Source organism: Solanum lycopersicum, chromosome 4, assembly GCF_036512215.1.
Source record: "Solanum lycopersicum chromosome 4, SLM_r2.1".
Classification (NCBI taxonomy): Eukaryota; Viridiplantae; Streptophyta; class Magnoliopsida; order Solanales; family Solanaceae; genus Solanum; species Solanum lycopersicum.
Genome location: NC_090803.1, coordinates 40,838,898 through 40,983,076, shown reverse-complemented (window position 1 = coordinate 40,983,076; position 144,179 = coordinate 40,838,898). Strand labels below are relative to the sequence as shown.

General features: G+C 35.6%; 3 protein-coding genes, 1 long non-coding RNA gene and 1 other non-coding gene across 13 annotated transcripts; 2 read left to right on the top strand and 3 right to left on the bottom strand.

Moving 5' to 3' along the window:
* The first annotated feature begins 44,901 nt into the window (after positions 1 to 44,901).
* Positions 44,902 to 45,008, top strand: LOC112941407 (small nucleolar RNA R71). The gene has a single exon (XR_003246691.1). It is a non-coding gene; the product is annotated as a small nucleolar RNA R71 (small nucleolar RNA).
* Positions 45,009 to 52,447: 7,439 nt separating this feature from the next.
* LOC101262612 (uncharacterized) lies at positions 52,448 to 54,515 on the bottom strand. The gene is made up of 3 exons (XM_004237631.1): positions 54,459 to 54,515; positions 53,763 to 53,902; positions 52,448 to 52,703 (listed from the first exon to the last, which is right to left on the bottom strand). Exons 1-3 carry the CDS (start codon positions 54,513 to 54,515, stop codon positions 52,448 to 52,450), a joined length of 453 nt encoding a protein of 150 aa, XP_004237679.1.
* A 3,003-nt stretch (positions 54,516 to 57,518) lies between these two features.
* LOC101260223 (calcium-dependent protein kinase SK5) lies at positions 57,519 to 69,487 on the bottom strand. Of its 2 annotated transcripts, none has more exons than XM_004237500.5 (7): positions 68,702 to 69,487; positions 67,519 to 67,662; positions 67,265 to 67,417; positions 66,999 to 67,114; positions 60,889 to 61,056; positions 60,515 to 60,739; positions 57,519 to 58,301 (listed from the first exon to the last, which is right to left on the bottom strand). In XM_004237500.5, the coding sequence occupies exons 1-7, from the start codon at positions 69,279 to 69,281 to the stop codon at positions 58,161 to 58,163; spliced, it is 1,527 nt and encodes a 508-aa protein (XP_004237548.1). In that variant the 5' UTR covers positions 69,282 to 69,487; the 3' UTR covers positions 57,519 to 58,160. The 2 variants fall into 2 exon arrangements, with proteins under 2 accessions (XP_004237548.1, XP_025886486.1); XM_026030701.2 differs by having other exon boundaries at positions 57,519 to 58,316; positions 68,702 to 69,482.
* Positions 58,301 to 65,116, top strand: LOC109120131 (uncharacterized). 2 transcript variants are annotated; one of them, XR_011220656.1, is made up of 3 exons: positions 58,301 to 58,501; positions 61,730 to 61,865; positions 64,716 to 65,116. It is a non-coding gene; the product is annotated as an uncharacterized lncRNA (long non-coding RNA). The 2 variants fall into 2 exon arrangements; XR_002027611.2 differs by lacking the exon at positions 58,301 to 58,501 and having other exon boundaries at positions 61,617 to 61,865.
* A 3,720-nt stretch (positions 69,488 to 73,207) lies between the features above and the next one.
* LOC112941357 (uncharacterized) lies at positions 73,208 to 99,537 on the bottom strand. Of its 7 annotated transcripts, XM_069297126.1 has the most exons (5): positions 98,708 to 99,537; positions 89,438 to 89,502; positions 87,424 to 88,891; positions 82,454 to 82,518; positions 73,208 to 73,516 (listed from the first exon to the last, which is right to left on the bottom strand). In XM_069297126.1, the coding sequence occupies exon 3, from the start codon at positions 88,889 to 88,891 to the stop codon at positions 87,974 to 87,976; it is 918 nt and encodes a 305-aa protein (XP_069153227.1). In that variant the 5' UTR covers positions 89,438 to 89,502; positions 98,708 to 99,537; the 3' UTR covers positions 73,208 to 73,516; positions 82,454 to 82,518; positions 87,424 to 87,973. The 7 variants fall into 7 exon arrangements, 4 of the variants coding, with proteins under 4 accessions (XP_069153227.1, XP_069153230.1, XP_069153229.1 ...); XM_069297129.1 differs by lacking the exon at positions 87,424 to 88,891 and having other exon boundaries at positions 99,185 to 99,537; XM_069297128.1 differs by lacking the exon at positions 73,208 to 73,516 and having other exon boundaries at positions 82,242 to 82,518; positions 99,185 to 99,537.
* Between the last annotated feature and the right edge of the window lie 44,642 nt (positions 99,538 to 144,179).

Genomic DNA, 144,179 nt, shown 5'->3' with positions numbered 1-144,179 from the left:
CTTGGTTCTCTCAAGATGGACTTGATCCTTGGCTAGACAAATTGCGCTCAAACTGTCACAATACACCGTAGCCTGATTATGATGCAGACCAAGATCACTAACCAGCCTTTTCAGCCAAATCCCTTCTTTTGCAGCCTCTGTCAAGGCCATGTACTCCGCTTCCGTAGTAGACAAAGTCATTGTAGGTTGCAAAGTTGCCTTCCAACTGACGACAGATCCTCCAAGGGTAAACACATATCCAGTCATCGATCTTCTTGTGTCAACATCTCCAGCATAGTCAGAATCAGAATAGCCAGTAACCAAGCACTGAGTATCACCTCCATAAATGAGACCAACGTTAGATGTACCTCTAAGGTACCGAAAAATTCTCTTCACAGCCTGCCAATGTTCTTTCCCTGGTTGTCCCATGAATCTGCTCACTACACTGACTGCATGTGCTAAATTTTGCCTTGTACAGACCATAGCATATATCAAACTTCCTACGGCACTGGCATAAGGGACTCGTGACATATACTCCTTCTCTTCTTCTGACTGTGGAGCGATTATGGCAATGGGATGGATATTGGCAGCACTGGGGATATCAATAGGCTTAGATGAAGACATGCCAAACCTCGCCAAGACCTTCTGAATGTAGCTTCTCTGTGACAAGAAAAGTTTCCTTCTCTCTCTGTCTCTAATGATCTCCATCCCTAGAATCTTCTGAGCGGCTCCCAGATCCTTCATCTCAAACTCAGCACTAAGTAAACCCTTCAGCTTCTGAATGTCATACTTCTTCTTTGCAGCTATCAGCATATCATCTACATAAAGCACCAGATAGATGAATGAATCATCCTTGAGCCTATTGTAGTAGACACAACAATCATATGAGCTCTGAGTATAGCCCAACTTCACCATATAGCTGTCAAACCTTTTGTACCACTGTCTTGGAGACTGCTTAAGTCCATATAAGGACTTCTTCAACTTGCAGACGTGATTTTCCTTCCCTGGAACTTGGAAACCATCCGGCGGAGTCATGTATATCTCTTCCTCCAACTCTCCATGTAGAAACACTGTCTTTACATCAAGTTGTTCAAGCTCCAAATTCTGATGTGTAACTATCGCTAGTAACACTCTGATGGAAGTATGTCTGACCACTGGTGAGAAGATCTCATTGTAGTCCACTCCCTCTCTTTGGTTGAAACCTTTGGCAACAACCCTGGCTTTATACTTGACTCCTTCTGCTGGTGATATCCCTTCCTTCTTCTTGAAAACCCATTTGCAAGTAATAATCTTTCTCCCCGAAGGTTGTATGACCAAATCCCATGTCTGATTCTTGTGTAGGGACTCCATCTCATCTCCCATAGCAGCAAACCATTTTTCAGAATCAGGACTTAAAATGGCTTCTTTGTAAGTAGACGACTCAGATGTATCTACCTCTTCAGCAACCTGCAGTGCATAACCCACCATGTCCTCAAAACCATACCTCGTAGGTGGCCGAACTCCAACCCTCCTTAGCCGATCTTGAGCTATACTCTGATGGATATTTGATGGCATAGATTCTGGAATATCAGTTTTTGTCTGTGGCTCTTGATCCTCCTATTCAGGTTCTTTTAAATCGCTCTCGTTCTGAATGACTTGAAACTCCACCTGTTTATCAAGACTCCCAGTTTCTGACGTAGTTGTAGGCTTCACAATGGTTCTAAGCAGAGAACTTTCATCAAAGACAACGTTGCTGCTCATAATAACCCTCTTTTTTGCTGGAGACCAGATTCTGAAACCTTTCACTCCATCTCCGTAGCCCACAAATACTCCCTTTTTAGCTCTTGGTTCTAACTTACCTTCACTGACGTGATAGTAAGCCGTACAACCAAAAGCTTTCAGATTTGAATAATCAGCAGCTTTTCCTGACCATATCTCCATAGATGTCTTGCACTGTATGCCTGTATGTTGTCCGCGGTTAACCAAGTAGCAAGCTGTACTAACCGCTTCTGCCCAGAATCTTCTATCTAGCCCAGCATTAGAGAGCATGCACCTTGCTCTCTCCAGAAGTGTTTGATTCATCCGCTCAGCTACACCGTTCTGCTGTGGTGTATTTCTGACTGTACGATGTCGAGCAATCCCTTCACCCTTATAGAATTGATCAAATTCAGACCAGCAGAATTCCAGCCCATTATCAGTTCGCAACCTCTTGATCTTCTTCCCTGTTTGATTTTCCATCAAAATTTTCCACTCCTTGAAATTCTGGAAAGCTTCACTTTTATCCTTCATCATGTACACCCAAGTCATCCTTGAGTAGTCATCAATAATGGACACAAAAAATCTGCAGCTTCCCAAAGACTCAACACGCCATGGACCCCAGCAATCAAAATGGATATAATCAAGTGTGCCTTTTGTTCTGTGAATGGCCTTTGGAAACTTGTTGCGATATAGTTTTCCAAAGACACAATGTTCACAAAACTCTAGGTTCTTAACCTTATGACCAGCAAGAAGATCCTCATTTGACAGAATTTGCATCCCTCTTTCACCCATATGACCAAGTCTCATGTGCCATAACTTAGTCATATCCTCCTGGTGAACTTCTGATGATGCAACATTGGCTGAACCTGTAACCGTGGAACCTTGTAGAAAATACAAAGTACCACGTATGACACCTTTCAGAATCAGATTTGAACCCTTCCTGACCCGCAAGACTCCATCTTTTCCCGACCAGCTAAATCTCTTGTTGTCCAAAAGACTGAGAGATATCAGATTTTTTGTCATCAACGGAACGTGCCTGACCTCGTTCAATGTGCAGAAGCTACGGTCATGTGTCCTTATCTTGATCGAGCCTGTTCCAACCACCTTGCAGACAGAATTGTTGGCCATCGAGATGCTGCCTCCGTCTACATGCTCATAAGTCGTGAACCAATCTCTTCTAGGATAGATGTGATAGGATGCCCCAGAATCGAGAACCCACACATCTGAATGATGAGTGTGCTCATCTGCGACTAGAGCAATGTCTTCTTCAGAATTGGTGTCTTCTTCAGCAACAGCAGCAGAAACTGATTGTTTTTCCGATTGATTCTTCTTCTTTGGACAATCAAATTTCCAGTGTCCCTTCTCCTTGCAGTAATTACAAACATCATCCGGCTTTGCACCCTTCGACATTGGCTTCTTTTTCTTTCCGCCGTTTTTCCTTCCCTTTTCGCTACTCGTGAACAGACCGGAAGGCTGTATGTCTGTACTTGTGTTGTTAGCCTTATGCTGTAATTCCCTGCTATGAAGGGCCGATCTGACTTCTTCCAGCGACACAGTATCTTTCCCAACAATGAACGATTGAACAAAATTCTCAAACGACATTGGGAGAGATACTAACAGAATCAGGGCAGCATCTTCATCCTCGATCTTCACATCGATATTACACAATTCTAGTAACAAAGTATTCAATTGCTCTAAATGTTCCCTGAGTTGTGTACCTTCAGCCATTCGTAAACCGAATAGACGCTGTTTCAGAAGCAGCTTGTTGGTTAGAGATTTTGTCATTTACAAACTATCCAGCTTCAAGCATAGACCAGCAACAGTCTCTTCATCCGAGACCTCCGTGATGACGTCATCTGCGAGACACAACATGATCGTCGAGTGCGCCTTTTCCTCCAGAATCGCCATCTCAGGAGTAACGATGGCGTTCTTGTCTTTCGACAATGGCGCCCAGAAGCCTTGCTGTTTCAACAAAGCCCGCATCTTGATCTGCCATAAACTGAAACTGTTCCTCCCTGTGAATTTGTCGATTTTCACGTTCAAAGCAGACATCTCGAATTCTCCAAGAACATCGATTAACCGAGAGGCTCTGATACCAATTTGTTATGCGGAATTCGAGATAATATGAGAAAATATAAATGCGAAAAACAAGACAACAGATTTACGTGGTTCACCAATAAATTGGCTACGTCCACGGGAAGAGCGGGAGCAGTTTTATTATGGAGAGGCAAGAACAGAATTACGGAATAGGGTTTGACATAGCGTCTATATATAGTGCTAAACTACGCCCTAACAGGCTTGGGCCCAACATACAGAATTGACAGATAATTAAGGGCCCAATACAACAACATTGTATACGAGTTTGATTCAAGGCATTCAACATATATATATATATATATATATATATATATATATTTGTATCGAGTATACATAGACCCTTCATATAGGAAGGTTACATAGTCTTCTACTTTTATTGCACATACATATTTATAAGATAGAAAGATAGTATCAAAGATTGTCTCATCTCATACCATCTAAACGATCATTACAATATGGGCATAGCCCTACATTAAATGTAAAGAAGACACATATAGGCTTATATAAGTCGTACACAATGAAAGTGGAATGAACATAAAAGTCATAGAAAAACAAAGGGAACTTCATATGCAAGATATTATCACCGCCCTCGGAAAGTGAGGACTTACCCACTTGGATGATAGAGAATATCCAAGCCATCTTCAAGTTGTCTCGAATGAGCCTTAAACGACCAGAACCTAAAATGTTTAGGAAAAGGAAAGAAAATGGGGCTAGTACTCCACATGTACCAAGTGTGAGACCATATGCACATATAAGAGCAAAACATGCTAAAAAGGGACATTTAGTCAAAACATGTCATTTTACCCCTTTTAAAAGTCCAATGCAAAATCAAGCAAATCATACCAACCAACCAAACATGCTTAACAACACAAAAAAGTAATATGTATCCCAACATACTTGAACCCATGATCTACTACAACCGTATCATCAAGAATAACATCAAAAGTATGAATAAGAGTCATTTATATCATAATAAGCAAGACAACTACTCATGAATCCTTATCAAGTCAACAAGTGCAATGACCAAGAAAAGCCACATAACCTTCCTCAATCAAGTATCCCCAATAAGAAAACCATAACCAATGTCCAACTCCACATAATATAATATTTTGATATACATTTCATATTATTTTAACAATACAACCCAACACATACTCATAAGTGAACTAACTAACATGTAGTATCTAAAATGTGTGAAGTTCATCATGTACATATCATATATCATCATAACATAAACATATATAAGAACATCCTCCTAAGACTCTCCTCAAGTCTAACTAGTGGAATCTTAGGTAGAGTCCCATACCCCTACCTAGACTAAGCTAGACCCCTTAGATTATCCCCGTTAGAGTTCAAATCCCTTAATTCATTTTACCTTTGAACATTTTGTCCTAACTCACATAGACCACATGAGCTAGTATGAAATCCGGTGTCATGAAACCCTACATCAAAAGAAGGCAGACTACTTGCCAAGGTAGTACCAAAACATGAAACATAGCAACTACATGGATCCACTAACTAGTATTCCTATAGGGGCAACATAATTCAAAAACTAGGAGATATAGTTGGGACCCCCTTTATGCGCCATGAATTGTAGTCTTCAATATCAAAAGTAATGTAGTGCTCCTACCTTCCCTACGTGGGAAGGTACACTCCTCAATCTAGTTCACTCGGTACTAAGCTAGAGTCCCTTTTTGAAATGTCTTTAAGCCTTTAATTATCAATCATAGCTTAGTTTAGGTCATAGGGTCTACCCCTTGTATAATCATCATCATCAATAGCTCAATAAGAAATGTATGAGTATAAATCTTTTCACCACAATTCATATAGGTCAGGTTAACACATTACACATCAATTCATAATACGACACATTGATAAACATCACTATCCTTATATCATTTCCATCTTAATCAACCTCACAACCATAATCAAGACATTTCAATTCAATATCATACCACCTTATCATCCTAATATAAGGCATACTGCATTATAACATCATGTCTTAATCACAATTAGAAGTAAAGATAGACATTCTAAGACTTACCAAGTCTTTCTCATAGTTCATCATTTAGGCTTTACAATAAAACATCAATTCAATCCAATTTGGATGTTTAACATAATAATTCAATAATCAACATGATAACAATACTAGAAGAGTCAGTAAACCATAATTCAATACCAAATCAATGCTTCAAACAAGGTTACATAGACCATTATCCATAACCTAGATCACTTCTCAAAATTTAGATAAAAAGACAAAAATTCATTCTAATTTGTTAATGATTGGTGCAACAACATCATGTAATAGTGATTTAACCCATAATAAATAAAATTGAATCAATCACAACCCAATTTACATCAAGATCAACCTAGGACTAAGGGTTAAGGATCATAATCTCCAATTGAACCAAACCATCACAATTGATCATAATAAAGTTAAAATAAATGTTAATCTATCTAGTATATCCTAAAGAACCATAAACAACTCAGTTCACAACATAGATTTCGTAATTAAATGACACCAACATGAAAACTCAACTTTTGAAATCCATTTTGAAGGAACCCTTTGAAGAAAGAGTCTCATAGGTGAATTAGATCCCATACCTAAAAGTTTGACAAAGATTTGATGGTGAATTCGTACCTTCAATAGTGGTTTCCAATAGAGAGAGAAAGAAGAGAGAAGGAAGAGAGTTTATTTTGTGAATTGTATTAGAGTAATTGGGAAGTCTTTATATGGGAGTTAAATTAGTTAATTAGTCTTACCTTAATCCCCAAATAACCACTAAACCCCTTAATAAATTGTTTTGAACTTAGTTAAAACGTGCAACAAAAACATGTCACTCATAGACGGAACCGCGTCAACTCCTCGTGGCTCAATCGACGGACCAGGCCCCCTTCTGTGTTTCATGTCCGTTGATGAGTTCAGAGAGTGTGCATCTAGGGCCTCCAAAATTTTGTCTAAGTAAGGGATAACGGTAGGTATCGACGCCCCGTCGATCCATGCACGAGTCGGTGATGGTTCTCGTGGCTTGCACACTGCCTTTTACGTGCTAGGGTCATCCTCAAGGACCCTTGGTTAGTCCTTGGGGAGTCCTACCTGGAATTTTCAACTACAAATCATTTTAAACGCTTTTTATACATCCTTCCACCTAAATTCATGGATTTCTGACTCCTAAAAGCTAGTAAAATAGGTTAAGGAACGCTAGTACCCCTTAGCACTAATTTTCAAACATCATGGACTTTCTTGGACGTTTTAGTTCTTATACTTCCTAAATGACCTATATTCATTAAAATAGGTCTTAAAATAGTGCTTAGAACATATGGAACATATGTTAGGCTCTAAGACTCGTCTTGTATTTTTTTAAAGTGTTACGTTATCCCCCCTCCAGGAACATTCGTCCTCGAATGACACTAAAATTCCTTTGAATGAAGGAATAGACTCAAGGCTAGCAGCCCAACCAATCAACAATATCAAATCAACATAAACCATATCATTTCAACAAGGCAAATTTCAAAACTCCAATTATCACACATAAAGCTCAAAACACTTCATCATGAGGTATTTCCTTCTCACAACACAAATGAGCTCAACATACATTACATGAGTCAATTAGCATAAAGTTCAACTTATCAATAGTTCACATAACTTTTCACAAAGATTCACCATGTCAAAACACACAACATAACACAAACAAACCAAAAAGGCAAAATTTCAAGTTTTAATTGTTAATTTCACTGTTATGCAATTCAAAATGCACATTTTTGCAAGACTTCACCAAAAAGATGAAACTTCAATTTTTAGTCATATTTATATTATTTAAAAGAATGACTAACCTTAATTATCAAAAAGACGAGGATAACGGGACTTCATGTCGGCCTCGGCCTCCCGTGTTGCACCCTCAACTAGGTGATTCTTCATAACACCTTTACGGAAACCTTCTCTTTATTCCTTAACTTCTTGACTTGCCTATTAAGAATTTGAACTGGAAATTCCTTATAAAAGAGGTTATCCTTGACACCAAGACCCTCAATAGGAAGAATGGAATCGGGATCACCGATACACTTCTTCAACATAGAAACATGGAAAACCAGATGAACCGAAGCCAATTCACTAGGAAGTTTCAATTCATACCCAACCTTACAAACCCATATAGAATCATATGACTTTTGAATCTAAGGTAAATCCACTACAAAGTCCATATTGATGTCTTCCCACTTCCAAGTAGGAATTTGGATCTCTTGTAGTAAGACGCCCAACTTTTGATGCTCGGCTTTTACTTGTTGACAATTTGGACACTTAGCGACAAACTCTGTTATGTCCTTTTTCATTCCTTCCCACCAGTATCTCTCTCTTAGGTCATGGTACATTTTTGTTGAACCCGGATGAATTAAGTAGCGGGACCCATGGGCTTCTTCTAGGATCCGGTCCCTCAACCCATCTACATCGAGAACACACAATCTCCCTTGGTACTTTAACACACCATCCCATCCCCAAGGAGAATCACTCGTTTAACTTGCCGAGAACCGATTCTTTCAACTACATTAATGGTTCATCAAGGTGTTGTTTGGACTTCACTTCCACAACTAATGATGACTCGGAGTTATGATGGACAATGACTTTACCATTTGAAGAATCTTCTAATCTCACCCCAACCTAGACAACCTATGTACATACCTCACTAGGTCTTTCTTGGCTTCATCAATGTGGGATACACTACACATAGTCATATGACTTAGGGCATCCGCAACCATATTAGCCTTGCCGGGGTGATAGAGTTCAATCATGTCATAATCTTTCAACAATTCTAACCACCTTCTTTGTTGAAGATTCAACTCCTTTTGGGTAAGCACATATTGGAGGCTCTTATGGTCGGTCAAGACATCAACATGTACATTGTACAAGTAATGCCTCTAAATTTTCAAAGCAAACACAACGGCTACGAACACAAGGTCATGAGTGGGATAGTTTTTCTCATGTACCTTAAGTTGACTAGAGGCATAGTCTATCACTTTCCCGTGTTGCATAAGCAAACACCCTAAACCTACTCGGGATGCGTCACAACACACAACAAAACCTTTGTACCCTCTGGTAAAGTCAACACCGAAGCAGAAGTGAGCCTATTTTTCAACAATTGGGAAATTTTCTCACACGCCTCCGACCACTCAAATTTCTTACTCTATTGGGTCAAAGGAGATGCAATGGACGCAAGACCATCCACAAATCTCCGATAATAACCCGCTAGACCCAAGAAACTCTTAATGTCGGTTGGAGTCAATGATCTAGGCCAATTTTTTACCGCCTCCATTTTCTTTGGATCAACTTCAACTCCTTCACTAGAGATGATATGACGAAGAAATGTCACCGACCTCAACAAAAATTCACATTTTCTATATTTGGCAAACAATGATGTTCTTTAAGGTTTGCAATACAACCCTCAAATGACCCATATGATCACCCTCATTCTTCGAATATACCAAGATGTCGTCAATGAATACAATGACAAATTAATCCAGGTAATTTTGAAACACTCTATTCATTAGGTCCATAAACGCCGCTGGATAATTAGTGAGACCGAAAGATATTACCAAGAACTCATAGTGCCCATACCTAGTCCGAAAGGCCGTCTTTGGTACATCCTCATTTATCACCCTATGTTAGTGATACCCCGACCTTAAGTCAATCCTAGAAAAGTAGCTTGCCCTTTGGAGTTTATCAAACAAGTCGTCAATCCGAGGGAGAGGATACTTGTTCTTGATTGTGACCATATTGATTTGGCCATAATCAATACACATTCTCAAGAACCCATCCTTCTTCTTAACAAACAAAATTGGAGCACCCCATGTAGAAATACTAGGTATTATGAAGCCCTTGTCCAGTAAATCTTTGAGTTGAGTCTTCAACTCTTTCAATTAGGCCAGAGCCATCCAATATGGAGAAATTAAAATGGAATTCATTTCCGGTAGAAAATCAATGCCAAAATAAATTTCCTATTCAGGAGGAATACCGGGAATGTAAAGATAGAGATTCTAAGATTTACCAAGTCTTCCTCATAGTTCATTATTTAGGCCTTACCATAAAACCTCAATTTAATATAATTTAGATGTTCAAAATCATAATTCAATAATCAACATGATAACAATACTAGAAGAGTCACTACACCATAATTCTACCTAATCAATGCTTAAAACAAGGTTACTTATACCAATTTCCATAACCTAGATCACTTCTCAAGATTTAACATGGAAGACAATAATTAATTCTAATTTGTTAATGATTGGTGAAACAACTTCATGTAATAGTGATTTAACCCATAATCAAGACAATTGAATCAATCACAACCCAATTCACATCAAGATCAACTTAGGGCTAAGGGTTAAGGATCACAATCTTCCAATTGAACCAAACCATCACGATTGATCATAATCAAGTTAAAACACATGTTAATATATCCATTATATACTAAATAAACCATAAACAACTAAATTCACAACGTAAATTTTGTAACTGAATGAAACATGAAAAACTCAACATTTGAAATCCATTTTGAAGGAACCCTTTGAAGAAAGAGTCTCGACGGTGAATTAGATCCCATACCTTAATGTTTGATGAAGATTTGATGGTGAATTTGTACCTTTAAATCCCCCAAAATCTCCCCCTAGATTGTCTTCAATGGTGGTTTCCAATAGAGAGAGAAAGAAGAGAGAATGAAGATAGTTTATTTTGTGAGTTGTAATTAGAGTAATTGGGGTTGGAGTCTTTATATGGGAGTTAAATAGGTTAATTATTCTTCCCTTAATCCCTAACTAACCACTAAAACCATTAATTAATTGGTTTGAACTTAGTTAAAACGTACATAAAAAACATGTCACTCACAGACGGAACCCCGTCGACGCCTCGTGGCTCAAACGACAGACCATCCCCCTTCCATGTTGCACGTACCTCGATGAGTTTAGAGAGTGTGTATATGAAGTCCTCCACCATTTTTTCTAAGTGTGGGACGACGGTGGGCATTGACGCCCCTTCAATCCATTCTCGAGCCGTTGATAGTTCTCGTGGTTGTACACTGCCTCATACGTGCTAGGGTCCTCCTCAAGGACCCTTGGTTGGTCCTTGGGGATTCGTACCCAGACATTTCGACCACGAATCATATTTAAGCCATGTTATGCATCCTTGCACATAAATTCATGGATTTTTGACTCCTAAAAGTTAATCAAATAGGCTAAGGCATACTAGTACTCTTAGCACTAGTTCCCAAACGTCATAGACGTTCTTGAACGTTTTGGTTCTTAAGCTTCCTAAATGATCTATATGAATTAAAATAGGTCTTAAAAATAGTGCTTAGACCCCTTGTCACCTATGTTACGATCTAAGACTCGTCTTGGATATATTAAAATGTTACATAAAGTGTTTTTGCAACTTACTTCTCAATTGTAGCTCGAGGTCTAAAATCTCCTTTTCTAATTAATCTCACATAGACCACTAGAAGTTGAAGGGATCATTCTTAAAATTCTATGACAAAGTTCAGTTGAAAATAGATGACTTAGTAATTCATTTCTTACTTGCTCTCTCTCAAGACTTCCTTCGTGTATGATTGTACGTTGATCTTTTTTGATTTCAAATGAACAAGTCCAAAATCAAATTACTTCTAAGAGTGCAACATATGAAGCTAAAGAGCTTAGTTGTCCCAACGTTTGACTACTATCACGTTTATTTTGATCAGCCATCTATAATAAAATTAAAAAAAATACATCAACCAATTAAACTATTCATACAAAAATAAATTTACACAAAAATTACACAAGATATATAAATTATAAATCAGTCATTAAATGGTCAAACTTGAAAAGCGGAGTGCTTACTGATTGTTCTTATTTAAAATATCAAGGCTTTGGTTCAATGGCTAGTATTCTTAGAGGTCATCTCCTGTTGCTAAAGACAGAAGTTGATTACTTTTTTTTTGTTTGTGAAGATGAATAGATGGTGACATAAAAAATAGACTATGCATCTGTCATGCTCTTAAAGACTGATTGTTCTTACTTTCTTTTTAAGTTATGGCGCATGCTTTGTGCTTTACAATGAAGCTTTCTCCGGGAATTTTTTATTGAGAGTGGTGCTGGTAATTGGAAATAGGAAGTATTGAATATCTTTTTTGTGCATGGATAAGGAATGTGGAAGTTAAATTTAAAAGGATACAAACTTAAAATCATGAGTTTGATTGTGTATTTAGAGGGTTTTACGGTGCAATTTTTATATTTTTCTATGAAGCTCTAAATGGTGACATAACTTTGATTTTGATCCTCTTCATCCATTTTATAATGTTTTCTCTATTGAATTTGGTCTAGTAGGTTATAAAATACTATGTTTAAAGAGACAAAAGTATAGAAAAAAGGGAAGAACGTATGATTAAGAAAAAGAAGAAGAATAAAGAGTAAGAACGACGCAAACCTAGTAGGAACAAAACAACGTAGTAGTTGTTTGATAGGAATTTGATTGAAACTAAATAATATATGGTAAAGGGTAAAATAATACTATAAAATATTAAGTAAGGATACAATTTGGAAAATAAATCAAGTAACAATAAGAACACACCAAATGGGTTGTTTCATAAAATAGGGGTTTTCTTTGTTACTTAACAACGAAATTTAACAATACAATACAATACATTTTAAGTAACAATCAAAACAAACATCATATGTATAGTAACAATATAATACAATACAATTGGTAACAACGATCCAAACATAGTGTTACTTATTTATTTGGTCACCTCATTATTAAGTCAGTAGTAATTTGATGTAATTGGTCGTGGTTAATGACATTTTTCAATAGGTCTGTATAAAATCACCAAATAATTAGAACTAGTGTCATTATTATGATAAATTTAAAAACTAATATATATATATATACACACACACCACATATGTTCTTAACTATAATATAAAAAAATAATTTATATTTTTTCAATTTAGTATATTTTAATTAAACTAATCATAAAAACTAAAAATATAAAATTACTATGAACATTATGAAATGCATATTTGAAAAAAAAGATTAATATTATATATCACGTCATAAAATTATAAAACATTTTGACAAAAAGATAATATATCAAGTATAACTAAAAAATAAATGTGGCAATGTAAAATATCGAGTCATACTCCTAAATCAAATGAAGTTGAAAATACAACACAAGTTCTAAATTAAAAACAAAAAAATTACCATGATATTCGTACATCAAATTCAACATATATAACATACATAAATGTGATTTGAAAGAAAAGGAAAATGTGAGTCCGTAACTTTATTCAATAATGAATTCTATTTTTATTTAAAAATTAGAATACTAGTAATACTAAGAGAAAAGAAATAAAGTGACACCTGAAGTTGTCTCGAATTTTAAAGACACCTAGACTATGCAAGCGTCCTATTACCTCCTAAAGATTCCTGATCTGATATTATTACATCAATTTTTTCCACCTGACATGGGGAGTGTATGCACTCTCTTAAAGAACGTGAACAAACTAAAATATGAATATAATTTTATTTTTTCAAAAGTATTTTGCTATAAAATATACTTTTTTGTTTTTCTTATTATTTAAAATTTTTCTCCTTATTATTTTTTTCTTTTTCTTTATTTCTTCTTCAAAAATTCATTGTCATCTTCATTGTAGCTTCTCACTTTCAATGCCTCTTTTTACCACAACTCTATTTCCCTTTTTTACTACTATTAGTTTAACTATTTTCAATTTTAAAATTATAGCTAAATATTTTATTACATATCGATCAATTTGATAAACCAACTAGATTTCAAGATGATTAGTAGGCATTATTTATTTTTTAATCTAAATTTCGATCAAGCTTTTTCAATTTTCGGAGAATTCGGATTCTTTTGGAATTATCATTTTTAATTTTGAAGTTACATGAAAAATGAGATAAATTAATTGATGATATCTTCAAAATTTTAATTTTTCTTAGAAAAATAATAAGTTTGTTATCAATAATTTAACAAAGTATAGAAAATAGTATAATTTTAAAAAGAAAGGAATTTGACCGAAGAATAAAAAAAATGGAGGGGCTCAACTTGAGGTGGGGTGGGGTGATGTACGGGTGGGAGACAAAGAAAAAAGAAAGAAAGGAAGAAAGAAAATGGAGGGAGGGGTAGCTTGAATGTAACGGTGAAAGATGAAATAGAAATTAAAATGAAATTAAAATTAAAATAAATCAAAAAGTAAGAAAGAAATTAAAAAAAACCTAAAAAAAAAATTATATTTCAAATTAAATAACATCAAATGTGTTACACAATGATTCGTGTGTTATAACACTTGCCATTTAAAATCTAGAATAAATCAAAAAATGGTATAATAATATATGTTCAAAATTGTTTAGGGGGGTAATAGGACTCTCGCATAGTTAAGATGTCTTTTTGAAAATTCGGGACTACTTCAGGTGTCACTTAATGTCTTTTCTCTTATACTAAAAATATTTTTAGATAGTACGAAAAGTTGCATGGAATCACATAAAGTAAATGTTGAAAATGAGAAGGAAATGAAATATAAATATTATTAAATAAATAATTTTTTTTAAAAAAAACATGACAATAATAAAAATTAAAAAGAATTTAAATTAATAAAAATGAAAAATACATTAAAACGAAAAAAATAAAAATAAGAATAATATAAAGCAATTAAAAAATAATCAACTTGTTGTTACACCATGTAATTATCAACAATTCACAGTCACCCTCTATGAATTGGAGAGTGTAATTACCCCTTGTCAATTACATTCAATTACCTACTGACGACATAATTACATGAACAACCAAATGAGACAGACAATATAATTACACCAATTACACCAAAACAATCACCAATGTGTTTGCTCTTAAGGTGAATTCGGGTTCTTCAAGATTCAGATCTCCTCTTTCAATTCCAAGGATAAGGTTCATCAAAGTATGTGGGAATTAATAAATGGATCTATTTTCATTCATTGAGTACCAAAGGAATCTCAATTTATCTTATATGACTCTTACCCGAATTCTAGGGTTTCATAATTCTGTTATGGGTTCTAATAATTGAAGTATTTTCATCACATTTGATCTCATTATGCGTGATTTGATCATAATTACATGTTTTCAATAATATTCATATGAACTCATGTTATATGAATATCTTATGATTATGAACAAAGATTTGAGATTATGCATGTATTATGAATTGAGAAATTTATAAGTCAGATGCTTTTAAATAAAGTATCAACATGATTTATGAAAAAAGTTGTTTCCAATTGAAGTACTCTCAACATGAAAGATATCATGATTTAACAGCTTTAGATAAATGTTTTTATGAGTATGATATGAAATCATGATTTTGAAAGAAGCTATTTTATGATTAGTTTTGTATTACTAGATTCTCATCATTTAAAGTATTATTATAATATGATTATGTAATTTTTTGTAGGGAGTTAACTTAGAACCGAGTGGACTTTGGGATGAAGGTTCACTTGTTAGTAGATAAGGAATTTTTTAATATCAATCCTTGGTTCCATAACTATGTGTCATCATAGGACTTGTCTTGATAGGACATTATCTAGTGGATCTACCTGAACGTAAGAACATTGTCTTTATCTTGGTATGTAGCACACTTTATTTTAGGTGTAAGAGTATTACACTAAACTCCATGTATAGTTCACATAGTTTATGTCAGCTAACGGTATCTCCCACAAAGTAGTATGACTTCCAAAATAGTTTATCACCCCCTTAAAGATTATGATTTAAGATTGTATTCTGATTTTTCAAGTATTGCATTTTGTTTTATGCCTTATGATATAAACTTATCATATTTGAGATGTTTTACTTGGTCATGCATTATTATGTTTTTAACTTTATCACTTTATCATATATCATATGTATGCATCTTTGTCATACTCTGTGTAGGGTTTTATTTGCCTTGATTTACTTACCATAAATAATTTTGCTTTTTTCCAAAAGGAAAACATAAAATATTCATATTTGGCTAATCATTTTCTTGTAGGAAAAGTTGTAGGATTCTATAAATATAGACTTGTTCCTTCTAACTTAATCAACATTCATAATGTAGTTCTAGTTTTTTGAGAGTTTTGATTATGGGGGAGATTTGTGATTCTTCTTGTATTCCGAGTGAATTAGTTAAGGTTATTTTTCTATATATTTTTTACCCTAATATTTATAATGAATTTAGCATCTCTTTTGTACTTAGATCGATCAACCGAATCACATTATATCTTTGTGTCTTTAGGTATATTTTTCGTTTGTCTTCTTATTAAAGCTCTTTCGAGGTTTGCTAGATTCCGCATTACTCTTGCTTACTTTGGTCCTAACACACTGTACTTTCTGAGTATTGACACATCTCTAGTGGCAATATTGTCTCATAATATAGGTTTTGACATTCCTTATATTGTTACAATCCAAAGTATATCGTAGGCATACCATGACGTATAGATCCCCGAGAAGCCTTAGACAAGCCACTTAACATACATCATAAAAGATAATAGAAATAAAGGATTCAAATAAACAATCATATATCATAAAAGAGTTTCATAAAAGTGGAAGTCTAACATAATTATCAATAAGTCATCTATTACATCATATGATAAGTGATTGAGATGTAACTCATACATCACATACGAAGTCTAAACATTGAAATGACATAAAGCTATAAAAGTGTCTCATTCCTCGAAACATGATGAATAACCAATATTTAAGTGTCAAAAGATCAACTCGCCATGAGTGTGAGAGGTAGGAGCGTCAGACCCTACATTAGTGAAATAATATAAGCGCAAGTATGCATTGGTATATTAAATATATAAAGTATGATAATAATGCATAACAGTGATGAAATACTGCTAAAAAAGAATTAACATAACATGCAAAGACCAAGATAAATCATAAGATAAAATATTTGAAATTATAAATCATAATTATTGTCAATACAAGCTAAACATCTTTAAAACACTTGTGATAAACTTCCATAAAGTAACCTTAATTTATTATTATGGGAAGTTTATCATGTAACCAACATAGACCATGTGAGCTATACATAAAATTCACAAAGAAAAGTGATGTCCCTACTTGCCAAGGTAAGAACCATGAGATTGAGCTAAAGTGGATCCACTAGCTAATGTCTATTTGAGACAATCATTATATGATGACACATAGTTTATGGAACATGGGTGATCATTGCTAGTTCACTCGGTGCTAAGTAAAAGATCTCTCAGATTCTTTTCATCATCCATATAAAGACACAATTAAGCAGCCAATCCAAGATAAATACATATAATCATCATTCATGGAAAGGTACAATTAAGGAACCAATCCAAGATAAAGTTCATTTTTAAAGATCCTTAATCATGGTTCAATTTAGGTGAGAAAAAGTTTCAACTTTATGATTTGTTTATGCGAGAAATCCTTTCATAATCATGTTTTTGGTTATACGTCAAAAAACTTTTCACAATAACATTGATATTTTACTCTTAAAGTATCCTCAAAACATTTACATCAATTTCATAATAATGCAAGTCTTCATAAATTCATTGTTCATAATTCATAGGCTTCATCATATGTTCATAGTCGGATTTCATGGATTATGCATAAGTTCATATAAATTCAACTTAGAATCATGTAAATACTTCAATTCATGCATAAAAAGATACTAAATGTATCCCTAATTACTTGACCACTTTTAAATTGACATACTTGTTAAGAAAACAATAATTGATATAGTGACTTTACCATTTTACCCCGATCAATTATGAATGGATAAGTTAAAACTTATGATTTTCAAGAAGTTCTACTTTTTTCCAAAGTAATAATTGAGGGTATAATAAATAAATTTGTTTTATCCTTTTTATATTTTTCAAATGGAAGTAATTGGGGACAACTAAAAAATGAAGAAAAAAAAACAAGTAATTAGGGATGGAGAAAGTAGAAAACAATCAACCAAATCATGATTGACAAGAACCCATGAAGATTAAATAAAACTCTAACTTTGAATTGAGAATCTAACTTGTAAAACTTGAAGATTTAAGGAACCCTATGGAGGAAAGGGATCCATATATGAATATTGGCATATCTTAGTTATCAATGCCCACAATCTATGGTGAATTGCAGTTTTTGAAGTCAAAACCCTAACCTTTTACTTTCTTAGCTCTTGAGAGGATTTTGGGGGGGGGGGGGGGGGAGAGATCTTGGAGGGAATTTATGAATTTAGGAGATTAGAATTAAGACAAAAATGACTTATAAGTTTAGTATCAATCACCCAGGGAAAAGACCAAAACCCCCTTAAAATGAGTGTCAACCCATTTCTACAGTTTGGACCAGTGGTCCGTAGGACTTTCTACAGATTGTCCTTGTTAGGAGTGGAAACTGAAAGGGTCAAATCGAATATGAGTTGATAAAAAATGAGTAGAATAAAAATAGGTAAAATACTCCACTCGACTCATATTCTAAATGGATAAAACGATTTACGTAGTGGATATTCTAGGTATCCATATTTACACATAGTATTATAGGGACCATTTTAAAATCATCAAAAACAACATATCTTAACTCACTCTTCACTAACCCCCTCTCCCCATACACACAAAAAAACTACTAAATCTTTTTAAATTAGTACTTTAACCCACCCCGACCCCAACTCCAATGCCCCTCCCACCCAATCCCTTCCCAAAAAATTATTTTTTTTCCTTATCCCACCAATCCCAACGCATCCACTAATACCTTAAAATAATATTAATATCACTTTTATTTCTTTTATAAATGAGTATTTTTTACCCATTTTACCCATTTAACTATCCACTTTTAAATAAATAATTTGAGTTTGACTCGTTTCTTTACCCATTTTGTCATCTTTAGTCCTAGTATCATAAAAAAATTCAGAAACACTTTAACTTGGACAAACTTTTGACAGAGCCTATATACTGATCGTATGTCTTCTTAATGTTCGTAGACACAAAATAAAGAAACCAACTTGAACTTTAAAATTACACTACTAAGTCCTTGACCTACCTAAAGACCAATCTACGAGTTTATGAAGATTGATGGACCATCCTTTTCAACCATTGAATGATATACTCAATTTTGATTTTTTCACCCAAAACTCTACTCTGGGTCTAGGGTTTCCTTCCTACAAACCCTAGGAATTCCTAATTCGTAACACCCCGTGATTTAGTAGGATAACTAGGGATAAGAGTAAGATTTACAAGAGCCAAGGCAAAGGGGCAAGTCCCAAGAGCTAAGGCTGTCCCAAATTACCAAGACATTTCCCCACCTCATGACCACCACCACGACTCGTGGTGACCACCACAACTCATGGTGTTGTCCGTGGTGGGATAGGTAGTGTTATTACCAAGCTTCCCAAAGTGATACCCTCCCCCACGAGCCACTTGATGGCTCGTGAAGGCCAGCAAGGGTCGTGGATGTCACATCCAGGAAACACCCCCTAGACGTAACCGGCGTCATCGTCCTCTTTTAGGACTAAGACTAGCCTCTTAGTTTACATCACACATTCATAGGTCAAAAATATGGAAAATATAAAACTTTTCGTTACTTCTACATTGAGTTTTACATAGACCTCCACATATACATAATATATATATCGAGTGTACACAGATCCTTCATATAGGAAGATTACATAGCCTTACTTTTATTGCACATAGATATATGAAATATAACATAGTCTCAAATAGATGTCTCATCTCATAACCATCTAACAAGAGTATATCGAATTGGACCTAGCCCATACATTAATAAAATAGATCCACATATAGGCTTCATAATGTATAATATCCAAATAAAAAGGAAAGAACATAAGAGTCTTAAAATTAAAAAACCTTCATAAGCTTGATAGTGACATTTCCCTCGAAAAGTGAGGACCTACCCAACTTGGATGAATAAGAATTCCAAGCCTTCCTTCAATGTCATCTCAAAGCCCTTGAACGACTGGAACATAAAATGTTGAGGAAAAGGAGAAAATGGGGTTAGTACATTACTTGTACTAAGTATGAGACCACATGCACATATATTATCAAATCATGCTAAAAAGGGACCTTTCATGAAAACATGCTATTTTACCTTAAGAAAGAATTATATATCCTAAAGAATATCATATCAATTAATAAGACATATTCATTAAGTGTAAAGCATGTTCATCACAAGACCAACAATACTAAGTCTAATCAAGTCAACATGCATATCACATAATTGGACACATAGGCAAAGTAATTCTATCATCAAGTTATAATAGCAACAAGCATAGATAAGAGTTCATTAAAACATAACCAAACCAAGACAATTACCCATGAACCCTTATTAAGTCGCCAACTGCAATAACCCAGCAAAGCCCCATAACCTTACTCAATCAAGTAAACTCAACAAGAACCATGACTAACATCCAACTTCACATAGCATATCATAAAAGAGTACATATCATCATACTTTAGAAATATAGACCAACATATATATTCATAAGTGAAACTGATCATCATATAGTATCAACAATGTGCAAGATAATTATATACATGTCATGTACCATTATAAACATACACATATATAAGAACAACATTCTAAATCTTCTTTCAAAGCAAACTAGTGCAAGGCATATGTAGAGTCACATACCACTACCTAAGCTAAGTAAAACCTCTTAAGTCACCTTAGTTGGTTTGTACTTTATTACTTCATTTAGTTTAGGGAACACTTGCCTTAATAGACATAGACCATAAGAGCTAATTTTGGAATCCGGTGTTGTAAAACCTTAAACCGATGGAATGTGGTCTACCGTCCAAAGTAAAACCAAACATAAATGTAGCTTTCTAGGTGGATTCACTAGCCAATCTTCCTATTGGGGCAACATAGTTCAAGAAATAGGAGATAGTATGAACCCTCTACATGCCACTTGTAAATTGGAGCCTCATCTCATGGGAAACCATAGTATGAGAATACCTCATTGGGGAGTCAACACACCTCATGTGAAACAATAGGGTGAATCTTCCTCTATGGAAAGTCAACACCTCCCATTGTCAAGTTCACTCGGTTCTAAGCTAAGTCCCTTTTTGAAATGTCTTTAATGTAGTTGTTAATCATCACAGCTTAGTGTAGTTCATAGGGTCTATCCCTTGTATAATCATCATCATCATAGATCAATAAGAAATGTATGAGTGAGGTTAGCACATTTACATATAACTTCATAATAAGGCACATCGGTAAATCATCACCATCCTTATAACATTTACATCACAGCCAACACCTCACAAACCATACTCAAGACATTTTATTCAACATCATACCAACCCTATCAATCTTAATACAATATATATATACTTCAATGCAATATCATCACATAATCACAATTTGCCACAATTAAAGTAAGGAATAGGGATTTCAAGACTTACCAAACCTCCTTCATAATCCATCATCAAGTTCTTACCATCAACCCTTAACTCAAACCATTTAGGGTATAATATCATCACACATCAATAACCAACATGATAACAAAGCCAATTGAATTACTATATCACAATTCCTCACTAGTTCACAGCTTAAGATAATATACGTAGATCAAAGTCATAGTATACATCAATTACTCAAGAAATAAAATGATAGGACTATAATTCATCCTAATATATTCAAAATTTATACAATAACGTCATCTAGTAGTAAATCAATCAATAACCAATTCAATTGAACAAATATTACACAATTCATATCAAGATCACAACCTAGGGTAAAGGGGTAAAGGTCATTTTCTACAAACTAGACCAATCCATCAAGAATTAAAATACTTGAGTTATAATACATGATAATCTATTCATAATATCCAAAAGAAATTATTAACAAAGTAATTCACAAGATCAATTTCAAGATTGGAAAAACACACATCAAAACTCAACTTTTCAAATCAATTTGATGGAACCCTTTGATGAAAGAGGTATCAAAGGTGAAACGAATCCCATACCTTAATATTTGATGAAGAATTATGGACAAAACTTTGTGATTGAAGCTCTAGAACCCACCTTGACCTTGGCTTCTATGGAGTTCTTCAAGTTGAGAGAGAAAGAAGAGAGACATTTTGGGTTTAGGAAATTATGAGAGCTTAGGTTAGTATAATTAGCTTAGGGGCTTTATATAGGTTGTTAATTAACTTAATCAAACCTCCCCTAACCCCTAATTAACCTCCTAACTAATCCAACTAATTAAATGAATTACATCAAAACGTGCAACAAACACAGACCTCACAAATGAAACCACGACCCACGCCCCATTTGTCAATTGACGGACCAAGGACCAATCGTCCAGTTGGTCCGTCGTTAAGTTTAGAGACTAGTCAAAACAGGCCTTGGCTAATTTTTCGAAGTTTCCATCGACGGATGCGATCGACGCCCCATCGATTGGACCACAAGTTGTCTTTGTCATCCATTGATGACATTGTCTATTGATAGATTTTAGTCACTTTCGCAAGGGTCCTCCTCAAGGGCTCTTAGTTGGTCCTTGGGGAGTTGCACCCGGATGTTCAACTATGAACTAACTCCAATACTTGTTAGACACCCTTCCACTAATTTTCATCATTTCTTTACTTTTAAAATCTAGTCAAATAGGCTTAAGGCACACTAGCACGTCATTGAATTAGTTTCTGGACGTCATGGACGTTCTTGGATGTTTTGGTTTATAGACCTCCTAAATGACTTAGATACATTAAAATAGACCTTAAAACAGTGTCTAAACATCTTGACACTTATGTTAGTCTCTAGAATATGTCTTAAATTTTTGAAGTGTTACACTCGAAGTGGTCATAATCTTCACGTAGTCTAAAGGGGGCCAAGTCATGAAGACTTAGTCACTGCCTCAAGAACCAAGGAGGGTACCACGTCTATACCATGACCGTGGTCACTGGGCAGGTCACTCAAATAAAGGATTATTTTGGGAAGTTTCTTTTTAAATGGGTATTAAGTTAGGTCATTTTGCCTTAGTTTTATAGACCTATATAAGACATTTTTAGTAAAAATAGACCCATTAATTCCTCCAATTATTTCACCCATTAGTTTTAGACCAAATCAAATCCCAAAAGTTTATATCCTCTCGAAAAATTCTCTTTCTAGAAAGAAGAAGAAGAGGGAGGAGGAGGGTCAAATCTAGGTCAAATTCCTCATATCTTCCCAAATTTTGAGGGTTTTGTATATCCATAAATCCCCCTAGAATCCCCCCCCCCCAATTGTGCTGATGAACCTTAATACTAAATAGATTTCTTCATATATTGTGGGTATTGATCTATGTTGATCCAATTGAGCGGATATTCATTTTTATGTTAAAATTAGTAGTAAATCATGTTATTACAATGAAATTACATTATTCATGATTAACCCTAGTCTAATTGATAAAATTTAAGTAAGTGGATTTATGCCTTAAATGGGAAAAATGAAGATCTATATATAATATTCTAAGATTGATGATATGTATTGTAGATTGCTTGAGAGTATGGCACATAGATATGAATTGAATGAGTTTAAGTATCCATGTTGAATTATGATGAGTAAGTTTTGGGTTTAAACCTATATGATGGTATATGATTGAAGTTGGTTAAGAATGAATCAGGTAGGTAGAATGCCTTGTATCTTAGGTCTATGAGATGCTTATGAGAAGTATTGCTTGAGAGTAAGAGTTATGAATGTTGATTTATAAGGCTTTGAGATTAAAGCTAATATGATAACTCTAAATTTTAAGGCTTTGAGAGTGAGGCTTATATGATGAATGTAGATGGTATATATGATTGTTGTGGAAGATATTTACCCACATGACCTATATTATGAATGTATGAAACTATGCATGTAATACAGATCTATGTAGATTCTTTAAGAACACTTCTAGATTTATGTTATGTTACTTGAAAGGACAATCTCGTAAACATATGAACATTAATGTGAAATGTTTTCACACATAAAATTATTCTAGGTTGATATGTTTGCTAATCTAAAATGAATCAAGGCATGTTTATTTATGTTAGTTGTGTCCCTTCATAAATTGCTTGACTTGCTAAGACAACACCATTTCATAGTAGCATTAGTAGAAGAGAAAATCTTACTCTTCCTAAGGGTAGCTTGCAATAGCATCATAGAATGCTTGCATGGTAGCATGTCTTGGTTAGGCCCAACCATTCCATTTATGAATCGGATGGAGAAACAATAACCTTTCTTTGAATATCTTGGACATGCATGATAGTATGTTTTCCATGGTAGATTGGTGTAGTCTAATATGGATCTATTCCTTGGTAGTCTAGAAATGATAAATGTAATCATTTATGTATAATTATGTATGATAGACTAAAGTGGTACTTAGTATAGGTAGGATTATGGGGTCTTATATATGCATTGCAAAAGTATGACATGAAGCTACTTATGAAGTGTTATATTATATGTTGTAGGCTTAGCTTGGATTGTTGTTATAGTTTCCTTCCTTTATATGTTTGACTAAAGGTGAAGGTTCCCTTGTATATGAGAATTAACGTAAGGATGAGATCCAAAGATGGTAAGCATTATTATGATGACATAAAAGTGGTACTTAGTGTGGGTGAGATTATGGGGTCTCATCCATGCATTGCATAAGTATGGTTTGAGGTTACTTGAGAAGTCGTTCTCTTATTTTATAAATATCTAATGATTTACTATGCTTATGAACATGATTTATCTCTTATGCTTATGAATTATGCCTTACATTGAATAATGCTTATATTGTGTCTATTTTGAAGATCATTGTATTATGATAGCTATCATATTTAGTACTTTTGTACTAATACATACTCTTCCCTACATTCTCATCAAACATGGGGTTTGGCGATTTTGAGTTTTATAGTATAGCAAGGATAAGTTCATAGTATAGCAAGGATTGAAGATTTGGTGTGTTCTCATAACATTGAGGATTTGGTCACCTTTAATTTTATGTCTTTCTTTTATGTGGGGTACTATTGTATGGAATGTGTCCAAAAGATATTGATGTTCTAGATGGTTTGAGACAATTTTAACAAGACTTTCGCTTTGCTTTTATAAAGACTTTTATTGTATGAAAAATGTTTCAAAATTTCTGCACTATTATATTATATTATGCTATGATGTTATAAGTGGCTTACATGGAGTCTTTTGGGAATCTGTGTGTCATGTTACATCTAGGGTTTAACCTTGGGTGACACATACTTTATGTAGGTTGGACTCGTAAAAAGTATTCTTAGACAAATTTTCTGCATTATTCTTTCCTTTTTGACTTTCCAACTTCTGAGGTGTTACATAAATGTTCGTAGGTAATTAAATTGATTATTTCAAGTGGATGAAATCGGTCGAGTGGTCTCAGTTGGGGATGGGATTGCACGTGTTAGCCGTATTTAGGATTTTGGTGAGTTCTCATGGTTCATAGACCTTGGCACCATATGCCTTTCATTGTTTTATTTCATTCTAGTTTTAAGACTTACTTCGTGAGCTAGGTTTTGTCCTAACCACACATATGATTAGTAGAGGCTTGTTATCAAACTTAGGAGATATTCCACATTTGAAATTTTTATACCTAGATTATCTTTATGTCGAGATTCTTTTTGAGATTGTACTTCCACTTTATATATTATCTCAATTTTCTTGTTATCATAGTGTCATGCTTATGTCAAATGACTTGTTTAGAGTCTTTTGAAATTCTATTTGTCATGCGATGTCTAGGTGATAGTTTGGTCCATGACAAAGAGGAAGAGCAAGAGGCAGTGAATTGAGTCAATCATCTAGATTTTGTTTTTAGGTATATGTAATCTTTTGTAAAAGAAATAGTTTCAAGCATATTCACTAATGTGTGAAATTCAGGTCACTACAAACTATGACAGTAGACAGTTTGGTACATGACAAAGAGGAAGAGCAAGAGACAGTGAATCAAATCAATCATCTGGAGTTTCTTTTTAGGTATATGTAATCTTTTGTACAAGAAATAGTTTCAAGTATATTTACTAAATGTGAAATTCAAGTCACTACAAACTATGATAGTGGTAGATGAAGCTGTAGAGAAAGAGGCAATATTTAAAGTCCCACGTATTATAAGTGTTTCAACTCAATACACACACGCATGCACGCAAGCACACCCACACATGCACGCACGCACTTTGATATTTGAGTTTTCAATAAACATGCTATGGTAAGTTATAGAGGAACTGGAATAGGTACGGGAGGAGGGACGCCTCAGGAAGAAAATGTGAATGAAGTCATAGGTAGAGGAAGAGAAATGCTTCAACATAGTCAAACTAGTTCTGAAGCAACATGTAATGACCCGAAAAGTCATATTTAGAAAATTTCATAAAAGTTATAGTTTTAAATAATTGTCCTGAGTCATTTATAATTAGTTGGTAAAGTTGATTAAAAAAACTACAGTTATCTAATTAATGAATATATATTAAATAATTTATTGTATTGGTGGTTAATGGGCCAAGTCAAAATATTAAGTTAATACCCTATACCATTTAAAATCTTTTTTTTAATGATAATAATAAAACAAACAGGAAACCTCTCGAGTAGGATTTCATAACCTCTGCATAATCAAATTGGCGATTAAGCTACATCGGTAAGAACTAAATTCTTAAATGATGATTTTGTATACATGCATAATTGTGAAAGTCTTTTATAATTTAAATAATTAGTGGTGAAATAGGAAAAAAAAGAGAAAATTGACTTTGAAGGGTTATTCTGCACGTGGATTATGGCAATAATTAATATTTAGGTAATTTTCATTAGAAATTATATATATATATATAGCACATAAAAAAATAGTGAACTAGCCACTTTCTCAAATCAAAATGCAGAAAAAAATCCTAGAATTTTGATAATTCTTTTTGGCGTAATGTATGTTAGTTTAAGATATTAATTCTGAAGGTCATTGGTGGCTTACTCGATTGTTGGTAGGATTTTTTATTATGGTTAGCATACTAAGATCCAAATATGATATATTAAGATGCGTAATTATATATAAATATATATACCATAAAACCATGTGGAGCAATACTAAGATCCAAATATGATATATTAAGATGTGTAATTATATATAAATATATATACCATAAAACCATGTGGAGCAATAGTTTTGTCGTTATATAAGTTCGATCTGCTCCTTTCCAAAATGTGTTGGCTTCATTGTACTTCTAAGAGGTACATTCTTGAGCTATGAATAGAATGATTTTCAGTACATATCCATTATCTAGATATTGTGGAAAAAAGTTGCATAAAGATAGGAATCAGTGGAATAGAACTGGTGAGTGGTGACTACTTAATGAAACTTAAATAAATTATAGCTTTATATGGTATATGGAAAGTAGAAAGGCATCTCATTCCAGTTACTTTTAAGTGAAAGCTTTAGGGTTGAAGGCTTGTTGAATCATGGGTTGGAGGAAAAGAGTTGAAAAGAAAGAAGATGAATCATAATTCTGCTACGTAAATATGAATTCTTTCGAGCGTAATTTTTAGATTCTTAATTATTATATTATTGTTCAAATTTTGATATATTGGTATGTATATTATTTAAATATTGGGTGAATGATATTTTGTGAGTACCATTTAAATTATGATATTGAAAAAGAAAATTAGGATGAAATCTTAGACTTGAAACTTGGAAAATATAATAGTTGAAATGTTAGTTGGCATCAAGAATTACGAACTTGAATATAAATGTGGGGTGAATTTTTAGGTTAAGATGAAACACATAAAAGTGTGAGTGTTGTTAATTCCGAAACCTTATTGTAAATATATACTTGAATAGATTCCATTGGTTCGGAAGCTCAACGGAAAAAGAGTAATTATTCGATTGACTAAGGCAAGTGGATTTCTAAACCCTTGTTAAGCGTATGAAATTCGTGTATTTCCTTGTGTAGTGTTGAGAATGACTTGGAGACTTGTTGCTTATTCGTTGGTGTTGTATTCTTTGTAGTAAATTGCGCTTTGTTATCAAAATGGTTATCTCCTCATTCTCATTTGAGCATGTCATTTGCATTGTATCTGAGACATGGTTGTGGTATGAGGATGTACCATTGTGAGGGTCGTATCGGGCGCCACAATGGTTATTATATTTTGACGGACGTATTGCGCGCCGCGAAGGTTACTGTTATTGACGATCGTGTCGTGCGCCGCTACAGATGCATGGACAGATATGTCCCCCATAGGTCCAGAACTAAGAGACACGGGTGTGTATCGTTAAGAAAGACATGCATCACTATATTTGACATTGCATCTCATGGCATTGCACATTTTATTATTGATGAACTTGAACACGTGTTTTGCTAATCTTGTGATTGTTTCTCTTCGAAGCTTGTGACGGTTGAATATTGAGTTATTATTGAGAAGTGTAAACTGATAGAGTGTGGTTATTGAGTTGTGTGTTTGGTAAACTGTAAATTGTTAGGCTGTAGAGTGGAGGTTTAGATAGGGTGTAAGGAGTACCCGGATTTTGTTCACTTAACTTGTGTTTAGAGGTTTGCTTGTTGGGTACCGCGTGGTTTGGTACTCACCCCTTGCTTCTACAAATTTTTGCAGGTTACGAGCCCGGATCTTCGTGATACCTGTCATTATTTTTGCTTCCGAGGCATCTTGTAGAGGGTTGTGAGGTAGTTGCTTGTCATCTCAGCGAACTTTTCTACTACAGTTTATGACTTTGTTTTTACTTGAAATACAACTTCATTTTAGACTTCTATTTTATTTCAATTCTAATATTTACATTAGAGACTTGTGCACGTGACAACTTGGTTTTGGGATTGAATTAATATGACTTGATTTCATAATAGAAATTGTTGTTGGATTGTCATTTACTTCCGCACTTTGTTAGATATTGAGTTTTAGGCTGACTTGTCTTGGTGGGATAAGACGAGTTCCATCACACCCATTTTTGGGTCGTGACAAAATGGTATCTGAACCCAGGTTCATAGGTCTCACGTGTATACAATCCGAGTCTATGTAGAGTCTCAAGGATCAATATGGAGACGTCTGTACTTATCCCTGAGAGGCTATAAGGATTACTAGGAAACTTCCTTTTATTCATTCTTTCTCGCCGTGCATAGTCACCTTCTTTAGTACTGAGTTTTTGTATACTCTTTGACATATGACGAGGACTAGAACTAATGTTACTGGTGGTAGAGGGGAGGCACTTCCCGAGGCAGTTGTTGAGGCCCCATCTAGAGGTAGGGGTAGATCTCGAGCTAGAGGTCGTGCTATTAGTACGACGGTAGCCAGAGGTCGTGGACATGGAGCAGCACCAGTGAGAGGTCGTACTAGAGAGGTCTCTACAGAACCTCAGATTGATGGCAGAGAGGACCAGGTTCCTCCAGATCTTGTAGTCACACCCTTGCTTCAGGATACACTATTGAGGGTTTTTAGTGTGCGAGAGGGATTTTCTCAGGGTGGTGGTGTGACTACCACACCACATGACTCTCGTACTAGAGAAGGGGCTCAGACCCAAGAGCAGCAACAAGCTCCAGTTGTTCAGGATGTGGTGGGGCAACTACCAGTAGATCCCGCGGTTCAGAATGATGTTGCACCAGCAGTTGGGGGTCTGGTTGCATTGATGGTTGTTCTGACAGAGGATGAGCAGCGTAGGTATGAGAGATTTTGAAAGATGGACCCACCTCAGTTTTAGGGTGGTAAGAGCGAGGACGCTCATGAGTTTCTAACTACCTGCCGAGAGTTACTAGAGGCTGTTGGATTAGCTGAGTCACATGGGGTGTGTATGCTACACTCCAGCTTCGTGGACAAGCGAAATACTGGTGGAGGACTTATTCAGGGGTTTTTCCAGTTTGATCTTCTCCAGTGACTTAGGAGTAGTTTGCTAGTGCATTCCAAGATCGTTTTATCCCATGTAGCGTGAGAGAGAAGAGTCGCTTGAGGTTTGAGAGTCTGAGATAGGATGGTTTATCGGTTACAGAGTATGAGGAACATTTTTGCCAGTTGTCTAGGCATGCGTTGTCCATTATTCCAAATGAGACAGAGAGGATCCGCAAATTTGTGAGGGGATTGACTTTCTCTATCAAGTCAGCTGTGTTTCGGGCATCTACAGAGGGGGCTTCTCTCCAGTCCATTGTGAGCGCCGCCAAAGAGGCGGAATTGATGGAGCGAGAGGAGTTTGAGGACCCTAAAAGGGCCTGTATATCAGGCTAGTTTCATGGTGCCTCATCTAAAGGTAGGGGATCACAGAGAGTGGGTGGTTCTTTTCAGCAGCAGGGACTTATTCATGCATCTATGCCGACATTTGTGGGTGGCCAGACATCTAGGGGTTCTTATAGCCCGAGTTAGGGCTTGTATGGTTCACAATAGCAACCTACAGGGCGAGGAAATTATAGTGGATTTTCAGGGTCCACACAGAAGTTTCCAGGTCAGAGATTTTTTTTTATTCGTTGAGATCCCAATCACCTAATGTGGCAGTGTACTTCTCAAAGGGGTCGTGATGGGCCTCGACCTAATTCTTCACTCCAGACTAGACCACCAGCACCACAGGGTAGAGGTCGTGGCAGAGTTCAGTCAGGTAGAGGTGATAGAGTTTCTAGTAATGGTGTTGCAGCTCACCAGAGTGGGGGTAGAGGTACCACCCATGATGGAGGTGGACGAGGAGGCCACTGCTATGCTTTCCCCGAGAGACCTGAGGCGGAGACCTCTGATGTTGTTATTACAGGTATCATCCCAGTATGACATCGACCTGCGTCTGTGTTGTTTGATCCAGGTTCTACATTCTCTTATGTGTCTACGTATTTTGCTGCTAAATTTGATATGATATGTGATAGCATGACTGTACCTATTCGTGTTTCTACACCCATGGGTAAGCCCTTAGTGGTGTATCGAGTGTATCGATCCTGTCTTGTTTCTTTGGCTGGATATGACACTTGGGTAGACTTAATCATTCTGGGGATGGTAGACTTTGATGTTATCTTGGGTATGGATTGGCTTTCTACTTATCATGGTGTCCTTGATTGTAATGCTAAGACTGTGACTTTAGCCATGCCTGGTGTTTCGAAGGTTGAGTGGAAGAGTGTTAGTGGTTCTTATCCTAGCAAGGTCATCTCTTTTATCCGTGCTCAGAGATTGGTGGAGAGGGGGCGTTTATCTTATTTAGATTTTATTCGGGATACTAGAGTTGAACCACTTCCTATGGACACTGTTCCCGTGGTTCAGGAGTTTCCCGATGTATTTCCTTATGATCTTCCAGATGTTCCTCCCGATAGGGATATCAATTTTGCTATTGATTTAGAGCCGGGCACTAAGCCTATTTGTATTCCTCCATATCGTATGGCCCCAACAGAGTTGAAAGAATTGAAGGATCAGTTGCAGGATTTATTGAGTAAGGGTTTTATTCGCCCTAGTGTATAACCTTGGGGTGCCCCTGTATTATTTGTGAAGAAAAAGGATGGGACTATGAGGATGTGTATTGATTACAGAGAGTTGAACAAAGTAACAGTGAAGAATAAGTATCCTCTTCCGCATATTGATGACTTATTTGATCAATTACAGGGATCATCATTGTTCTCTGAGATTGATTTGAGGTCTGGGTATCATCAGTTAGAGATTAGGGCATCATATATCCCTAAGACAGCTTTTCGGACTCTGTATGGGCATTATGAGTTTCTAGTGATGTCCTTCGGATTGACTAATGCCCCTGCAGCATTCATGGAGTTGATGAATTGGGTGTTTCGACCATACCTTGATTCTTTTGTGATTGTTTTCATCGATGACATCTTGGTTTACTCCAAGACTGAGGACGACCATGTCCAACACCTGAGGATTGTACTTCAGTGGTTGCGAGAAGAGAAGTTGTATGCCAAGTTGTCAAAGTGTGAGTTCTGGCTTACTTTTGTGACATTCTTGGGACACATGGTGTCCAAGGAGGGTATTAGAGTAGATCCGTCCAAAATTGAGACAGTTAGAGGCTGGATGCGACCTACTTCACCTACTGAGATTCGTAGTTTTATGGGATCGTCAGGCTATTATCGATGATTTGTTCAGAGTTTCTCTACTATTGCAGATCCATTAACGAGATTGACTCGACATGATGTACGTTTTCAGTGGTCTGATGAGTGTGAGAAGAGCTTTCAAAAACTCAAGACTTTGTTGACATCAGCTCCTATGTTGACTCTACCTGAGGAGGGTGTAGACTTTACAATATATTGTGCTGCTTCAGGAGTTGGTTTGGGTGGTGTGTTAATGCAGAAGTGGAAAGTGATTGCCTATGCTTCTAGGCAGTTGAAATCCCATGAGAAAAACTACCCTATTCATGATTTGGAGTTGGCGGCTGTGGTAGTTGTACTTAAGTTTATGGCGTCATTATTTTTTATGGGGTGCATTGTTAGATCTTCACTGATCATCGGAGTCTTCAGTATATCTTTAGTCATAGGGATTTGAACTTGAGGCAACGGAGGTGGCTTGAGTTGCTGAAGGACTATGATGTGACCATTTTGTATCATCCAGGAAAGGCCAATGTTGTGGCCGATGCTCAGAGTAGAAAGACTCATAGCATGAAGAGTCTTGCATCTCTTAGTGTTGAGGAGAGACCATTGGCTAGATATGTTCAATTGTTAGCTAACAGTCTTGTCCGATTGCAAATCTAAGAGGAGAGTGATGGGATGATTGTTTTTATTGAGGCTCGATCTTCTTTAGTCGAGCAGATTCGTGCACACCAGTTTGATGATGAAACATTATTTCTCATTCGACACAAAGTATTGAGTGGGAAAGCTAAGGAGGCTGTCCTTGATTCTGATGGTGTCTTACGGATCGGAGGAAGGATTTGTGTGCCTAAGACAGGTGATTTGATTAGATTGATTCTTGAGGAGGCCCATTGTTCTTGGTATTCCATCCATCCAGGAGCGGCGAAGATGTATCATGATCTGAGTCAACATTACTGTTGGTGTGGGATGAAGAGGGATATTTCAGACTTTGTTTTGAGGTGTTTGACTTGCCAGCATGTCAAGTGTGAGCACCAGCGGCCCGGGGGTGTATCTCAGAGGATGCCTATTCCTACTTGGAAGTGGGAGCGGATTACCATGGACTTTGTTGTGGGGTTTGCCTACCACAGTGGTTGGTTATGACTCCATTTGGGTTGTTGTTGATAGGCTGACCAAGTCTGCCCCCTTTATTCTGGTTCAGGTGAAGTGTATGGCAGAGAAGTTAGCCGAGCTATATATCAGTCAGATTGTGCGACTACATAGAGTTCCAATTTCTATCATATCGGATCGGGGTTCACTATTTACTTCTCATTTCTGGAAGGCATTACAACATGGTCTGGGTACTCAGTAAGATATGAGTACGACATTTCACCCTCAGACAAATGGTCAATCTGAGCGGACCATTCAGGTATTGAAAGATATGCTTCGAGCGTGTGTGATCGATTTTGGTGCTAGATGGGATCAACATTTATCATTAGCGGAGTTTGCCTATAATAACAGTTATCACTCTAGTATCCATATGGCCCCATTTTAGGCGTTGTATGGAAGACGGTGTAGGTCTCTTATTGGTTGGTTTGATTCGGCGGAGATGGACTCTTTGGATACAGACTTGCTTAGAGATGCTATCGAGCAAGTCCGTATGATTCAGTATAGATTATTGATAGCTCCGAGTCGACAGAAGAGTTATGCAAACCAGAGAGTTAGAGCCTTGGTGTTTATGGAGGGTGATCATGTTTTGCTCCGAGTATCACCCATGAAGGGTGTGATGAGGTTTGGAAAGAAGGGCAAGCTTAGCCCTAGGTTCATTGGACCTTTTGAGATTTTGAGTCGAGTGGAAGAGGTGGCCTATAAGTTGGCCTTGCCACCTAGTTTGTCGGCAGTTCATCCTGTTTTCCATGTCTCTATGCTTCGGAAGTACATTCCGGATGAATCTCATGTGCTTTCACTTGATTCTGTGGAGTTGGGTCCAAACTTGACATTTGAGGAGGAGCCTATAGCTATTTTGGATAGAAAGATTCGAAAGCGTAGGACCAAGGAGATTGCTTCAATAAAAGTACAGTGGAAGCACCGATCGGTGGGAGAGGCAACATAGAGTCTGACATGTGTGCCAGATACCCTCAGATTTTTTAAAATTCAGGTACTTTCTTTCACTTTGTGTTCGAGGACGAACATGATTTTTAGTGGTGGATAATGTAATGACCCAAAAAGTCATATTTAGAAAATTTCATAAAAGTTATAGTTTCAACCCTCCCGATAGTTGTCCCGAGTCATTTATAATTAGTCGGTAAATTTGATTAAAAAAACTATAGTTATCTAATTAGTGAATATATATTAAATAATTTATTATATTGGTGGTTAATAAGCCAATTCAAAATATTAAGTTAATACCCTATATCATTTTAACTCTTTTTTTAATAATAATAATAAAACAAACAGGAAACCTCCTGATTAGGATTTTATAACCTCTGCATAATCAAATCGGCGGCCAAGCTACATCGGTAAGAACTAAATTCTTAAATGATGATTTTGTATACATGCATAATTGTGAAATTCTTTTTATAATTTAAATAATTAGTGGTGAAATAGGAAAAAAAGAGAAAATTGACTTTGAAGGGTTATTGTGCACGTGGATTATGGCAATTTGTGTGGATATTTTCTAAAGATGATGATACATTGTGGCAATAATAGTATTTAAGTAATTTTCATTGGAAATTATATATATATATATATATATATATATATATATATAGGATAAGGTTATGTTTATTTTTGTCTGCATTTTGATTTGACAAAGTGGCTAGTTCACTATTTTTTTATGTGCTGTAATTTGAAAAGTGAGAAACTATGTAGTAAATTAAGTAGTCATAGACTTGAAAGCTATGAATTATAATCTAGACGAGTTAACCATTGAAAATCCTAGAATTTTGATAATTCTTTTTGGTGTAATGTATGTCAGTTTAAGATATTAATTCTGAAGGTCATTGGTGTCTTAATTGATTGTTGGGTAGGATTTTGTATTATGGTTACCATACTAAGATCCAAATGTGATATATTAAGATGTGTAATTATATATAAATATATATACCATAAAACCATGTGGAGCAATAGTTTTGTCGTTATATAAGTTCAGTCTGCTCCTTTCCAAAATATGTTGGCTTCATTGTACTTCTAAGAGGCACATTTTTGAGCTGTGAATAGAATGATTTTCAGTACATATCCATTATCTAGATATTATGGAAAAAAGTTGCATAAAGATAGGAATCAGTAGATTAGAACTGGTGAGTGGTGACTACTTAATGAAACTTAAATAAATTATAGCTTCATATGGTATATGGAAAGTAGAAAGGCATCTCATTCCAGTTACTTTTAAGTGAAAGATTTAGGGTTGAAGGCTTGTTGAATCATGGGTTGGAGGAAAAGAGTTGAAAAGAAAGAAAATGGATCATAATTCTGCTACGTAAATATGAATTCTTTCTAGCATAATTTTTAGATTCTTATTATTATGTTATGGTTCAAATTTTGATATATTGGTATGTATATTATTTAAATATTGGGTGAATGATATTTTGTGAGTACCATTTAAATTATGATATTGAAAAAGAAAATTAGGAAGAAATCCTAGACTTGAAACTTGGAAAATATAATAGTTGAAATGTTAGTTGGCATCAAGAATTACGAACTTGATTATAAATTTGGGGTGAATTTTTAGGTCGGGATTAAACACATAAAAGTGTGAGTGTTGTTAGTTCTGAAACCTTATTGTAAATATATACTTGAAATTTTCCATTGGTTCGGAAGTTCAATGGAAAAAGAAGGCTCAAGTCCAAGAGTAATTATTCGATTGACTAAGGCAAGTGGATTTCTAAACCCTTATTAAGCGTATGAAATTCGTGTATTTCCTTGTGTATATTGAGAATGACTTGGAGACTTGTTGCTTATTTGTTGGTGTTGTATTCCTTGTAGTAAATTGCGCTTTGTTATCAAAATGATTATCTCCTCATTCTCATTAGAGCATGTCATTTGCATTGTATATGAGACATGGTTGTGGTATGAAGATTTACCATTTCAAGGGTCGTATCGCGCGCAGTGATGGATATTATATTTCGAGGTACGTATCGTGCGCCGCGAAGGTTACTATTACCAAGGTTCGTGTCGTGCGCCGCGACAGATGCATGGACAGATATGTCCCCCGTGGGTCCCGGACTGAGAGACAGCGGGTGTGTATCGTTAAGAAAGACATGCATCACTATATTTGACATTGCATCTCATGGCATTGCATATTTTATTATTGATGAACTTGAACATGTGTTTTGCTGATCTTGTGATTGTTCCTCTTTGAAGCTTGGGACGGTTGAATATTGAGTTGTTCTTGAGAATGTGTAAACTGATAGAGTGTGGTTATTGAGTTGTGTGTTTGGTAAACCGTAAAGTGTTAGGCTGTAGCGTGGAGGTTTAGATAGGATGTAAGGGGTACCCGTATTTTGTTCACTTAACTTGTGTTTAGAGGTTTGCTTGTTGGGTACCGCGTGGTTTGGTACTCACCCTTTGCTTCTACAAATTTTTGTAGGTTACGAGCCCGGATCTTCGTGATACCTCTCATTCTTTTCATTTCTGAGGCATCTTGTGAAGGGTTGTGAGGTAGCTGCTTGTCATCTCAGTGAACTTTCCTACTCCAGTTTATGACTTTGTTTTTACTTGAAAGACAACTTCATTTTAGACTTCTATTTTATTTCAATTCTAATATTTACATTAGAGGCTTGTGCACGTGACAACCTGGTTTTAGGGATTGAATTAATATGACTTGGTTTCATAATAGAAATTGTTATTGGATTGTCATTTACTTCCTCACTTTGTTAGATATTTAGTTTTATGCTTACTTGTACTGGTGGGATAAGACGAGTGCCATCACACCCATTTTTGGGTCGTGACACAACAAAAAATGAAAGAGGCCTGGGAACGAGGAAGAGACAAATAGAACACGAAGACATTAGTAGAGGACAAATAACACATTTTAAAATGCTAAGAATTGTAGGGATTGAAATGTACCAAGTTAAAGTTGGATTTACAACTCAATACACACACACCCACGCATGCATGCACGCACGCACGAGCACGGACACACTTTGATGTTGAGTTTTCAATAAACATGCTATGGTAAGTTATAGAGGAAGAGGAATAGGTAAGGAAAGAGGGACGCCTCAAGAAAAAAGTGTGAATGAAGTCGTAGGTAGAGGAAGAGGAATGCTTCAACTTAGTCAAACTAGTTATAAAGCAACAAAAAATGAAAGAGGCCTGGGAACGAGGAAGAGACCAATAGAACACGAATACATTAGTAAAGAACAAACAATATATTTTAAAAGGCTAAGAATTGTAGAGATTGAAATGTACCAAGTTGAAATGTCTTTACAACTCTTAATTTGAGTATCGACTTTATAACTTTATATGAAAATTTTAGATTTTATATGCAACTTAAACGTATTTTTAGTTGATCATTTCTTATTTGACTATTATTGTACCCAAAAGCACACACAAGTGCACGTGGTCACTCAAGTAGTACAACTATTCTTTGAGATGGATTATCGAACCCAAAGGACTTCAAATTATCAAATAACAATTTGTTTATGTCTAAACTAAATTTACTTAAGTGGAAAATACATTTAGAAATTTGTTTAACACTACTTATTACTAATTAAACACTATTAAAAATTAATTACGATAATCAAATAGTTTCAAACAACAGAATCTCACAATTATGAAAGGTATACCAGGGTCGTAACATAGATATCGTTTCGGTATAATATTGATTTATTCTAGTATTTGACGGGTTAACCTCATTACGGATTAGCAAGGTCCATTTTACGATCACGATCTTCCAACCTCTAACCGCCTACCATCATTGACAATCTAACTACATCATTGACTGGGGTTAGGTATGAACCAATGACGGCGCATTTAACATTCATCTTGCATAACAAACATGTTTGGTATGGTAGTATAAGACTCCTATATACAAAACATTCTAGATTTTACCCTAGAATGAAAACACTTCTCACATTCTTTGGTCTATCCCTTTATTCATCTTTTGAGTTCAAGAACGGACAACAAGTTTATATTGATCAAGTATTAAAATACTAAAACAAGAATGCAAGCACAAATCATTAAACAAGCCTTCTCATAATAGAAACAAATTATATTAAACTACCAATCGTAACTACAACCCTAGAATAGAGGACTTAAGCTACTCATAGCACAAAATGTCAAGAAATAATGTTTGTCAATCATACAAGAATTTACCAACATGAAATAAAAGAAGGAAAGCCATTGCGGTCAAATTGTTCATCCTCGTCAGCACCAAAGGATAGGTGTATTTTGCAGTGCCTAAGATAGCATTGATGCTCGTAGGTGTGATAGGGACATTCCCCCCGCAAATAGACACAAAGTGAGATCGAGCATTTGTTGCCCAGTTGGCATAAAATTCCCCAACCATATGTAGATTGCACTCATCCGGCTCAGCCAATGCAAACTCCATCCTAAGCTTTCTCATCCGCCTCGAAATCTGAGAGAACTTACTAGCCAGGCTATCCCGATCAATGAATACATCAGAGAAGTAAGAAGCCTCAGTGTTCTTCTTATACCAAATTTTTCCCTCCTTTGACACAACCTTAGCTCCATATCGCCTCATTTTGCTTTTAGGGGAAGGGATGTTGTTAGTACATTTTCGTTCCCTGGCTGCTTCTTTTGAATTGGTTGGGTCACTGCCTTGTTGGGATGTTGTGAAGTATATATGGTGACCTTCAAGATGTAACAGATGTCAGCCCTAAACACTACACCCATAAGCATAATATGGGTAGTGTGCGCAGTTCAAAATGGTTTCAATATAGGTACTTGGATTTCCCAACAATTTGTATTCACAGTGTATTGAAACAAGTACCAAATTCGTGTCTAGTCAAGATTTCAACACTAACAGACAGTGGAACTTCTACTCAGACTTTGAAGCCCAAACCCATTTACAAGAACCAATGGGATATTCAAGCTCATTTGATAGTTCTACTAAAGAAGTCTAACTATCAATTATACAAGCATCCCACCTCAACACCCTACACGATGTCTACTCAAGAGTTCAACATCTATTTCAACGTTTGGAAAATAGCAGACCATACAATTGTGTCTTCTACTCAAGAATTCAAAAACAACAACAAAAAGGTATCAGTCACTCCTTAATCATTCCCACACATTAGTTTGACTCACGAACCACATCAACAAATAACCCATTGTGTTCCTACTCAAGAATTCGAAACAAACAACAAATACAAATCACATAGTCGGCATGACAACACAATACCTCCCCAAATCAACACAATGAAATTCATGGCACAAATTTTGCCCTTCTCAACCTAACAACAATTGTTAATTCAACCCACATCAACAAAATCAGTATGTACTACTCAAGACTTCAAAACACACATGATTGCTCATGAAACAAGCAATATTACAACAACAAATTCATTCCCTCGTCCCTGAGATCAACTACTCTACAACCCTAGAAAATTTAAACTTCACCCACCATCATACATTAGAGAATAAAGACCAAAAACATAAATGTGCGATGCGGAATTGCAGAAAAATGGACAAGAAGAAGTGGAAATTGTTACGTGACACATGAACAGATGAAGAAATCATTAGGGTAAAAAGGAGGGGAGAAAATTGGGAGAAAATTTAGGTGAGAATGAATGAGAATAGGGTAAATTGGGGTTAAGAGGGTGGGGAAAATTGGCCGGGTCGGGTTGTGTTCTGTAAGAAACGGGTAAAACTCGTTTCGTTAATTCAAAAGTAAAAAAAATCTTACCTGTTCGTGCGACATAGAGCTATCACAACTATCTAGAATTTTAATTCCAGGAGATCCAAATGTTGGACCTGGCCACATGACGCACGAGTTACACGCAACTCAATGGAAATTTAGTTCCACTTGGGCCTAAATTCAACACTTTCTCCGTGATGTAGAACTACCACTTAACTGTTTTTTTCTTTGACGTAGAATGATTTATCATCGAGCTCGAATATAGATCCCCCTCCGGGATGCGCGACCAACACGAGGTGCTCTGCATCAATTAAAATTATATGCCTAATTTAGTCCTCCCTTCGCGACATGGAGCTAGCACTCAATGGACTATTTTCACGATGTGAACTTTGATTCCTCCTCGAAATCTATTTTTGGGAACCCTCTGCGTGACGCATGGCTTACACGCATGGTTCTGCCTCAAATTTCCCTAGGTGGGGCAATTCTCAGCATCCCTCCATGCGACGTGCTAGCAACACACATTATCCTTAGGAAAAACCCCTAAATCCTGCACATTTCAACAGCTAACTTATTAGTTGATGATGGGTCGTCTCACATCCAACACCTTAAGTTTGGTCGTGGCATGACTCTTTTTATTTTTTATTTTTTTATTTCTAAGAACTAAAAATAACCAAACAAAATAATTAAATCCTAACTATTACAATGGTCCCATGTAGCACCTCATTTAACATTGTGGCACGACCCGTCTCATGACTCACTCTTCATCCAGTGTGAGCACTTCAAGATCACGATCCAAATTCTTAACAAAGCAGTTCTTGACCCATTTCCCATTAACAAGGTAAGTATTGCTCTTATCCTTGTTTCGCAATTCCAAAGCACCATGTTGATTCATCATTACTACCTCAAATGGACCACTCCACTTAGACCGATGTGTTCTTGGGAACAACTTCAATCTAGAATTGAATAACAATACTAATTGACAAGGATCAAATGTGAGTGACACAATATGCTTGTCATAACACCTCTTGGTGTTCTCTTTACGTAAATTTGCATTTTCATAGTCATAAAGCCTAAACTCCTCTAGCTCAAGCAGTTGTGTGATCCTTTTTCTTCTTACTAAATCAGCATCTAAATTAAGCCTCTTGATAGCCCAGTACGTCTTGTGTTCCAACTCAGGGTTGGTGATAAGTTTTTCCAAACACTATTTGACAAGGAGAAGTCTCTATCATTGTCTTGTAAGCAGTCTGATGCTCCGATAAGGCATCATCTAGCTTGCCAACCCAATCTTTTCTTTGGGCATTCACATTATTTTGGAGGATCTTCTTGACCTCCATGTTAGATACCTCAACCTGCCCACTAGTTTGGGTATGATATGATGTAGCCACTTTGTGCATCACCCCATACATATCTAAATCTATGCATTGAGTTATTGATTAAGTGCGTACCTATGTAACTGATTATAGCCCGTGGCGACCCAAACTTAGTGAAGATGTGCGTCCGTATGAACTTGAATATCACTTGGCATAATTTATTGGTAATGCAACAACATTCACCCACTTTGACAGGTAGTCCACAACAACTAGAATGTATTGATTACTTGGGAACGATAGGAAAGTACCCATGAAGTCTACCCCCTCACACGCTAAAAGTCTCCACCTCTAGTATGTTGTTCAATGGAATCTCATGCCTCCTTGAAATGGTACCCATTCTTTGGCATTGATCACAAACTTTCACAAATAAAGCATCATGTTAAAATAAGGTAGAGCAAAAGAAACCAGATTGCAATACGTTATACGCGGTTCTTTCACCTCCATGATGTACACCATATGGCGCCGCATAGCAAATCTCCAATATTTGTGTCACCTCTTGCTCAGGTTTACACCTTCTCATAATCTGATTTGGAACCTGATTGAATAAATAGGGATCATCTCATATATAAAAGTGTGCATAATACTTTAGCCTGTACTTCTGACGTATTGATGCCCCACGTGGAAATAAACCACCCTTCGAAAAATTCACTATGTCAGCATACCAAGTCACTTGAACAATGTCCAATGCAAGCAACTACTCATCAGGAAACTCTTCACGAATCTACCCCTCATTTTCACATGAGATGAATCCAATAGTCGGGATAGATGAATCAACTATTTAGTTCTCGGTTCACTTCAATTCTCTTACTTCAAGATCAAACTCTTAGAGCAATAAGATCTACCTAATAATCGTAGGTTTGACATTATTCTTATTGAACAAGTACCGAATGGTTGCATGGTAAGTATACATTATTACCTTGGTTGCCACTAGATATGATCTGAATTTATCAAATTTAAAAACCAATGCTAACATCTCTTTGTCTGTCACTGTGGAGTTTCATTGGACTGCATCAAATCTTGTACTTGCATAGTATATGGAGTGGAATACCTTGTCCTTTCTCTACCCAAGCACTTCTCCAACTGCTATGTCACTAGCATAACACATCAGCTCGAATGGGAGCTCCCAATTTAGATCAATCAAAATATGAGCTTTAATCAAATTATGCTTCAGCATCTCAAAAGCCTGCAAACATTTGTCATCAAACACAAATTTCATCTATTTCTATAATAAGTTGCATTTAGGCCTTCCAGTTTTAGAGAAGTTCTTGATGAACCTTCTGTAAAAGCCACCATGTCCAAGAAAGCTTCTTATTCCCTTCACTGATATAGGTGGGGTAACTTCTCAATCACTTCCAGATTCGCTTTATCAACTTCTATCCCACTATTGGAGATTTTTTGTCCCAACACAATTCTTTCTCTAACAAAGAAAGTGAAAATTCTCCCAGTTCAGCACCAGATTGGTCTTTTCAAACCTAGCAAATGCTCTATCAAGATTAGTTAAACATGGTTCAAATGACTCACCAAACATTGAGAAATCATCCTGAAGACTTCACTAAAGTTTTCCACCATTTTATGGAAATTTCCATCATACATCTCTGAGATATAGATGGGGCATTGCACAAGGAAAATGGCATGCGCTTGAACGTGCCATATGGGCAAGTGAATGTTGTTTCTCTTGATCCTCCGGTGCAATGATAATCTAGTTATACCCTGAGTAACCATCAAGGAAACAGTAATACTCTTGGAAAACCAACTTGTCTAACATTTGACCAATGAAAGGTACCACATAGTGGTCCTTCCTAGTGGCTATGAAACTCTTACACACAGCCATTTCTCTAGTGTGTATCATCTCATTCTTCTCATTGGTCACAACTGTCATTTCGTACATATTGGGAACATATTACACTGGATGTACCCATTTGCTGTCAAATATCGGGTGTACGATCCCTGCATCTAGCCACTTAATGACCTCTTTCCTAACAACATCCTTCATAAATGGATTTAGCTTCTGCTGATATTGTGCACTTGCTTTGTATCCTTCTTCCATGTATATTTTGTGCATACACAAAGCAGGGCTAATTCTATGGATGTCAGATATTTTCTATCCCAGAGCTGCTTTCCTTCTTTTCAAATTCAACAGTGCGGCTTTTATCTATTTGTTAGATTATGTTGTAGACATAATAACTACTAAAGTTTTATCTTCACCCAAAAAGGCATATCTGAGGTACGCTGGCAATGTTTTCAACTCCAACTTGGGTGCTTCTTTGATGGAGGGCTTGGGTGGAGGAACTAATGCCCTGTTTAAAGGCTCCCAGCAATCTCCAGTTTTCACTATAAGTGACACATCAAAGAACTATACAATTTCTTGTACTTCAGCATCCTCATATAAGTCATTACCCACTAACACTCGCTCTAGGGGATCCTTGGTTGCAATATACTTAGCTTATGCCTCAAGATCAATTACGGTTATGGATGACAACTCTTCATACACAGCTGGCATCTTCGAGGCTTTATACCAATCAAAAACCTCTACTTTATCATGATCTCTCATAGTAAGTTTCCCAGTTGCTACATCAATCATTATCCTCCTAGTCTCTAAGAAAGGTCTCCCTAAGATTAATGGGACCTCAGGATCAGGCTCAAAATTCAACACTAGGAAAAATCAAAGATCCCACGTGTACCAACACATCATCCACAACACCCTCAAGCCTAGCCCTTAATCTATCCGCCTACTGCAAAATCATAGTAGTTGGTTTAGGACTACCCAACCCTAGCTTTTTGTACAAAGAATTTGGCATCAAGTTAATATTAGCTCCTAGATCACATAGCCCTCTAGCATGAATGCTCTGACCTATAGTTATTTGAACAATGAAACTGCCCACAATCTCCTTTAAGTACTTTACATACCTAGGTATACCCTACAACACATCTACCAAAGGCAAGTTAATGTGAACTTATTTCAAGAGAGAGAGAAACTTACCAAAATATTAATTCTCCTTTTGTTTCTTGAACATCTAAGGAAATGGGAGAGTTGGTCCCACTATTGGTTGCACTTTTTAAGCTGGTGCAAGTTCTTCGTTCTCTTTGAAATCACCCTTCTTGGGTTCACTCTCCTTGTATATAGCTTCAGTTTTTCTTTTCTTAGGATCTAACTCCTCCAATTGCAAAACACTGTGTGTACTCTCTAAGTTCACCTATTTAGGATTCGAGTCAGTGTTCCCAGGCAACCCTCCTTGTGGTCGTGAATTTGGGGCACTAACAAATTGCCTGAATTGTTCTCCAAGTTCTAAGTAGCCAACTAATTATTTCTCACATCCGCGGCTAACTGATCTTGATCCACCATAATCTTCTTCAACATATCCTCAATACTATATTTCTGGATTGTTGTTTTGGTTGCTCACGTTATGCATGTGGTTGGTACCCATAATCATTGCCTTGCGGTCTATATTGTTTCTGTCCTTGGACCTGATTCTAATTTCCCCCCAAGAGAAATTTGGGTGGTTTCGCCAACTTGGTTTGTCAAATTACCATAGTTTTTCTGATCTCCTCCTCTTTGCGAATTACCCACAAAGTTTACCGAGTCTGGATTTGCACCACATTCTTCTGCATTTTGATAACTTTCTCCAAAGATCTCACACTTAGATGGTGGTTGTTGAACTGCATTGACTTGAGTTGACTGCTGCCCCAAAGTCATGTTACTAAAATGTTTGTTCGTCATATTCTGCATGGCAGAAATCTGAGCAGTCAGTGCAGTGACAACATCTACTTCAAACATCCTTGCAGTTTTATGTACTAATAGTTTCATTCCACTTTGATTCCAATCTGATTCCCTAATAAATTCATTTCAACAAGGTGAACAATTCAGCATAAGTCTTCTCCAAGGTCTGTCCACCTGCAGCTGAATAAAGTAAAATCTTGGTGTTAGGCTCCAATTCTTAAATGAAGGTATGGACTAACACCTTTTTGGATTAATGATGATGAGGGTAGCTCATCAACAATGACTTGAACCTATCCCAAGCTTGGTACAAGTTCTCTCCACCTTTCTGCCTGAAACTCAATAAATCACTCCTCAATTTTGTTGTTTCCCTGATGGAAAAAACCTAAGGAGCAACTTATGTGCTACATTGTCCCAGGTGGTGACTGAATTTGCAGGCTCTAAGTTCAATCATCTTTTTACTTCCCCAACCATAGAGAGGGGGAATAATGTGAGCCTCAGGTAATATTTGTTCACTCCAACTGGAGTGTAAGTATCACCGATCTCGAGGAAGTTCTGAATATGAATTGTTGGATCCATATGGAAAGACCACTGAACTACCCATTTGTGTGCAAAATTTGCACCATACTCTGCTTCAGTTCAAGTCTCCCACCACGTCTTTAACTTTCATCTCAGCAGCCGCTATTGTTTCAGGTTCTTTCTCTATGTCCACCTTCTGTGTATGAATCTTTCAGGTTCTGAGAGAGGCGACAACAGTTCTTGATAATTGTCCTGTTTGGAGCTCACTAAAACCTATAACAATGAAATTCTAAGATCATGTTTTCAACACTTGCATTTTATTACTCGCATGTGCAATTTAACCGCAAAAATTTTGTGGCACAGCTTTTAGGGACTTAAGAATTGCGTTTTATTTCAGAAATCATAAAAATCAAATATTCTTGATCGTACGAGTAATAAAGTGTCTCTTTGTGAGAGTCAGATATCGTATCCACAGGGACTTATGATTAGAACTAATCAATTCTCCTAAATTGCAGTTTAACACATCTGTAATTCCAATTTTCAAGAGTATGTATCTTCTACTTCTACTTAAAACCAAAATGTAAATAGTGTAATTCAGTTTCTAATATTTCAAAAAAAATGACTCAGTAAAGATCCAGGGCTACAACATTTATCAGGAATCATGCAACCAATATCATTTAAATGGGTAATTACTAACTATCGAATCAATGATCACAAGGTTAGATTTATGATTATGGTCTCCCGACCTCTAATCGCCTATGATAATTAACACTCTAACTACATCATTGAGTGGGGATAGAGTGATTAATATTACCGAGCATTAAGTTATCTTGTTGTATGGTGACCCAAGCGAGGTTTAGAGGTATATCTATATCCTAGAAACTAATCAACCCTATCTATTTAGAGTTTAACAAGCTCCCTGTGTTCTATCCTTTTATTCCTCTCCGGAGTACAATAAAGATAATGGATTTATATCTATGGTGATCAAGCATGAAATACATAAAAAGGAACATAGGATAGATTCATATGATAGTAATAATAACCCAATAATAAATTCAAAAGATTACATCATATAGCCTCAACCCTAAAACTAGGGTATTTATCTATTCATAGCCTAAAAATCAATCATATGATGGTCATGAATCATCAAAATGATTGAAAGGAAAAGAGATTGAGAAGTACCCCTAAAACTTCATAAAAACGTCTCAATGTCGTCGTTCTTCAAAGCCCAGACAAGGATGCTTTAATAAAATAAAATAAAATCCTATTTATACTAAAAGTCAAAACTACCACTTTTGGGACTCAGGCACATGATGCACAACGCCTTCCAAATTCTCGTCCAAGAGTTTTTCTTCTTCTGTGTGATGTGGAGGCATCACGAAGTGTTCTTCCTCGATTTAATTTTGTGACCCTAATTCTAAATCCCTCTCCGTGACGAGGGGCCATCACGAAAATGCCTTGGAGCATTTTCTCCAACTTTTTCCTGGCTCTCTTTTGACTCGAATCTTCAGATTGCTTCCTTTGTCCCTTTTTATGCACGTTACTGCATTAAAATTTCCTACTCAACTAATCATGTTGGTTAATTCATAATACACAAATCACTCGAAAAGACGCTAAGTACATATACATTTGAGTTCAAACTAAACTTAAATACGGGGATTATTAGCATTCTAGGCATATAAATATGCCTAATATGAAAAACCCTAGAAAATATAGCAAAATCTCCTAAAATATTGTGCTCCAGTCTTTTAGGTGTCCAGGACCGCATGTTCCTTCGCCTATATTGTGCATAACCACTCCGCGTTGCAGTTCCATTGTGGACTCCTTTGTTATGTGGAATTTCTTTTCTATATGGACAGATTAGCTCCGTGACGCGAAGGTGCTCCCTCGTAATGCATTTTCCAGCTTCTTTGCTCATTTTCTCCGCAACTTTGTCTTCAATTTTCTAATCTTTGTCTAGGTGTCCTATTTTGGCTTGTTTTTCTTTGATCTTCGCCCTGAAACATCTAATCACATTGTTAAATGAAGTGGCATCAAAAGATTCTCAAAACTAAACTTCGAAACTGGAAATGTTATCAAACTTAGCTATATATATGGGATAAATTGGTTATTGGGTGCATAAATACGCCCGGATAAATTGGTTATTGGGTGCATAAATACGCCCAAGATAACCTATGAAACCTGGATTGCTAAGTAGAAGAGTAATAATTAATGTAACAAGAGTGACAAAGAGGATTGATGCTGTTACTAGTGATATTGGCTACACACCAAGATATTGATTTAAATGGAAGGGGAAAAAACTATTACCAGAAGCAACCTTGAAAGAATGAGGATTGAAAAAGTAGGAAAATATGTTACAAAGCAAAACCAGTTCATCAAGTAGGAAGACATGTGGCATGTGCCTCCAGAATTCCAGCTTGTTTGCACAAAATAGTGATTAGTCTCCCAAAAGCATGCCTTCTACCTCAATAAACTCTGGCCTTGTGCATAGACGATTTTAGCACCGCTCCTACATTGATAGGTAGGTCCATAGACTAAGCAAACTCGGTCTCTCATCCTGTTGGTTAAATGAAACCCAGGTATCAAGCAATTCATGACAATTTTTAACCACACTAGGTCTTCCTAATTCAAATGAGCATAAGGATAGGATTGTTGATAGCCACGATGTCCATGTCGAATCCACTTTACAGTGGATTGTGCCCCACAAAAAGAATATCAAATTTGTTGATTATGAGGACTAAAATTGATCCCCTCGAGAACATTAGAAGGGGCATCTAAAGTCCCCAATATTCGATTTATCGTTGAAGGTGTTAGATAAACCTCCACCCCCCGCACTATCACAAAGTGAGACCAGGCATTGGGCTTCCATTTTGCATAGTATTCCCGCACCATACTAACATTGCACTCTGATGGATCCTGAAAGATGAAACCTATATGCAGTTCTTATAGGAGACACATAATATGTGGAAACTCCCTCTCTAAATTGACATCCTCAATCACAACATTGGAGAAGTATTTGGCTTCTGCCTGTGATTTATACCACTTCTATCCCTCTAACGTGATTGCCTTGTCCCCATAGCGTTGAGTGTGTCCTCTTGGGACTACGGGTACCATGGGAATAGTGGTGACCGTCCTGACTCTTTAACTGCTGCTAGACGCTAGCATTTTTCCCGACCTTTGTGCTAGACATGTTAACCTGCAATTAGACATAATTCATATCATTTATTGAGATTCAATTATGGAGGGCAATCCAACACTTACTCTCGACCACAACTTCACAAACCATACGGTACTCAGACTTTCCAATATCATTTACAGCATATGATTCACACAATTCACCCCATCTGAAACATCCAAACCCAAACAATTTAGGTTCTACTCAAGACTTCGAACCAACAAACAATTTCACTATTTCAAGCACTTCCCTCCTTACCAATTTGTTACTCAAGTTCACAACCCCCCCCCCCAATTATTAATTGCCCACAAAAAAATTCTCCTTGTTATTAGCATCCCAGTGAGCCCCAACAGATTTTTCAAGCAACCACAACAACAAAAAAGTAGAAAATCTCCAATAATCAACAATTTAGACAAACCACGAGCCATAAAATAATCCCTAACTTTCGTGAATCATCCCTAAAAAAGGAAACAAAAGAGTAGGACACATGCCTTCCATATTAAGACCCACAAAAAGTGATGTACTTGGGGAGAAATGTCCACTTCGCGACACAGATTTGTTCTTGGAAAGGGTTAAGGTTGAAGGGGAGAGGAAAAAAATGACTTATAGGGGAAAATGGAGTTAAGGGACAGATTTGGGAATAGGGGTCGGGTTTTTACCCAATTAGCCGAGTAAAACCGGAATTTTTAAATAAAATATTCTAAAATACTTACCAGGTCCAAAACATGGAGCTGTCCCATACATGACTTGTACTTTTTGGCTTGGAAACATGTAGGAAGTAACGAAATGGGGAAACAATTCCGCGATGCGGAAAGGTCGCGAACTCCCCAAGAAATTAAGCCCTACAATGTTAATTCCAAATGAACTACATCCGCCATGCGATCCCAACGGACTTACCTTCAAACTTTTCACCTTTTTGCACTTTGGTGTCCACTATATTGTAGAAGTAGGTCCGCGAAGCGCTCCTGTCGCGGACTCCACTGGTTTCCTCGCCCATGATTGAGTAGCAACTGATTTAATATCATGGCACGACTCAGCTCCACCTCAGTCATTTCTCAACTCCTGGCTTTCTTCTTCTAAATCAAACTCTTGTCCAAAATAATATTATACCCTTTGTCCATTCACAATTATGAATGTGAATTTCTTTCCTTCATTCCATGGCTCTACCGTGTCGCGGTTGGTCATGCGTACCACCTCAAATGGTCCACTCCATTTTGATTTCAACTTACCCGAAAACAACCTCAACCTAGAGTTGAATAATAATACGTTTTTCCCAGGCTAAAAAAGTCGACAAATAATATGCATATTATGCCATCGTTTGGTCTTCTCCTTATAGATCTTGACATTTTCATTGGCATGGAGACGGAATTCTACCAATTCATGTAATTTACCCATCCTTTTTGTTCTGGCTAGTTGCGGTCCAGGTTCAACTTCTTCACTACCCAGTAAGCCTGATGTTCCAATTCAAGTGAAGGTGACACCTTTGCCAAACACTACATGATATGGGGAGGTCCCAATTTGTGTCTTATAAGCGGTCCTATATGCCCATAATGCATCATCAAGATTCATTCCCAGTCTTTGCTTTGGGCATTCACTACTTTTTGTAGAATCTACTTCACTTCCCGATTTGACACTTCTACCTGACCACTTGTTTGAGGGTGGTATGTTGTGGTCATTTTATGCCTGACTCCATATTTAGCTAAGATGTTATTCACCAATTAAATTATGAAGTGAGTCCCTCCATCACTAAATATTGCTATAGCGGTTCCAAACCGAGTGAAGATGTGCTTCTTTAGAAACTTCAACACCACATTAGCATCATTGGTTGGTAATGACACTGCCTCAACCCACTTTGACACATATTCCACAACCACAAGTATGTACTAATTTCCATTCAATGGAGGAAATGTCCCCATGAAGTCGATCCCCCAAATATCAAATATTTCAAACCTCTAATATGTTGTACAAAGGCATCTCATGTCTCTGGAAATAGACCTCATCCTTTGACATTGATCGCAACTCTTCACATAACATGCATCATATGTAAAAAAAAAAAAAAAGTGGGCCAGAAAAACCCCGATTAGAGCACCATATGCGCAGTGCGCTCACTCCATGATGACCCTCATATGTAGACGAGTGGCAACTATCCATCACTTGTTTCATCTCAGACTCAGGTACACACCTACTCATCATTTTGTCCTGACCTTGTTTGAGAGATAAGGCTCATCCCATATGTAGAATCGAGCATCATAAATCAACCTCTTCTTTTGATGTGTAGTTCACCGAGTAGAAACAATCTTTTAACCAAATAATTAATTATGTCGCATACCATGGTAGTTCGGTTACTTCTAGAACCAGTAGTTGTTCATCAGGGAATTCCTCCCTAATTTGACCTTGCTCTCCCACATGTGACAAACTCTCCAATCTTGATAGGTGGTCTGCAATCTGTTTTTCAGAACCTCTTCGGTCCTTGATCTCGATGTCAAACATTTGCAGCAATAGAATCCACCTGATTAACCGATACTTTTCATCCTTCTTGTTGAACAATTACCTGATAGTTGCATGGTCAGTACAATTACAAGTTTAGTACCTATTAGGTAAAATATAAACTTGTTTAAAGCATAAACCAAGGCTAGCATTTCTTTTTCAGTCACTGTGTAGTTGGTTTGGGCCGCATACAGTGTTCTGCTTGCGTAATATATGGATTACACCTTCTCTTTCCTTTTCCGCAAAGCTGCTCCCACAGCCACATCACTTGCATCACACATCAGCTCAAAAGGAAGCTCCCAATTTGGAGAAGTTAAAAATGGAGCTTCTATCGCTTCTTCTTCAAAGCTTCAAAAGCTTGCATACATTTCTCATAGACTGAAAAATTTATCTCCTTCTCTAGGAGACTGAACATGGGTCTTGCATTCTTAGAGAAATCCTTGATGAATCTTCTGTAAAATTCGGCACCCCTTTAACAAAAACTGGAGGAGGAAGATTTTAAATTACTTCCACTTTGGCACGATCAACTTCCAGCCCTCTCTTTGACACCTTATGTCCCAACACAATCCCCTCCTTCACTAGAAAATGACATTTTTCCCTGTTTAGGACAAGATTAGTTTCTTCGCATCTAGTTAGCACACTGTCTAAATTCTCCAAGCACCGGTCAAAAGACTCCCCACAGACTAGAAGTCATCAAATATCTCCATAAAATCTTCAACCATGTCATGAAAGATAGTCATCATGCATCTTTGGAAGCTGAAGCATTGCATAGCCCAAACAACATTCTCTTGAAAGCATATGTCCCATAGGGGCAACTGAATGTAGTTTTATCCTGGTCCTCTCGTGCAATCATAATTTGGTTGTATCCTGAATATCAATATAGAAAATGATAGTATTCTTGCACATCCAACCTATCCAGCATCTGATCAATAAAAGGAACTGGGTAATTATCCTTTCTGGTTGCTTCATTCAATTTTCTGTAATCCATGCATATTTGCCATCATGTCACTGTCTTAGTTGGAATCAACTCATTTTTTCATTGGTGATCACTGTCATGCCTCCCTTTTTAGGCACACAGTGAACTGGGTTGACCCACTTGCTGTCTAAAACTGGGTATACAATACCAGCATCTAACCATTGAATCATCTCCTTGGGCACCACATCTTTCATCACTGGTTTTAGCCTACGCTGAGGTTGCACAATTGACTTGTAACCTTCCATCATGAATATCATGTGCATGAATAGAGCTGGGTTGATGCCATGTATATCAGTCATCTGCCAACCTATCACTTTTTTTCTCTTCCTCAACATTTTCAGAGATGTCTCTATCTGAAATTCAGACAAAGCAGAAGAAAGGATTACGGGTAAAGATTCATTGGAACCTAAGCATGCATACTTGAGATGAGAAGGGAGAGCCTTTAACTCGAACTTTGTTGCTTCTTCAATTGACAGCTCGGGAGGTGGTCCCAGGACTCTGTTTAATGGCTCCACAAACTTGCGCAACATACTCACATTTGGGACATTTTGAACGTTAGCCAACTCTTGGGCTTGAACATATCCCTCAATGTCTTACTCAATTAACACTCTCTCTAAAGATTCTTGAGCTTCAAAATATTTAGTCACCATTGCCTCATCAATGAATGTGATTCTGACAACTCCTCATATATCGCCGACAACTTCATTTCCTTGTAAATATCAAATACCTCAACCTTGTCATGAACCCTCATTGTTAGTCTAACGGTCTTCACATCAATTAATGCACCTCCCATTGCTATAAATAGGCGTCTCAAAATAATTGGGACCTTGGTATCAGGATCAAAATCCAAAATGACAAAGTCCACAGGAAAATCAGAGTTTCCACTTGAATCAAGACATCTTCAATAGCACCATCTGGCCTTACACCAAACGATCAGCTAAATGCAACATAATGGTTGTGGCTTTGAGCCTTCCTAGTACCTATTTGAGAAATATGGAATTAGGCATCAAATTGATACTTGAGCCCAAATCACACAAACCTCTTGCCTCAAACACATTTTCCAATTTTATCTGCATGGTGAAACTCCCTGGATCTTTCAACTTGGTCTGAAGCCTATTCTGGATCCTAAAACTGCACTCCTCAGTGAGTGCTACTGTTGGATACCACATCTTTCACATATTTGGCATACTTAGGAATGTCCTGCAACACATAAAGCAAAGGAAAATTATCATGTACCTGCTTGAGTAATTCAATGAACTTACCAAAACATTCCTCCTCCTTTTGCTTTCTGAATATCTGTGGGTTTGGAGTAGGTGGTTTTGCTTTTGGTTCCTCATTTACCCTTTGTTCACTTGGTTTGGCTTCACCTACATATTTTCCTTTTTCTTCAACAACTTTTGCCTATGGTGTCAACTCCTCTAATAGACGACCACTCCGAGTACTCACAACATTTACGTTCTTCGAGTTTGGGTCGGTATTTCCCGGTAAAACCCCTTGTGGTTGGGAATTTGGGGCACTAGAAAATTGTCAAAACTAATTCTCAAAATTCTGAGTCGCCAATTGATTGTTTTGAGCATCTACCATCAAATTATCTTGATCCGCGATGATTTATTTTAGCATGTCCTCCACACTCATATCACTTTGCTTTGTAGCCTGTTGATCACCATGGTTTTTTTTTATGGTACTGTTATCCACTACTCTATGGTCTGTATTGGTTCTATCCTTGATGTTGGTTTTGATTGCCAACCCATGAAAAGTTTGGGTGGTTTTGCCAACTCAGGTTGTAAGTATTTCCATACCTCTGGTGATTTTCTCCTCGCTGAGCATTACCTACAATATGAACAAATTCTGGGTTTGCTCCACACACCTTAACACTGTGATCTACACCTCCACATACTTCACACCAAGTTTGTGGTTGATGTACCATATTAACTTGAGCTTACTGTTTTCCTAGTTACATGTTGCTAAAATAAGCAGTCACCATATTCTGCATTGATGTGATCTGTGCAGACAAAGTTGTCACTGCATCCATTTCTAATATTCCAGTAGTCTTCTGTATGATCGGTTTAGCTCCTGCACCATTCCACTCGGGGTTACCCTATGAAATTTTATTAATCAATGTAAACAACACAGCATATTCTTCTCCAAAGGTTGTCCACATGCAGCTGAATCAAGTAAAATTTTTGTGTTTGGCTCCAATCCTTCAATGAAGGTATAAACCAACTCTTCGTTAGCTTGATGGTTATGTGGAGAACTTAGCAGCAGGGACTTAAACATATCCCAAGCTTGGTACAAGTTCTCTCCTCCTTTGTTTCGGAATCTCAATATGTCGTTTCTCCGTTTTGTTGTTTTACCGAATGGAAAAAACCTTATCAAAAACTTTCGGGCAAGATCATACCAAGTTATAGAATATGTGGGCTCAAATTTCAACCATTTTTTTTCTTACCCCAACAGACAAAAGGGGAATAATGTGAGCCTCACATAATCAAAGTTCACTCCAGTTGGAGTGTAGGTGTCATTGATCTCGAGGAAATTCTGAATATGCACTCATGGGTCCTCGGGAGATAGACCAGTGAACTACCCGCTTGTATGCAATAGTTGCACCATGTGCTGCTTCAATTCAAACCTCCCACCAGGTGCAGGTTTTTGAATACTTGAGGTAACATTGGTAGTGTGAAGATTGCCACATCCCTCACTTTCATTTCTGTCATCACTCTCAGTGGGTCTTGGTCCTCATTTTCTTATGAAGTCTCTAGTCTCTCACCACACGAGGAATAGGATGGGTGTGTATTCTTTTCTATCTCCCGTAATGAACAAATCTTTTTGGTTCAGATAGAGGCTCTACCAAATCCTAGTCGTCTTCCAGTGCGAAAACCTGACATAACCTGCGAAATGGGGAGCCAAGATCAAGTTGTCAACACTTGTAGAAATAATTTAGACACTCAAAAATTAGATATTTGTTGACTTGAAAGTCCCCGGTAGTGGCGCAAAAAACTTGTTGCGCCCAAAAGCACACGCAGTGCACGTGGTCACTCAAGTAGTACAACGACTCTTTCGAGCCGAATTATCGAACCCAAATGACTTCAAATCAGAAAATTACAATTGTTTTACGTTTAAACTAAATTTACTCAAGTGGAAAATACTTTAGAAAATTCGTTTATCACTACTTACTACTAATTAGATACTATCAAAATTAATTACGTTAATCAAACAGTTTCAAACAAGAGATAACACCTTTAGGAAAGGTAGCAAAAGACTCTCAAAACTAAACTTCGATACCGAAAATTCTCTCAAAATTAGTTATATATGGAATAAATTTGTTATTGGACGCATAAATGCGCCCAAGGACAACTATGCAGCCTGGATTGCTAAGAAGAAGAGTAATAAATACCGGAACAAGAGTGACAAAGAGGGTTGATGTTGTTACTAGTGATATTGGCTATACAGCAAGATATTGATTCAAATGGAAAGGGAAAAAAACTATTACCAATAGCAACCTTGAAAGAATGAGGATTGAAAAAGTTGTCCAAATCAGATCTATAACTACGGCTTATAACCAAAGTCAAACCAGTTCAAGTAGGAAGACATGTGTCATAGAAGTAGGGTATTCTGATTTTTTTATTGTCAATATTGACAAAAAAAATTAAATGTGTATATTTTTATGTTTTTTGTTTCAATCAGACTTTGTTTTATTAGGTATTTTTAGGTATCATACTCTGTTTTTTGTTAGGTAACAAACAAATCAATTTCTTATTGTAGTGCAAATTAAAGCATTGATTATGTTGAAATGAAGTCCTCGTTTTGTCCAATTAATAGATTATTTTGTTACTTTCACTATATCTTCTTCTCATTTATTTGTAGTTACTAAACATCTTTTTTAATTTTCTAAGATGATTCACAATCAGATAGACATAAAGGGTGAGCCTTTTTTCAAGTGATAAAAATGCATTATATAAGTCTTATACAGTCAAATACTCGTAACTTGTAGAAGTCATAACTATTCCAACAACATAAAGCAACAAGAACCAACCTACATATGTAAAGTGGAACAACTATTGCAATTTCGATCGCACACAACTACATCTTTCATCCTTCACATTCTTGATAATGCTCAAAAATAGAAAAAAAATCCACAACAATCAAGACGATTAGCTTCCGGTCACAATATTTGCTCTTCGTTTTTCCTTCATTACCCATTTGTTAAGGAATATTTTTCCTCAAAAACCTAATCACAAAAATATCTTGATTTCTCAAATTTAAAAGAAAATAGACCTTAGACAACTTCAAATTAACTTTTTTGGACTGAAACTTAAACTAATTCTTACCTTTTGAGCTGATTTCATTAGAGAGATACTGAATTTTTTTAAAAAAAAAAAAAGCTTCAATCAACGGCTCTTTTAAAAATTTGGGAAAGATGAAACTTTTAATTAATTTTTGAAAGGAAAATGATACATTCATGGGTGTCATATGTGTGTTCACAAACATAGGGAGAAAATAAGTCAAAATGGTCTATTTGCTAAGGTATTTATTACTTTTGTGGAGTAATAGGACTCCCACATAGTTAAATGTCTTTTAAAAAATTAGAATAACTTTATATTTTTTTCTCATATATATTTGATAAACTTTTAATTTAATGAATGATGACTAAAATCAAATCTAACACTAGCTCAAATCTTATCCAAATAGCCTCAAATTAGATTCAATCTCACTCGAATTTAAGTTATTTTGAAATATATCACCTACTTGAAATGAAATTCTTTTACAAGCAAATTTCAACTTTAATGATGATAATGAAGTTATGCATATTTCATATGATTACTTTTAACTTCTCATAATTAATTTATTTTGTGATGTCTTCTGTGTTGTCACTTCCTATTAAGAAAGGTGAATTTTTTTTTATTATCGAGCATAGATCTACGGAACGTTTATTCCTTTTCTGATTTTTTCTTTTTGGTATAAATTAGGAGAAGGAATGCCTTGGGGTCGTTCGGTATAAAGTTAATAACACAAGGATTAGTCACGTAAGAAATAGTAGTGCAAAATAGTAATATTAAGCTCATTTGTTATCAAGTGTTTGGTTCATTGCTTCTCAACATCTTGTGTTTAGATTAAAACTCTGGAAAAGAACTTCGTCGTAATTATATTTTGAAATTATTTGGGGACCTTTTATTTCATGTAATTGGATCAAACTAGATAATTGTTAGGCAATATTATTTTTTATAATCTTCTAGCTATGAACAATTTTGTTGTCATGTTTGATATTTTCTCACTTGAATTATTTAAGGTAAATAATTGTCATCTTATAAATTAATAAAACTCCAACTTTCGATTTAAAAAAAATAGATCATCTACTTTTAGGACCATACTGTAAACAATAGTAAAATCAAATAAATCATCCACACTTACACATAAGAATTGCAAGTTTGTAGTTTAAATATGTATGCAATTTTATGATTGTTCAAAATATAAATAATTAGAAAACCACATATATATCAACAAATAATACATTCAATTAAGATCATAAACTTCATTTTGTGAAATATTTATTTTTCAATTGTAAATGTGAAACAACACCTTTCACATATTATATTGATTTTATTTTGCAACAAACAATACTCTCTAACTAATAAATTTGTAAACTAATCTATTTAAATAAATTTACTAGTACAAATATAAAACATAAAATCAAAAAATAAAAAAAATAATAAAGAGAATTTGTGGAAAATTGTCTTTACATAGATTAATCTCATGATATTAAATCTCACCAAATGACAAGTATTAATTATATACTACTACATAATATCATACATATTTGTCCTAATACTCCCAACCAAACAACCACTAATTGTCTTAAATCTAATGGGCATAAATCCATCTCTGCGAAATGCACGGAGCGTCGAATGGAGAATTTGTAATGGGAAGAAATGAGAACCCATGCACCTTTTTCTCAAGTCTTCTATGTTTTGCAAACCTTTGTTGTATTCGGTAAATAAGAAAAAGTATTTATAGATTCCTATATGAGTAATAGGTGTACATCCCCCCACCCCCACCCCCAAAAAAAAGAAAGGAGGGGCGGGGTGGGGGAGAAGAAGTTTCCATTTAATTTGGAAGTATTCAGAAGGTATAGGTATACCTACAAGGACAAATTCGAAGGTGGGTTAAGCAGAAACACCCCTACCCCCAATCAAATGTGATATGGCAAAAAGGCAGACATCAATAGAACATGGGAAGAGATGAAGGTGAGACAAAGCAATCTAAATCTCGTAATGGTGATATTATATGCTGGAGGGAGCTACATGTCATAAAGCAACTAGTATAGAAAGTTTGATGCAGAGTACATTTTGATTAGTGATGGGTCATACATCTTCTTCTTTACTCTCTACAAGTCCAAGGGCTTCTCCCAAATTCAAAGTGTTTCTCATGGTCCTCCTTCCAACACCTCCACTATTGCCCTTCCTCATCATTGCCGCAAATTCCCCATAATCTATTTGTCCATCCTGCAATTTCAACCACTATCAGACCAAGTCTTAGTGAGTGCAGTAGAGACAGCTTAGAATAGCAGGGATGCAAAAGGATGGCCACAGAAATCTTAATTTCCAATTCAATTAACAAATGTGAATCAAGAGAACAAATGAATATCTATACAGTTTCACAACATCACCATGCTAAACAGACTAGTTTGGATCAAACAAACATAGTAAGTAAAATACACTAGCCTTTTGTTTTTTGATTAACCCAGGACAAAGATGCGGAATGCTATCTTTCAAAATCTTAGAATTGATCAAAACATAAATGAGAGTCTAGAACATCATCACACTTTATCAATATTACTCTATGATGCATACTTTAGAAGTAGCGAGTGAGAGGGGGAACACTGGTGAGTTAACACTCCAAGAATCACTACTAATAACAAGTTTCGAGTTCCTTCAAGAAAAGGAAACCCTTCTCATCCACCATTACAGGACTGTTTCACATGCTCATACATTTTAATAAATATCAAAAAAATGATATTCTCAACTTAACATATATTTATATAGATAAAGAAGTCAATGTTACTTATCAAAGAAACATGCAGATGCTAACATCCTTCAGATAATGTGCCTAGCTGTTTAGATTAGTGCATCAGTTTTAAATATAACAAGTTTTTCTAAAACTAGTGTTGAGAAAAGTTTTGGTTGGTAAGATACTGCCCCCCCCCCCAACCCCCAACCCCACCCCCACAACCCCTCCATTCCTCTACTAAGCAACAAGAAAAAAAGGGGGAGGGCAAAGGGGAGAAAAAGAAAAGACAAAATATTGAGATCAAATGATTAAGTGAGTTTAGATGTGGATTCCATTATGACAAGTGGGATCATGTGTGAGGTATTTGCTAATGACGAACCTTCTTTGGGCGTTAGAAGTTTATAAGTATCAACATGGGATTCATAAAACATTTGGTTGTATACAAGAGGCAAGGTACTCCTTCATTAGAAAATGAGGCAACTCCCTTAAAGGAAAAGGGGACATATGTTGGCACAGTTCAAAGTAAAGCCACTAAATTCAATTTGCAACAGACCGACTATGCTTTGACCTTCTCTGAAGTAGCAGTATTTAAACTACACAAAGAAGGGCAGAGCTATAGTGCAAAAGTAGCTTGAAAAACATAGGTGAATCACCAACTCATGGACCTCAAGAAGAAACTTAGTACAACTTGATGTTTCAACAAAAACGAATAAACTTGATTAAAAATGCAAAGAACTGGAGATATTTGCTGGATGCTACAGACTTACACACTTGACCCACTATTTCAATGACAAAATGTAGATTAGAAAAGTCAATCATAAGATTTTAAAACCTTGATACCGAAAAATTTAAACTGAATTCTGTCACTTTCTTTACCCTAATCTTTTGAAAGATCTTTAAAAGAAAACAAAAGAGAAGCTCAAAAGAGAAAAAGTACAAAGAACGAGAAGGTTGTAAGTCGAGGCAACTAAAAATGTCAAAGGAATAAGAAAAGTTACTGGTACGCCGTTGCTATATAGTAGAGAGATTGACATGGAAATAAGAGACAGGTCTGAGACAAGCAATAACTAGTCAATTAAAATTTATAAGGAAAACACAGAGAATGGTTTGATTAGATCAGTTATGAGTGTGGTGTCATCATCTGAAGGTGCGATAAGGCTCTCCAGCGCATATGGCAGTAACACTGCATACTCTCTCTAACATGAGAAAGGAACGATACTGAGGTCATTAATGGTCACTCAGGTCTTCTGATGAAAAACATAAAATAAAAGAAAGAACAAATATGTCAGATGAGGAGGAAGCATTTTCCTCTACTTCTTCTCTTTGATGGACGGTGGGGTGGTTTGTGATAGTACTAGGCATCACACAGTACTGTCCATTACAAATTTCATTTACAAAACAGTCCCTCTCTTGATTAAGAAGGAACATAACAAAAAAGAGGCAACTCCATCAAATCTAAAAGACTAAAACACATGGTAATTTTCTTTTTTTCCGATTCAATGTTTCTATGTGAAGGACTGAGAGTGTTGGCCAGTCAAAAACCCACATTAAGTAGCGGCAATGAGGATGTTTCTATGCACCACCCTCCCTAGACCCCACTTGTGGGATTTCACTAGGTATGTTGTAGTTGTTTCTATGCAAAATAACATATGTCCATTGCGCCTTATACACGCACATGGACACAAAACTTGCAGATAATAGAACTTACATTATCTTGATCAATATCTTTGATCATTTCATCGAGATTAAGCTCACTTAGACCAAATTCTTTGCAAGCATGCTGAAGCTCATCAATAGTTATGTATCCACTGCCATCTTTGTCGAAGAAAGAGAACGCTGATACAAGATTCTCTTCTCTTTCAAACTTGTTTAAGTGCACAGTAGCAGCAAGAAACTCCCCATAGTCTATTGTTCCACTGTTGTCAATGTCTGCCTGACAAATACACCATGTCATGTGTGATGCCATAAACTCAAATTCACCGACAGAAGTATATAAGTGCACATAAGTGAGTCAGTAGGACCAGGTGGACATATTTCAGAGACACAACAGTGAATTAGTAACATGACAAGGAGAGTTCTTACTGCATCCATAAGATCCTTGATCTCAGACTCCATTAGTTCAGAACCTACTCGTCTTAAACCCTCTTTTAGTTCATCAAAGCTGATTGTTCCACTATTGTCTGTATCTATCATTTTGAATAGCTCCTTGAGACCACCAATTTCTTCTTCTGATAGCCTCTCCGCAATCACCTATTAGCAACAAGAGATGATGAGTAGAACAAAAAATAAATACTCCGTCAGTTTCATTTTATATGGCAGTCTTTCTTATTTACCCTATTTCGAAAAAAACACCTTTCTATATTTTCCAAAATTTTGACGCGTTTAACTTAAAATTTCACCCTTAATGACATGCTCTTACAGTCATAGAAATGTCATGTCTTATTTAAGACTACAAGCTTTACAGATATTTTTGGAATATCTCAAAAGTCTTGCTTAAACTCGTGTTGAGTCAAACACCAGTCACAAAATGAACGTAGAGAGTAACAATTTTCAATTAGAGACGAAATTAGAATGGATGATGACTACAATTTCAGTTATCCACATACAATTCCAACAAATTTTTTTGGGAAAAGTAAAAATATATACCTATGACCATAATGTTTGATTTGTTTAATACCATCCTTTGATGAGCATCAGGGCCGACACTGTTACCATTTGTCTCAAATATACCTCTTCCACTAACAGGTTTCAATCATATTGTAAATTGGTCACCATGTACAGGTATATTCCGACATTTATTATTGCTCAAGGGTATATATTGAACCTTTTTAATTGTTCAGGGGCATACTTCAATATATTGCCGATGACATACTTAAACCAATTTAATAGTTCTTTGGTAAATTTGGATCTTTTGTTTGTTTAGGTGGCTCCGCTGCGCCAAATGTCAAAGCCAAGCTGGACAGCTGTTAGAGGTAGGGAAAATACGGGACGAAATAAATAAGGCAAGACTTTCATGGACCAAAAAGTAAACAGAAGGAAAAAAAAATATGACGAGTCAGGTATTCTCTGTTTTGAATTTTCTTTCAGTATATTAGAATTTATTTATATAACTTTCAGGATTAGATTGAATGACTGTACAGTAGGATATAATCTCTCAACAAGAGCGGAACAAGGTTCAGAAAATTAGAAAGCAAGAATGACCAAGCAAATGCAACTAAGCTAAAAGGGAAAATAAAAATCATACCATTTTTCTGTTGGCAATTATGGCATCTAACTTGAGATGAAATGAAGAATAGGGCCAGCAAATTTTATACAAAACTAGAATAGAAGTCTATGACAAACTTCTACAAGTATTGCAGGAACCAAAGGTGATATCTCTGATTATATAATGAAATTTCAAAAGGTTAGGATCACCGATCACGATATCCAAATGCTAGGCAAGTGATTCTGTCAATGGATGAACAAATACCGGCATAAATTCCAAAGACTTAATGGCCATTAACTCTGCCAGTAAAGTGCTAGACATATTTCCTATATATAATACTGGCATGTTATAAGCTGAAGGTATATGTCAACTTCATAAAAAGGATGGACCAAATCTATTTTAGACAGTCTATGTTTGCAAAATGATAAATGGGAAAATTAATTTTTGTGTTCCCCTAATCCACTTAAGCTATCAACACCAGCACAATACTGCATATTAGTCTATCAATGACGATACTCATGTAGGTGTCAGAAAGATCATCATTAATTGAGAATTCAAGTAACACAAAAGACAAGTACATCAAAGATGAGAATGGAGAAATATTGATAGAAGAGGCTCACATTAGACGGAGATCGCAAACGTATTTACATAAGCTCTTGAATGAGGAGAGGGACAGAGATACTTTGCAGGGCGGGAGTTATAGCATTCCGAGAGTCGTAGGATTTTGGCTATTGTAGGTGCATAAAGTCTGCAGAGGTCAAGGGGGGCAATAGTAGAATAAGGAGGGGCAGACCGACGGCCCGACGAGATCATAGTGAAATTTTGGAAGAATGCAGGCCGCACGCGAGTAGGTATGGGGTAGCTAACTGGGTTGTTTAGTGTCATTTTTAGGATGGCTGGAATGTCATAGGAATAGAGATGGAGTACAATTTGTGTTGTATAAAACAAGTGTACTACTCAAAATTGTAATAACTATAAGGGTATCAAACGACTAAGCCACATCATGAAAGTTTGAGAGAGGATGGTCGAGATAATGAGGAGGAGACAGTCTATTTCCGAGAACAACTTTGGATTCTGTTAGTTTAGCTGCAACTAACAGCCTAAACAAATAGGGTTCTTTCAAAAACTGCACAAGAAAAAGTGTGGAGTATGTAAACCAACACAAGTATTTTAGCGTGGAAACTTCCCAACGTCTTCACTTATCTCGACCAACTAAAGATTACAACCACTGTTGTACCTAAGGAACTATTCCCAACAGTCCCTACCTCAACCCTCTTCTATACTTTTCTTCAATGACTCCATCCAGTCAATAAATTTTCTTTACGACACAAAACAACACCTACTACAATCAACTAAGAGTGTAATCAAGATCTTGTCTCGGAACCGCACAAAAAACTATATTACAACCCAAGAACAGTATAGTTATATCTTGATAGGACCAGGTTCTTTTGTTATAGCAGTTTCTTCTTGGAGACACATTGTGTAGAACTCTTCCCACTCTGAGGACATTGAGGTATCTCAACAAATTCATGTCGGGACACTCGACTAAAGGTGTTATTCACCGTGTAAGGAGATTGTTGAAGTGGTATAGGAATAGGAAGACAGACTTAAACATGGTGTTCATTGACCAAGAAAAGGAGTATGATAAAGTTTCTAGGGAGGTTCTATAGAGATGTTTGAAGTCTAAAGGTGTACCTGTTGCTTACATTAGGGCAACTAAGAACATGTATGATGGAGTCAAGATCTGGAAAGAACAGATAGAGGTGACTTAGAAAACTCTCCAATTATGATGGGATTGCACCAAGGATCAACCCTTAGTCTGTTTCTGTTTTCCTTAGTGATGGGCGAAATGACTCAACATATTCAAGGGGAGATGTCAAGGTGACCAAAATATTAAGATAATCCCATGCAAAGACAGTCATGTGCCAAAACAAAGACCCCTTAAGCTTGCCCATCTCGATGTGACCATCTCTACCAGAAGCACAAGAGGATGCACGATATGACAAACACAACTAGGGACAGTAATATATTCACATGTATGAAAAGATACAAATACCATGAAAAACTGCATAACATTGGCCACTTCTCCTGGACCATAAGCTAATCATTCTGGGATAGGGATAGCCATAAGAAGAGCAATAATCCTTCAATAAATGGCACATATCCAACTACCACTTCCAATTTCCAGAGGACTGTTTTCATCATGAAGTTATTTAAAAGGAAATATGGTGCAAAAAATCTGTTCATAGAAAATAATATTATAAAGACAGACAATGTCTTATTTTCATTAATAGATTAGAAAATCTGAACAGTAAGTAAATGTCCTACTGTAAGAAGGAAAATATGATGACGAGGGTCGGAAGAGTAGAAGTTGAGTTGCATTCTTTCTGAATTTATGCTTGGGTACTTGGCATGGAATGTACTTCAAAGTAAAAGAACATAAATTATAGTCTTCGTTTGTGATAAAATGGCACTTCCTCTATCCAAAATTAACTGTCGAACTTCCAATTTTAGGTTGTCCCAAGATTGAGTTCACTTTCCTGAAGTTGAAATATTTTTTGCACAGAATACTTTTCAATATTCTATTGTCCAAAATGTACTTCGTCGCACACTGTTATTAGTTTAATACTCAAAATTCTCAAGAAAGCTCACTTTACCTTTTAATTTAAATAAATAAATCTCTAATGATGTATGGGCTTACTAGGAGAGGTATGATTAGAAATGAAGATATTCCGGACAAGGTGGGAGCGTCCTTGGTGGAGGACAAGATGCGGAAAGCGAGACTGAGATGGTTTGGACATGTGAAGAGGAGATTCACAAATGTGCCAATGCGGAGGTGTGAGAAGTTGCTTATGGATGGTTTCAGAAAAGGTAGAGGCAGGCTGAAGAAATATTGAAAGAGGATTAGACAAACATGGCGCAACTCCAACTTACCAAAGAAATGACCTTCGATTGGAGGCTATAGAGGACACGGATAAATTTTACAGGCTAATAGGTACTTGAGAGTTGTCTCACCTATTCTTTCATACTATCAGTGGTAGTATTATTCTTGTAGTTGCTTGTTCTATCATTACTGTTACTATATGTTGAGTTTTTTCTTGTATATCAATTTTTGTTACTATGTGTTGTTTCTAGTAGTAGTATTCTGTTGTAGTTATTGTGGATTTTGCTTTCATGTGCTGAAGGTGAGCTTTTGGGTTAAGAGTTTGAAGATCAGTCTAGAAATTAGGTTCAAGCTAGTTTACGGTTTGTATGTTAGATTTTTCTTCCACCAAAAAGAATTGGTTGTCTTTCTGTTTGTACTATATATAAAAGAGAGAGCCCTGATACATATCTCTGCTCTGAGGCAAAAGGAACCCATCCTTGTAATTCGAAGATTTCATCGTTCATTTGCTAATTCGATATTGAAAAAAATTGTTTGATCAATTGGTTTCATTATAAGAAAGTGCATTGGAATGCGGATATACTAAATGATAAATAAAATGTGATAAATTGCACCAACTTCTCCATACAAGGGAAACTATTATTTTGACGAGAATTCTTACTTTGGTTATTCATATATAAGCTAAGCAATTAATTTTTTATGATCACTAAAAGCTTTATATGATGTCAAGCTCATGATATCAGTGAATGAAGCCTTCAGCACAAGGACATGCTTCGGTGATATCTCTAAAAGTAGATTTCACATTGACTCTTCTTTGCTATGCTGAAGTGTTTCATGTATAAAATTTCTTTTAGTTTATATTTTCATTTAGGAATCTGAGATTTTTGCTTAAGGTTTTATATCGGGGTTAAGACATGGAGCAAACAATCAAAAAGATTCCAAATGTAAAATAGGAGTTTTTTAGAGTTCAAGTAGAAAAGAATGGCAAGTATGGAGAAGAAGCTGCTATTGTGATCTGCAAGAAGCTCACATTATCGGGAGATCAGGAATTAAATTTCTCTCTATTGTCTGCTTGCTTTCTATAGCTTCTTGGTGTTGTTGGATATATTGCGACACCTCGTGGTCTGCGCTGCCTCGACACTGTTTGGATTAATCATCTCAGTGAACAGCTGAATAGGTTCTAAAAGAACTGATGCAAATCCAAGAAGAAACAGAAGAAGTATGTTGTATCATCCATATGTTGGCTCACACTCAGGTACTAAATCTGAATGTCATCTCTAAGAGATTGTTTATGTTCGAGATACTGGTAATAAGAGGTGCTATAAGAACTAGTACCTAAATGGTAGTTGCACTTCGTAAAGTAAAATAAGCTCACATTATACATAGACTATTGCTTATTATTATCTGTTTAATCTTCAGTATGAATTAATATTTGGGTTCATCTATATTTATGTATCTTGATCTATGCAAGACTGGAACAACAGAATCAATATTAAACAAAGGTATATAAGCTTATCTCCTTCAGACTAGTATATAAAAAAATGGCATGTTCATGTCAACAAAGAGACATTTGGATATATGTAGTTAAACTGTTTAAGTTGTATTATTAAACCAGGCATGTTGGGTCCATGCCCAGCGTCGGCTATAGCCAATCTAGTCTTATAGTACGAGCATAATTAGTTTAATGCATTTACAACAAATTGACATGATATTTTTCTCAATCCACACCCCTGAACAACTGAATTCTCCAAGTGTCACATTTGTACCTTTTTTCCTTTTTATGTGGATTGTCTGGCCCTTAGACGGGCGGGTGGGCCTACATTCTGCTCTACTGTACAGGTATCATTTGTTATTACAGTATAGATCTTACTTCAGTTTCATCATCAGTGAGACTGAAGCCATCTTTCTAGAAAGTCTAATAGCTTATTGTAATCCTCCTGCAACCCTTTCAAATAAACCCTCTAGTATTCAGTGTTAATCATCTTCCGGAAAAGAGTAGAAGAATGGGACATATCATTACGGTATGTTCTTTCAAGGTAAACGGGACTTTTTTGCGAAAAAGCAATAAACTATGATAGGTAGACAACATTGTCAAAATCTTACTCGCAGAGCCATCTTCTTAAGTTTGTTCATTGCAGAAAATTGCTTGAGGCGTGAAAGAACTGCAGAGTCGAGAGGTTTATCAGGGGCTATTGTGTCATCCACAATCCATGGATGGCCTGAGAGACACAAGAAAAGAAGAAATTAAGCTCCTTACAAGTTCTTCCCAAAATCCAACTTCTAGAAGGAAAGCAGTAAAGAGTTGACATTTTCTAGAAACAATACCAAATACATGTTGTAGTTAAACCTTAGCATGAATAGGAACATACACAAAACTTCATGGGCAGTTAACCTCCTCTTTGGATTCCTGTCAAGCATTTTACGTATCAAATCCTTGGCACTATCTGAAATTCCAGGCCATGGTTCAGATTCAAAGTCTAATTTTGCTTGCAATATCTGGCGGAATATTCCCATCTCAGTTTCTGTAATCAAGAGGAACAAATGAATGTCAAGATATTTAAAACACCAACACGAAGTCTAAAACAGAAACAGGAAAACTTTGAAAGGGAGGGGAGCAAGATACCTGCCCAAAAAGGTGGAACACCACTAAGTAATATGTACAAAATAACTCCTGCGCTCCATACATCAGATTCAGGTCCATAATGCTTGCGTAAAACCTCAGGTGCAACATAGTAAGGACTTCCAACCACATCGGAAAACATTTCACCTAATCATAATAAATAATAAAGGGGCCAATGTGTCTCTTTAGATAGATCAGAAATGATAATGGAACAAGAACTAGAATGGTCAGCATCTCGCTTACTGGAAGGCATACTTCACTAAGTCTCCAAAGATACGAGGCATGCAACATCAGAAAGGTTGTTAGGTTATTTCACAAAACCAAAGTAAACACTAAATCAGATAGACAATCAAGGATATAAGCATAACATGACAGAACCTCCAAAAGAAAATATGTAAAACTAAAACCTTCTCTCTTTAGCAAGATCTAGTCGAATGAAATAACTACATGCTATATATGAACCCACCAAATACTAATGAAGACAACATAATAAATAGATCATCAGAAAAACCTACAGAGCCAGCAATCTATCTGAAGGGGAACAACAAGACAAGTCATCTTCACATTCATGAAAACAACAAAAAGCAATCCTAAAATTTTGAGAGGAAACCTAAATAGAAAGTTCACATAAGCCACCTTGTTGCTAAGTATTTGTAAAAGGGGACATAATCCTAGCAAAAAAAAGTTATATTTACAGCAATGGAGCACTGATACTATGTTCTACCTGAAACAAACCAAGTCACAAGTACTAGTTATTTCTAAAGAAATAATAACCAGGAAACTTAAGCACCTAACTATAATAATCAACACTAAGTGAAAATCACAATGCTACATAATGCTAAGTATTTTCCAGCTATAAGGAAAAGTTTATTCCCAAACCGATTGTTAGATAAGAATCCAGAACCCATTCATACGATGAAACTTGGAATCACTATGTCCATTAAATCCGAACAAGTAGAAACAATTAACAGAGATAGAACACAAGTTTTTTTTTCTTCAAAGAAGCTAATAACAATGGTTAAAGAGGGGAAAGAAGAGATGTTGCTATCTTTGCCTGACCTAGAAAACATCCAACTGTACAGACAAACAAACAAAAGCTTGAACCCTCTTAAATTAACTCCAATTTGCAGGTCCACAATCGAAATGACGATAATAAAATTCAAAAGTTGATATCAAAAAGAAAAACCTGGCTTGTAAAAAACAGAGAGACCAAAATCAGTGGCCTTGAGAGCAGCATCTTCATCTGAACTGAGAAACAAGAAATTCTCAGGTTTGAGGTCTCTATGCATGACCCCTAGCGAATGACAACCTTCAACCACTCCAACAATAGTTTTAATAAGCTTCGCAGCTTCCCTTTCACTGTAATGCCCCTTCTCAACGATCCTATCAAAAAGCTCTCCACCAGCACAAAGCTCCATAACTATGTGCACATATAGGGTATCCTCATAAGTACCCTTTATCCTGACAACATTTGGGTGCTCAGATAAATGGTGCATTATCTGAATCTCCCTCCAAACATCCTCATAATCCTCCTTACAAATCAACTTCTTCTTTGGTATAGTCTTGCAAGCATAAAGAGTAGTAGTTGATTTTTCTGTACATAAATGGGTGGTACCAAATTGGCCTTGCCCTAATTTTTTTCCTATACTGTAAAGCTGCTGAAGTCTTTCAGTTCTGTATGGGAGAACCCATGTGGGCTTCAATGGTGGAACTGTGCTTGTCTTAGTAGACTCTGTTGCTGCTTTTCTATCAGTCTCTGAAGCCATTGATTCTTCACAATCGAAGGTCAATTCTCCTCCAAATTTCTTCAATCCTTTTCTCTCTCTCTCTGTTGATCGAGGATATTCCTAAATCTTTGCACTATACTTTCTCACTCTAGATTCATTGCACTTTCTTTTATGGGAAAAGCAGTCAAATATATCCTAAAACTTTTCTTTCAACTCAAAAATAATCTTTTTTTTGGTGATAACTTATTTTTAGTTTGTCGCACTGTAATTATATATATATAATATTAAATTAAATATTATAATAAATATATGTTTTTAATTAACATTATAAAAAATAACTGATTTTGTGTTTTTAATTTAGTATATTTTAATTAAGTTAATCATAAAAATTTAAAGTACAAATTTTTGTGAACATCATGAATGCATGTTTGACAAAAAAAAATTAATATTATAAATACAATATTATAAAATTATAAAATATTTGACAAAAAGATAATCATTTAAGTTTAATTTAAAATAGCTCGTAATGCCACATGAAATCTCATGAAGTAAGATTTGAGAATAAGAAGTAAATGAAATAAAATTAATATTAAAAAAATATTTTTAAAATGTTAGAATAATGAAATCAAAAATAATATAAAATAATAAAATACATCAAAATGGAAAAAACTTAAAACAAAAACAAAAAGTAATAAGTTTGTAATTATATCATGTAATTATCAACAATTCACAATATCTCTCTGTGAATTAGAGAGTGCAATTACACTATGTCAATTACATGTTATATGTCAAACCAAACAGGACAGACAATGTAATTACACCAAATTTAATTACTAGGATGGACTTTCCAAAGAGGTACTTACTCTCATCGTCTATCTTTACTTATCAATAATGTTATTTAGCAATGCCGAACAATACTTATCCATTTTATAAAAATTTATGATTAAGAGATTAACAATACTCTCTATCTTTTAAGTTGTTTTGTTACGGATTGATCGCTTACGTCATTGGGCATATTATGTATAACGATTCACCATGCATAATAAATAAAAAGATAAAAGGAAGAGTCATCTCAATATATCATCATTTTGTCTTTTTTATCATTACTATTAAATACTATTTATTTTTTAGATGTTTAGATGACTTATAATTAATAAGGGTGATTTGATAAATTAATCTTATCATTTACTATTTCTTAATTTGTGCTTTAAATTAATGGACAACTATTATTTGAATGGAGTAATTTCCACCTGTATCTGCACCAAAACAAAATGAGTCGATGTGTTTCAAATTTGTTGCGGAAGAGGGAGAAGAATCAAATATGTGAGACATACAATTAAGTGTGTATATATATATATATATAAGGATCTTTATCCCGCCTATGTGACATGTCTCAATGATAAAAAAAAATATTTATTTTTTATAAAAAAAATTAGGGCTTTTTAAAAAAAATTCCCACAATATTATATATATATATATACATACATACATATATATATATATATATATATATATATATATATATAAAAGCATTACACCTCCTAGTTTTTTAATAATATATATAACTCTTAACCTTTCAATTTAACAATAATATATATATATATATAACTCCTAACCTTTCATATTCATAACCTTCAAATTATTTGATATAAAAAATTATAACTCCTAAATATTACACCTATAAAAAACCACTTTGAAACATATATGATGGCCATTTTATTTTTATTTTCCTTATTCTTCATTTTTTGTTTCTTTGATTTGTTAATTTTTTTGTCTTTTTTGATCTGATTTTCGCAAGAGAGGGATATATAATGAAAAATGTTAGATATTTTGCATAGTTTGATTTTGTGAGGTAAAATAATTTGACATGTCTAATTATCATTGTCACTTTTGTTCTATTCTAATTATACATTTGATATATTAGTTTGGATTGTGGATGGTACAAATCATGATTTTTTTAAGAAAAAATAATTTGTTCGTTTTCTCTTTTGCTTCTCTTTGTAGTTTTTTGAGATTTTTTCTTATTTTTATAGTTTCTAACAACACTGATTGTTTTTTTTCTTTTATATTCATATCCTTCAAATTATTTAATATAAAAAACTATAACTCCTAAATATTACACCTATAAAAATTCAATTTGAGACATGTATGATGGTCATTTTATTTTTATTTTTCTTATTCTTCATTTTTTGTTTCTTTGATTTGTTAATTTTTGTCTTCTTTGATCTGATTTTAGCAGGAGAGGGATGTACAATGAAAAATGTTAGATATTTTGCATAGTTTGATTTGTGAGGTAAAATAATTTGACATGTCTAATTATCATTGTCACTTTTGTTCTATTGTAATTATACATTGGATATTATTAGTTTGGATTATTGATGATACAAATCATGATTTTTTTTATAGAAAAAATAATTTGTTCATTTTCTCTTTTGCTTCTCTTTTTAGCTTTTTGAGATTTTTTTTCTTATTCTTGTAGTTTCTAAAGACGCTGATTGTTTTTATTCACTTTGTAAATTTTGAAGAATTGAATAATGTTATGTTGAGAACATGATTCTTCTTTCCTCTTCAAATCATATATAACTAAATATTCTTAATATTTTCGCTTGATTAGTAACTATAATTTTATGTCCTTTTGTTGTTATTATTTCAAGGATTGTTTATAGTTCTCCGGTTAAACCTCCAATGCTACGAGAGCCGATTGGTTCCTTATCAACTTAATTAGTTAATTGAAAAAACGTCAATATATTTTTTTTTTAATTTCGTCTAACAATTATCTTCCTCCTCACTAGCTATAAAAAATGTTATACAAATATATAATAAATATAAGTAAAAAAAAATTAATCACATCTCAATAAAAAGTAAATAAAATACTAAATATTAAATACAAACATGTTATATAGCTAAGAATCAAATAAATCGATCATCTTACAATTTTATATCTCACAATCACATAACAATGGTATGGTAAAAATACATAATTTTAATGTTGTATGATTTATCATATTATTTATATATAGAAATTATTTATAGGCTAAAAAGTTGTTTCACATTTTTGAGAATTTAATCAACAAAAAATTTAACTATTTTTTAATTTTATTTTAAAACATTCGTAGAGATTACTTTTTTTTTGACGATTTAAAATTTTTTCTATTCCTTTTGATTAACTTTTTAATTCTATGTCCCTTTTTAAATTTATTTTTAATAAATTTTTCTCTTAATATGTTTCTCTTCTATAATAATATAAAATAAGAGAAAAAGTATATATTATTCAAAATAATAGTAATTACTAAAAATAATGTTTATTAGTAGAAGTATATTTGGAGACTTTTAATTAATTTGAAACTTTTAAAATGGGGTAAAAATAAAATATGTCATATAATAAAATTAAACTATAAAAATGGTGGAGTATTTTACTTAAACATACTTTTGTTTATTAAAAAATTAAGTAACTTTTTTATAAATTTTTCTCTTATTTTAATATATTTATTTTAATTTAATTTTTATCATAAACACACACTTGTTCATCTTTCATAACCTCTATACTTAATTAATACTTATAAGTAATACCTATACCTTTCAACTTTATACCTTCATAATCCCCTTACTTAGTGTTTTAATTTGTGACATCTTAAAAGCACATCAAAAAAATATTTCTAACCAAATATATTTATGTGTAGCTTAATTGTCCTCTACTTGAATCTTGTAATGCAAAATCTATCAACAAAGATTGCTTTGTGTAATTATCTTTACTTCTAATAAGGATAATACAAAATAAATTATATATAAAAGAGAATAATTGATTTGTTTCTTTTTTGCATGAAATTATAAGAACAAGATCATTAATAAAAGTCAGATTAAAAACAATTCTTGAAAAAATTAAAATGTATTTGTAGATAGGCTTAGCGACGTGTCACGATCCAAAAATGGGTGTGATGACACTCGTCTTATCCCACCAAGACAAATCAGCCTAACCCAATAATTTTGATAAAATACGAAAATAAAACCAAAGTCTGATAACAATTACCGATACAAAAACGATTCTACTTAATTCAATCCCCAAAACCTGGTTGTCACATGCACAAACCTCTAATGTAAATAACAAAACTAAAATAAGATACACGGTCTAAAATGATGTTGTCTTTCAAGTAAAAACAAAGTCATAAACAGGAATAGGAAGGTTCGCTGGGATGACAAACAACTACCTCACAATTCTTCACAAGATGTCTCGGAAACGAAGAGAATGGAACGACATGAAGATCCGGGCTCATAACCTACAAAAATTTGTAGAAGCAAGGGCTGAGTACCAAACCACACGGTACCAACAAGCAAACCTCTAAACACAAGATAAGAGAACACAATACGAGTACTCCTTACACCCTATCCGAACCTCTACATTATAACCTGCATAACACCAGTCCAACCAAACAGTTCACAAGCAACCAACTCAATAGCAATACACTAACATATTACAATTTTCATTAATAATTCAATATTCGTCAGCCACAAACTTCATAGAAAATCACTCACAAAATCTGCAAAACACAAGTTCAAGTTCTTCAATGATCAAATTGTGCAATGCCGTGAAATCCAGTGTCAAATATAGTGATGCATGTCTGACCTAATGATACACACCCGCTGTCTCTCAGTCTGGAACCCATGGGGGACATATCTATCCATGCATCTGTCGCAGCGCGCAACACTACCCTCGATAATAGTAACTGCCGCGGCGCGCAACACGTCCCTCGAAATATAATATTCATCGTGGCGCGTGATACGACCCTCAAAATGGTACATCCTCTTATCACATAACTCTTACCACAACCATGTATAAGATTAATGTAAATGACATGCTCAAAGGAAAACGAGGAGATAACAATTTTGATAATAAGACATAATTTACAACAATACAACCGTGATACAACACCAACAAATTGCAATAAGCCTCCAAACCATTCTCAAACATCACACAAGAAAATACACGAATTTCATACGCTTAACAAGGGTTTAGAAATCCACTTTCCTTAGCCAACCGAATAATCGCTCTAGGAATTGAGCCTTCCGTTTCGTTGAACTTCCGAACCAATGCAATCTATTTAAATATATATTCACAATAAGGTTTCGGAAACAACAACACCCACATTATTATATGTTTAACCTTGACCTTGAAATTCACCCAAATTTATAGTCAGGTTCTTAATTCTTGATGCCAACTAACCTTTCAACTATCACAATTTTCAAGTTTTTCAAGTATAATGTTAATTCCATTCTTTCAATATCATGATTCGAATGGTATTCATATAATTAAATAACCCAATATTTAATACCGATTTCCATTTATTAACTTAAATTATAAATTGATGATAAAAAAATAAGAATTTCCAATTTTTTCGAAGTCAAGACATAAATTCCTCACTTATATGGTTCTCATTTATAATATTATAACTCTTAATGATTACCGTCATAACCCTTTAGTGAGCATTTTAATTACTACTTGAAACTGTAGGTTGTGTGTATGGAAAATATACATATAAATAAACTCCTAAAAAATCAATTCCCTTAAAACCCATTGATAACCTAAAATTATATAATTATACTAACAACAATCTCATTGTTTCTTGTTTCTCATTTCTCCAAAGTCCACGGAATGATGCAGAGCATCATATGACATCACACTACACATGCACCCCCTTATAACTACTACACTAATTCAACAATAAACATTAAAATAATGCTTGCCTCCAATAAGTGTCAAAACCCCACGAATCACCACTACCCAAGTTAATTATTATTAATAATTGATAACAACCAAAAGAACTACAAACCAGCACTTTATTATTGCCAAAGATATATCTTGTAATTAACGTCTTTCCTTAAATCTTGATTGACAATCTGCCATATCCCAAAAATCACATACCTTAGGGATCCATCACACTAAGAATACCCACCACAATTTCTATTTATTTTTCCCAAGTTTCAAAACATTACAATAATTCATGCACAAATCTTCTTAACCCACTTCATTTAATACACAAATATGGTAATATAATAGTATCATATAGTGGTTAGTGTTCCTAGAAAAATTAATGAATCCTCAAACTTCCTCAATTCTTAATTCTAAAAAAATGAAAAGGAATACACTTCCATATATATCTAATATCCGAATATATGAAAGAAATCTTTCCCTTCCAATATAATAAAATATTATTTTCACACCTATTCATCATTTGTAGAAATTAATGACAATATGCAGAGAGCACTTGATGTCGTACCTAGAGCAATTGAGACTTGCGATGCCGAAACCCTCCACCTCCCTTTTATTTTTTTCTTATTCAGTTATAACCCATATATTAAAATTAATAATTCCACTAACGTATTTTATTATTTTAAACTTGGCACATTATTATTAAAAATAATTAAATTATCCATAAATTTATTAACTATAGTTAAATGACTATTCAAATGGCAAAAAATGACTTTTTGGGTCCGGGTCATTACATTATCCATCACTTAAAATTATGGTCGACCTCGAACATAAGTTGAAAGAAAGTACCTGAAGCTTCAAAAGTTGAGGATATCTAGCACGCATGTCAAACTCTGTCTCCCAAGTTGCCTCTCCTACTGAACGGTGCTTCAACTGCACCTTAACTGAAGCAATCTCCTTCGTCCTAAGATTTATAACTTGCCTATTCTGTATAGCTATAGGCTCCTCTTCATAAGTCAAGTCTGGACCCAGCTCCACATAATCAAGTGAAATTACATGAGATTTGTCCGGAATATACTTCTGAAGCATAGAGGCATGGAAAACGGGATGAACTGCTGACAAACTAGGTGGCAACGCCAACTTATAAGTCACCTATCCCACTCGGCTCAAAATCTCAAAAGTTCCAATGAATATAGGTATAAGTTTACCCTTCTTTCCTGACCTCATCATACCCTTCATGGGTGATACTCGGAGCCAAACATGATCACCCTCCATAAACACTAAGACTCTAATTCTCCGGTCTTCATAACTCTTCTGTCGACTCTGGGCTGTCAACAGTCTATACTGAATCATACAAACTTGATCCATAGCATCTCTAAGCAGGTTTGTACCCAAAGAGTCCATCTCCATCGAATCAAACCAACCTATTGGAGACCTACATCGTCTACCATACAAAGCCTCAAATGGGGCCATTTGAATACTAGAGTGATAACTGTTACTGTAGGCAAACTCTGCTAAGGTCAATGCCGATCCCATCTAGCACCGAAGTCAATCACACATGCTCGGAGCATGTCCTCCAACACCTGAATGTGCGCTCAGACTGACCATCTATCTAAGGGTGAAAAGTTGTACTCATATCTAACTGAGTTCGCAGACCATGTTATAATGCTTTCCAGAAATAAGGAGTAAATAGTGAACCTCGATCTGATATAATAGATACAGGAACTCCATGTAGTCTCACAATCTGACTGATATATAGCTCGGCTAACTTTTCTTTCGTATACTTAACCCGAACTGGAATGAAGTGGGAAGACTTGGTCAGCTTATCAACAACAACCCAAATAGAGTCATAACCACCCACTGTGGTAGGCAAACCCACAACAAAGTTCATAGTAATTTGCTCCCACTTCCAAGTAGGAATAGGCATGCTCTAAGATATACCCCCGGGCCGCTGGTGCTCTCACTTGACCTGCTGTCAAGTCAAACACCTCAAAACAAAGTATGAAATATCCCTCTTCATCCCACACCACCAGTAATGCTGACTCAGATCATGATACATCTTCACTGCTCCCGAATGGATGAAATATCGAGAACAATGGGCCTCCTCAAGAATCAATCTAATCAAATCGCCCTTCTTGGGCACACAAATCATGCCTCCAATCCTCAAGACACCATCAGAATCAAGGACAACCTCCTTACCTTCCCCTCTCAATACTTTGTCTCGAATAAGACATAACTTCTCATCATCAAACTGGTGTGCACGGATCTGCTCGACTAAAAAAGACCAAGCCTCAATAAAAACAATCATCCCATCACTCTCTTCTGAAATCTATAAGTGGACAAGACTGTTAGCTAATATCTGCACATCTCTAGCCAATGGTCTCTCCTCAATACTAAGCGTTGCAAGACTCCCCATGCTAGGAGTCTTCCTACTCAGAGCATCGGCCACAACATTGGCCTTCCCTATATGATACAAAATGGTCACATCATAGTCCTTCAGCAACTCAATCCATCTCCGCAGCCTCATGTTCAAATCCCTATGATTAAAGATATATTGAAGACTCCGATGATCAGTGAAGATCTCGCAATGCACCCCATACAAATAATGATGCCATAACTTAAGTACAAATACCACAACCTCCAACTCCAAATCATGAGTAGGGTAGTTCTTCTCATGTGACTTCAACTGCCTAGAAGCATAAGCAATCACCTTCCTCTTCTACATTAACACGCCCCCAAACCGACTCCTGAAGCATCACAATACAAGTAAAGTCTACACCATCCTCAGGTGGAGTCAACATCAGATTTGAAGTCAACAAAGTCTTGAGCTTTTGAAAGCTCTCCTCACTCATCAGACCATTGAAAACCCACACCCTGGCGAGTCAATCTAGTCAATGTAGCTAGAATAGTAGAGAAACTCTAAATAAATCATTGGTAATAACCTGCCAACCCCAAAACTCCAAAACTAGGTAGGATAAGTAGGTCGCGCGCATCCTCTAACTGCCTCAATCTTGGCCGTATTTACTCTAATACCCTCCTTGGACACCACATGTCCCAAGAATGTCATAGATTAATCCAGAAATCACACTTTGAGAACTCGACATACAACTTCTCTTCTCTCAACCTCTGAAGTACAATTCTCAAGTGTTGGACATGGTCCTCCTCAGTCTTGGAGTAAACCAAGATGTCATTGATGAAAACAATCATAAAAAATCAAGGTATGGTCGAAACACCCCATTCATTAACTCCATGAATGTTGCAGAAGCATTAGTCAATCTGAAGGACATCACCAGGAACTCATAGTGCCCGTACCGGGTCCGAAAAGCTGTCTTAGGGATATCTGATGTCCTAATCTTCAACTAATGATACCCGGACCTCAAATCAATCTTTGTAAACAATGATGCTCTCTATAGCTGATCAAATAAGTCATCAATATGCAGAAGATGATATTTATTCTTTTTACTGTTACCTTGTTCAACTGTCTGTAATCAATACACATCCTCATAGTCTCATCCTTCTTCTTCACAAACAATATAGGGGCACCCCAAGGTGACACACTAGGGCGATTATAACCCTTACTCAATAAATCCTGCAACTGATTTTTCAAATCTTTCAACTCTGTTGGAGTCATATAGTATGGAGGGATAGAAATAGGATTAGTGCCCGGCTCCAAAATCAAGAGCAAAATCAATATCCCTATCGGAAGAAACACCTAAAAGATCAGAAAAAAATACATCGGGAAACTTCTGAACCATGGGAACAGAGTCCATGAAAGGTGGTTCAACACTAGTATCCCAAATAAAATCTAAGTAAGACAAACTCCCTCTCTCCACCAATCTCTAAGCACAGATAAAAGAGATGACCTTGCTAGGATAAGAACCACTAATACCCTTCCACTCAACCCTCAGAACACCAGGCATCACTAAGGTCACGGTCTTATCATTACAATCAAGGACAACATGATAAAAAGAAAACCAATTCATACCCAAGATAATATCAAAGTCTACCATCCCCAGAATGATTAAGTCTACCCAAGTTTCATACCCCGTCTAAGAAACAAGACAGGATCTATACATTTGATCCACCACTAAGGGCTCACCCACATGTTTAGAAACACGAATAGGTACATTCATGCTATCACATATCATACCAAATTCAGCAGCAAAATAGGTAAACACTTAAGAGAATGTATACCCTGGATCAAACAATGCAGACATAGATCGATCGCATACTGGGATGATACATGTAATAACAACATCAAAGGTTTCTGCCTCTGGTCTCACCCAAAAAGCATAACAGTGGCCCCCTCGTTCACCTTCAGCCTGGGTGGTACCTCTACCCCCACTTTGCTGAGCTGCAACACCACTACTAGAAAATCTATCACCTCTACCTGACTGAAATCTGCCACGGCCTCTACCCTGTGGTGTTGGTCATCTAGTCTGAAATGAAGAATTAGGTCAAAGCCCACCACGACCCCTTTGAGAAGTACATTGCCAAATCAGGTGATCGGGATCTCCACAAGCAAAGCAAAATCTCTAACCTGGAAAATGTTGTGTGGAACCTCAAAATCCACTATAATTGCCTCTCCCTGTAGGTCGTTGTTGTGAACGGTACAAGCCCTGACCCGGGCAATAAGAACTCCTAGATGTCTAATTACCCTCGGATGTCATCATAGATGCATGGATGGGTCCCCGTTACTGAAAGGAAACACTCCCCCTTTGTGATCCCCTACCTCCAGATGAGGTACTATGAAACTGACCTGATGTACGGTCCCTTTTAGGGTCCCCAAACTTCTCTCTATCCATGAATTTCGTCTCTTTGGCGGCGCTCATAATGGACTGGAAGAAGCCCCCTCTCTAGATGTCCGAAACACAGCTGACTTGATAGAGAAAGTCAATTCCCTCACAAATTTGCGGATCCTCTCTATCTCATCTGGAATAATGGCCAACGCAAGCCTAGACAAGTGGCAAAAACTCGTCTCATGCTCTGTAACCGATAAACCATCCTGCCTCATATTTTCAAACCTCAAGCGACTCTTCTCTCTCACGCTCCAAGGGATAAAATGATCATGGAATGTACTAGAAAAATCCTCCCAATTCACTGGAGGAGATCCAACTAGCAAAGCCCCCGAATAAGTCCTCAATCACTCTCTCGCTGGCCCACGAAGTTGAAGTTTAGCATATCGAATCCCATGCAACTCAGCTAATCCAACCACCTCTAGTAACTCTTGGCATGTGGTCAGAAACTCATGAGCTTCCTCACTCCTCCCACCCTAAAACTGAGGTGGGTCCATATTTTGAAATCTCTTATACCTACACTGCTCATCCTCTGTCAAAACAACCACCAGTGCAACTTGACCCCCAACTGCTGGTGCAACATCATTCTCAACCGCGGGATCCATTGGTAACTACCCCACTGCATCCTAAACAATTAAAGCTTGTTGGTGCTCTTGGTTGTGAGCCCCGTCTCTAGTCTGAAAGTCATGTGGTGTGGCAGTTGCACCACCACCCTGAGTAAAGCCCTTCAGCACACTTAACACCCTCAATAATGTATCCTGAAGCAAATGTGTGACTGCAGGATTTGGAGGAATTTGGTCCTCTCTGTCATCAATCTGAGGCTTTGGAGAGACATCTCTAATACGACCTCTCACGGGTGTTGCTCCACGGCCAAGGCCTCTGGATAGTGTCGTACCATGAGCATGACCTCTACCTCGAGCTCTACCCTTACCCCTAGTTGGGGCCTCAACAACTGCCTCGGGAAGTGCCCCCCTTCTACTACCAGTAACATTACCTCTAGTCCTCGTCATCTGTCAAAAGAGTACATAATAACTGAGTACTATAGAAGGTGACCACGCAAGATAAGAAAAAATGAACAAAAATAAAGTTTCCTTATAGTCTTTATAGTCTCTCAGATAAGTATAGATGTCTCCGTATTGATCCTTGAGACTCTATGTAGACTCGGCTTGTATACACGTGAGACCTATGAACCTGGGACTCTGATATCATTTTGTCACGATACAAAAATGGGTGTGATGACACTCGTCTTATCCCACCAAGACAAGTCAGCCTTACCCAATAATTTTGATAAAATTTGAAAATAAGACCAAAGTCTGATAATAATTACTAATACAAAAACAATTCAACTTAATTCAATCCCCAAAACCTGGTTGTCACATGCACTAGCCTCTAATATAAATAACAAAACTAAAATAAGATATACAGTCTAAAATGACGTTGTATTTCAAGTAAATACAAAGTCATAAATGGGAGTAGGTAGGTTTGCTGGGATGACAAACAAGTACATCACAATTCTCCACAAAATGCCTCAAAAACGAAGAGAATGGAAGGTATCAAAAATAAACGGGCTCGTAACCTACAATAATTTGTAGAAGCAAGGGGTGAGTACCAAACCACACGGTACCCAACAAGCAAACCTTTAAACACACCATAAGAGAACAAAATACGGGTACTCCTTACACCATGTCCAAACCTCCACATTACAACCTGCATAACACCAGTCCAACCATACAGTTCACAAGCACCCAGCTCAATAGCAACACTCTAACATATTACAGTTTTCAATAATAATTCAATATTCGTCAGTCACAAATTTCACAGAAAATTACTCACAAGATCAGCAAAACACAAGTTCAAGTTCATCAATGATCAAATTGTGCAATGCCATGAAATGCAATGTCAAATATAGTGATGCATGTCTGACCTAATAATACACACCCGCAGTCTCTCAGTTTGGAACCCATGGGGGACATATCTGTCCATGCATCTGTCGTGGTGCACAACAGACCCTCGATAGTATTAACTATCATGGCGTGCAATACGTTACTCGAAATATAATATCTATCGTGGCGTGCGATACTTCCCTCGAAATGGTACATCCTCTTATCACATAACTTTTATCACTGCCATGTATAAGATCAATGCAAATGACATGCTCAAAGGAAAACGAGGAGATAACCATTTTGATAACAAGGCACAATTTACAACAATGCAATTTGATACAACACCAACAAATAGGCAATAAGCCTCCAAATTATTCTCAAACATCACAAAGGAAATACACGAATTTCATGCGCTTAACAAGGGATTAGAAACCCACTTGCCTTAGCCAACCGAATAATCATTATGGGAATTGAGCCTTCCCTTTCCGTTGATGTCACGACCAAAATCGTATCGTGAGTGGCACCTACATTTATCCTTCTATGTGAACGAACCAACCAATCTAAACCCCAATCATTTACCAATAATAAACAGAAAATAATGCGGAAGACTTAAAACTCATTAACGAAGTCAATTAACAACTTCTAAAATTTATCAATTAATATCCCCAAAATCTGGAAGTCATCATCACAAGAACATCTATCCTCAAATTACTAAGACTAAGAGTATCTAAGAAACTAAATATAAATAAAAAGCTAGTCCATGCCGGAACTTCAAGGCATCAAGACATGAAGAAGAAGATCCAGTCCAAGCTAGAAGCTTTAGCTCACCCTGAAATCCGGTGTAATGAAGACTGGCTAGAGTTGCGGTTGAGTTGAAGACGACGGCACGTTTGCTGCACTCCACAAATAACAAAGAAAGAAACATACAAGTAGGGGTCAGTACAAAACACGGGTACTGAGTAGATATCATCGGCCAACTCAAAATAGAAAACAGTATATATCAGATCATATCATAAATCAACTACAATACTCAATCTGTAACAACATGTACAAGAATCTTTGATAAATAACGTCAAGTACACTCATGAGGACTCAAGCCTCCATATCATACTCATTTGGGAATTACGTTCATTAAATTAAGTATATTAGCATCTTTCAAGATTCATTATCTTTATTCCTCTCGTGTCGGTACGTGACACTCCGATCCTCATCATACTATCCTGGTGTCGGAACGTGACACTCTGATCCCCTAATACTATGTGTCGGAACGTGACACTCCGATCCCCTAATTCTACGTGTCGGTTCGTGACACCCGATCCCCTAGTTCTACGTGTCGGTTCGTGACACCCGATCCCCTAGTTCTACGTGTCGGTTCGTGACACCCGATCCCCTAGTTCTACGTGTCGGTTCGTGACACCCACTCCACTAATCTCATTCTATTAATTCCTCAAGCCTTCTCTTATACCAAGGCATCATCATCTCATCACTTTAGTTCATCAAGCCTTCTTTTATACCAAGGCATCTTCATTAAACAAGAGGTTTTTCAAGATTTAGGATTCAATAGCTTCATCATGCTTATTTTATCACAATTATATAATCACATTCATGCAAGCATACAATTAAGCATATAGAAGGGTTTACAACACTACCCAATACATATCATTCGCTATTAAGAGTTTACTATGAAAAGCATAAACCATAACCTACCTCCACCGAAGAATTTTGATCAAGCAAGCAATTTCCCAAAGCTTTGTTCTTCTTCTCGTTTCTCCTCTTTCTCGTTCGACTCTCTCTCTCTCCCTCTTTTTTCTTTCTATTTTTATTATTTAAACCCTCTTTCTTTTACCCTAATTAGCATCTAATTAAGTATAAAAGATGGCAATAGTAACCTACTAATTAACTCAAGGTTATCTCTTTTAACCCCCAAGTAATTGAGTTATTAATATTACACCACTAAATTTATAATTAAAGCATGAATAGTCCAAAACGTCCCTTAAAATAATTAAAGAAATCCGACTCAGCCTGGGATTACGCAACCTGTGACGGGCCATCGTGCCTGCGACAGTCCGTCCTGCTACTCTGTCGCAAGGTTCAGAGACTCAATTCCATTAAAGGGTCTATGACGGTCCGTCGTGCCCACGACGATCCGTCCTGCCATTTCGTTACGAAGTTCAGAGAGTCGATTTTAGTACCCAAATTTCAGAATTCTAAGTGTTTTGGAACGAGACCCCTTCGACGGTCCGTCGTGCCCATGACGGTCCGTCGTGGGATCCGTCGTCTCAGCCAGTTTTTCCAGAAATAAAATCTGCTGCCCAAAACGGCTAAACAGGTCGTTACAATAGATACCAATTTACCCATCGTTCGTCCTCGAACGATCACAAGAAGAAAAACAAGGGCGAAAAGGAGTACCTAAATCTGTGAACAGGTGTGGGTATCTTTTTTGCATATCTGCCTCCTTCTCCCTAGTGGCTTCTTCAACCGGCCGATTCTTCCATTAAACTTTGATAGATGCAATTTCCCTTGACCTCAACTTGCGAACTTCTCTATCTAAAATAGCAACAGGCTCCTCCTCATAAGACAAATTCTCATCAAGAAAAACTGAATCTCAACGAATAATATAGTTTCCATCCCCATGGTATTTTTTCAGCATAGACACATCGAATACCGGATGCACTCCGGACAGCCCTGGAGGCAAGGCTAATTCATAAGCCACCTCCCCTACTCGCTTAAGTACTTCAAAAGGTCCAGTATACCTTGGGCTTAGCTTACCTCTTTTACCAAACCGCATCACCCCTTTCATGGGCGAAACCTTCAGCAAGACTTGTTCTCCCTCCATAAACTCCAAGTCTCTAACCTTTCGATATGCATATTCCTTTTGCCTACTTTGCGCTGCTAAAAGCTTTTCTTGAATAGATTTTACTTTCTCCACTGAATCCCTCAAAAGGTCAGTACCCCAAGGTCTAACCTCAAATGCGTCAAACCAACCAATGGGAGACCTACATCTCCTCCCATACAATGCTTCGAAAGGAGCCATATCAATACTTGAGTGATAGCTATTATGGTATGAAAACTACACTAAGGGTAAGAATCTATCCCAATGGCCACCAAATTCTATCACACATGCACGAAGCATATCCTCCAACACTTGAATCGTTCGCTCAGACTGACCATCGCTCTGAGGATGGAACGCAGTACTAAGGTCCAACCTAGTACCCGATTCCGCATGCAATGTTTTATAAAACATAGAAGTAAACTGCGTACCTCTATCTGATATAATGGAGAGTGGAACCCCATGCAATCGCACCACTTCCGAGATGTAAAGTTTGGCTAACTTCTCTTCATTGTAAGTCACCTTGACCGGAATGAAGTGAGCAGACTTAGTTAATCTGTCAACAATTACCCAAATGGAGTCATACTTACCCATTGTCTTTGGAAGACCAACCACGAAGTCCATCACAATCCTTTCCCACTTCCATTCGGGAATGGGCATTCTCTGAAGTGTTCCTCCGGGCCTCTGGTGTTCATACTTTACTTGCTGACAGTTTGGACATTTGGCAATAAAATCAAAAATGTCGCGCTTCATTCTACTCCACCAAAAGTGTTGCTTTAGGTCACGGTACATCTTGGTTGCACCAGGATGTATAGAATATCCGGAATTATGAGCCTCTGTAAGAATAGTATGGATCAAATCATCAACACGAGGCACACATACCCTTCCCTTGATTCTCAAAACACCTTCCTCATCCATTATTGCTTCTTTAGCCTCTCCTCGCAACACCATATCTCGAATTCGGCTTAGTTTCTCATCATCAAACTATTTTCCCTTGATCTTGTCAAGAAAAGAAGATCTCGCCTCCACACTGGCCAAAAATCCTCCCTTCTCATTTACTTCTAACCTCATAAAGTCGTTAGCCAGAGTCTGAACCTCTCTAGCCAATGGACGTCTAGAAACTTGCAAGTGGGCTAGACTTCCCATGCTCCTTGCCTTTCTACTTAAGGCATCTGCCACCACATTAGCCTTTCCCGGATGATACAAGATAGTGATATCGTAGTCCTTCAGTAGTTCCATCCATTTCCTCTGTCTTAAATTCAAATCTTTCTGAGTAAAGACATACTGTAGGCTACGATGATCCGTGTAGACTTCACACTTAACCCCATATAAATAATGTCTCCATTGCTTTAATGCAAACACTACTGCAGCCAACTCCAAATCATGGGTTGGATAATTACGTTCATGCACCTTTAATTGCCTCGAATCATAAGCAATTACATTCTTCTCTTGCATTAGCACTGCACCCAAACAAGAATAGGATGCATCACAATAAACAATGAAGTTCTTACCTTCCACGGGCAAGGTGAGAATTGGTGCAGTAGTCAACAAAGTTTTGAGCTTCTGAAAGCTTTCTTCACACTCGTCCGACCATATATATGGAACATTCTGCTTAGTCAAGTTCGTCAATTGGGAAGCAATGGAAGAGAATCCCTTGACAAATCGACGGTAATAGCTAGCTAAACCAATAAAGCTCCTTATTTTTGAGACATTAGTAGGTATTACCCAATTCTTCAGCGTCTCAATCTTAGAAGGATCCACCATCACTCCATCCTTAGACACCACGTGACCCAAGAAGGACACTGAATCTAGCCAAAACTCACACTTGGAGAATTTGGCATAAAGCTTTTTCTCCTTCAACATTTCCAATACCATTCTCAAATGCTCCTCATGTTCTTTCTTGCTCTTCGAGTATACCAATATATCATCAATAAATATGATCACAAAGAGATCCAGATATGGCTTAAAAATCTCGTTCATCAAGCTCATGAAAGCAGCAAGGGCATTCGTAAGACCAAAAGACATCACTACAAATTCATAATGCCCATACCTGGTCCGAAAAGCAGTCTTTGGCACATCCGTTGCCCGTATTTTCAATTGATGATAACTGGACCTCAAGTCAATCTTAGAGAAGACACAAGCACCTTGTAACTGGTCGAACAAGTTATCAATGCGAGGAATGGGATACTTGTTCTTAATAGTTGCCTTGTTCAACTGCCGGTAGTCTATGCACATCCGAAAACTCCCATCCTTCTTTTTCACAAATAACACCGGAGCACCCCAAGGAGATGCACTAAGCCTTTGCTCAACAACTCTTGAAGTTGGGCCTTTAACTCTCTTAACTCCGCGGGAGCCATTCTATAAGGGGGTATAGAAATGGGGCGAGTGCCCGGTTCAAGATCAATGGAGAAGTCAATATCCCTATCTGGTGGCATACCAGGAAGATCTGCAGGGAACACATCTAAAAACTCATGAACTATCGAAATCGACTCAATTGGAGGTACTTGGGTAGTATCATCCCTGAGATGTGCCAAGAACGCTAAACAACCCGTACTAACCATTCTCTTAGCACGAAGAAAGGAGACGATACGAACCGGATTGGAAGTGTAGTCGCCCTCCCACACTAACGGATCTGTCCCAGGCTTGGCTAACGTCACAGTTTTAGCATTACAATCCAAGATCGCAAAATTCGGAGAAAGCCAAGTCATACCCAGAATCACATCAAAATCAACCATTTTTAAGATAACCAAGTCTACATAAGTATTGCTCCCCACAAAAGTCACCAAACAAGACCTATATACTTTTTCAACTATCACAAACTCACCCACCGGAGTAGAAACACTAATAGGCATGTCAAGCAATTCACAATGTAAATTAAGACCATTAGCAAATGAGGAAGATACATATGAAAATGTGGATCCAGGATCAAACAATACAGAAGCCATACAATCACAAACCAAAAGATTACCTGTGATAACAGCATCTGATGCCTCCGCTTCCGACCGCCCAGGGAAAGCGTAACAATGGACCCTATCACCAGTCTGTCCGTTGCCTCTAACAGGTTGCGCTGCAGTATTTCCCATTTGTCCGTCACCCCGGCCGTTTTGATGACCACCATTACCTCGGCCACCACGTCCTCCAAAATAATGGCCTCTACCATGACCACCTCTACCTCTAGCTATTGGGGGTCTATAACTCTGTTTGGGACAATTCCTCCTAATATGTCCAGTCTCCCCACATCCATAACACTCTCTAGAGTCAGGCATAGGTCTCTGAGAGAAGTGTTTACCGGTCTGAGGTGGACCCCCAACTACAGTCTGGAGTGAAGACTGAATTGGTCGGACTGAGTAACCTCCTGAACCCTGTCCTCTAGAGTAAGAACCATTAAACTCACCTCTCTTTCGAAACCTTTTTGATGTCGGTCCCATGGTGAAGTCATCTGGCTTCACTCCCTCTACCTCTATCACAAAGTCTACCACTTCTTGAAAAGATTTCGCTGTAGCCGCTACCTGTAAGGCTTAAATTCGCAACTCTGATCTCAAACCCTTCACAAAACGGCGAATCCGCTCTTGTGGACTGAAACATAGCTGGGTGGAATACCGGGATAATGCACGAAACTTAGCCTCATATGCAGTAACCGACATCCTACCTTGTTCTAGGCTCAAAAACTCATCTCTTTTCCTATCCCTCAAAGTCCGGGGGATATACTTCTCCATAAACAAGCTAGAGAATGATGCCCAAGTCATACGTGGTGCCTCTGTTGGTTGACACTCAACATGTGACCGCCACCACATTTTGGCGTTCCCTTGAAACTGATAAGTCACAAACTCAACACCAAACCGTTCTACTATACCCATCTTGTGTAGTAGCTCATGACAGTCAACCAGAAAATCGTAGGCATCCTCAGATTCAACACCCTTGTAGACTTGAGGTTTCAATTTCAAGAACTTACTAAAAAGTTCATGCTGATCATTTGTCATTATAGGCCCTGTAGTCAGACGGGGAAACGTTCCTATTTCCAATGAGGTATCGATGCGGGGAGTCACAGTAGGCGCATGTTGTACCTCCGGAGCCTGAGGTGCTAGTGCAGAAAACACTGGAGGTGCTTGGCCTTGATCAGATAACCCGCTAAGGTAAGCAAGAACCTGATTGATCATCTCTTGGGTAGGTTGGGGTGGCAATTCCTCATTCTGCACTTGTTCATTCTCCCCATCCTCACCCTCTCTTACCACTTCCTCAGTTGGTGGAGGTGTCACCGCCTTAGTACCAGATGGGCTAGGTGCTCGTCCTCTTCCTCTAGAGGACGTCCTCCCACGACCTCTTCCGCGGCCTCTTGCCACTGCTCCTCTTCGAGCTACAGTCTCAGTGGCTGGCGCAGACGCTTCTTGTCTTGCCGATGTTGATGTTGGCGCAGTCGTTGCTCTAGTTCTAACCATCTGCGAAATAGAGTGAGATGGTCAGATACCAATTTGTATCACCTAGATACCAATTGGATCCAAGTAATAGCACGAAAGAAAGAATGGAATTTTCAAAGCCTTATAGCCTCTCAAAGAAAAGTAAAGGCGTCCCCCTACCGTTCCTTAAGACTCTACTAGACTCGTTTTTGTGTGATGAGACCAACGAACCTAAGGCTCTGATACCAAGTTTGTCACGACCCAAATTGTGTCGTGAGTGGCACCCACATTTATCCTTCTATGTGAGCGAACCAACCAATCTAAACCCCAATCATTTACCAATAATAAACAGAAAATAATGCGGAAGACTTAAAACTCATTAACGAAGTCCATTAACAACTTCTAAAATTTATCAATTAATATCCCCAAAATCTGGAAGTCATCATCACAAGAACATCTATCCTCAAATTACTAAGACTAAGAGTATCTAAGAAACTAAACATAAATAAAAAGCTAGTCCATGCCGGAACTTCAAGGCATCAAGACATGAAGAAGAAGATCCAGTCCAAGCTAGAAGCTTTAGCTCACCCTGAAATCCGGTGTAATGAAGACTGGCTAGAGTTGCGGTTGAGTTGAAGACGACAGCACGTTTGCTGCACTCCACAAATAACAAAGAAAGAAACATACAAGTAGGGGTCAGTACAAAACACGAGTACTGAGTAGATATCATCGGCCAACTCAAAATAGAAAACAGTATATATCAGATCATATCATAAATCAACTACAATACTCAATCTGTAGCAACAACATGTACAAGAATCTTTGATAAATAACGTCAAGTACACTCATGAGGACTCAAGCCTCCATATCATACTCATTTGGGAATTACGTTCATTAAATTGAGTATATTAGCATCTTTCAAGATTCATTATCTTTATTCCTCTCGTGTCGGTACGTGACACTCCGATCCTCATCATACTATCCTGGTGTCGGAACGTGACACTCTGATCCCCTAATACTATGTGTCGGAACGTGACACTCCGATCCCCTAATTCTACGTGTCGGTTCGTGACACCCGATCCCCTAGTTCTACGTATCGGTTCGTGACACCCGATCCCCTAGTTCTACGTGTCGGTTCGTGACACCCGATCCCCTAGTTCTACGTGTCGGTTCGTGACACCCGCTCCACTAATCTCATTTTGTTAATTCCTCAAGCCTTCTCTTATACCAAGGCATCATCATCTCATCACTTTAGTTCATCAAGCCTTCTTTTATACCAAGGCATCATCATTAAACAAGAGGTTTTTCAAGATTTAGGATTCAATAGCTTCATCATGCTTATTTTATCACAATTATATAATCACATTCATGCAAGCATACAATTAAGCATATAGAAGGGTTTACAACACTACCCAATACATATCATTTGCTATTAAGAGTTTACTATAAAAAGAATAAACCATAACCTACCTCCACCGAAGAATTTTGATCAAGCAAGCAATTTCCCAAAGCTTTGTTCTTCTTCTCGTTTCTCCTCTTTCTTGTTCGACTCTCTCTCTCTCCCTCTTTTTTCTCAAACCCTCTTTCTTTTACCCTAATTAGCATATAATTAAGTATAAAAGATGGCAATAGTAACCCACTAATTAACTCAAGGTTATCTCTTTTAACCCCCAAGTAATTGAGTTATTAATATTACACCACTAAATTTATAATTAAAGCAGGAATAGTCCAAAACGTCCCTTAAAACAATTAAAGAAATCCGACTTAGCCTGGGATTACGCAACCTGTGACGGGCCGTCTTGCCTGCGACGGTCCGTCCTGCTGCTCCGTCGCAAGGTTCAGAGACTCAATTCCATTAAAGGGTCTGTGACGGTCCGTCGTGCCCACGACGTTCCGTCCTACCATTTCGTTATGAAGTTCAGAGAGTCGATTTCAGTATCCAAATTTCAAAATTCTAAGTGTTTTGGAACGAGACCCCCTCGACGGTCCATCGTGCCCATGACGGTCCGTCGTGGGATCCGTCGTCTCAACCAGTTTTTCCAGAAATAAAATCTGCTGCCCAAAACGACTAAACAGGTCGTTACAGTTGAACTTCCGAACCAATGGAATCTATTTAAATATATATTCGCAATAAGGTTTCGAAACTAACACCCACATTATTATATGTTTAACCTTGACCTTGAAATTCACCCAAATTTATAGTCAAGTTCATAATTCTTGATGCCAACTAACCTTTCAACTATCATAATTTCCAAGTTTCAAGTATAATGTTAATTCCATTCTTTCAATAACATGATACGAATGGTATTCATATAATTCTATAACCCAATATTTAATACCCATTTCCATTTATCAACTTAAAATATAAATTGATGATAAAAAAATTAAGAATTTCCTTTTTTTCGAAGCCAAGACATAAATTCCTCACTTGTATGGCTCTCATTATAATATTATAAATCTTAATGATTACCGTCATAACCCTTTAGTGAGCATTTTATATACTACTTAAAGCTGTAGGTTGCATATACAGAAAATATACATATACATGAGCTCCTAACAAATCAATTCCCTTAAAACCCATCGATAACCTAAAATTATATAATCGTACTAACAGCAATCCCATTGTTTCTTGTCTCTCATTTCTCCAAAGTCCAGAGAGCATCATATGACATCACATTGCACATGCCCTCCCTTATAACTACAACACTAATTTAACAATAAATATTAAAATAATAGTTGCCTTCAATAAGTTTCAAAACCCCACAAATCACCACCATCCAAGTTAATTATTATTAATAATTGATAACAACCAAAAGAACTACAAACCAACACTTTATTATTGCCAAAGATAAATCTTGTAATAACGTCTTTCCCTAAATCTTAATTGACAATCTGCCATATCCCAAAAATCACATAATACCCGAGTTTTTGGCTAAAATTATCCCTCTAGTATAGCCCAAACTTAGAGTACATACTCATGGTATAATTGTGACAAAAAACATCCTTTTACTGTCTAAAAACATAAATAAACATCCTTTCTGTTAACTAATATTAAAAGTAACAGAAAAAAACATGTGCCAAGTACATGAATTACCCAAATCCCTATATATTTTACTATTGATTTCATCCCAATTCCCGTCCGATCAACTTCCAAAAACAAAACTTCATCTGATTTTGAACTTGAGCAACCAGAGAAGTTTTTTTTCTATCTAGGGTTATTTTCTATCTTCTCTTCCCTTGCCTCACAAACAAGGTAAAAGAACTAGTTATTGAAGCTACAATTACTGATGTATTTTTATTTTTGTTATTTCTCAAAATGATCATCATTTTCATTCTCAATAACATCAGATTTTGTAGGTTGAAAAAAAAGAAATAATATGAAGAATGTTTGCTCAAAGTTCAACTGACATATCAGTCACATGCAACTATGGTATTGTTGATATTCAAAACCTTTAAGCATTTGTTAATATCATATATAACAAACTTTTCAGAATTTGTACATTTTATGATATTAGTTTTATTGAACTTGTACTTCATTCTCGGATTTATATATTTTATATTTTTATATATAAGAACGAGTTCTATATTTGTGTAGATTCTATTTTTGAGGCATCCTCTTTCACAATTAAAGTACATCATGGAGGATCATTTGTGCGTGGTTCGACAAGAGGCTACATAGGTGGAAAATTTGATTTTTTTTACTATGAAAACAGAACAATTATAAGCTTCTCAAATTTTTTAAAAATGGCCGAATAATGTGGTTTGATAAGGAGTCTGTGGTGTTTTGGAACAAGTATGGTTTAACCCTTTATAAGGTTCGATTAGTTGGCAGCAACATTGAGTAGCTAAACTTGCTACTTGCATTCCAAAGGACAGGGTAGTTGAGATATATTTTGATCATTTGAGTTTCTATCATGATGATCTTTAACATTGCGAGAAGACGGGAACGAATTCTTTGCGAATAAGTGATACAGAAGCAAATAGTGATGATTTTCATAATGATGATTTTGAAGATTTTGATTATTCATTAGAGGAGGATGATATGTTATTTTCTAAATATATTGATCCTTCTGCTGAATCTTTTGGGATCAATATAAATCAGAGACATGAGCAAAATTATGAAAATCAAGATTATATAAATGAAAAGATGCAGAATGTGGAGGGTGATTCAGATTGTGTAGATTCTGATGATATAGAGAGTTTAAATGGTGATTGCGATTCTGAAAATGAAGATCCTTACTTTCCAAAGCACAATCCAAAAACGGATGCCCTTAATCTCAAATTAGAGTTGGGAATGATATTCAGTAACAACAAAGAATTCAAAGAAGTTGTCATTGCAAATCAAGCCAAAATAGGAAAGTCAATTGAGTGGATCAAAGTTGACAAAAGAAAAGCAAGGGCCAAATGCAGAAAAAATGGATGTAACTGGAGAATATTGGGTTCATCGGTGCGAAGGGACACATATTTTCAAATCAAGACATTTGCCCCCAATCATACTTGTTTTGGGTGGAATTATAACAACAAATATATCACTTCCAGTTGGATTGCAAAGAGGTATGTTGATAGAGATAGATCAAATAAGAATTGGAAAACGCAGAGATACATTGAGGAGGGAATTACGGCTACATGTAAGTATGCATCAAGCAAGAAGGGAAAAGGAAAAGGCTATTGCAATGATTGGTGGAGATATAAATGTTCAGTTTAGTATGTTATGGATATTGCAATGAAATTGTTCGAACCAATCCTGGGACTTCTGTTTTCCTGAAAGTAACTCCAAATGAGATATCTAACAAGTTGATGAGATTTCAAAGGTTTCATATTTGTTTTGCAGCATTGAAAGTAGTATTCAAGGCTGGTTGTAGGAAGATTGTTGGGGTCGATAGGTGTTGGCTGAAGGCCACCATATATGGGGCACAATTATTATCAGCGGTTACTTTGGATGGAAACAACAACATCTTTCCAATAGCTTATGCAGTAGTTGAGGAGGAAATAAGGAAACATGGCGTTTGTTTTTAACATATTTAATGAACGATCTTGAAATTGAAGAGCAATACTTGTGGACTTTTATGTCAGATAAGCAAAAGGGACTTCTTGAAGCTTTTGAATCAGTGTTGCCTGATGTTTCTCATAGATTTTGTGTGCGACACTTGCATAGCAATTTAAAGAAAGTTGGGTTCTGTGGAAGGGCACTAAAAATGCTCTTTGGAAGGCAGCTTTAGCAACAACTATTGACAGGTTTGATGCTTCTATGGCTGATTTGTTTGAGTTAAATATAGATGCTTATGCATGGCTTTCTATGAAATTGCCTAGTGAGTGGTCAAGATCATATTTCTCTCCGCTTCCGAAGTGTGACATTCTTTTGAACAATCAATGAGAGGTGTTTAATAAATTTATTCTTGATGCGAGAGATAAATTAACTATTAAAATTTTGGAAATCATTAGGCATTTGCTCATGACAAGAATTAACTCAAATAGAGAGAAAGCTGAAAAGTGGAATCGGGTGATATTTGTCCTACTATTAAAAAAAAGTTGACTAAAATTATGGAGGATGCTGCCACTTATATTCCTAAAGAGTCAAATATGTGGAACTATGAAGTGATTGGACCTGTTGAAGGTGATATTTGGGTTGTTGATTTATATAACAGGACATGTAGTTGTACGCAATGGGAACTTTTAGGTATCCCTTGAAAGCATGCTATATCATCAATTTGGTTGAAAAATGATGAAGTTTTAGACTATGTCTATGATTGTTACAAAGTTGAGACATCTAAAAAATCTACGATGTTCCGATATTGCCACCTTTATACTTGAAGAAGACAAAGAAAGGAAAGAAACAAAAAATAAAGAAAGAAAGAAGATGATGAGCCGAGAGCTAGCAGGATGAAGTTAAAAAGGAAACAAAAATCAGTTCATTGTAAGAAATGTGGTAGGCCTGGCCATAATAGTAGAACTTGCACTCCTTCATCTGATGCCATTGAAATTCATCCATCGGACTATCCTTGTAGTTTAGACTCCATCGTGATTGAGAGAGCATCAAGTATCATAATGTGGAAAAACTACATGTAAGAGTGTTCAACTATTCTCATCTAAATATCAATTATTTATGTTTTTTTAATATAGTATATAAATGCAGATATGTAATATTTTCATTTCTCATTTCAAGTTAGAAAAGGCAAGTCTCAATTTGGCCATCAAAGTTATATTGTTCAGACATCTCAAAACGGCAGGGACGATTGAAGAAATTACTTCTTTTTTACTTGTTAGTTTTTTTTGTTCTTTTATATCAAACTGATGATATGCTACTGGTTTTTGTTGTTCATTTTGTTATTTTGTTAATTTAGTGGTACTAGACGTTGTTTCTATATATTTTAATTGTTTTGCTGGTTTTTTTATGTTGTTTTTCTTATGTTTTGCCAAATAAATTGTTGTTTATTATTGGTTTATCAATTTTTATGTTGTATTTACTATCAATTTTGCTAGTATGGTGTTTTTTTGCTGATTTTCTTGTTGTTTATATACTGATTTATCAACTTCTTTGTTGTTTTCTTGTGTGTTGCTATGGTTGGCTAAATTGGTATTGTTTTACTGATTTTGCTATTTTTATACTGATTTATCAGTTTTCATAATCATTTTTTCCTGTTTTTAATTAGCTACCTTGATGTTTTCTTGAGTGTATTTTTGATGCAAGTTTTGGTTCTATTTTACAGGTGAAATATTAGTATTTTTGTTGGATTGAAGTGTTATAATGCTCAAGGTGGAAAAAAGAAGAAAAAACAAATGCTTTTAGGTAACTCAGAGTACTTTCATTGCTCTTGGCAAACACACAAGATAAGTTTAATACGAATAACTCAAAGCGAGACTGATCCAACATAAAACGACTATTTTACTACAACTCCAAATTCTCATTTTCTCTCTTTTCAAAGTGAGATCAATCCTTCCTCTTGTCGGTATACTTCTTTTTTAGAGGCGGTGCATTTTTATGAGCTCTCAACTAGGCACATTAGGCTTGTCTTGATTCCTCTTTTCTCACATAAGAGAATGGATCTGTATGACTCCAAAGCATTCGATAAGAGTTGGTAATATGCCCTTCCTGGAAGTGGGTTGTCCATTTTCTTGGTGTAGAAAAGTATGGAATTCATTTTGTGTAACTAGGATCAACAGTAAAATATTAAATGTCAATAATGTTGCACATGAAAAGTGATAATTCTATTGATTTTATCCAATTTCTTTGGCAACTCTATATTATACGATAACTAAGAACAGAGATTTCGAATTTTCTTTATCATACACTTCTAATTATAACCACCTTATTGAGGGTTGAAAAATCATGTTTCTAGCGGCACCTCGCAAAAGTAAGCAAAAATCTCTTCAGGCCAACATGTTTGGCGTATTTCTTATGAACATTTTTTGTCTCATATCTTCATTGCTAATTTCCTCTCCAAAGTACTTCTCAAGAGGTTTCCGAAGTTGTCAAAGACTGCGCATTTTCTATATTGTCGAGTGCTATTAGCTCTTTAAATGAGTTATATGAGAAGTTAATTTCAACCCTCAGTTAGGGACGCATTTTTTGAAGGTTAAACTGAAAGTGGGATAGAGCAAACTGTTTTTCTGTACAAAAGTATGAAATAAGAGTCTGCACGTGAGCTATATGGAGATTTTGGAAGGAAAGTCATGTGCTTGGCACATATTTTTTTCTGTTAGTTTTAACAGTAGTAGTTAACAGAAAGGATGTTTATTTAAGTTTCGGGATAATAGAAGGATATTTTTTTGTCCCAATTATACCATGAGAATGTACTCTAAATTTGGGCTATACTAGAGGAATGATTTTAGGCAAAAACTTAAGAATACCCACCACAATTTCTATTTATTTTTCCCAAGTTTCAAAACATTACAATAAGTCATGCACCAATCTCCTTAATTCACTTCATTTAATACACAAATATACTAATACAATAGTATCATATAGTGGTTAGTGTTCCTAGAAAAATTAATGAATCCTCAAACTTCCTAAATTCTTAATTCTAAAAAAAATAAAAAGAAATACACTGTCATATATCTTATCTCCAAACATATGAAATAAATCTTTCCCTTCCAACATAATAAAATATTATTTTCACACCTATTGTTGACAATATGCAGAGAGCATTTGATGTCGTACCTGGAGCAATTCGAGACTCGCGATGCCGAAACCCTCCGCCTCCCTTTTTTTTCTTGTTCAGTTATGACCCATATATTAAAACTAATAATTCCCACTAACCTATTTTATTATTTAACTTGGCCATAATTATTAAAAATAATTAAATTATCCACAAATTAATTAACTATAATTAAATGACTATTCAAAATTGCCAAAAAATGACTTTTCGGTCCGAGTCATTACACGACGGGAGATAATCAAATTTATTATGAATTTATTTTTAAATTTTTGATAAAATATGAATCATTAAAAATCTAATAAAAATTAATTAAAAACACTAAAGACGAGCAAACTTGATTCTCTTAAACTTGATTCTCTTAATGAGTACTTCAATATCGTAATTAAGAGAATCAAGTTTGCTTGTCTTTAGTATTTTTACTAATTTATATATTTTTTTAAAACAGTAACAATTACCATCGTATCTTAACATAATCAAGTTAGCTTGTCTTTAGTTTTTTATTAATTTAAGCAAAATGTTTAAATGAAATATATATATTCTTCATTCATCACCACATACTGTATGATTAGAAAGAATATATATATATATATATATTACATAATTGAGAAAAATGGCAACAGAATCCCAGGACATTTAGGGAAGCAATATTGATTAATCTAATTTGAATTTGAAAACATATTTTTTCATATAACACAACTCACTAATCCAGTCTAAAGTGCAAAGTTCATGCTAAGCAAATGTCTCCTATGTACCTAAAGGGGACGAAACAGATATTTTGAAGAACGGCAAATCTTAAAATTCTAACAAGCCTTAAATGCTATAGCATTGGATCAACCATGTAAAGGAAGAAAGTATGCTAGTGATCAACAAAATAAGCAAATAAGTTATACACTAATCTTAGCAACTATTAAATTGAATAAATACCAGGTTAGTATGTCACCACAAAATAAATAGATAAGCAATTGGATCTATATGGAAAAAATCTTCTCATGTTTGAGCTAAGATACTGACAAACAACTAACAGATAAAATCACAAACTCTAAGCGACTGTAAATTAAACAAAAAAAACTAGTAGATATGCAGATATTTTATGATGAGCCGTATAGGTTTGAGAAGAGGAAGTTAAGTTCAGCAAGTTACAACTACAAACAAGCTCGCAACCAGTAGTCTCGTTAGAACAGGAGAGATATAAGAGGAGTTCGACACTAAACAAAGATTCTAGCCTCAATTCATTAACTCTTCCATCATTTTTTTTTATCTTGTATCAGTCAAAAGCACTTCAACGTATATTCTACTAAATCGATTCAACCACAATAGTGAGAAGTTGACAAGAGAAACAACACCAATATTACGACTAAATAAACTCAAAAAGAGTTAACAGTGGTGAACAAAATTTTAGGAAATGAATGCATTTCGAAAATAAGAAAAAAATAATAAATTAAAGTGAATCAACTCATACACCAGATGCAATTGTAGAGCTACAAACAAAATCGGAAAGAGCATTGAAACCAACAATTCAAACACATTATTGATTCATTATCAAACAGAAAGTCTGAATATTTTCAAAATCTCAGCCAAGACCTTAACAATCAAGATTCAAACAATAATATGTCGATTAAACTGAGAGATGATGATATCAAGCCATAAAACTAAGAAACTATTAACTCACAAGAGGATATTAAAATTAGAGAGGGAATATTACCTTTTCGAAGGCAACGACTGAGACAACAACGACCTGGACGGCGACAGACTTCCACCACCGCGACAGGAAACTCGAATACGAGCAAACTGCTCCTAAAGTTGTTCTCTACGTTTTTGCTAATAAAAAATTCTTTGTATTTTAGATCTAAAATAACCCAACTGGAGACCGTCAACTTTCCTACTATATTTTCCCAAAAGAAAATTCAATTCTTAAATCCCTCTCAATCTTCCAACTAAAATCTTACTCTTTTTCCCAATATTCCTACTAGAGAAATCCTTTCTCTTCAACCAAAATTCTCCCCCCCCCCCCGTTTTTTAGGAATAGAACACGCCCTCTTATAGAGAGGAAGATAGAGGAAAAGAAAAGGTCGAAGAGGCGGGGGGGATTCTGAAAAAGATCAGGACAGAATAGGGCATTCACTTTGATTCCCAAATTCAAAAATTTTCAAATCAAAGTTGAGACAAAATTCTATTATACCTGGAAATCCCAATTTTGGGAAAAACAGAAGCTAAACAAGACAGTTGACGGCCTCGATCGTCTACTCGTCCTCGCACCTTGACGTGGCATCATCTCGCACCGATGAGTACAACCTGAAATGCGGAGAAAGCTGCACAAGGACGAAATAAAGTTGTTGATTGTACGGACCCTACAGGTTGAGAGAGACATCGCGAAGTGCGAACTCTCCATTTCCGCATATGCCTTCGCGTGGAGGAGACGGGTGCGTACGGGGCTGCTCGCGCGTCTTGTCCCTTCTTTACTTTCTTCTCACGCGTTGAGAAATTGCACGCGTTGGGATGAACTTCTGGATTTCTTTGAACTGGTATTTGGACCGGGTCAAGTAAAATAACAGTGCTGGGTTATTAAAATAGGGGGGGAGGGGAAGTTGGGCTCAGGAAGGGGTAAATAAGAGTGGGCTGCCTGGGACTGAAAAAAAAAAGGTTGTTAGGATTCTAAGACTTAGAATTGGGTTGCTACAGTGTCCCAACCTGGCAGAAAAATTATTTAACCGAAACTAAATCGATTAATTTACCCAAGATGAATTAATCTAAATTAATTAATGAGTCTCTTGAATTTAACGAGACGAACTAATTAACTTAATTATAACTCATGACTGAAAAGAAATGTATGTATTAACTTAGTCAAAATTAATTTTATAAAGTCTTAAGTAAAAATAAAATCCTTTTGAGATGATTTTTGAATAAGTTATAAATAAACTAGCTATATAAGAATATATAAAGAAAGTATATTAATCATTTGAAAATTAAAAAAATTCGATAAAAAAAACTTGGAGAAAAATATCTTGAGTTTTATAAATTCAATTATTTCGACTCGTTTTGGAATTTAAGAAACTCGTTAATTAATTCATATTGGGGGGGTTCAAAATTTGGTGTCAACAACTTGTAGATTTCAATTCAAGTAGCTACTATGGTTGATAATATTGGTATATTTATTTTAGTTATGTCATTAGTAACAAAATTCCCTGTTCTTAGGGGTGTGTAATGTATGGATGACTAATCTATATTAGGGTGTTACTTAACTACTTGTTAAATATTGAATTAATTTGGATCAACCTGTCTATTTATGTTTTCATATATTATTTGAGCTTGCAAACTCTAGTTTATTGTAGATATTTTTTGTTGCTTGTGAAAGGACATTGGAGTGAAATGGATAGTTGATAATGACTCGATTGAATTCATCTGAAAGCTAAATCTTGGAAATGTTTAGCTGGATTAAAGCATTGCATTGGTTTCACAAGTTTACCTTGTTTTAAGATTTGTGATGGTGAAATTGTAGTGATTAAGTAACCATTCAGATTTTGTATTCAAATTGTTACTCAAAATCCTCCACTTAATTTCATGCAGAAATTATATCAATATTCGAACTTCTAGTGAGATAAAATAGGGTGAATTAGATCCATCCATTCCTCGTGCAATCTATGTCAACTCTTAGTTGAATTATATATTGCAAATGATTGTTTACGCAATGAATTTGAATGTGTAGTTCAATGTTATGAACAGTGACATCGTTGTTGGGGAAGGGTGGATAGAAATTCTCATATTTAAGTGTTCTATTTCACTAGTGTTTTCTTGTTGTTTAACCTTACCTTGTTTATTGTTTTGTTGTTTCAATAGGAGAAAACATGAGTGCATGCGGAAGTGACACTGCCAGATGTGACAAGTACGATAAAGTGTCATACGATTACCACCAACAATGGAAAAATAGTCTTCCATGTCACAAGTACGATGTTGGATTTTCTTCAAATAAAAGGACTCTATGCAGGGCAAGCTCGTGAGAATCCACACAATCATCTCAATTTTTTTTATTAATGTGTGTGTTCCTTTAATATTTGACAACATAAGTCAAGTTTGATTTGATTGAGGTTATTATTTCTTTCTTACGATAAAGGCCACACTTGGTTAGGTAAGATGCCTGAAGGTGCTATCACATCTTGGGTTGAACTAAGTGTTGCGTTCCTTAATAGTTTTTTTCCATATTTTTGAATGTTGCAACTCTGGACGAGATTGACAATTTTCACCAAAATGTTTGTGAATCTCTTTATGAACTTTGTTGCATTTTCAAAAAAGTTGATTCACTGTCCAACTCATAATATATTGTATAATGTGTTTTTGTAATTTTTTTATCGGGCACTTGATCAAATGAATAAGATTGTGCTTATATTATTGTCGGAGACACTATTATGAGTCGGCTTTTTGACTTTACATCTAGTTTACTTGATAGGATGGTGAAAACAAATAGAATTTTCACTAGGGAGGTTAAAGTGTCAAGGGGTGGTCTTTCCTCCTCGCCTAATGAAGAAGAGAGAGACGAGAATATTGAAAAATAATGACACAAATGGACATATTGACCAAGTTTTTATTTGAGGTGGTTCAAAGAATGTGAATGTAGTGCATTCAAGCAAAAATAGAAACAATTAAGATGAAAAATTTGATGTCTTCTATGAACAGGTGCAATTTCTATTGAACATGGGAGTGGGGGTATCGTCCTACCTTTCAAAGACTAGGCCGGAATTAATGTTGGAACAATGATAGAGAAATTGAGTGTCTATTTCTTAGTTGAAGATTCCTCTTACTAACTGAAATCAAAGAATTAGTACATATGTTTTGCCCAAATAGGATTGACTAGGTCTATTCAAATTAATAATGAAGTTAATTGGAAAAATATGGACTTCTCGAAATTGAGTAGAGAAATAAGGAGAAAGATGGGAATTGGAGAGATTATGAAAGGAAGTGACTTGATTGAAGTAATAGTTGGAGGAAACTTGAAAATAGAGGGTCATTACAATATCCTTATGATAGACCCAAACCTAAGGAATCCAGTGCCCATATTCAGAGTAGTACACTAATACTCACTAGTACACCTTTTCATAGAGCACCAGTAGACAATACAGAGCGCACAATTTAGTGTTACTTATATTAGTAGAAGAATGAGATTGTTACCATTTCTAATCAGTTTGATCATTAGATGAGGACGGTGAGGGATAAGATGAAGGATTCGACTCAAAATGGCGATATACTGAGGTAGAATACCATTTACATCACTGAGAGAGTTGAATATGTTGATTAGGTTACTAACTTGGATCCAATTAAGAAGAATATATTTAGCTTTACGAGAAAGTTCTGATGGGTTATAATACGCTCCTGTATTGTCCCACTTTGATGGATAATACTCTAACTCGTGATCAAACTGTTCTAGTGGCTAGCACTATGAACGGATATGATATTAACATCCTGTGGTATATCAATGACGACATCCATGAGCGAGCTTCTATATATAGCACCAAAATTTTGTTGTCAAACCTAATCCTCAAATTATCTAGAGATTCTAAAGTGCAGACTATGAAGTTTGTGGACGTCTGATCGAGGTGACACGGGATGTGGGGATCATAAAAAATGACACAACCTGGGGTTCAGTTACCATAGTTATTTGAGGATCGACTATCAAGCCCGGTCCTTCACCCTGGACGTGGCTGGCACCTTATTACCATTGTTGGCCTTGAGTGAACCTTTGGCCTAGCTTACTTAACTCATCAGAAGAATAACTTAACTAAATTATGAAATACGGGCATTCTTAAAAGAAAGACTTAAAATATAATAGTCTGGCCAAAATGACATTTAAATCTCAAAACATCATATCTGAAATAAAAGAGACTCAATTGAATTAACTAACTATCTGTCTATGAAGCCTCTAACAATACTATGATGAATGTTGGGACAGACCCCACGTCATTCTGAAATTCAAAAACAAAAAAATCATATAAAAAGGATCCTCCGGGATGTAAGAAGGCTCACCACTGACTTTGAGTGCTCAAACTGGATCAATGATGCGCTAGTGTTGACCCTTGTTACCTGCATCTGCATCATAAGACGATGATGTCCAACTAACAACCACCTCTATGAGCCTAAGTGGTGATACTGCGTCTCGCCCACACTTCCAAAATTGTCCTATACTTTGTCGTCGCATAGAACATCCTCAATCTAGTGGATCCACTAGCTAAACTCACGTGATCATCTAAAAAGTATGACCCCTTAATACCCATGATGTCTACATGGTTTACATAGAGACTTGAGTTGATATGAACTCTCATCCCCATATCAATGTTCAATACTACTCCCAAAATATACTTTAGCTCATACTTTAAAAATACCCTCCATTTTAGCTTCAAAAAGCCCTCTTGGAATCCATGTTCCCTTTTCTTGTTTTTCAAACTCTGTTGGAAAGTTTTAGTTTCCACTTTACTCAAATGTAAAAACATTTATAAACTTCCTAGGGAATATTTAGTTTCTTTTATCTTTTGATAAATAAACTCAACTCTTACTCTTTGCTTAACTTGAAACTTAACTCTTAAGAAATTATTAGTTCCCTTGAGAATTTAACTCAACTCTTTACTCTTTGATCAACTTGTAGGTTGAACTTTCAAATAAGTTAAAATGTTTGTTTAAGACTCTTGAAAACTTTAAGAACTCACATTAATTTGATTCTTAACTTTTAGGCTTGCCTCTTAACTTATTTTACTTTGATCTTAACATTCCTTAAATATGATTATGGATTCAAGGACCATGATCTCATGTTTATAGATGATTTCATGATGTGTAGATTACTGTAGAGTGTCGGAATCAACTAGAAATTGTAGGTACATCACTTAGGAACTCGTACTAAAAGATGACGGAAAACTGGTCTCAAGGTGGTCGTGGCGCTATGAGAGGTGCAAGGCGCCAGAGCCTGATGGATAGACACTTTCCTCAGGCGTGCCAGATCCTAAGGGACAGAGTTTGTTCTGAGGGGCTCTGGTTGGCGCGGCACCTCAGGGCCTATCCGGTGGGATTTTCGATTTTTCTTCTCCAGTTTTCATCTCTAAACCTTCTAAACTCCCATGGATCTTTCCCCCGAACACTTAGTATCACTAAAAGTTATCAATACCCAATAGTTTATACTCGTAAAACAACCTAGAAACACGAATCAAACAACCTTAGGTATACTACAACTAACCTTACAAGAATTCAACGATTTTTCATTAAGAACTTCAATGTTCCTTATCCAATTTACTCTAATTGTGTTGAATTAGACATATTATTGTGTGGGTCGAAGAACCCATCACAGAAATATCTCACATACCTGAAAGGGATCACCCCCGACAAAACTTACTCAACGATCTTGGAGAAATGTTGATCTTTTCTCTTTCTCCCAAGCCATAAGCGTATTCAATCTTCTAAAAATTGACTTAAGACTTAAATTTACCCCTAATAAACCCTTAAAATAAATTAGGAAATAGTAGGGTGAAAAGACTACTTTAACCTTACTAAAATTCGGATTGGATTTTCCTCAATGCAACAACCCAACATCCGATAGGCATATCTCCTCATACGAAATTGAAATTACGCAAACTCGGTGGCATTGGAAATATCTCTTAAAGGGTTTTCCAACCATATAAAGAACTGGCCCTAACTTATCTTGAGTTAGAATTATGGCCGTTTTAAAATGACCAAAGACTTACTTTTACACTTAGAAAATTTTCCAGATTTCTCCTATTCTTTCCAAAAATAACTATTCTTAGTTTCTTTGATTAATTCTAGCTATTTTGGTTTACGATATGTTACAATGTCTCCCCCTTGGGAACATTTGTCCTCGGATGAGAACTTTTCCACTAAGTTAAGGGTACTAACATCATTTTAGTACTCAACCAACAAAAGCAAGTAATACATTCTTACACATAGTATTATAAAGTGCTAAGAAGAGAATTTAGTAACTTGATCTGCATTCTCCCTAGATTCAAAGAGATGTGGATATTTTCTCTTCATATCCTCCTCAGCTTCCCAAGTTGCTTCTTCAAAAAATTTGTTCCTCCAAAGGACCTTGATTAATGCAACCTCCTTAGTTCTCAACTAGCGAACTTGATGGTCCTAAATTTGAACCAGAATCTTTTCATAGTATAGACTATACTTATTCCTAACATTCTTAGTTGGTGTAATCAATGAAGGATCACCCAAGCACTTCTTCAGCATAGACACATGGAATACCGTATGAACCGCTTCTAACTCTTGGGTAGCTCCAACTCATAAGCTATATTGCCAACTCTCTTGGAGATTCTACAAGGTTCGATATACTTGGGATTAAGTTTCCCCTTTTTACCAAACCTCATAACACCCTTCATGGGTTAAACTTTTAGATACACTTAATCGTCCACCTCAAACTCTAACGGCCTTCTCCTAACACCTATTTAGGACTTTTGGCAACTGTGCCATTTTCAATCTCTCTAATCACTTTCAACTTCTTCATATCTTGGTGAACTAGATCTGGTCCTATCAACCCTGCTTCACCAACTCTGAACCACCCAATAGGAGATCTGTGTCTTCTCCCATAAAGAGCCTCATATGGAGCCATTTAGATGCACTAATAATAAATGTTGTTGTAAGCGAACTTAATGAGAGGTATGTAAACATCCCAATTCCCTTTAAAGTTGATCACAAAAGCTCTCAACATATCTTCTAAGGTATGAATAGTACGCTATGCTTGTCCATCTGTTTGAGGATGAAAAGCAGTGCTTAAGTTCACCTTTGAACCCAAACATTTCTGGAAAGATTTCCCAAATTGTGCAGTAAATTGTGCTCCCCTGTCTGAAATAATGGAGACCGGAACTCCATGAAGTCTCACCACCTTTTGAAGGTACAACTTATCATAATACATGACCGAATAGGTAGTCTTTACCGGCAAGAAATGGGTTGAATTTGTCATTCTATCGACGATCACCCAAATAGAATCATAATGCCTGTGAGATCTTGGAAAGCCTGTGATAAAGTCCCTATTAATCATCTCCCACTTCCATTCTGGAAGTTCTATTGTCTAATCCAACCCTCCAGGCCTTTGTTGCTCTACTTTCACTTATTGGAAATTCGAGCACTTAACAAGAAAGTCATCAATATCTTTCTTCATGTCTTCTCACCAATATACCTCTCTCAAATCGCGATACATCTTGGTGGAACCGGATGAATGGAATACCTTGAGCTATGAGCCTCCTCAAGGATCCTCTCTTGGAGTCCATCCACCCTAGTACACACAATCTACCTGGGTATTTCATCATACCATCTCCCCCTTGTTCAAAAGTCAATACTTTTTGCTTATGAACATTGTCCTTAAAATCAAGCAAGATAAAGTCTTGGTCTTGTTTCTCTTCCTCTGACACTAGTGATGATTGAACACCATTAGTTACCACTATTCCTTTTTTTGTAGAATCCATAAGTCTGTGCACATCATTAGCTAACTCCTTCTTTTCTTCCTCTGGGTGATACATCCCATAGATAAATTTCTTAAGGTACCAGCAACCACATTAGCCTTTCCTGGGTGGTAAAGAATACTCATGTAATAATTCTTGAGTAATTCTAACCATCTCCTCTGTCTGAGATTAGCTTTTTCTGAGCAAACACATATTGGAGGCTCTTGTGATCAATGAATATGTCACAATGAACACCATACATGTAGTGGCGCCACATCTTCAAAGAAAACACTACTGCAGCCAATTCCAAGTCATGATTTGGATAATTATTCTCATGAACCTTCAACTGTCTTGAGGCATAGTCAATAACCTTGTCATTCTACCTTAACACACACCCCAAACCAACTCTTGATGCATCACAGTACACCACAAAACTTTGAGTACCCTCTAATAAGATCAAAACCGAAGCACTTGTTAATCTCTTTTTCAATACTTGAAAGCTTTTCTCACAAGCTTTAGACCATTGAAACTTGATTGTCTTCTGAGTTATCTTGGTCAAAGGAGACAAGAAAGATGAAAACCCTTCAATAAATCTCTTATAATATCCAGCCAAACCCAAGAAACTCCTTATATCTGTTGGAGATATGGGTCTAGGCCAACTCTGAACTACTTCTATCTTTTTGGTATCAACTCTAATCCCATCACCGGAAACAATGTGCCTAAGAATGCCACAGACTTAAACCAAAAATCACACTTGGAGAACTTGGTGTATAATTAATTATCTTTCAAAGTCTGTAGAACAATTTTGAGGAAACTAGCATGATCTTCATCATTCCTTGACTAAACCAACATGTAATCAATGAAGACGATGACAAACAGATCTAAATAAGGTTTGAAGACTTTGTTCATAAAATCCATGAATATTGCTGGTGCATATGTTAAATCAAAGGAATAACTCAAAACTCATACTGCCCATGCCTGGTTCTAAAATCTGTCTTTGGAAGAGGATAGTTATTCTTGATGGACAACTTATTCAACTGACGGTAGTCTATACACATCCTAAGGGAACCATCTTTTTTTCTCATAAATAAGACCGGAGAGCCCAAGGTGAGACACTTGGTTGGATAAAACCTTTATCTATAGATCTTTCAGCTGATTTTTCAACTCTGTATATGGCGGAATAGAGATAGGGCGAGTATCTGGAATAATATCTATGATGAATTCTATCTCTCTCTCATGAGGACTTTGGGTATCTCATCAAGAAAAACTTCTAAAAGCTTTTATACTATAGAAATTGACTAAAGGGAAGGTACCTCAGCACTTAAGTCATTAACTCGGACTATGTGATAGATACATCCCTTTGAAACTAACTTTCTCGCCTTAAGGTACAAAATAAAATAACCCTTAGCTAAAATACTACTCCACTCTATGACTAGCTCATTAAGAATTTGGAACTTGACAACTCGAGTTCTACAGTCTATTGATTCATAAAAGGCATGGAGCATGTCCATACCTAGAATGACATCAAAATGTAGATCAACCATGGTGTTCTTGTGATTGATAGAAATAGAACAATCACAATAGACTTCTTCCTCTATAATAGACTCTCCAACAGTGTGGAAACACAGAAAGGTTCACAAAGTTTCTCAAGAAGAATGTCAAACAGATTTGCAACATAAGGGGTCACAAAATATAACTTGAACCTAAGTCCCGAATTCCCGAATCCTCGAGGATAAATTTGCAACATAAGCTTGGGGGTTCATCCTTAAGAATTCCTGAATCCTTGAAGTGTTATCCCCTTCTTGTCGGGATCCTCTTTGTTGCCCGACTTGGTTGGTCACAACTTGGCTTAAAATCTTGATAGCCTCATGGAATTCAGCGTTGGTGACATCTTCTTGTGGTTGCACATTCGGTGCATTAGGTACCTCTGGCTCTTCGACATTCCATTTCACTTTTTGAGATCTGACTACTCTTCGTGGAGGCATGATTATCTAAAAACACGCGCAGGCACAAATTAGAAGGAAACTTTTTAGAGATAAACTCTAACACATGAAAATAAATATTCCCTCTGTTTCAAAAAGAATGTCCTCCTTTCCTTTTGGTATGTTTCAAAAAGAATGACCTCTTTCTTCTTTTGGTAACATTTTAACTTCATCTTTCCAACGTGGCATGTTTAAGGACACAAGATCAAAAGGCAATTTAGTACATTTGACCTAACTTTAATTACGACCAAAAGATTCAAAAGTCTTCTTTATATTCTTAAATTGTCTTCCAAGTCAAACCAGGTCAATCTTTATAAAACGAAGGGAGTATGAAAGAAGTAAGAAATTCCTAAATGTTGTAGCCTCCTAATCAATGATATGGTATGTTTCACACTTATGACTAAGACTCTACAAACATGAATTCATACACTCCCTAGACTTTTCAACTCTATGCTCTGACACCAAGTCTGTCATGCCCAGGGCCTATGCCCTGGATGTGGATGGCGCCCAATGACCGTTGGTGGCCTTGAGCAAACCCTTGGTTTGTCTTACTTAACTCAATGGAAGACTAACTAAACTAAATGATGAAATAATTACATTCTTAAAAGAAAGACTTAAAACATAATAGTCTGGCCAAAATACATTTAATCTCAAAACATCATATCTAAAATAAAATGGACTCAATTGAATTAACTGACTATCTATCTATGAAGCCTCTAACAAACTGTGATGAATGTTGGGACAGACCCCATAACATTCTGAAATTCAAAGACTTAAAAGAATATAGAAATGATCCTTTGGGATACAGGGAGGCTCATCACTAACTTTGAGTGCTCAAACTGGATCAACAATGTGATAGGTGTTGATCCTGTTACCTGCGCCTGCATAATTAGACGATGCAGGCACACTAGCATTAGTACATTGAATGTACGAGTATGCGAGTTGGAATACTAAATGCACAACTTAGGCTTGATGATAATATGATGAAATTCCATTGGCTCTGCTCAACTCAACAAGTACTCAACTCAACATATGATATAAGTAATTTATAACATATGCGATATATATATATAAGCTTGTAAAATGGTAATGCAACTTAGTTCATCAAGGAAAATGCAATAGCAACTCAACTATACTTATATATGAAGGTGATATAGTTCTATGGGAGTTTCTCTAACCGACAACCACCACTTGAGCCTAAGTGGTGATACAGTGTCTCACCCACGCTGCCAGATTTGTCCTATATTTTGCCGTCACTTAGAACATCCTCAACCTAGTGGATCCACTGTCTAAATTAACGTGATCATCTAAAAAGTATGATTCGTTAATACCCATGATCACTACATGGTTTACATGGAGAATTGAGTTAATATGAACTCTCATCCCCACATCGGTGATCAATACTACTTCAAGAATATACTTTATCTCATACTTTTAAAATAACCTCCTACCTCTGGATTGAGATAATTTGCTCAACCCTTTTTAGCTTCAACAAGCCCTCTTGAAATCCATGTTCCCTTTTCTTGTTTTTCAAATTTCGTTGGAAAGTCTTAGTTTCCACTTTACTCAAAATGTAAAAACATTTATAAGCGTTCTAGTGAATATTTAGTTCCCGTATATCTTTTGAGAAATGAACTCAACTCTTACTCTTTGCTTAACTTGAAACTTAACTCTTATTGAATACTTAGTTATGTTATAGTTTTTGGGTATTTAAATCAACTCTTTACTCTTTGCTCAACTTGTAGGTTGAGCCTTACGAAAATTTAAAATGTTTGTTCAAAACTCTTGGAAACATTAAGAACTTGCTTCTTAACTTTTAGACTTCTGTCTTAACTTCTTTGAATTTGATTCATTGAATTGGATTATGGATTCGAGGACCATGATCTCATGTTTATGGATGATTTCATGATGTATAGATGTACTTTAGAGTGTCGAAATCAACTAGGAATTGTAGGTACATCACTTAGGAACTCGTACTAAAAGATGGGGGGAAATGGGATCTCAACGTGGCCTTGGCGCTCTGAGAGGCGCGGGGCGCCAGAGCTTGACGGACGGACACTATCCCTAGGAGTGATAGAGCCTCACGGATAGACACTCTCATTAGGCGCTCTAGATCCCGAAGTACAGGGTCTGTTTTGAGGGTCTCTGGTTGGCGTGGCGCCCCAGGGCTTATACGATGAGATTTTTTATTTTTCTTCTTTGATTTTCATCTCTAAACCTTCTAAGCTCCCATGGATATTTTCCCAAAGACTTAGGATCACTAAATTTCTCATTACCAATAGTTTATACTTGAAAAACAACCCGGAAACAACAATCAAACAACCAAAGATATACTACAACTCACCCAACAAGAATTCAATGGGTTTTCATCAAGCACTTCAATGTTTCGTATCCAATTTACTCTAATTGTACTAAATTAAACATATTATTGTGTGGGTGGAAGAACCCATCACAAAAAGATCTCACAAACCTGAAAGCGATCACCTCCGACAAAACTTACTCAACAAAATCTTGATATTTTCTACTTCTTCTCTTCTCTTTTATCTCAATCCCTAAGCGTATTCAATCTTCTAAAAACTGACTTAAGGCTTAATATTACCCTTAATAAACCCTAAAAACAAATTAGGAAATAGTACGGTGAAAAGACCACTTTACCCTTACTAAAATTAATATTGGATTTTTCTCAATCCAGTATCCCAACTTCCGATAGGTATATCTACCTCATACGAAATCAAAATTACGCAAACTCAGTGGATTTGGAAATATATCTTCAAGGGATTTCAAAACATATAAAGAACTGGTCCTAACTCATCCTGAGCTAGAAGTTATAACCGTTTGAAAATGACTAAAAATTTACTTTTACACTTAGGAATTTTTTGAGATTTCTCCTATTTTTTCCAAAAATAACTATTCTTAGTTTCTGTGATTAATCCTAGCTATTTTGGTTTACAAGATGTTACATCGTCCTCGGAATTGATTAAAGAAGGTGTTATCCTGGAAGCGGGTGCCACTACAAAGGAACCTATAAGGGTTTTCATCATAATTATTATGTTGTCTATAAGTATACTACTAGAGTCTCATGCCTGCAAGATTCGTGCATGTTTACTATAACAACAACTTTCATACAGGAATTAGTACAGCGCCAAACACGAATTGAGGCTTAGATATCTAAATTAGTGCAACAGTTGATGTTGTGGGTTTAGACGTCTACCCCTTGGGCTAAAGTGTTTGTGGCCGCAAATATTTATGCATATGAGTGTCGGGTGACTAATAGGATTATGAGTATATAAAGTCCCAAAGTACAAAGTTTGGAGATTTAGGTGGACCAACTTAGACCAAAGGCCACAACACTAAAAACCGCACAAGCACCTGTCATTTGGTCTTCCTTATGTCTATGCGCAGAGGCTCCTCCAACCTTGGATTATTTTTTTATTGATGAGGATCCCCAGCCAACGCATAGGAAATGAGTGCAAAATGAAAGGATATGTCCAGTAGAGAGGCCTGATAGAGATCCATAGCGAACGAGTAGTTGAAAGTGTAAAAGTACTGACAACAAGATGTAGGTGCCTCAAATTCAAGATTGGCTACCGATGGTACCACCTCAATTGTGCATGACACACCGGGCAAGACTTCACCAATGGACACCATTGCCTAGACGTCATAGAATTGTCTTCACCACCTTTTTTACTACAATTTATAGTGTATTAAGGAATATGCATATATTTTTTTGTGATGGAGTAGGGTGGTTCGTATGTGAATGTTTTGACGAATATCTTGGAAAAGTTTTAGTAACCAGGGTACTCAAGTATCCTTCACAAGTATCTTGATGTAGTCTAAGTTACCAAGGTAATTGTGTATGTAAAAGTATTCTGGCAAAGTCTAAGTGTATGTCACTCCCCAATAATTTCCTTGACGTAACATGGGACCCAAGATCACGATTGACCCTAAGATAACCCTAAAACTGGCATATCATAAGCATACTAAAAGACATCTCCATGAAAACATGAACTAATGCGGAAGCTAAATCAATTGAAACTGAAAGTGGCAAAAACTTAACTAGTCTGAAGTATATAAATATACTAAGAATTTAACAATACTGAAAGACAAACTTAACAAGTCAAGTTGATTCTAGTACTACGTCTGAAAAGCCTCTAACATATAGAGTTATTGGGACATGCCCCATATAATTCTAGCAAAATTGAAAATTGTATAAAAACTAACAATAGAATGTATGTCTATTGTCCTCGAAACATGAAGACTCATCATTGAAGCTGCTGAATACATACTGAGAATCGATCTAAGCATGATATGGATGTAGCACAGAGAATGCGTCACTACTTGGAATGTACTAAACATGCAGGATATAGATAATAACTGAACAACATATATAGTTGAGCAATAATAGAATCTAATAGAAAATCAATGTTGAATAAAAGTAAAAACTGAGCTAAATTCAATGACCAAACACTAATCATGCACATAACATGTTGAAACTGAATATTGAAGTATAAATTGAAAACCTAAAAACCTAGTCAAATGCACTTTAGGGTTGATACTTAGCTCCATTTGGAGCCTGTACAGCCTAACTTGCAGGTCCAATCAACGGACCAAGATGACGGGCCGTTGGTTGACCTAGAGGACGTCGTTTGGTCTCGTTGATGGACACTACCTAGGCAGTTTTGGATCGAAGTATTGGGCCCTTCTCTAGGGCCCCTTGTGGGTCCTAGGTGGGGTCGTGCCCATATGTTTAACCTTTAAACTAAGTCATCTAGGTCTTAGGAACATCCCACATCAATTTTGATTAAAATGAACACGTAAAATTCACTCAAACACAACAAGACATACAAACGCTATCTAAGGCGCACCTTCCAAACATCATGGACGTTCTTGGACGTTTGACCTCCAAACTTCACACACTGAATAAAAACACTAAAATAACTCATTTTAACTTCAAATTAACTCAAGAAACACTCATGAGGATCTAATTCACCTTAGTTCATTTTAGGGCGTTACGGGGAGCTACTATTAACCAACATAAAACTACGTGAGCTAAACTCGGAGTTTAATCTATAAGCCCCATCAAGAGGACCCAATATACATTTCCAAGGGTATAACGGCATGAGTGCGTGATTACTTAATCTGATGCCCAACAGATGGAACTTATACTCCTACGAGGCACATAGTTCTAGGACTATGAGGGTAGGTTGAACCCTAGTAAAACTCGATGCTAACCCTACACCCAACTAGAAATGTATATGACACAATATAAATAAAATACTTGATAGCTCAATGATCTGATATGCAAATTTGAGAATGCAACATTTAACAACTGAGAATACTACATTAAAAATCTGGAGCATGTTATATGTTTAACTGACCAAGCAAGAATAACTCATGAACTAAGAGAATCTATACAAACTAAAGTTCTGAATTTCATACAAGAAACTGAATAATACTACAATAGCTAAGTCACAATAATTTTTCAGGGTTTTAGAAATTCTAAGTATAAACAAGATATAGAGAATTAATGAACTGACTAATTTCTAAGTACCTAGTGGATGCAAGGAACCCACTATTGAAATTAGACATACTTGGTCATGAAATCTATAGAGAAACCCTTCGATTTTGGGGTTAAAACTGAAGAAAATATGTTGCGTGTTCTTGAGGAAATTGTCACCTTTTCTTATTTTTTTGTTCTAAATCTAGTGACTTTTGGGAAAAAAGTTTTTAGGTAGGTTATGAGTTAATCATAAGGTGTAACACCTCAGAAAATTTTTTGAGCTAAGACTCAACCGCTTCGTAGTGAGTGAGATTTTACCAAGAAAATAGAAGTTTGTTATGTTTTAAGGTCACTAGATGTAGCACCTTGAATTCTAAAAAAACTAAATTGGAAATAAAAAAATTTGAAATTTGGAGAGTTAAGTTAAGTATGAGTTTTGGATCAACTTCAAACAACCATACCTCCTTCCATAGCATGAGTTAGGTGTGCTAATTTATACGGTACGAAATATCCTTGAATTATCTTTCCAATGCCGCCGCATTTGCTATGTTTCAAGTTTGGATGAGTGAGATTTGACCTTTTGAAGTTAGGTTGTCCATTAAGGAAAGTTAGCCAAAAATATGAGGGGTATTTAGGTCCTTTCCTTACCCAATTAGATTAAATTCATTTTTGTAATATTTTAGCGGTCTAATCCTTTTGGGTTCAATTTTATAATCCTAATATATGCATTAGGTTTTAGTTGAGAGTTCAAGAAAAGACAAGAAGAGAAAAGAACAGAAAAGAGGAAAAAATGAAGGCGTTCGTCGACGTTCTTAAGTTTAGTTGCAGATTTTTGCCATGGGTTTAATCCCTAAGAAGTATGTAAGTATCCATAGTGTTGCATTTGTTCATCCACGAGCCGAACATGTTATTTTCAGCGTAATTTCATTCTCAAAAAGTTGAAGGATTCAAGTTCTTGATAGGTATCCTTGAGGTTCATTATAGATCTTGTCTTATTGGGTTTTTGATTTTCTTGATATAAAAGTGATTGTTTAGAGTGTTGTTTTGAGTGTATTAGTGTTTACTTAGGTTGGTTAATTGAATCTAATGAAAATATGAGAAAGAAATCGATTAAAAGTGATTTAGGGTTAGAAAATAAGATGCAAAATTCCTCAAGAGCTTGCCTGAGGAGATGTTGGCGCGGTGCGCGACAGATGCACCCAAGGGGCTAGGGAGGAGCATCTGAAGTATGCCCAAATGCATCTTCTGATGTTAGGGTCTAGCATCCAGAACGCCCCCGGAACGCGCCAGGGTCGCCTGCCTCCAGTCTTTTTCCGTGGGTTGTCCCGTTTGAACTCATTTGAAGTGTATCTTCACTCCTTTGATTATGAACACTTTAAAATACTTATAAACACTTAGAAATCATTCATAAAATGATTCATAACCTTGAATTAATAATTCAAATTCAAGGTAAAGTTAAGATTTAGTTTTGAGAGTTCTACCGAACCTTTTGAGAGAGTCCCTTCGAGTCCTTTTGAAAAGTCTTCTACAACTTATAGTAACTTGTTTCAAGAGTCAACTAAATAAGTATGAGAGTGAGGAGAATTTATTTATGATTATACAATATCACCTAGATCCTTTATATTATGAACCATAACTCTTGAATTTAAAATTCACATTCAAGATATAAAAAGTAGAGTTCAAGAAAGCCTTTAAGTTTAATTGTAAATTCTTTGAGATCCATCATTGATTTGAACTAAGTTTTGAGGAAGTAAATAAGAAAATGGAAAGATTCATATACATGAATTTCATATAGTATGTAGACCTTCAAGTCGAGTCATTCATGCACATAAATTCCGTGTGGACTCCACAAGTTGAGTATCTTTGATCCTTGAAACTCTATTCATCAAGGAGCAAACTTTCAAAGAAGTTTTCTAAAGTTTTCAAAGATGAATTGTCCAATTTCATGATCTATCCATGGCTTCTTACATTAAAGGTTTCAAAGCATTTTATATTGATTGAATTGTATTTAATTTGATTATTTCAACTCAATTAACCTATGAACCCATGTAATTGATGAAATCTAGTTTTTGACTACTTTATGGGTTAAGTGATTTGGACTTAATGCTTATGATTTCTAGTGTAGTTCTCTATGGGCTATTGATTAATATTATAATTGTATTGAACTGATATCTAGGTTGTATTAGATTGATGAATCTATATTGAATTGACCTAGTTTCATTGAGTATCATATCTTTATATTGAATTGATGTTCATGTCCATGGGTAAGGGCCTTATGGTATTGAATTGAATGGTTTAGCATTAGATTGAGGTGTTGAGGATGGAGTGGTGGTACGCTGGCCTAATTCCCTTTATTTTATGTTAATTAGACTAGAATTATGTTGTGATTTGTATGGCCCACTTATGGTGGCAGTGTTATGTGCTTTACTTGCAATTGATGTGGCCTTGTCTTTATTATTTTATGTATAATGATGATCATGGCCTTGTGGGAAACTACTTGAAGTATTATGATGATAAGTGTAGTTGATTTATATGAATTATGAGCATATTTATCTACATGTGAAGTAATGTGAAAGTGTGTGTTCATTCTATATATGTTAGGAGATCATGTAGACTATGACTATGTGCTTATATGTGTAGTCTTATATGTTGATGCATGGTTGTTCCTACTTGACTATATTAGTTGTGATGGTCATATTGATGATGATATAGTAATATATAGGATGACATAAAGACTAAAATGGTCATTCATAAGTGCTTTAAAGAATGATATGTTATATGTGATAAAGTAAAGAATGTTGTGTCTTGTTTTGGTGGACTTGTGTCCCTTACTTGAATACATGTATGGATGATGTGAATATGAGATGTCTTTAGTAGGTAGGCTTAGTGCACCCTTGTCATGTATGAATGAATCATATGTGAGACCTTAAACGATGTTAAGAAGATTATGTACGTGGAAAGGGTTATGTTATGAATGTTGAAGTCGAAGAGTCGTAATGGTATTCTTCATGAAAAGTATTATGGACTTAAGGTTGATTGGCTGAAATGGCATCAGATCATCCTTAGAAAAGTCATAATGAGTTTTCCTAGTCCTCATTGAAAGGTAGCCCTAGTGTACCTCTTTGGTAGGGTGAATGTGATTGGGTTGTGAACTAGATAAGGAACATCTTCATGTGATCCTTTAGTGTCAATCTCTCTATGAGAACAAAGGCTAGCACCGAGTGATTATTATGGGAAGTAGCTCTACTTGAGAAGGAGACTAGAGTACAATGTACCTCTACTTGAGAATGAGACTAGAGTGCATAAACTCCCTTCATATTCCTTAACCATGTGCCTACATGGGAGGTGTATTAGTTCTACCCTTGGCAAGTATAACACCCTCATCGGAGTAGGTTAGACTCCAGATTCTATGTCTAGATATCATGGTCTATGTTGGTTATTTCCTATTCTCATTATATGGGATACCTACTAGCATTAGAGAAGTTCTAGAAAGTTTAGGTGGTGGTATGGGACATTATCTAGACATTGCACAATAGGCTTTGAAGGTGTTAGTTAGAGTCCCTAGGTTTTGCCCAAGACCATTACTTGAATGTTTTTATGTGATGAATGAGTCTTAAATGAACTAATGAATGCAATGAATTAAGTTAAGAAAGTATGTTTAATGAATAAGTACTTACCTAAAGTAGTTAAGGGTTGTTTAGTTAAGGTGTGAAGGGGTCAGAGTAATGGTCACTTCGTATCTTACCTAGATAAATCGTAAGAATGACTCTAGTTAGGGAATATGTTGATTATGTGGACATGATCTAAGCCTTAGGTAGTCTTAAGAATTATTTAGGTAGTCTTGAAGAGGTCAAATCATGGACGTTATAATCTTGATTTACTTAAGTAAGTCTTCTGATAGACTTTGAAAGGAGAATGTCATGTTTATGTGTTTGGTCTCTTGTAAGTGTGTGTTGATCTCATTATAGGTGGTCTTGAGGATCATTTAGGTGTGCGTAGAGAGGTTGTATGGGTGGTCTCTCTTTGTCTTACTTAAGTGTGTCTTAGAATAGCTTGTAATAAGAGGATTGCATGCTAGAAAGAGTTCCATGTGAAGTTGAGAAATATCACTTTAACATTTAAAAATGGTCACTGTAAAGTGACATAGTTCACTGTAAAGATTTCTAAAAATGTGATAAATGGACTAAGTGATTTCTTATGTGTTTCTAAGTTGTTAATTGTTATTCTATGATTATATTACGATATTTAAATGAAAATATGCATGTTTCTAATAAAATGTACGTTTTCATGATTTTATGCATATAGTCATACTTAGTATGAGTGTTTGTACTAATTCCAAACATTTGTTTATCTCTTAAGGTGTAGGTGAAAGGTGAGAAGGATCGTGAAGGAAAGCTTGGATTCTAGAGTCGTTCAAGCGAAGTGAAGTATGTCCTCAATTGACTCGAGGGCATACATATATGTCTTTTATTTCAATGTATTGTAATAGAAAACGTATTTCTATATTTTGAAGTATGGGTTGTGTCCCAAGTATTCTCTTGTCTAAATTTTGATGGGATTGAGACTTAGTATTTCCTATGATTTCTAATTAAAGATGTTATTAAAGATAGTTTTGTGAAAAGTTTTAATTACGCACTACTTTTCACTATGTATATGCAATGAACGATACGAAAAGGGCTTGTATAAGACCTCTGAGAGGTCAAGTACGCCTGTTGCACTCCGAGAGTGTCATATCTTCTAAGGTGTGGTCTCGGGATGTGACACTTCTTTAAGGTAAGTTTTTCTCCAAGAATTTCATTCTTTCAAACTCTAATTTCTTCACACAATAATGAATCACTAATGAAAATCATAATTATTGTCCATAGTGTTACAAGAAACTAATTTGAAGAAATCAAAGGTTTTCTTGATTTTTCCCTTCAAGCTACGATTTCAAGGCTTCTAATCAAGTTCTTCTTCAAGATTCTTCTAGAATCTTGCTCTACCAAATATGTAAGGCTATCATAGTGTTGGACTAGTTCGTCCTCACGCCCTACATCTACTTTAAAATTAGCAAAATAAAAATTTAGGATTCTACCCCTAAATTTGAGTATTCTTGAGATGAGTTGATTTTGAGTTCTCAAGTTCCTGTTTCTTTTTGAAATTCTATTACTAATTATTGAATTATTTTATGTCATACATTAAGATTTTTTAGTTTATTTGTTCATGTCAATATTTCAATATGAACTCTCTGTATTGAGTATTTTTTAAATGAGTAGTATTGTTGAATTTTGAGTTCTTGAGTTCTGAGTTTCCATATTGTTATTAAGATCTCTGAGTTGTCTGTTGTCTCTGTCCATAATTTCACATGAACCCTATAAATTGAGTTATAAATCATGAGAAAGTAAAGATGAGTTTTGAGAAAGAATTTCTGAAACATGATTAGTATGACAATCGATAATGTCATTAATGTTTAATCAGTATTTATCTAGTTATGCCATCAATGTTTATGCAGTATGAATTTCCGAGTCATTAATAATCATATCATAATATAATTTTGACATATTTTTTAGAAAGATTTTTTATGTATGACTTGAGCAAGAGTATAATAGAGCTAAGTAATCTCAAACGTATCAGTTTTTACATTGATAAAAGAAATTTTTTGTTTTCTAAATGATTTATGAGTTCAAAAGATATTTCATGAGCAATGATCTGTTTTAAGAGGGTAGTTTGAGCAATTATCTTAAATTAGAGGAAGATTTATGCTTTTGAACATATGAGAATGAGTTATGTCTATTATTGAAAGTAGTATGAGCACCCATATGGGGATGAGTTCAGACAACTCAAAATCCTCATAAACCATGTATGTCAACATGGGTAAGGATCATACTTTTTAGATGATTCATTATTGATTTTAATCATCTTTTAGTAGATTGACTTTGTTGATGTGTCTTATATTCCAGGAAGGTATAAGGCAGTTCTGGCATTGTGAGCGAGACGTTATATTATCATGTAACTCATATTGATGGTTGTTGGTTAGAGAATCTCTCAATAGAGTTAAAGTGTATTTTTATATATCACTTATTATGTTGAGTATAGAGATGAGAATGTATTTTGTAAAGTGTTAAAAGATGTAAGTCCTTCATTTCTTTACGTTCAGTTGAGTACATTGTTATCTATTATAGCCCTTTTATTCAATTCTTTGTTGTCCAACTATATACATACTCGTACAATCAATATACTAATTTCATTCGACCTACATCTTTAAATTATGCGGATATATGTTCTTAGGATACTCAACAAGAGTTTGTTGAGATCACTTCAGCCGCTCGTCAACTTTCGAGTAAGATCTCCATACTTATAGGGGACTCAAATTTTATGAGGTGTTAATATTATTAACAGTTTGAGTAGTTGTGGGTATTGTCCAGACACTCATCTATATATAGTACAAGCTTCATATATAGACAGTTTTGGAGAGTTTCACGTTTTAGGTGTTTTATTAAAACTTATATTTCATACTCAATATATTCAACAAAGCTTTGAGATTCAAAAAAATATTTTTTTAAAACGTTCCTTTCAATTTGACGCTTATGTATATGCTTGAGTTAGTCTTTAGCTTGTAATCATCCAGGATCAGGGTTCGTTCAGAGACCAACAATGATTCTTGAGTATTGGTCATGTCCAAGGTTTAGACTTGGATCGTGACACTAAGTAGCTCAGGTACTTGAATTGTGTGTTTGGGGTTTCTTGGTGTGTTCTTTGCATGAGGACCTTAATTTTTGTTGAACCAATTGTCACACCCCTATTTTTTCATCATCTCGCTTTTAAAAATAAAACGAAGTAAGTTTTTTAACATGAAAGTGACGCTTTGAAAATGCATTATTTTATTAAAACAGAGTTATCATTTGGAATTGAGTTTTGTTGTTCTAAGTCAACATAATTAAATCCTAATCAAAAGGAAGTTGCCTGTTTAATTTATGGTCTACGAAAACAAAAGTTCCAAGTAAGAAATTTTGCTGACCAAGAGAAAGGCGTTAAGCACCCATCAAGTCACTTGGTTCTAGTACGATCACTTTATTAACTTAAATTAGTGTTTGACTTATTTCATTTTTTAGCCTAATTATAAATAAAAAAATTACCCACCTTCTTTTATTTATTTTAAAACTCGCTTAAAATGGTCTTGCATTATTAATTAATGTGTGGTGTATTTTTTTAGCAGCATTTATCAACCTTGCCACAAATTATTTATTTATTTATATTTCATACAAAAAATTTGTGTTTGTCCATTATTATTTTCAGCATTATGCTTTTAACAAGTTGATTTAAAGAAATTTAATCATCAAAATTATTTAAAATTTAAGATCTTATAAAAGTCTAAAGGCTCTAATTTTTTTTAAAAAAAATTAATCGTTGTGACTCACTAAAGATATATCTTGAATAGTCATATGAATGTGTGTGTATATATATAAAGGAGAATGTTAGACTTGCTTATATGGCATGCCTCTAAGGCCACCATTTGCATTTCTCCTTTTTCTCTTTTTTTGGCCATTTTTTTCCTTTTTAAATTAGTTTATTACTTATATATATATATATATATATATATATATATATATATATATATATATATATATATATATATATATATATATATATATATATATATATATATATATATATATATATATATATATATATATATATATATATATATATATATATATATATATATATATATATATATATATATATATATATATAGAGAGAGAGAGAGAGAGAGAGAGAGAGAAAATTCTTTATTACAAGAGAAATACGTTACTAGAGAGTTTATAAGTTATAATTGTTATGGAAGTCATACGCCTCATTTGTTTGCACTTAATGGAGGTATGAATCTTAATCATTCAGATTCATCCCATTAAGTATATTTGATTTTTAGGTCTGAATCTGAATCATTCTGATTCAGCTTATTAAGTTCATTTGTTTTATTTTTCAAAAAGTCTCTTAATGAGTCTGAAGAGGTTTGAATGAATGAGATCCCTAAGAGAATCTTAACAACATTCAAACTCATTTAGTAAGTTACCAAATAATAAGTTATCATTTCTCTGCTTTAGGCATGCCTTTTTGTCTCACAACTAAAAACTTTCTTTCCCTCTTTTCTCAATCAAACACAATTTGATCCCTCTTGAACCGGTAAGTTTTCATAAATCCTTTCAAGTGTTTTTTATATATAACATTTTTGGTGTATTGTTGTTGATCAAGGTTTTTGAATGAAAAAATAGTATCCAAATCATGATTATTAAAACTTTTTTTAAAAAGATTATCAAAAGTGATATATTTTGTTGAAATTTTATACTCACTCTGTTTAAAAAAAATGACCTAGTTTGACTTGGACAGAGTTTAAGAATAGAAAGAAGACTTTTTAATATTATAGTTCTAAATTAAAGTTATGTCATATGTATCAAAATGCTTATCAATCTTGTGGTCTTAAACATGTTGGAAAGTTAAAGTTAAAGTGTTGCCAAAACAGGAAAGGGATCATTCTTTTTTAAATAAATTAAAAAGGAAATATGTTCATTTTTATGAATATAATGTTCAATTTCACACGCGCATTGAGATATTTAAAACAAACAACATTAATTATTTAGTGTTCAGATTTAGAGACCACATCTTAATAATCAGATATATATTCAGATCAGAACACCTAGATCTTAATGCAAAACTTAATATTCAGATTCAGACCTTTTAATCGATGGAAACAAATGAGGCCTTAGAGACGTGTTCCATTATCAAAAGCCAAAAGTTTCTGCTGTATTTATCTTACCTCATTCGTTGCTCGCACATCTTGTATTTATTCCTTCATTTTGGTCTTCTTCTTCTTGTAACTATGTCGTCCTTACTCTAATCATTTCCTTCTCATTTTGATTCATATTATATATAAAAGGATCATACTCGTGAATTGTATAAAGATAAAAAGAATACCAAAAGGTGGTTTCAATATGAAGGAAGATGCTTTCATCCATGCTCACTTGATACAAATGATGAGTTTGTGGTAGTGAAATCTTTTCTTTATTGTATTGGAATTTCAAGTATATATATTGTATGATATGTAATAGTACCATATAATTAGTTACTATATTAGATTTCTTTGACTTTTAGGTAATTTTTGCACTTTTCACGTTGGGTGTTCCGATTAAATTTAAATCGCACAGGATCCATTAAGGGGTATAGTGACGCTCCCATTGAACCATTCACAGAAACATATGCATCAACTTTTGGAGTCTCTTTGTATTTTATAAAATATTCAGAAGGTGAAGTTCATCATTAATTTAATTTAATTTGTCTTTTAAGCTTGGCTAATAGTTTTTCCTTCTCAATTTGAGTACGTGATAATATTGGATATGTCAGCTTTGTGTCAACGTGTTAGTTCTAAGTGTTGATTTTTAAAAGGTGTGAATAGAGAATGAAGAGTTGTAACTTTTATAAAGAGTTGCGACTTTTATGAAAAAGTTGTGATTTTTATGAAAAGTGATGACGTTTCTGAAATATTGTGACTTTTCCAAAGATTTGTGACTTTTCCGGTAAGGCACAATAAGAATTTTTTCGCATAACCCTTTGTTTTCTATTAATTGAGGAATTTGCTCTCATTTTAAAAATAGATAATTTCCAGACTTTTTCTATTACTACTAAATCTAGTATTCTAGTATACTTTACTGTCGTTGAGTGGCTCGCTGACACCAGCGTTTTGGGTATCAATACATTGTGATTGAGATAAATTCATCCTGGGGGATATATTCCAGGTCAAACCTTGAATACTAGAGGAGGGAAATTTCCTTAAGGGGACACTGTATATTCCGTAGGCTTGATCTTCTTTCAGTTTCTCCAATTCTGGTATGTGTTACAGACTTTATATTTATGAATTAATTTATGTTCTTCACTGATTCATTAAACTTTGGTAACTTCGTGTTTCTTCAAAGTTTGTTGAAATCAATAAGATTATTTAAGTACATATTGACAACAATTCTTCTTTAGAAAAAATATTTCTTATATTGTTTCTAATTTATTTCTGATTCTAGTTTCTCTACTAGTTTTAATTTTCTAATTGTGAAAATGTTCTTAAACATTGTTGTGTCTTATCAAGTTCTTCAAAGTTTTGTTCTAAGTATCGTAGGAATACAAGATGAACAACAATCTTAAGGAAATTATCATACGATTAGTATTTCTTGTATTCTACTAATTGAGATAATCTTATCATGGAAGTAGAAGATTAATGCATTACTTCTCCATAATTCATTTTTTTACATAGCAAGGTCAAAGTGAGAATGTAATTAAAATATTGGTGGTATTCCGGTTAAATATTACACCAGATAACCTACTTATTATTTATCTAAGGAGGAAAATAGTTTCTAAAGGTTAACAATTTTGATATTTCTCATGCGTGTCTTTGAAAAAAGTTTTGCAAATCGTATGCTTTCTGGAATGAATTTTTCTTGATAAATAGTGTTGCCTTTAAAATTCACTAGTTTGCATGATGAGATATACATAAATTTGTTTGATAAAATAGTTGGAAGGGTATTTGAAAAGAAAAACATTTCTATGTGATAAAGAATATGTTTAACCCTGTTTGGAGACTAAAAAACTTTTGTAGTTTTGTACTCCTTGTGAATTTGATTATGTATGATTGTTGTGGATTGAAAATTGAGTTCTCTACTCTGAATAAATTAGACTATGCAATTGATTTGAAGAATATAAAACCTTTACCTACTAAGTCTATGTTGAACTTTTAATTTTCAATAAATTTCACGGTTATATAGAAAAATTCTAAATGCTAAGTGGTATGTCTATTTTTTATAGAGGAAAAAGACCAGTGACTTAGAGTTCGTGAGTTTGTGGAATAAACTTTGACACTATGTAAAGTTTGTCAAAGAGAATTGAAACTCTATAATTCTTTCGTAGAATAATATTTTCAAAAGAGGTTTCATAGTGCCAATGAAATTTTGATAGTCTGGAAAAATATGTTGAAAAATTATTTTCAAATACTTGGCAAAAAATTTTGAGATTACATTTAAAATGTGGGGTTTCTTTACTTGTGATAAAAATAAAATTAAACTTGGTGTCTAATTTGATTTTGGAGCAAAAGATATAAATTCTATGATACTTTTATATTATGTTAGACCCACAAAAATCTTGGAGTGTATTTGGTATTGTAATTTTTGAGTTTCTCTTTTATTAGTATATGGTTATACTAGTATGATACTACCAAATTATATGTATACTTGTTATACTTGTTGAAAATGTGTTCCTTTATGAAAAAATGTCACCTAAAATTTTGTGATTTTTCATGAAAATATGTCTATTATAATAAAAGTATTTGCTTATATATGAATATTGGTGAATAGTTATTTGTGATGGTTTGTAAAAGAAATATTGGACTATATTGTGTTTATTAGACCCGATGAAACTTTGTTCATGGGTAGTTCTATCACAATTAAATTGAAAGTTGTGAAGCGGTTCTAAAGGATATTTGATAAAGTGATGACTTTAAACAATGTTTGTATCACACAAAATTGTAAGAAATAGGAACAAATTATTAGTGAGAAAAAATCTACCTCGTTAACGCTTTTCAAACTCAACATTTTTATTTGTTCTAACTTGCTAGAGTCAAAGTTTGTGACGTGAGCACTTGGAGCATGTCGATTAAAAGAACCTTGTAAGGAAAACTGATCAACTTGAAAGGTTTGTCTAACTTTGAGTGCAATAAATAAAAATGTCAAGGTTATGTGGAATCTAAATATGTTGAGCATTCGTATAAATCTGTTCAAAGGAATTATAATCCCTTAGAATTGATTTACACTAATATTTGTTATATGAAGTCAACACCATCTCGTGGTAGAAAAAAGTATCTCAGAACTTTCATTGACAATTGCTTAAAAGTTGACTCTCTATTTGCTGAATTCTAAGGATGAAGCAATAGAAATGTCTAGATAATATAATATCGAAGTTCAAAATCAATTGGGAAAAAGATAAGAAGTGATAAGAATGGAGTATGAATCTTCTTGTGCAGAAATATGTTTGGAAAGTGGATTTATCCATCAAACTGCTTACCTACTCACCTCATTCTAAAGAAAACAAGAACGTTGAAAGAAATAATGGATGCATTATTTATAAGTTCGGATTTAACACAGAACTTGTATGGAGGAAATATTCTTACTGCAAAAGGGAACAACAAAAAGTTGTCTTTTCAGAAAGAAAGTAATTTCGTTTGTTCAGGACACAATCTATTCCATATAAGAAATGGAAAGGAAGAAATCCAATTTTAAATATTTCGAAGTGTGGGGGTGTCTAGCCAAAGTCCAAGTTTCTATTCTAAAAAGATCAGTACCTAAGACTATGGAATATAAAATTAGACTTGAGTAGTCTAGTGAAAGGTCTAAACGACCTTGGAAAGAACAAAAGGAGAATGTACATAATAAAGAAATTCAAAGGCGTAGTAAATTTCAAGGGACATACTTCCTTCAAATATGATTTTCTAATATTTCTTGTGTCTTATGTAGGCTCATCCTTTTGGATAGACGGTGTCAATAGTGAGATTTCAATTTGAGCAATCCTATTGGAGGTTGGTTGATCTTTCTCCAGGAAATTAACTTTTGGGTTCAAATTGAATCCTCAAAAGGAAATGAAACTCGATGGAACTGTTGACAAATATAAAACAAGAAAAAAAATAAGGTCTTGATATTTTTGACACATACTCGTCAATAACTAGAATTACATTCATTTCGATGTTAATTATGTTAACTGTGGTATATGACCTCCAAATTCATCAAAGGAATGTGAAAACAACTCTCTTAAAAAGTGAATTGGAGGAAGAAATTTACATGGAACAGTCTGAGGGTTTTGTGGTTCCTGGTAAATAAAAGAAACTGTTCGAATTTGTTAAGTCATATTATGGACTAAAACAATGACATAAGAAATTTGACCAAAACATGTAGGCAAATGGATTTAAAAATGATAGAAGTGATAAATATGTTCACGTTAAAATCACTAGGTCATTGTTTGTTTGTATATTGGTGATATGTTGATCATCAATAGAGACACTAATGAAATAAATGCTACTAAACGTATGCTACAAAGTAAGTTTGGAATGAAAAAAAAATCTTGGAGTTGTTGATGCGATCTTAGGCATAAGAATCCTTATTCGCATTTTCATGGTCTAATTGCATTGAAAAGGTACTTGACTAGTTCAAATATTTGGATGTCAATATTGTCAAGTCTCCAATAAATGTGAACTTTGCACTTGTAACGATCCAAATAATATAAATATATAAATATATATATATATATATATATATATATATATATATATATATTTATATTTATATATATATATATTAATTAAGTAAATAAGAATAAATAGGTATTTAAGGGCATAACGATCCTTTTGCGTATTTATTAAAATAAACCAGATTTTTATTTATTTATTTTAAATTCTATTTGACTAATTCTTGAATTTAGTCTCCTAACCCTATTAGTTCTCTCTCTCTCTCACGCTTAATAACTCTCTCTCTCATGTTCTCCATCTTTCTCACGTTATTCTGCCAAATACCAACAATTCTTCACGCTTGAAGAACTCACAAGAATTTTTAAGTAAAAGAAAAAGTAATCAAAACGTCAAGGCTAAGAGAGGTTCGTCGAGTGAGGTGTACGTTGAAGTGAATTGGGAGTGGTTTGGAGGAGTTTTCCGGGCAGCAACATCAAAGTTTGAACATCGATTAAGGTATGGGTTTCTTCTCTCTTGGTCCCTTTCCCAAGAGACCCCTTAAGGTTCAAGATATTCATTCCGAAGGGTTGTCCCCTTTTGTATGTCCTTGTCACTAGCTCCCAACGAATTTTAGGTTGGGTATGATTGCTGGTAGATTAAGGTGTGTATTATGTTTTCGCGATGAATATGGTTATGTTTGTGTACTTGGAATCGTATGAAAGGCAACCATGTTTTTCTTGAAATTTTGTGTAAGTATGTTAAGGTGAATGAGGTTCTCTATGTAATGCTCCAAAAGTTTAATGTAATATGATTGTATATTTTTTTGTGAATAAAATTGGGTAAGGCGTGAAGTTCATATGAAATGTTAGTTGGCTTGTTTGAGGGAGAAATTCTTGGTTAGACGAATCTATAAAAATGTAAGTAAAACATTATATATAAAACCATGAAATCACCCTAAAAATTAATGTGAAAGTTGATGAAAAAGTGCAGAAAAATCATGGAATAAATTTCCAGAACTTAGAAATAGGCTTTAAAAGAACTGAAAATTTTTGGGCGTCAAAGAAATACAAAAAAAAGTTTTGAGGCCTGCAGGGATCGAACCCAGAACCTCCCTGCAGCATGCCTTAATTAAAAAGAAAAAAAATGGGGCTGGCAGGGATCGAACCCTCGCCCCTGCCCTCCGCAAAAAAAATTAAAAAAAAATAAAAAGGGGGCTGGGGGGATCGAACTCACAACCCCCAGCCACGCGCGAAAAAGAAAAAGGAATAAAAAGGGGATTGGGGGGATCGAACTCGCGAACCCCAGCCACGCGCGAAAAAAAATAAAAAAAATGTGAGGCGTGGGAATCGATCCCACGACCTCAGTAGGCGAAAAAAAATTTTAAAAAAATGAGGCTGTGGGGATTCGATCCCACAACCTCACTGCAGACCATTTAAATAAATTAAAAAAGGAGGGGTTGTGGGGGTACGAACCCACCACCTCACAGCCTCCTCCTCAGCGAATTTAGCTGAAAAATAAGGGGGGCTGTGGGGGTTCGAACCCAAAACCTCCCTATTCAAGCGAATTTAATAAAAAAAATATATATTAAATTAAAATTCTAATTAAAGTGGAAAATTAATTCTCTTATGTAAATATTGAGATTTAATTTAGAATTCTAATTAAAATAGAATATTAATTCTTTTATGTAAATATTGAGATTTAAATTAGAATTCTAATTAAATTAGAAAATTATTCTTTCATGTAAATGATTGAAATTTACATTAGAATTCTAATTAAAATCGAATATTTATTATGTCATGAAAATGTTGAGATTTAATTTAGAGTTCTAAAGTTATAAATGTTAGAAATAAAATCAATGAAAAATATAAATGATATCCAAATAATTCAAAGATTTGGGTTCCCTTGCCCAAACCTCCGTATTGATACATAAGTCATACGTGAGCAAAATATTCAAGAATAATGTCATCTACTTAGATCAAAAATCAAGATCTTGGTATATATACAAGATACATAAGTCTTGTAATACATAATCTTAGGAAAATTAAAAATCACTTATTGAACTATAAATGAAGCCCCATGGCTTGTATGTATAGACACATAAGTTTAACATACTTTCAAAAATAAGTGAACCTAAGATATACGTAATGAAATGAAGAAATGAACTTTCTCGTAATAAGAGATGAGTAACTATGAAAAATGAAGGTGCTAATAATGAAGAATGTAGTGACAACATGACGTGAGGCGAATGTATATGATGAGAGCAATCTCAAATGAGCCTAAGTAAATGTTACCAATACGTACTCACCAATGAGAGTGTAAGATAATGAAGCGACCAGTCTCTATGAACACTCTAATGAAAAATATTGAGTTTAAAACACTTAATACAAATGATGAGATGAGAAATCATCTATTGAGCTATGATGTCCTCATACTAGAAGCCAGCTTCCATGATGTATGAGTTGAATGTAATGGAACTTTATACTGAGCACCGATAGGCTAGCTATGAGCGGTGATGCCTTCTTTCGGGAAGGGCGGAGGTTCACGTAACTCTCATGAGATGAGACTGTCCGGCTTGCCGGGTATGGGTCTCCATACATCTCCTAGTCTTTGAACCTATATTGCCACTATAGAGATCTGGCGGGGTTAAATTCCCATAAACTCTAGCATGTTATTGAATCGCTTTGGCCAGTGATTCCACCTCTTTTCGGTGTGGGGGAGACACTGGATTTCATGATGCTCACATGATCTATGTCGGTTAAAGTTAAAGTTCCCAATGAATGAATGAGGTCAGCCTCAAATGAATCATATATAGAAATGAATGATACCGAAGGTGTTAGGATAGGATAATCAAGAGGTGAGCTAGATTCAGGTAATGACATTAGGTTATTCCTGATCATTGCACAGCAAACTCGATGAAAGTCTTAAACTACACCCTAGGTATAGCTGGTGTTCACACTGGACTATGAATGAACTGAAACAAGGTACGTATGAATGAATGAAGCAGACTCTGTGTTTGCTAAAGAAGGCTCCCTAGTTGAGGTCCCATATGTTGATCATTTTGGGAAGTCTTAAGGTTAAGTCTATGATAATAAGGTCTCATGGTATATGAATGAATAATATGAAAGAAACTATGTGTTATATGTTATGTATTATATGAAGATGTTATGTGTTGTGTGACATACGATGATTATAATGATGCATGTCACTCTCATGGCATAACTTCCCCAATCTCAATTTAGCAAGTCCACTTACTTGACTTCCAAAAATCATGTTTTTAGGAAAGAGCTCTTCTTCCTCATGCACGTCCCTGGTGTGTGCTTGCATATACCCATACTTAGTACAAGTGTGTACTAATTCCATACAAACATCTAACTTTAGGTGCAGGCACAGGTGGACGGTAGAGCTACAGGTTCGTTATTGCAGCAATCCGGACGTCAGCATTCATCCGGAGTTTGGCAGGTCCTCATGCTTTCGAGGATGCTACTGTTTTACGTTCTAGCATAGTTTTAGAGTTGAGCTAGTGGAGCATGTTCCACTAGCGTTTCTTTCCTGTTTTGGTTCAGACTTTGTATTGGTGCTATTTTGGCCGATATACAATTAATACTTAATGAATTATTTCTTTCAATTGCTTATCTCTTAAATGTTAGATGGTTGATGATGAACGATTACAAAATATTAAGAATGGTTAGCAAGTATGATTAAAGAATCAAAATTTTCAAATTTTCTGCTAAAATTAACATATGTAAAGTAAGAATGACGTAAGTAGGCTTGTTTGCGACCTCTGAGAGGTCAACGACACCGGTCACGTCTGGGTCTAGATTCCGGTCGTGACATCAAAAAAGTAAGCGAAAGTGACTCACAATTAGATTGTGCTAGAGTATTGAAAAGTATGATGTGTCATCAAGTGATCAAATATAACATTTTCTATTAATAAACTGAGTCGGTTCACAAGTGATCCTAATCAATCTCATTAGATGGTAATAAATAAAGTTTTGGAGTATTTAAAAAATACTTAAAATATCTTGCATTATAACAATATCCAACAGTATTGAAAGGATATAGTGGTACAAATTTGATCACCGGATAAATAAAGTAAAATCCACGAGTGAATATATATTTACTCTTGGTAGAGGAGAAGTCTCTTGGAAATATTTAAAAAGAGGCATGTATAACTAGCTCTATAATGATCTTTGAGCTAGGTGCTCAAGATAAGGTCGGTGAATAAGTTGAAAGACTCCAGAATTTCTTGATGGATATTCTTTTTTGGCCCAAACTATTGGCATTAGTATGCATACACTTTGATAGTCAAGATGCAATAGATTAGGCATGGAGCATGATGTATAAAGGAAAGCCTCGTCATATATGACATAGATATGATACCGTTATAATACTACTCTCTAGTGGATTTATCAGAATTTACTATGTAAAGTCAAAAGATAATGTGTTGGATCCACTTACAAAAAGGCTAACTAGATAGAAAGTTTAAAGATCATCCAAGGGAATGGGTTACGGCATAGGACAGGTCATCATGGCGGTAACTCTATCTAGCAGACTGGAGATCTCAAGAACTAGATTCAACGAGAAAAACAAAGTTGTGAATGACATTTCGGCATTGTCAATCAACTCAATCCATTCTCATGATGAAGAGAATGCTCAGGAACACGATACAACATTAAGGTTTGTTAATGAGTTAATAAAGTTTAATGGTTTTAATGATATGCTAAGTTTGGCAGAATTGACCAAATAGTGTATCCACACGATAACACTATTAGAAATCACCTATGTGAGCGTGAAGTGTAAGCCGCTTCAAAGAGAATTATTGTCAAAAGTTGATTCTCTATACACTCATGAAACCAGGAGATGTTCATGGCTGAAATGAACACAGCTGTAAGAACCATAAATGGTAAAGGGTTAATTTTATGACATATGGTTGTCTAGGTATACACCAAAGCTCGACGATTCAAAGATATTGCATCTACCGATTGACCGATTATATCTGACATATGTTTTCACTACGAAAAGTCCAAGAGAAAACCTACTTATCCAGATGCAGTTAATTCTTGCTCGTAAAGTACACATACTTAAGTCCGTTTCTTTGTTTTGGAATCATTTTCCCATTCATGTGGGGATTGTTGGGTTATAAAAGGTGTGAATGGAAAATGAAGAGTTGCGATTTTTATGAAAGTTGCGACTTTTATAAAAAGTTGTGATTTTTATGAAAAGTTGTGATTTTTATGAAAGGTGACGACTTTTCTAAAATATTATGACTTTTTCAAAGGTTTGTGACTTTTCCGGTAAGGCACAATAAGAACTTTTTGCACTACCCTTTATTTTCTATAAATTGAGGTATTTCCTCTCATTTTAAAAATAGATAATTTCTGAACTTTTTCTATTATTACTAAATCTAGTATTCTAAGAGTACTTTATTGCCGTTGAGTGGTTCACCGACCCCAGCTTTTTGTGTAACAATACACTAGTGATTAAGATCATTCTATCCTGAGAGTACATATTCCAAATCAAATCGCAGATACTAGAGGGGAATAATTTCCTTAAAGGGACACTGTGCAATCAGTGGGCTTGATCTTCTTTCTATTTCTCCATATTCTGGTATGTGTTACAGATTTTAGATTTATGAATTAATTTATGTCTTTCTATTCTTCACTGGTTCATTAAACTTTGGTAACTTCATGTTTCTGCAAAATTTATTGAAATCATTAAGATTCTTTAAACATAAATTGACAACAATTCTTCTTTAGGAAAAATATTTCGTATATTTTTTTCTTATCTATTTCTGATTCTAGTTTCTCTACTAGTTTCAATTTTTTAATTTTAAAAATGTTCTTAAATATTGTTGTGTCTGATCAAGTTGTTCAAAGTTTTGTTCTAAGTATCTCAAGAATACAAGATGAACAACACTAAGTTGATTGCAACCCGACCCATTACAGAGATAAAATGAGGTGTTATTTCACATATGTCATTGTTTATTTGTTATATTGTTCAAGAAATTTGTAAAATTACTGATCAATGAGATTATGATAATTTTAAACTATTTGATTCTTTTGGTGAGCTTGTGTTTATTAAAAAATAAATTCTAACATAAATTTGATCTCAAAAATAAAACAAACTACTTAGACGGCATAACTATATTGATTGGTAATTTCCTTTCATTTGTTATTAAAAATAGGATAAATTACTTATAAACACACCTTTATTTTTTGTATTTTCTATTATTCCCTTCCATTTTAAAATATCTCAAAAATCTCTCTTTTTCCCTCCCAAACCCCACTTTTCAGATACATAAGGTTTCAATATTCAAAACACTCATTTTTATTCCTAATTTCACTCCCTTAATCTCTCCCAACTTCACTTCCTCAATCCATTCCTATTTTCACTCCCTCAATTTTTGCTTCTTCTTTTTTTAATTTTCAGATTTTGTTCTCTCTCCTGTCATTAAGTTTCCTTCATAACTTTTTTCAACTCAAGTAAGTTTTCTCTCCACAATTTTTTCCAGATAACTATGGATCTCCTCTCTTTTCACCTTCACAAAATGTACAAGGTAAAGGTGAAAGAGTTAATATATCGACATTAACAAAATCATTCTCAATGAATCCTCTTTTGTTGGTGAAATCTCTTTCCATTGTTGACAGTGATATTGGAAAAAGATAAAAGTGCGGGAGATTTCTTAGTAAATTTTTTTCTTTCAGCAGATCAAATTGTTCAATTTTTTCGTTTCTTTGTTGTTCATTTTGTATAATACATATGGATTCAAATTTTAATATATCTAGTTGATTTTGTTTCTTAAACTAATGTACAATGCCTTCGTTGATATTCAATGTATCTCGTTTATTTTGATTCTTAAATTAGTCTACTTTTATTTTACGTAATGTATCATATTCATATATAAAGTGTTGATACATACCCTAATGTTGTTCAATATTCTATTAGTTTTTATCACATTCAATATAAATGTTGTTGATACATAAATACTACCGAATGTATTATTTATATGTTTCAAGTTCTTTAATTTATCGTCAATCTTATTCAAATTTGAAAGGTTATATAGCAGTAACAAATTAGTTGTGTGTTATATATCTACACTCTTTAGTATTTGTTCAGTCTTATATAACTTAGAAAGTGATGTATCTGTAAATTTACCCAATAATAATCTTGATACATAAATCATAATGTTCTATAACTGGAGCACTATGTATCAAACCCAACAATAAGTATATGATACATTTTCATTCTTTGGAAAATTAAAATTACATTTATATGATACTTAATAACTACTACACAGTAATGTATACATCTAAAATCAAACATTTTACGGACAATTTTTACTTATCTAATGTATTTAATAATAGATTACAATACTTAGCAATTTACATATTATTTTAGGAATAGTAATGTATCATGAGTAATATATTCATTATGTCCACAACGTCCACAAGGTATCTCATCTAGTTAGTTGAAATCTACTACAATTTTCGCTTAAGGCAAACAATGTATTTTCTTCCAGCATCAAATCAACACATAGCGACACAATTTGTAACCATCTTGTAACATTTACTAGATACATTATATTAACCAATGATACAACCATTCAACAAAATCCGAGATGGATATATAGTAATGTATCATCCACAATTGTTTCTTGATAAAAACAATTAATTTACATATCTTGATTATTACACTGTTTATATGTACAATATAAACAATAATAGTCTGATACATTTATACGAATTTGTTATACACACACTTGATTAAAAACGTATTTGATCCATTTCAATTGTTAATCCATTTATTACATGTATCCTATATAATATATTATAATGATACATTTTTAGACAAATCATATTCAGATACAAAAAAATGACCGCATCATAATTCATAAATTTAAAATTACAATACACGCGCGTCGTTTACTGTCAATGTATCATGACTTACATATTAACATCAAAACGACAAAGAAAAAACGTCTTCTTCAACCTTTTGCAATAAAGTCTTAACTTGTCCCATCAATAAATTCTCGATAGATCCATGAGTAACCAAACATTTATCTTGATAAAGAATCATTTTTTGGACATTTCTGAAGATGATGTCTTTAAAATTCCCATAGAAAGACCAACAATCGGGGAATTGTTCTTTATATTGATTTGATTGGTTTCTAGTTCTTTTTCATGATTTCACCAATGATTTATTCTCAGATTCATTAATTTTCTCTGAACAAGTAACTGAATGACTTTTCAAAAATCAAATTTAATAAATGTTAATAAAGTAAAGATGAAAAAGGGGAATAAAAACTTACTATTTGGTAAAGAGATCTTGTTAGCAATGGTAGCAACAACCAAGGTTGTTCAATTAGATTTTTGTGATACATTGAATTCAAATTACTCAATAATTTATTATATTCAACGATTTTAAATTAATGATCCAAAATCATGAATCATTTGTCCAATCATCTACGACGATATATTTGAGATTCAAGATTTTGAATTGATGGAGAAGATGAAAAATTGATTTTTTAATATTTTGAAGTTGTTATAGATAGGAATATACGAATATAAATCAATCTTTGTGATTTATGGGAAAAGAAAATTTGTATAACGTGATTTGTGGAAAAAAAAGTTATGCGTTATTTTGGGAAAGAAAGTCAATTTTATGTTACCATTCCATATTAAGCACAAGAAACAAGTTTATAAGGTATCATATATAATGTATCTAGATGAAATTTATGTATTCGAATGACTAATATTTTAAGGAATTTTTATAAAATAGAAAAGAGTAGGGATAGAATGTAATTTAGAGTCTAACACTATGGGATTTAAGTAAGTTATACTTAAAAATATGAAAGCATATATGATACATGGAGATGGATTTGGCTCATTTTCATTAAAATAATAATAATTTAAAAAAATATCAAATCAATGCCCATAAGAAGAGATTCAAGATGAGTTATACTTTTATTCACCCTTATCTATTCTTCTTATTTCTTCCGCACTTTTAAGTGAAACTATAATTTTTATGCTTAGTACTAAGTAATATGGTAGTGCTGCTTTTGTGTATTTATATTATACGAATTTCATTTCGTTGGTAGAAACAATTATTTTAAGCTAAAATATTATCAAAAGAATATGATGTAACATCTCTTTATGACTTTCATTTTTATTTTTCTTTTTTCTTTATTTAATAATCTGTTTATTAATTAAAAAAATTAAATCATGTATATTATTCCAATTATATCTAAAAAGTTACCAAAAAAACATTCATATATTTATCTTCTCTACTTAAATAACATACAAGTCTCTTCAACTTCTTTCTAACTTTCTTATGGTTTATCCTATCTATAAATATCAATTATCTATGGAGATGTTTAATGTTCATTTTCATTTTCTCATCCTTCATTTTATTAAGCATAGGTTTTTCCTCCTATTAAAAAAATTATTCATCTTTTTCATCAATCATGTACTTAATAATGTTTTGATATGTCACGACCCAAAACGAGCCGCGAGTGGCACCCACACTTATCCTACTATGTGAGCGAACCAACAAATCTAAACCCCAACATTTCAACCATAATAAACAAAATATAATGCGGAAGACTCAAAATCTTATTAATATAACTAATAAATAAACATTCTAAAGTTTATCAACTATTATCCCCAAAATCTGGAGTCATCACACCAAGAACATCTATCCTCAAATTTCTAAATCTAAGAGTATTTAAGAAGCTAAAATAAGTAAAAGAGATGGTCCATGTCCGAACTTCAAGACATCAAGACGTGAAGGAGAGAATCCAGTCCGAGCTAGGAATAATAGCTCACCCTGAAGTCTGATATGCTGGAGACTGGCTAGAGTAGCGGACGAGTCAAAGTCGATGGCACGTTTGCTGCACTCCACAAATAACAAAAAGAAAAATACAAGTAGGGGCCAGTACAAGGAACACGTACTGAGTAGGTATCATCGGTCAACTCAAAATACAAAGCAATATATATCGAATAATAATATAAAATCAACTACATTACTCAACAGGTGACAAAAACAAGTACAAGAACCATTGGCAACAACACCAAGTACACCTATGAGGACTCAAGCCTCCACACCATACTCATTTGGGAAAAAGGTTCTTTAAATTTGAGTATATTAACAAAATTCCATATTCATCCTCCTATCATTACCGTGTCGGAACATGACACTTCGATTTTCTAATACTACGTGTCGGAACGTGACACCCGATCCCCTAATACTACGTGTCAGAACGTGACACCCGATCCCCTAATACTACGTGTCGGAACGTGACACTCCGATCCCCTAATACTATGTATCGAAACGTGACACTCTGATCCCCTAATACTACGTGTCGGAACGTGACACCCGATCCCCTAATCTCATTGCTTTAGTTCATCAAGCCTCTTTTATGTCAATGTATCATCTTAATAGAGAGGATTTAATGTTTAAGATTCAACAGCCTCATCATTCTAATCCATCACAATTTCATAATCACATCATGCAACCACACAATTAAGCATATAGAAGACTTTACAATATCACCCAATACATATCAGTTGCTATTTAGAGTTTACTATGAACTAGCATAAACCATAACCTACCTCCATCGAAGAATCGCGATCAAGCAAGCTACCTCCCAATGTCTTTGCTTTCCTCTTCGCTTCTCCTTTTTTCTCGCTTGTTCTCCCTCTCTTTCTTTCTTCTTTTACCCTAATTATCATATAATTCCTTATGATAAAAGTAACCCATTATTTATTTTAAAGTTACCTCATTTAACCCCAAGTAAATAAGTTATTAAACTTACCCACTAATTTCATATAGTTTGTCATAAATAGTCCAAAACACCCCTTTAAAACTATTAGCAGAATCCGACCCAGTTGGGGTTATGCAACTCGTGACAGCCTGTCGTATCCGCGACGGTCCATCCTGCAGTTCCGTCACAAAGTTCAGAGAGTCAATTCAGTAAAGAGTTTTGTGACGGTCCGTCGTATCTACGACAGTCCGTGCTGCAGTTCCGTCGTGAAGTTCAGAGAGTTGATCCCAGTACCCAGATTTTCGAGTTGAAGTGTTTTGGAACGAAGACACCTGACGGACCGTCGTGCCTATGACGGTTTGTCCTACCTATCGTCGAGGGAAATGAGGAGAGCAGCAGAAGAAATTTCACAAGTATGGGACGACGGCGTCCATCACGGTCTGTCGCGACCATGACGGTCCATCGCGTGATCCGTCGACCCAGTCAGTTTTTATCAAAAATAATTCTACTGCTCTAAATGGCTAAACAGGTTGTTATAATAGATACTAATTTACCCATCGTTTGTCCTCGAACGATCACAAGAAGAAAAACAAGGGCGAGAAAGAGTAGCTGAATTTGTAAAAAGATGTGGATATCTTTCTTGCATGTCAGCCTCCTTCTCCCAAGTGGACTATTCAACTGGCCGATTCTTCCACTGAACCTTGATGGATGCAATCTCCCTTGATCTCAACTTGCGGACTTCTCTATCTTAAATAGCAACCGGCTCCTTCTCATAAGACAAATTCTCATCAAGGAGAACTGAATCCCAACGAATAATGTAGTTTCCATTTCCATGGTATCTTTTCAGCATAGACACATGAAATACCGGGTGTGCTCCTGAGAGTCCTGGAGGCAACGCCAATTCATAAGTCACCTCCCCCACGCGCTTCAGCACTTCAAATGGACCAATATACCTCGGACTAAGCTTACCTCGCTTACCAAACCGCATCACCCCTTTCATGGGAAAAACCTTCAGCAAGACTTGTTCACCCTCCATAAAATCCAAGTCTCTAGCCTTTCGATCTGCATATTCCTTCTACCTACTTTGAGCCGCTAAAAGCTTTTCTTAATGATTCTCTTAGAAGATCAGTACCCCAGGGCCTCACCTAGAATGCATCAAACCAATCAATGGGAGACCTACATCTCCTCCCATACAGTGCCTCAAATGGGGCCATATCAATACTTGAGTGATAGCTGTTATTGTATGAAAACTCTGCCAAGGGTAAGAAGTTATCCCAATGACCACCAAATTCTATCACACATGCACGAAGCATATCCTCCAAAACCTGAATCGTTCGCTCAGACTGACCATCGGTCTGAGGGTGAAATGCAGTACTAAGATCCAACCTAGTACCTAATTCAGCATGCAATGTTTTCCAAAACTTCGAAGTAAACTGCGTACCTCTATCTGATATGATGGAAAGTGGAACTCCATGCAATTGAACAATTTCTGAGATATAGAGTTTGGCTAACTTCTCTGCATTGTAAGTCACCTTAACCGGAATGAAGTGCGTAGACTTAGTTAACCTATAAACAATTACCCAAATGGAGTCATACTTACCCAATGTATTTGGAAGACCAACTACGAAATCCATTGCAATTCTCTCCCACTTCCATTCAGGAATGGGCATTCTCTGAAGTGTCCCTCTAGGCCTCTGGTGTTCATACTTTACCTGCTGACAATTCGGGCATTGGGCAACAAAATCAACAATGTCACGCTTCATCCTACTCCACCAAAAATGTTGCTTTAGGTCACGATACATCTTGGTTGCACCAGGATGTACAGAACACCTTGAACTATGAGACTCTTTAAGAATAGTGTGAATCAAATTATCAACACGGGGCACACATACCCTCCCCTTAATTCTCAAAACACCTTCCTCATCAATTATTGCCTCTTTAGCCTCTCATCGCAATACTATCTCCCGAATTCGACTCAGCTTCTCATCAGCAAACTACCTTCCCTTAATCTTGTCAAGAAAAGAAGATCTTGCCTCTACACAGGCCAAAAATCCTCTTTTCGCTAGTACTACCAGCCTCATGAGGTCATTAGCCAAAGCATGAACCTCTCTAGCCAATGGGCGTCTAGAAACCTGTAGGTGGGCTAGACTTCCCATGCTCCCTGCTTTTCTACTTAAAGCATCTGCCACAACATTAGCTTTTCCTGGGTGATACAAGATAGTAATATCATACTCCTTCAGTAGTTCCATCCACCTCCTCTGTCTCAAATTTAAATCTTTCTGAGTAAAGACATATTGTAAACTACGATGATCTGTATAGACTTCACACTTAACCCCATATAGATAATGTCTCCATTGCTTTAATGCAAACACTACTGCAGCCAACTCCAAATCATGGGTCGGATAGTTACGTTCATGCACTTTTAGTTGCCTCGAAGCATAAGCAATTACATTCTTCTCCTGCATCAGCAGTGCACCCAAACCAGAAAAGGATGCATCACAATAAACAATGAAATTCTTACCTTCCACTGGCAAGGTAAGAATTGGTGCAGTATCCAACAAGGTCTTGAGGTTCTGGAAGCTTTCTTCACATTCTTCCGATCATACAAATGGAACATTATGCTTAGTCAAATTTGTCAATTGGGAAGCAACAGAAGAAAATCCCTTGACAAATCGACGGTAGTATCTAGCTAAACCAACAAAGCTTCTTACCTCTGTAACATTAGTAGGTCTTACCCAACTCTTCACCGCTTCAATCTTAGAAGGATCCACCATCACTCCATCCTTAGAAACTACGTGCCCCAAGAAAGACACTGAATCTAGCCAAAACTCACACTTGGAGAATTTGGCATAAAGCCTTTTCTCCCTAAACACTTCCAATACTATTCTCAAATGTTCCTCATGTTCTTTCCTGCTCTTTGAGTATATCAGTATATCATCAATGAACACAATGACAAAGAGATCTAGATATGGCTTAAAAATCCCGTTCATCAGACTCATGAAAGCAGCAGGGGCATTCGTAAGTCCAAAAGACATTACTAAGAATTCATAATGCCCATACCTGGTCTGAAAAGCAGTCTTTGGCATATCTGCTGCCCGTATTTTCAATTGATGATATCCAGATCTCAAATCGATTTTTGAGAAGGTACAAGCACCTTGTAACAGATCGAACAAATCATCAATGCGAGGATGAGGATACTTGTTCTTAATAGTTACCTTATTCAGTTGCCTGTAGTCTATGCACATCATAAAACTTCCATCCTTCTTCTTCACAAACAAAACAGGAGCACCCCCAAGGTGATGCACTTGGCCTAATAAAACCTTTACCTAACAACTCTTGAAGTTGGGCCTTTAACTCCCTTAACTCAGTCGGAGCCATTATATAAGGGGGTATGGAAATGGGGCGGGTACCCAGCTTCAGATCGATACAAAAGTCAATATCCCTATCCGGTGGCATACCAGGATGATCTGCGGGAAACACATCCAGAAACTCACGGACTATCGAAATAGACTCAATCGAAGGTATTTGGGAAGTGTCATCCCTGAGATGTGCCAAGAAAGCTAAACAACCCTTATTAACCATTCTCTTAGCACGAAAAAAGGAGATGATACGAACTGGGGTGGAAGTATAGTCACCCTCCCACACTAGCGGATCTATCCCAAGCTTGGCCAATGTCACCATTTTAGTGTTACAATCTAAGATTGCAAAGTTTGGAGAAAGCCAAGTCATACCCAGAATTACATCGAAATCAACCATCTCTAGAATAATCAAGTCTACAAGAGTATTGCTCCCCACAAAAGTCATAAAATAAGAGCTATACACCCTCTCAACTATCACGGCTCACCCACCGGAGTAGAGACACGAATAGGCATGTCAAGCGAATCACAATGTAAATCAAGACCAGTAACAAATGAGGAAGATACATATGAAAATGTGGATCCAGGATCAAATAATACAGAAGCCATGCAATCGCAAACTAAAAGATTACCTGTGATAACAGCATTAGATGTCTCTGCTTCAGACCTCCCGGGGAAAGCATAACAATGGGCCCTATCACCTGTCTGCCTGTTGTCCCTACCATGTTGTGCTGCAGTAGCTCCAGCTTGCCCGCCACCTCAGCTGATTTGGTGACCACCATTACCTTGTCCACCACGTCCTCCAGAATAACGGCCTCTCCCATGACCACCTCTATCTCTGACTATTGGGGGTCTGTAACTCTGTTTTGGACAATATCTCCTAATATGTCCAGTCTCTCCACATCCATAACACTCTCTGGAGTCAAGCATAGGTCTCTGCGAGAATGAAGAATTCTGGGGATAACCTCCAAACTCAGAGAAATGTTGACTGGTCTGCGATGGACCCCCAGCTACAGCCTGCAGTGAAGACTGAATAGGTCGGGCTGGGTAACCTCCTGAACTCTTCCCTCTGGAGTAAGACCCACTAAACTCACCTCCCTTACGAAACTTCTTAGATGTCGACGCCAGGGTGAAGTCGTCTGGCTTCACCCCCTCCACCTCTATCACAAAATCAACCACTTCCTGAAAGGATTTTGCTGCAGCAGCTACCTGTAAGGATGGGATCTGCAAATCTGACCTCAATCCTTTCACAAAACGGCAAATCCGCTCTTGTGGACTGAAGCAAAGCTGAGTGGCATACCTGGATAGTGCACGAAATTTGGCCTCATAAGCAGTAACAGACATCATTCCTTGCTTTAGGCTCAGGAACTCATCTCTCCTCCTATCCCTCAAAGTCCGGGGTATATACTTCTCCATAAATAAGCTAGAGAATGATGCCCAAGTCATAGGTGGTGCCTGTGCTGGTTGACACTCAACATACAACCGCCACCACATTTTGGCATTCCCCTGAAACTGATAGGTCACAAACTCAACACCGAATCGTTCTACTATATCCATCTTATGTATCAGCTCATGACAATCAACAAGAAAATCATAGGCATCCTCAGATTCAGCACCCTTGAAGACTGGAGGTTTCAATTTCAAGAATTTAGTGAAAAGTTCATGCTGATCACTCGTAATTATAGGCCCTGTAGTCAATCGAGGAAATGTGCCTACTTCCAATGAGGCATCCATGCGGGGAGCCAAAGCAGTTGCATGTCGTACTCCCGGAACCTGAGGTGCTGGTGCAGAAAACACTGGAGGTGTCTGGCCCTGATCAGATAACCCGCTGAGATAAGTAAGAACCTGGTTAATCATCTGGGGTAGGTTGGGGTGGTAATTCTTCATCTTGCACTTGCTCATTTTCCCCTTCCTCACCCTCTCTTACTATCTCATCAGTCGGTGGAGAAGTCACCGCCCTAGTACTAGTTGGACCCGGTGTTTGTCCTCTACCTCTAGAGGACGTCCACCCGCAACCTCTACCACGGCCTCTTGCCACTGCTCCTCCTCGAGCTACAGCCCCAGTGGCTAGCTCAGACGCACCCTGTCTTGCCGGTGCTGGTGTTGGTACAGTTGTTGCTCTAGTTCTAACCATCTGCGAAATAGAGTGAAGATGGTCAGATACCAATTTGTATCACCTAGATACCAATTGGATCCAAGTAATAGCACGAAAGAAAGAAAGAATGGAATTTTCCTAAAGTCCTATAGCCTCTCAAAGAAAAGTAAAGGCGTCTCCCTACCATTCCTCAAGACTCTACTAGACTCGTTCTTGTGTGATGAGACCAACGAACCTAATGCTCTGATACCAAGTTTTGTCAAGACCCAAAATGAGCCGCGAGTGGCACCCACACTTATCCTACTATGTGAGCGAACCAACAAATCTAAACCCCAACATTTCAACCATAATAAACAAAATATAATGCGGAAGACTCAAAATCATATTAATATAACTAATAAATAAACATTCTAAATTTTATCAACTATTATCCCCAAAATCTGGAAGTCATTACACCAAGAACATCTATCATCAAATTTCTAAATCTAAGAGTATTTAAGAAGCTAAAATAAGTAAAAGAGATGGTCCATGTCCGAACTTCAAGACATCAAGACGTGAAGGAGAGAATCCAGTCTGAGCTAGGAATAACAGCTCACCTTAAAGTCTGATATGCTGGAGACTGGCTAGAGTTGCGGACGAGTCGAAGTCGATGGCACGTTTGCTGCACTCCACAAATAACAAAAAGAAAAATACAAGTAGGGGTCAGTACAAGGAACACGTACTGAGTAGGTATCATCGGCCAACTCAAAATAGAAAGCAATATATATCGAATAATAATATAAAATCAACTACATTACTCAACAGGTGACAACAACAAGTA

Coding starts and splice junctions, on each gene's coding strand:
- LOC101262612 (XM_004237631.1), bottom strand. CDS start 54,515: ATGACAGAAATGAAAGTGAGGGATGTGGCAATCTTCACACTACCAATG. Junction 53,903..54,458: donor CACTACCAATGTTACCTCAA/GTATTCAAAAAC, acceptor AAAATTTCATAG/GGTAACCCCGAGTGGAATGG. Junction 52,704..53,762: donor ACTGCTTATTTTAGCAACAT/GTAACTAGGAAA, acceptor GTGCTATTGAAG/ATGTCTTGATTCAAGTGGAA.
- LOC101260223 (XM_026030701.2), bottom strand. CDS start 69,281: ATGGCTTCAGAGACTGATAGAAAAGCAGCAACAGAGTCTACTAAGACA. Junction 67,663..68,701: donor CTCTGTTTTTTACAAGCCAG/GTTTTTCTTTTT, acceptor TATTATGATTAG/GTGAAATGTTTTCCGATGTG. Junction 60,740..60,888: donor TCAAGGATCTTATGGATGCA/GTAAGAACTCTC, acceptor TGTATTTGTCAG/GCAGACATTGACAACAGTGG.
- LOC112941357 (XM_069297126.1), bottom strand. CDS start 88,891: ATGGTTAGAACTAGAGCAACGACTGCGCCAACATCAACATCGGCAAGA.